This window comes from Bos taurus, chromosome 3 (genome assembly GCF_002263795.3).
Source record: "Bos taurus isolate L1 Dominette 01449 registration number 42190680 breed Hereford chromosome 3, ARS-UCD2.0, whole genome shotgun sequence".
NCBI lineage: Eukaryota > Metazoa > Chordata > Mammalia > Artiodactyla > Bovidae > Bos > Bos taurus.
In genome coordinates, this window is record NC_037330.1 from 30,156,853 (window position 1) to 30,301,031 (window position 144,179).

Here is a 144,179-nt window from a genome sequence, read left to right on the forward strand (position 1 = left end):
ATTTAAGTCCCAGGTGCTTTGCTAAGGCATCTGCTTGCATTCCTCAAACTCTTGAATGAGGAAACAGAGAATCAGCGAGGTTAATTCACTTCCCCAAAGTCACATGATTAGTAAGCAAGTATGACAGGGACTATTTTCTTCTAAGGGCTTCCCTGGTGGCTCAATGGTAAAGAATCTGCCTGCCAACGCAGGAGACACAGGAGACGCAAGTTTGCTCCCTGGGTCTGGAAGATCCCCTGGAGAAGGGAATGGCAAACCACTCCAGTATTCTAGCCTGGAAAATCCCATGGACAGAGGAGCCTGGCAGGCTATAGTCTATGGAGCTGCAAAGAGTCAGACATGAACTTAGCGACTAAACAACCACATCCTCTAAAATCCATTTTCTCCTTGTAGAATAATAGATTCCCATTATTAGCTGAATATGTGGCCTTCTAGAATCAAGACTATATTTATTTGCTAGATTTTGTTGAAGCTATTCAAGTCCATGTGACTAAATCATGGATAACAAGATGTAAGCAAAAATGCTTTGTACACAAGGACCTACTGTACAGCATAGGGAACTCTCTTCACTGTTGTATGGTGGCCTGGATGGGAGGGGAGTCTGGGAGAGAATGGATACATGTGCATGTATGGCTAGGTCCCTTCGCTGTTCACCTGAAACTGTCACAATATTGTTTGTTAATCGGCTATACCCCAGTACAAAATAAAAAGTATAAAAGATGCTCTGTGCAACTTCCTGGAAATGTCAGTCTTCTTTCCTCCTTCCTGCTGGTGGAATGCTGACCTGAGAGCTGGAGCTGGAAGGGTGCCAGCTTGAGCCGTGACATGACCAAGGCCACAAATAGCAGAGCCACGAGGTAGAAGGAGCCTGGGTTTCCACGGACTCCATGGAGCCAAGTCCACTCAGCCATCTTGAGGTAACCACGTCTCAACTTTTACATGAAAGAGAAATAAACACCCAGCTTGATTAAACCACCATTATTTTGGGTTTTCTGTCATTTACAGCCAAACCTAATCCTAATTAACATAGTGGTGGAGCTGGAATCTAAACCAGTTTGACACCAAAGGCCCAAATTAACCACTCTGACATGCTGTTTCTACTGTACAACTCTATGCCCACACTGGTTCACAATATTATCAGTCTTCCACTCCCTTCATTTGGAGAATCATACAATAAATATTTACCAAGTGCCAGGGCCTGAGCTAGGGAATAAACCAAGAATATAAATACGAATGATTTTGTCAGTGCCCTCAAGGAGTTGGCAGTCCATCTTGAAAGACAGATGGCTAAGCAAATAAATAAAATACAGTGGGACGAGTCCTGTAATCGAGACATGAGCCAGATGCTGTGGGAGCACAAAGAGAGGAGCGACTCACTGCCTGAGGATCAGGGAAGATTTCACCTAAGTGTCGCAGATGAGCTGCACATACTAAGCAGCTGCCAGAAAGTGTGAAGTGTCCTTGGTTCTCATACACCAATACATGTAAAGGTGGTGCTAGTGGTCAAGAATCCTCCTGCCAGTGCAGGAGAAACAAGAGATGCAGCTTCAATCCCGGAGTCAGGAAGATCCCCTGGGGGAGGGCATGGGAACCCACTCCAGTATTCTGGCCTGGAGAACCCCATGGACAGAGGAGCCTGGCGGGCTACAGTCCACAAGATCACAGCGAGTCAGACGCGACTGAAGCTGCTTAGCACAGAAGCACCAAGGACCTGCCATCTTTTGTCTAGAAGTGCAGCCCATTCTCCTTTCCCTGGGATTTTAGACTCGAATTCTTCAGCTTTTGTCTAGAAGTGCAGCCCATTCTCCTTTCCCTGGGATTTTAGACTCGAATTCTTCAGCTTTTGTCTAGAAGTGCAGCCCATTCTCCTTTCCCTGGGATTTTAGACTCGAATTCTTCATCTTTTGTCTAGAAGTGCAGCCCATTCTGCTTTCCCTGGGATTTTAGACTCGAATTCTTCAGCTTTTGTCTAGAAGTGCAGCCCATTCTCCTTTCCCTGGGATTTTAGACTCGAATTCTTCAGCTTTTGTCTAGAAGTGCAGCCCATTCTCCTTTCCCTGGGATTTTAGACTCGAATTCTTCAGCTTTTGTCTAGAAGTGCAGCCCATTCTCCTTTCCCTGGGATTTTAGACTCGAATTCTTCAGCTTTTGTCTAGAAGTGCAGCCCATTCTCCTTTCCCTGGGATTTTAGACTCGAATTCTTCAGCTTTTGTCTAGAAGTGCAGCCCATTCTCCTTTCCCTGGGATTTTAGACTCGAATTCTTCAGCTTTTGTCTAGAAGTGCAGCCCATTCTCCTTTCCCTGGGATTTTAGACTCGAATTCTTCAGCTTTTGTCTAGAAGTGCAGCCCATTCTCCTTTCCCTGGGATTTTAGACTCGAATTCTTCAGCTTTTGTCTAGAAGTGCAGCCCATTCTCCTTTCCCTGGGATTTTAGACTCGAATTCTTCAGCTTTTGTCTAGAAGTGCAGCCCATTCTCCTTTCCCTGGGATTTTAGACTCGAATTCTTCAGCTTTTGTCTAGAAGTGCAGCCCATTCTCCTTTCCCTGGGATTTTAGACTCGAATTCTTCAGCTTTTGTCTAGAAGTGCAGCCCATTCTCCTTTCCCTGGGATTTTAGACTCGAATTCTTCAGCTTTTGTCTAGAAGTGCAGCCCATTCTCCTTTCCCTGGGATTTTAGACTCGAATTCTTCAGCTTTTGTCTAGAAGTGCAGCCCATTCTCCTTTCCCTGGGATTTTAGACTCGAATTCTTCAGCTTTTGTCTAGAAGTGCAGCCCATTCTCCTTTCCCTGGGATTTTAGACTCGAATTCTTCAGCTTTTGTCTAGAAGTGCAGCCCATTCTCCTTTCCCTGGGATTTTAGACTCGAATTCTTCAGCTTTTGTCTAGAAGTGCAGCCCATTCTCCTTTCCCTGGGATTTTAGACTCGAATTCTTCAGCTTTTGTCTAGAAGTGCAGCCCATTCTCCTTTCCCTGGGATTTTAGACTCGAATTCTTCAGCTTTTGTCTAGAAGTGCAGCCCATTCTCCTTTCCCTGGGATTTTAGACTCGAATTCTTCAGCTTTTGTCTAGAAGTGCAGCCCATTCTCCTTTCCCTGGGATTTTAGACTCGAATTCTTCAGCTTTTGTCTAGAAGTGCAGCCCATTCTCCTTTCCCTGGGATTTTAGACTCGAATTCTTCAGCTTTTGTCTAGAAGTGCAGCCCATTCTCCTTTCCCTGGGATTTTAGACTCGAATTCTTCAGCTTTTGTCTAGAAGTGCAGCCCATTCTCCTTTCCCTGGGATTTTAGACTCGAATTCTTCAGCTTTTGTCTAGAAGTGCAGCCCATTCTCCTTTCCCTGGGATTTTAGACTCGAATTCTTCAGCTTTTGTCTAGAAGTGCAGCCCATTCTCCTTTCCCTGGGATTTTAGACTCGAATTCTTCAGCTTTTGTCTAGAAGTGCAGCCCATTCTCCTTTCCCTGGGATTTTAGACTCGAATTCTTCAGCTTTTGTCTAGAAGTGCAGCCCATTCTCCTTTCCCTGGGATTTTAGACTCGAATTCTTCAGCTTTTGTCTAGAAGTGCAGCCCATTCTCCTTTCCCTGGGATTTTAGACTCGAATTCTTCAGCTTTTGTCTAGAAGTGCAGCCCATTCTCCTTTCCCTGGGATTTTAGACTCGAATTCTTCAGCTTTTGTCTAGAAGTGCAGCCCATTCTCCTTTCCCTGGGATTTTAGACTCGAATTCTTCAGCTTTTGTCTAGAAGTGCAGCCCATTCTCCTTTCCCTGGGATTTTAGACTCGAATTCTTCAGCTTTTGTCTAGAAGTGCAGCCCATTCTCCTTTCCCTGGGATTTTAGACTCGAATTCTTCAGCTTTTGTCTAGAAGTGCAGCCCATTCTCCTTTCCCTGGGATTTTAGACTCGAATTCTTCAGCTTTTGTCTAGAAGTGCAGCCCATTCTCCTTTCCCTGGGATTTTAGACTCGAATTCTTCAGCTTTTGTCTAGAAGTGCAGCCCATTCTCCTTTCCCTGGGATTTTAGACTCGAATTCTTCAGCTTTTGTCTAGAAGTGCAGCCCATTCTCCTTTCCCTGGGATTTTAGACTCGAATTCTTCATCTTTTGTCTAGAAGTGCAGCCCATTCTCCTTTCCCTGGGATTTTAGACTCGAATTCTTCATCTTTTGTCTAGAAGTGCAGCCCATTCTCCTTTCCCTGGGATTTTAGACTCGAATTCTTCATCTTTTGTCTAGAAGTGCAGCCCATTCTCCTTTCCCTGGGATTTTAGACTCGAATTCTTCATCTTTTGTCTAGAAGTGCAGCCCATTCTCCTTTCCCTGGGATTTTAGACTCGAATTCTTCATCTTTTGTCTAGAAGTGCAGCCCATTCTCCTTTCCCTGGGATTTTAGACTCGAATTCTTCATCTTTTGTCTAGAAGTGCAGCCCATTCTCCTTTCCCTGGGATTTTAGACTCGAATTCTTCATCTTTTGTCTAGAAGTGCAGCCCATTCTCCTTTCCCTGGGATTTTAGACTCGAATTCTTCATCTTTTGTCTAGAAGTGCAGCCCATTCTCCTTTCCCTGGGATTTTAGACTCGAATTCTTCATCTTTTGTCTAGAAGTGCAGCCCATTCTCCTTTCCCTGGGATTTTAGACTCGAATTCTTCATCTTTTGTCTAGAAGTGCAGCCCATTCTCCTTTCCCTGGGATTTTAGACTCGAATTCTTCATCTTTTGTCTAGAAGTGCAGCCCATTCTCCTTTCCCTGGGATTTTAGACTCGAATTCTTCATCTTTTGTCTAGAAGTGCAGCCCATTCTCCTTTCCCTGGGATTTTAGACTCGAATTCTTCATCTTTTGTCTAGAAGTGCAGCCCATTCTCCTTTCCCTGGGATTTTAGACTCGAATTCTTCATCTTTTGTCTAGAAGTGCAGCCCATTCTCCTTTCCCTGGGATTTTAGACTCGAATTCTTCATCTTTTGTCTAGAAGTGCAGCCCATTCTCCTTTCCCTGGGATTTTAGACTCGAATTCTTCATCTTTTGTCTAGAAGTGCAGCCCATTCTCCTTTCCCTGGGATTTTAGACTCGAATTCTTCATCTTTTGTCTAGAAGTGCAGCCCATTCTCCTTTCCCTGGGATTTTAGACTCGAATTCTTCATCTTTTGTCTAGAAGTGCAGCCCATTCTCCTTTCCCTGGGATTTTAGACTCGAATTCTTCATCTTTTGTCTAGAAGTGCAGCCCATTCTCCTTTCCCTGGGATTTTAGACTCGAATTCTTCATCTTTTGTCTAGAAGTGCAGCCCATTCTCCTTTCCCTGGGATTTTAGACTCGAATTCTTCATCTTTTGTCTAGAAGTGCAGCCCATTCTCCTTTCCCTGGGATTTTAGACTCGAATTCTTCATCTTTTGTCTAGAAGTGCAGCCCATTCTCCTTTCCCTGGGATTTTAGACTCGAATTCTTCATCTTTTGTCTAGAAGTGCAGCCCATTCTCCTTTCCCTGGGATTTTAGACTCGAATTCTTCATCTTTTGTCTAGAAGTGCAGCCCATTCTCCTTTCCCTGGGATTTTAGACTCGAATTCTTCATCTTTTGTCTAGAAGTGCAGCCCATTCTCCTTTCCCTGGGATTTTAGACTCGAATTCTTCATCTTTTGTCTAGAAGTGCAGCCCATTCTCCTTTCCCTGGGATTTTAGACTCGAATTCTTCATCTTTTGTCTAGAAGTGCAGCCCATTCTCCTTTCCCTGGGATTTTAGACTCGAATTCTTCATCTTTTGTCTAGAAGTGCAGCCCATTCTCCTTTCCCTGGGATTTTAGACTCGAATTCTTCATCTTTTGTCTAGAAGTGCAGCCCATTCTCCTTTCCCTGGGATTTTAGACTCGAATTCTTCATCTTTTGTCTAGAAGTGCAGCCCATTCTCCTTTCCCTGGGATTTTAGACTCGAATTCTTCATCTTTTGTCTAGAAGTGCAGCCCATTCTCCTTTCCCTGGGATTTTAGACTCGAATTCTTCATCTTTTGTCTAGAAGTGCAGCCCATTCTCCTTTCCCTGGGATTTTAGACTCGAATTCTTCATCTTTTGTCTAGAAGTGCAGCCCATTCTCCTTTCCCTGGGATTTTAGACTCGAATTCTTCATCTTTTGTCTAGAAGTGCAGCCCATTCTCCTTTCCCTGGGATTTTAGACTCGAATTCTTCATCTTTTGTCTAGAAGTGCAGCCCATTCTCCTTTCCCTGGGATTTTAGACTCGAATTCTTCATCTTTTGTCTAGAAGTGCAGCCCATTCTCCTTTCCCTGGGATTTTAGACTCGAATTCTTCATCTTTTGTCTAGAAGTGCAGCCCATTCTCCTTTCCCTGGGATTTTAGACTCGAATTCTTCATCTTTTGTCTAGAAGTGCAGCCCATTCTCCTTTCCCTGGGATTTTAGACTCGAATTCTTCATCTTTTGTCTAGAAGTGCAGCCCATTCTCCTTTCCCTGGGATTTTAGACTCGAATTCTTCATCTTTTGTCTAGAAGTGCAGCCCATTCTCCTTTCCCTGGGATTTTAGACTCGAATTCTTCATCTTTTGTCTAGAAGTGCAGCCCATTCTCCTTTCCCTGGGATTTTAGACTCGAATTCTTCATCTTTTGTCTAGAAGTGCAGCCCATTCTCCTTTCCCTGGGATTTTAGACTCGAATTCTTCATCTTTTGTCTAGAAGTGCAGCCCATTCTCCTTTCCCTGGGATTTTAGACTCGAATTCTTCATCTTTTGTCTAGAAGTGCAGCCCATTCTCCTTTCCCTGGGATTTTAGACTCGAATTCTTCATCTTTTGTCTAGAAGTGCAGCCCATTCTCCTTTCCCTGGGATTTTAGACTCGAATTCTTCAGCTTTTGTCTAGAAGTGCAGCCCATTCTCCTTTCCCTGGGATTTTAGACTCGAATTCTTCAGCTTTTGTCTAGAAGTGCAGCCCATTCTCCTTTCCCTGGGATTTTAGACTCGAATTCTTCAGCTTTTGTCTAGAAGTGCAGCCCATTCTCCTTTCCCTGGGATTTTAGACTCGAATTCTTCAGCTTTTGTCTAGAAGTGCAGCCCATTCTCCTTTCCCTGGGATTTTAGACTCGAATTCTTCAGCTTTTGTCTAGAAGTGCAGCCCATTCTCCTTTCCCTGGGATTTTAGACTCGAATTCTTCAGCTTTTGTCTAGAAGTGCAGCCCATTCTCCTTTCCCTGGGATTTTAGACTCGAATTCTTCAGCTTTTGTCTAGAAGTGCAGCCCATTCTCCTTTCCCTGGGATTTTAGACTCGAATTCTTCAGCTTTTGTCTAGAAGTGCAGCCCATTCTCCTTTCCCTGGGATTTTAGACTCGAATTCTTCAGCTTTTGTCTAGAAGTGCAGCCCATTCTCCTTTCCCTGGGATTTTAGACTCGAATTCTTCAGCTTTTGTCTAGAAGTGCAGCCCATTCTCCTTTCCCTGGGATTTTAGACTCGAATTCTTCAGCTTTTGTCTAGAAGTGCAGCCCATTCTCCTTTCCCTGGGATTTTAGACTCGAATTCTTCATCTTTTGTCTAGAAGTGCAGCCCATTCTCCTTTCCCTGGGATTTTAGACTCGAATTCTTCATCTTTTGTCTAGAAGTGCAGCCCATTCTCCTTTCCCTGGGATTTTAGACTCGAATTCTTCGGCAGTGGAACCCCGTGGAGCCCCTTGGGGATCCAGACTGGTTTTGTTTGCTGGACCTTCAGCCATGAAGAAAAAACTTAGGTGTGACTCGTAAGGCCAACCTTCCTCACAGCAAGGAAGAAAATAGAAGCAGGACACAGAAGGCCCCCAGCAGCAGGGCTGGATAAATAAAGATTCTTCAGCATAGCTGTGAAAGCCAGACTGAGTTCTGTCCGTAATTACTCTGCGTTCCGAAATGGTGTTTCCAATGTGACCTTTCTACCTGCGATTCTAACAGAGGAGCTGCTGTCAGTGTTAATAAAGCCTGGACTCGGCTCTCCTTGATTGGAGCCAATTAGAATTACCCAGAGAGGGCAGCCAGGGCAGCGTGGCCGCTAATGAGGGCAGATGGTGTGTTGGCATTGGCTTCTTTGCCCAGTGAGGAGGGGATGGGAAACTCACCCTGCCTAGCGGTCCCCTCTTCCCCCCTCCCATGGCCTCCAACAACTCTACTGAACTATTTCTTGAGCACCAGCTTTAAATCAAGGCAATGAGATCTACTGGGGAAAAGAATATCTCCTGGATAATGAAGCCAAGCAACACTTTTTCTCACTCAGTCTGTATTTATTAAGCAAACTACCACAGTCCCCCTTACCCAGGGGGATATGTTGCAGGACGCCCAGTGGATGACTGAGACTGTAGTCTCCTATACACACTATGTTTTTCCTTATACATGCATACCTGTGAAAGAGCTTAATTTATGAATTAGCACAGTAAGAGATGGAACAATTATAACAATATATTAGAATAAAAGTTATATAAACATGTTCCCTCCCTCTCTCTCACTCTCAAAATATCTTATGGTACAAATTTAATGCCTTTTCCATTTGAACTAAGCACTTATCACACACTGTGGCATTAACTTTTGCAGTCTGAGCTTCGACAAAGCTAGCACAAACTTCTCAGTGTTGTGTGGCAGTCTGGATGGAAGGGGAATTTAGGGGAGATTAGGTACATGTATATGCTGAGTCCCTTCACTCTTCATCTGAAACTATCACAACATTGTTAATTGGCGATACCCCAATACAAAATAAACAAAAAAAAAAAATTAGCATGAATTTCTCTTCCTTTTCACAATTTCACAGACAAAAGTTTCATTCTTACCATAGATCTTAGCAACCTCAGCATAGGATTTTTTTCTTTCCTTATTAAATGTAGAACTTTCACCTTTTCACTGAAAGAAAGCGTTTTGTGACTTCTCTTTGGCGTGTCCGAATTGCCAGCATCACAACTCTTGCACTTTGGGGCCATTATTAAGTAAAACAAAGGTGACTCAAACACAAGTACCACAATATTATGATGGTCATGCTAGTAACTGAGATGGCCACTAAATGCTAATGGGAGAGATATCCTGAATGAAAGGATGATTCACGTCTCAGTGGGAGGAGGTGGGATGAAGCAGGACACTCAGATTTCATCACACTATTCAGTTCAGTTGGGTCACTCAGTCATGTCCGACTTTGCGACCCCATGGACTGCAGCACACTAGGCTTCCCTGCCCATCATCAACTCCTGGAGCTTGCTCAGACTCATGTCCATCGAGTTGGTGATGCCACCCAACCATCTCATCCTCTGTCATCCCCTTATCCTTCTGCCTTCAGTCTTTTCCAGCATCAGGGTCTTTTCTAATGAATCATTTCTTTGCATCAGGTGGCCAGAGTATTGAAGCTTCAGCTTCAGCATCAGTCCTTCCAATGGATGTTCAAGTTTGATTTCCTTTAGGATGGACTGGTTGGATCTCCTTGCAGACCAAGGGACTCTCAAGAGTCTTCTCCAACACCACAGTTCAAAAGCATCAATTCTTCGGCTACTAAGAATAGTGTGTAATTTTAAACTTATGAATTGTTATTTCTGAAATTTCCCATTTGATGTTTTCTGACATGGCTGACTACAGGGTAACTGAAACTGTAGAAAACAAAAAGATTAGGGGGACCACTGTACTCTGGGCCAGGAGAGGTGCCGGGGCAACATGCAATAACAACCAAGATACAAACTTACCATGACGTGAAGGAAGCTTAAGCTTTAGGGCATCCCGTCAGCACAAGTACTGAAAGGGATGCTAGCAATGCTGTTCACGTTTTGGTCAACTTTGGAAAAGTAAGTTAGTTTAACCACACTCAGTTAGGAATGCGGTCTCTTTCTGCTTAGACTCTGTCACACTTCCCCCAGGGTAGAGCATCAACGAAGTGGCATTGACAGGATCTGGCCAAGGGCAAGTAAGTAGGGGATACGATTAGGTTTGCATTCTGCGGGGGTGTATTAGGTGGTTTGCAGTCACTTTTTAAAAATGTTATTTCTTTGCTATGATTTTTTTGGCTGCACTGGGTCTTCATGCTGCTCGTGGGCTCTCTCCAGCTGCGGGGAGCTGGGGCTGCTCTCTCGTTCTAGTGCGTGAGCTTCTCGTTGCAGTGGCTTCTCTTGCTGTGGAGCGTGGGCTCTGTCGTTGGGGCGCAGGTGCTTAGTTGTTGCTCGACATGTGGGATCTTCCCAGATCAGGAATCATACCCATGTCTCCAGCACTGGCAGGCAGACTCTTTACCACTGGACCACCAGGGAAGTCCTGCAGTCACTTTTTAAATAAACTTCTGTAGCCATCTCAGTGTGGAAGTAGCTGCCAGGAACCCTCCTATTGCCCATGGTATCTTCTCCTCTGGCATGTGGCACTAAGGAGCAGGGCCAGAGTTCGTATCAGATTTGAATACATCCTACAGAAACTGGCAGTGGAAGTATGTGGGTAGTGGAGGAGAAACAAGATTTGAATTGTACAGAGCCAAAAGCTAGTCTATGGGAAAATCTTCTATGTGTAAAATTCTAAATGCAGGATTCAGTTCTCACAGACACCAAGTCGTATATACTAGGAATATTCAGTAATAATACAGTGATGCAATTCTATCCTATACCTTTTTTCTTTTTTGGTGACAATTATGCCAAATAGGACTTATCAGAATATGTTTGTAAACTGTAGCAGCCCTACAAACAGCCAGTATGTCTGGTTGTGAAGTCACATGTTTTATGCATCCCAATCATCAATAATAAATCTTATTTTTATTATCTGGAGGAAAGACTTAATTCACTTTCCTTTTTCTATATAGAAAAGATGACAAAACTGTTGTTATATAAAGAGGTGAGAAAAGAGTATTCAAACAAAAACTGCAGAGAAAGAAAAGTATTGCAGCAGTGTGCTAGGCAATTAATAAAAACATTGTATTACTTTTCCGTATCTTGTGATATTTGTGAAATATTTCAACTTCAAGAGTCCTACAGCTTTCAGCTTTCGGCTGGGAGGAGGCAAAGGTGCAACTTTCTTCAGTTGTCCCAAATCCAGGTTCATCCGACACCAGCTGCCTCCACCATGCCGCCTAAATTCGACCCCAACGAGATCAATGTCGTGTACCTGAGGTGCACCAGTGGGGAAGTCGGTGCCACGTCTGCCCTGGCCCCCAAGATCGGCCCTCTGGGTCTGTCTCCAAAAAAAGTCGGTGATGACATCGCCAAGGCAACTGGTGATTGGAAGGGTCTGAGGATTACAGTGAAACTGACCATTCAGTACAGACAAGCTCAGATTCAGGTGGTACCTTCTGCTTCTGCCCTGATCATCAAAGCCCTCAAGGAACCACCAAGGGACAGAAAGAAGCAGAAAAACATTAAGCACAGTGGAAACATCACTTTTGATGAGATCATCAACACTGCCCGGCAGATGTGGCATCGGTCTCTAGCTAGAGAACTTTCTGGAACCATTAAAGAGATCCTGGGGACCACCCAGTCCATAGGCCACCACCCTCACGACGTCATAGATGATATCAACAGTGGCACAGTGGAGTGCACCGCTAGTTAAGAACTGCAAAGGAAAAAGAAAAATAAAGGATCATTTGACAACCAAAAAAAAAAAAAAAGAGTCCTACAGTTTGTTGTCATTTTTCTCAATCTAAGCAAATATCCACTTTCACACCCAATTTTGGATTTGTAATTTTTTATTTTTCTTAAAGAGGGTCCTTCAAATTGTCTTAAGTTTCAGGTCCCACAGACATCCCTGGAGCATCCAGTCATGGTTTACTCCCTTTCATAGTCTGATGAGAGAGCACAGTTGCCTTCCCTTGCTCCACATGTGTGTGACCAATGCCCACTGAGTACCCGGTTCAGAGCTAGGGCTGGGCAGGCGCACGGTGGGCGATGGAGCAGATACGGCATCTTCCTGGGTGTGGAGAGGGAGACAGCACTGTCAAGTAAGCTAAATCACACAGCATGCTGTGAGAGACAATAAGGAAGCAAAGTTTTCATAGGAAATATTTTAGCTGAGACCCAAAGGTTAGGAGTGGTTCAGATGGACTTCCCTGGTGGGACAGTAGACAGGAATCTGCCTGCCAGGCAGGAAACATAGGTTCAACCCCTGGTCCAGGAAGATTCCACACGCTGTGGAGCAACTAAGCCAGTGTACCACAGCTCCTGGAGCCCGCGGGCTGCAACTACCGAAGACCATGTGCCTGAAGCCTGTGCTCCGCAACGAGAGAAGCCTCCACAATGAGAAGCCCACACACCGCAACGAAGACCAGCCCCTGCTCACTGCAATTAGAGAGACCCCATGCACAGCAACAGACTCAGAGCAACCAAAACTAAAATAAATAAATAACTTTTAAAAAAGAGTTGGTCAAACGTAGAATTTTTTAAAAAGAACATGGCAAGCAGAAAGAACAGCATGAGTCTTTACTCATCATTCTGGGATGGTAAGGGTTTGATGTATGACAGGTATTCAGTAAATATCTCTTGAATTAACTTTTAAAATAAATGCTACAATTTGTGCAGGGCCATAGTGCTATAGGAGCACACAGGAGAGGCGCTGAACCCTTGCCAAGGGCAGCTGGAATGAAGTAATGAGGAATAAGCAAAAGTTGGGTTAAAATTGACTTCCTGGCTTTCAGGAGAAGAAACAGCATGTGCAAAGGCCCTGGGATTAGAGATTAGAAAGCAGTTCTGTATGGCTGGACAGATAGCATGCTAGATTTAGGAAGGAAAGTTTGGCTGAGGGAAGATGGAAAAGTAGAACCGGCAAGAAATGAGGCTAGACATGTAAACCAGAGCCAGATCATGATAGAGCCTCATAAGTCATGGTAAGATGTTTGGACTTTATGTTGGTGAGGTGGTTTTAGCAAAGGAAATGACATGCTCAGATCAGTACATTAGAAAGATTTGGTTGCCAGGTGAAGAGGGGACTGGATAGGGGCTAAGGCAGGAAGACCAAGCAGGAAACTTGGAGAAATGCAAGGGAAGGTGGTGGCCAGAGGCAGTGACAGTGGGGATGGGAGACATAGAGAGATCCCTAGAGGAAGGTTATGGTACCTGAGGCAGTTAGATCAGCAAGGTAGAAGAATCACAACAGGGGCTGGAGCCACGATTGTTCCTAGTTCCTCTTCCTTCAGGAAGCTAGCCAGTCTCTTGTTTTTGGTGGAAGGTTTCTTTCCAGTATCAGGGCTGCCTGTGTCCTACTGGTCACGCTGGGTTCCATATCTTCATTCACTCCTCGGATCCTGCTCTTTTTTCTCTGACTTCTCGTTGGGTTCAGCCAATGGGAGCTGACAGAAGACTGGAGGTCAGGGGGAAAAGGTCACAGTATTTAATCCCTGTGGCCTCCCTGAGAGAAGGACCCAGGCTAGTTATACCCTTCAGTCTCTCTCGGGACAGCCTTCTCACCTCTACTTTCCCCCTCCCTGGTTTCAGTATTCACTTCCCTCCCCTTCAATTAGGACTTAGGGAGGTTACAGCTCCACTGACCCGTGGCAGAATCACCCCAACATCTCTTGGTTTCCGCATGTCTCATCCACACCTTGGTAAGAGCTTTTGAATCAGACCACATCCCCATAAGCCCGGCAGCCAATAAGGCCAAGATCATACCTTCAACTCTTTTCCTGGTGACCAACCATCATCTTCCTGTGCACTTTGTCCCATGTCAAGTCCAGTTTCCTCCCGCAGTGTGAAATTCATCTCTGATTCATGGCTCTGACTCTCAGGACTTCCCTAGCGCTGCCCGTCCCTGCCCTGTTCAGTCCCTGGGGCTTTCCTCCATCACTGGGGAGACCTGGGGAGCCAGTCATCAAATGACTAGTGGCCAAGGCCCCTTCCTGCCTCCCTGAGAGGTCAGACTACACCTGCCCAATGGCTGTTCTCAGACTCACCATCCTCTAGGCTCCCTGCTGACCTGTAACCTTCATGTCTATCAAGGTGTATGTGTCAAGGTCAGTCGCTTAGTCATGTCTGACTTTTTGCGACCCCATGGACTGCAGCACATCAGGTTTCCCTGTCCATCACCAGCTCCTGGAGCTTGCTGAAACACATGTCCATTGAATCGGTGATGCCATCCAACCATCTCTTCCTCTGGCGTCCCCTTCTCCTCCTGCCCTTCAATCTTTCCCAGTATCAGGGTCTTTTCCAATGAGTCAGTTTTTGCATCAGGTGGTCATGTAAATAAGTATAAATAATTGTACTTGGAACAGAATCCAATCTTCTTACCTTTCCCCTGCCTATTCTTTTCCTCTACTTCTCATCTCCTTTCTCATCAGGGTCTTTTCCAATGACCTGGTTCTTTGCATCAGGTGGCCAAAGTATTGGAGTTTCAGCTTCAGCATCAGTCTTTCCAATGAATGTTCAGGACTGATCTCCCTTAGGATTGACTGGTTGGATCTCTCTGCAGTCCAAGGGACTCTCAAGAGTCTTCTCCAACACCACAGTTCAAAAGCATCAATTCTTTGGTGCTCAGCTTTCTTTCTAGTCCAGCTCATATCCATAAATGACTACTGGAAAAACTGTAGCTTTGACTAGATGGACCTTTGTTGACAAAGTAATGTCTCTGCTTTTTAATATGCTGTCTAGGCTGGTCAGAGCTTTTCTTCCAAGGAGCACGCGTCTTTTGATAGCTCAGTTGGCATGTGTCTCAGTCTCTGGTATTTGTCTGTTCCTCCCTCCCCACCCCCGGGGGGCAAGGATGTTGCCCCGTTCTTGCTTTATTCCAGCACCTACCCCGGTGCCTGGGACCTAGTGGTTACTGGGTAGCTTTCTGTCGACCAACAGACCAACCAATTGGACTGTCGTTTTCTGCTAGACAAGATAGAGCACCATTGATTAGGCTACAGATTTAGTCTTAAATCTTAGAGAAGCATCTCATCAGCATCACAATTATTTCCCATTCATATATGACAACTCCTCAGTCATATATGTATAATATTCATGTGCAACACTCCTTGGGCCCAATTAATGTCTTCATTGGCCCTAAGCACTGCTAAGTACACAAGGACTGACTTCACATGAAAATAAAAATAACATTTTATTTTTTGATCTAACAATTGCTAAAAATTTTAAAAGCAACTTTCTTCTAGATGTTTTGCCTGCAAAAATATGAATAAACTCATTACAGCTGTACTTATGTTTCTTCCTGTTTCTCAGTTTAGTAGGATCCCAGGCATGTATTTCCTCTGTTGGGCGATGGTTTCCATGATGCAGAATAATTCCATTCACTCTATGTGGATTTTACTAGTTTGACTTGACAAAGTCAAGCCAAGGTGGGGGCGGGGTAGGGTAAACCTCCCCCTCTTTTGTCATCTTGGAAAGATGGAGGGGGCAAGGAGGAGTGAGGAGGAGTCAATTCCCCATTGCATTGCATGTGTTTTTCAACCTTGGCACTACTGAGGGACAAATCTTTGCATGAGACTAACCTACTCATAGCAGGACATTTATCATTTCTGATTTCCAGGTACTAAAGGCTAATAGCACCTTTCAGTCATTGTGACAATTAAAAAAAAAAACTCCAAAATCTTCCTAGGGCGCAGTACTACTTCAGGGTAAGCTGTACCACCTCAGGTTAAGAAGCACTGTGACCTGTGTGGTTGAATGCAGGTGGAAAGAATGTCCTGAATGGTCCTAGCCCAGCTCTTTACATCCTCTCTGTCCCTCCCTCCTGGATGTGCTGAGCCAAGGTCAGCAGGTCGCTATGCCCTCAGCCTCTCCCCACTCTGAGCAACGATGGCTCATGTAGTATTTTGTCATGTGGTGTGACTCTTGTTATAGCATCACTTTTCATATTAACTCTGAGGGTTTGTTCTAGAACATTTCCAAACCAGCTTGTGTGTCTCTGAGTAAATCATAAGCTCCCAGAGGGCAGAACCCATGTTTTATACCTCTTTATGGAGAAGGCAATGGCACCCCACTCCAGTACTCTTGCCTGGAGAATCCCATGGATGGAGGAGCCTGGTAGGCTGCAGTCCATGGGGTCGCTAAGAGTCGGATATGACTGAGCAACTTCACTTTCACGCATTGGAGAAGGAAATGGCAACCCACTCCAGTGTTCTTGCCTGGAGAATCCCAGGGACGGGGGAGCCTGGTGGGCTACCGTCTGTGGGGTCGCACAGAGTCGGACACGACTGAGCGACTGAACTGACTGAACTGAAGGTGAAGTTCGTCCTTGTATACAGTTCAGGAGGTTCTCCTGACAAGTATACTAGGGTGGTTTGCCATTCCCTCCTCCAGTGGATCAGGTTTTGTCAGAGCTGTCCACTATAACCTATCTGTCTTGGGTAGCCCTACATGGCATGGCTCATAGCTTCATTGGGTTACACAAGCCCCTTTGCCATGACAAGGCGGTGATCTGTGAAGGGAGGCATGGTGCGCTGCAGTCCATGGGATCACAAAGAGTTGGACACAACTGGGCGACAGAACCACAACAAGGTGAAATTTAGGTGTAAGGTGACTCAGGAAGAGGCATCTGGAGATCAACGTGGAATGTGGGTCTGAGGAGGAGAGAGGAGTTTGGAGCCTGACACAGATTTGGGATGCAGCTACCCACAGGAGAGCTGACACTGGTGGGAGAAGCTATGACATTGTTTGAAAAAATGACCACCATCAGGATGTGGGAGGAAATATAATGCCCAACTGAGGAAAAGACAGGATGACAGGCTTGGGGGAGTTCATGGGAATGGTGCTGACTCACAGAAGTCTGCAGGGAGGGGACAGGTCACCAGGACCAGAGCACACGGGAGTGAAGAGGGGCTGCTCCGCAGGTCAGCTGAGGAGTTGAAGGTGCCTTCTGGGTCCTCGTGGTACAGTGCCGAGGGTGGGCCATGCTGCAAGAAGCCAGCAAGTCAGCAAAGTAAGGCAGCAAGTGCAGTTTCCAAGAATTTCAGAAGTGAAGGAAAGAGAGGGCAGTCCCATGAAAGGGCAGCTTGGCACAAAGGAGGCATTCCTTAAATATATCTATTTATAAAAATGTGTAATCAATATGTATATTTATTTTTATAAATATATATGAATATATAGGGGAGACAGAAACAGTTTGTTGGCAGAGGTGGAAGAACTGTTTGCAGTGGAGTGTTTGAAGATGCAGGCAAGCCAGGTCTGGATAGGAGAACATGAGCTCCAGGTGGGGGCTCTTGGACTTGGTCAAGAAACAAACATTCCTGGAAGACAGGAATGATGGCATGCAGGGAGGGTGGGAAAAAATGTATATTTTGCAGTGAAGGGATGGCTTCCCTAGCAAGTTTGCCAAAAACATGAAATAACTCTGACTCTCTATTTATGCAGAGTCATTTTGATGGATGTCAGAAGCTCTTGAGCCTCTTATAGAATGCAGGATTTCTGTCATTAGATTTTAAATGTCTACCCTAGAACATTATAGCTCTAGCCTAGACAGGGCATTTGAGGGCAGGCTCAGAAAAAGGAGATAACACTAAACAACACTACCAATGAGCCCAGAAAACCAAAATGTCTCTTTCATTCCAAGCAAGGAGGTCAGTAATAAAAAAGCATTTAATCCACAGCCTGAATGCAAAGGTTAGAAGCGGGGGGAAAAAAAGGCAACCCTAAACTATATGATGTCCACTCTTCCTTTTTACAACCCTGACAAAAGTAGGCAGGAGACAAATCCCATTTGTAAGGACAGCAAAATCTTGATCTCCTCTCTGACCCAAACCGTCTCCATGCATCATAAATATTTCCATAGTCATAAATATCACTGATGAGGAAGCAGAAGGCTCTTAATTGGCTCCAACTCATTTCATGGTGGAGGAAGCTAGGAAAAATGCACTGAATAAGAATAAGACAGGATGAGAGATCTCCTGGGAGGAAATTAAAATAGACTCTTCATCCAAAATGATGCTCAATCTATGTGCTGATTTACGCCAGGAAAGAATTAGCTGAAGACTCATTGTGAGAAGTGTCTTTTCCCACTATCCCAGGGCCTTTTCTATCTTAGAAATGCCGATTCTCTTCAAGCTGAGTTTTATGGTGGTTGATTTCATTGAAAATGAGCCACTGTAAGGAAAGAATGGAGCTTGCTAGCATTTATTAAAACCTCATAGCAGGATAGTGGATAAATAAACAGTAGTATATTCATACAATGGAACACTATTCGACAGCAAAAAAGATGGGCCACTAATCACACGTCATCAGGGATGGGTTTCAGAAACATTATGCTGAGTGAAAGAAGCCTTATATGAAAGAGTGCACACTACAGGTTCCATTAGTATTATGCTCTCTAACAGGTGATCTGTGGTGGGAAAAAGTCCAGACAACGCTTGCCTCTGGGGGTTGGGGAAAGATGGGAAGGGATGCGAGGGAACTTTCTATAATGATGGAAATGCTCTCTGCATCTTGATGGGAGTTCGGATTACACAGGCACTCACATTTGTCAAAACTCAGCAAAAGTACCCTTAAGATCTGGGCATGCCATTGTATCTAAATTTTACATCAAATGAAAAATCTAAACAAAGACCAAGCTTTAGTAATGATATGCATGCTGAAGTATTTAGGGAAAAGTGTTCTGCCGTCTACAAATTACAGTGAAAAGCGCCACTAAAATAAAACGGATTCATGGATGGATACAGAAATGGATAAATACGTGAGAAAGCAATTTTAGTAAGATGTTAATGGTAGAGTTTAGGTGGCTAGTAGACAGCTGTTCCCTGTAAAATTCTTTCCACTTTGCTATGTGTATGAAAAATGTCACAATAAAATGGGAGAAATAAGAATAGTGTGATTCGTTAAAAATACCAAACATTTACTGATGCCCGAGGTTCGCCAAGTGCTTTACATAAATTTTTCCTTATCCTATCCTGATTTGACAGACCAGGAGGTTAGCATTCAGAGAAATGCAGTTTCAGGGTCAGGGACACTTCTTTGCCCTTCTTTTATGCGTGCCCTCCAGATGAAGGCACTTATAGTTTGGGTAACAAACACTCTCTTCTGCACTCACGACCACTAAACCTCCATCCTCAGTGCTGGCTTCTGGTTAACTGGGAAGGTGAAGAGGCGTCCTTGACCACCAATCAACAGTGCCACCAAGACTAGCTAAACACCTGCTACTTCCCAGGTGGCTCAGTGGTAAAGAATCTGCCTGCCAACACAGGAGACACAGGAGACTTGGGTTTGATCCTTGGGTCAGGAAGATCCCCTGGAGGAGGAAATGGCAACCCACTCCAGTATTCTTGCCTGGAGAATCCCATGGACAGAGGAGCCTGGTGGGCTGTAGTCCATGGAGTCACAGAGTCAGATGTAATTGAACACACACATTCATTATTACATGTAGGGAATTCAAAGAAATAGAAAACACAAGTCTTGGCCTTCAAGAGGCTCCTGCAGAATTGAGCCTAGCCTGGGAGAACTGGACTCTGTGTGTGATTTTGGCACTAATTAGCTGTGTGACCTTGAGCAACTTACTTCAACTCTTGGGCTTTATTCTCTTTATCTGTGAAATAAGGGCTTGAACTAGACCAGCCCTCAGGCTCCTGACCACCCTCATGTTTCTGTGACTCTTGACCTGTAGTAATTTAAGGGTCAACAGCTGGTCCAGATAGTGTTTGCTAACAGAATGCTGACGAAGGAAATCTCTAGATGGAGGGGAGTCGGGGAGGGAAAATCTCCAGGCAATGGGGTCTAAGCAGTGCCCGTGCGGATGGGGGGAGGAGTTGCAAACAGGGGGCCTGGAGAGGGGGACACACAGGACTGTGAAGAGGGAGTGTGACTGGAGAAGGAGCTCAGTTACCAGAAGCCGAGGCAAAAACCAAGCAAACGATCTACACTTTAACTTCTGAGAAGCAACATCCCACCAGAGGTGTGAAGCATGGGAAGTATGTGATGAGATGGTATCTGAGGAAGATTAGTCTATTTATTTTCAGTCCTGGAAGAAAAGAGCAGCATAAATAATCACAAATGGCAGATCATTATAAGACTATGTGGCAGACTCTAGAATACCCTTGATCCGCGGCTTTCAGGTTACTATCTTGAGAACACTAGGGCTCCTGGGAAGCAAGGGGACACTGGGGGGAGGCAGGCCCCAGCACCCCCTCCCATTCCCACCCTAACCGCAACAGCACTGCTTTCAATGGCTTCATACATGGGAATTCCAGATCAAATTTATTTTTAAATAATTCAACAGACTTCAACTGCACGATGCAAATTAATTACACAAATAAGCAGCCAGACAAATGCGTCAGGAGGGGGTTGTTGGAGGAGAAATAATTTGCTGGGCACATGCCTCACACAGCTAACTGATGACTCCACATTTTCACCTGTGAGGTGCCAGCTCTGACAAAGGAGAAGGGTCTTAGGAAGAGGGCAGATTTGGAAACAGCCGTGCCTGTGCCCCATGAGGTTAATGAAACATCCTCACTCCGTGCAATATGCATGTTCAGGGGACTTTCAACTATTAAGCCCCGGGGACCTGACTCAGGCTCAGCAGGGCTCTGTCCTAACTTGATTCCCTCAGCAGGTCCCAGGGCCTCACTCACTTGCCTCTCTTCCTGGTAGCTGCCTCCAAGTAGCTTTGGGTGGGGCACTGTCTCTCCCCACTCCCCGACTCTTTGTGACGTGCTGCCCTAAACAAACATTCAAGAGCTTTCCACTCTGTAAAACTAGACCAGAGTGGCAAAAACAACAAACTTCGGGAGGTTCCACAGGTTCTAGATTCTTGCAGGTGTATTTTGATTGGCTCTCCTGGCTTTTGTCTTTTTTGCAGGAGATATTAACTGACAGATTCTGCCTTCCACATTTATTCTTGAGTGGTCTCATCAGTGGTCTTCTTTCAGACCTGACTCTTAGATGCCCTTAGGCACAGCATTAGCTCTCCGCTTGTTTCAAGTGCTCCCTGACCCTCTGTCCCACAGAAAAAGGGACTTCCTCATAGCTGTGTTTTCACCCCACTACTTCATGCATGACTTTACGCTCTGCACCCTGGTTCTCTAACACTGCCTGGCAAGTTGCCCAAAGCTTAATGGCTTAAAAAAAAAACAAACAAAAAAAACACATCATTTATTCTCTCTCACAGTTTCTGTTGGTCAGGAACTTGAGAAGGACTCAGTAGGGCAGTTCCGGCCCAGGATCTCTCACGTGATTGCAGTCATACATCAGCTGGAGCTGCAATCATCTGAAGGCTTGGCTGGGGCAGGAGGATCCACTTCCAAGGAGGCTCACTCACCTGACTATTGAATTGCTGCTGGCTCTTGTCAGGGGGACCCAGTTCCTCTCCATCTGGGCCTCTCCATGTTGCTGCTTGAGTGCCCTCATGGCGTGGCAGCTGGCCTCGCCCAGGCAAGAAACCAAGAGTCCAAGTCAGATGCTGCAATGACTTTTACGCCCTAGCCTAGCCTTGAATGTCATACCCTGGCATCACACAGGGACAGCCCTGCCTCAGTGTGAAAGAGGACCATGAAGGGAGGCAAGGATCACTGGAGGTCACCTTGGATGCTGGCCCACCACACTATAGGAGGGTCAGAAGAGGAGGACCAGACTCAAGCCATCAAGTAGTTTGCAACTTAGTTGGTAGGAGATGGGGGAGAGAAATCTTACATACTTGTAATAGTAGGAGGAAGAAGGAGGAGGAGGAGAGGAAGGAGGAGGAGGGGAAGGAGGAGAAAAGCAGCAGCAGCAGAAGGGGAAGGGGAAGGGGAAGGAGGAGGAAGAGAAAGGAAGGAAGGAATAAAGGGAACAACAAAGGAAGGAAGAAAAGGCAAGCAGTACATGCCCTAGAATGCAAATGAGGTATGGAGTAAGCATATAGGAAAGATATAGTCTCTGCTCTCTTGAAGTTTGTAATCCAGTGGGAATGACTGTTTTCATGTCAATTTGGCTCAGTTGCTCAGTCATGTCTGACTCTTTGTGAGCCCATGGACTGCAGCACACCAGGCTTCCCTGTCCATCACCAACTCCTGGAGCTTGCTCAAACTCATGTCCATCACGTTGGTAATGCCATCCAACCATCTCATCCTGTGTCATCCCCTTCTCCTCCTGCCCTTCAATCTTTCCCAGCATCAGGGTCTTTCCCAATGAGCCAGTTTTTCGCATCAGGTGGTCATGTAAATAAGTATAAATAATTGCACTTGGAACAAAATCCAATCTCCTTACCTTGCCCTGCCTATTCTTTTCCTCTACTGCTCATCTCCTTTCTCACTGAGTTTCGAACATTCGACAACACTAGCCCTTCCTCCCACACACCAAGCTCCCATCTCCCTGGGGACCTTCCACTTCTGTTCCCTGGAATGCTCTCCAGATCTTGCCACAGCCAACTCTTTCTTGCCATTCAGGTCTCTTCATTTAGTTGCCACATGATCTTTTCTGGTTTTGTCATTCAATTCCTCCAACTGGAACGTAAGCTTCATAAGAACAGAGACTTCGTCGACCTCCAGACCCAGAGAGCACTTGTTACGCTGCTGCTGCTGCTGCTAAGTCGCTTCAGTCGTGTCCGACTCTGTGCGACCCCATAGATGGCAGCCCACCAGGCTCCTCTGTCCCTGGGATTCTCCAGGCAAGAACGCTGGAGTGGGTTGCCATTTCCTTCTCCAATGCAGGAAAGTGAAAAGTGAAAGTGAAGTCGCTCAGTCGTGCCTGACTCTTGGCGACCCCATGGACTGCAGCCTACCAGGCTCCTCCGTCCATGGGATTTTCCAAGGCAAGAGTACTGGAGTGGGGTGCCAGGGCCTTCTCCGACTTTTACACACCAAGTGATAAATATATGAGCACATAATGAGTAAATGAAGTACCTCTTTCTGACATGGTTCTAAAATTATATAAAACCATCCTTCTAGAGTGTTGTAAACTGAAGCTCCAGCCCTGTCTCTTGTTCATCTTGCAATCCAAACCAAGGTTGGTGAATTGCAGGCCTACCCAAAATCTAACTTTGCTGACTCCTCGACTCTGAGCAAACAACATACCTCTGCCCACACCTGATTTTCTGCCACATCTGAATTCAGCAGATCCAGTCTGGTCTGACTGTGTTGCTTGTGTTTTCCCTCAGAGTGGGATCCTCAATTTCTGATTGCCTCCGCTTGGCTTCTGGAACAACTCCCCTTTCTCTCCCCTCCAAGGGAAGGGCCTTCCAGCCTGTTTTGCTGCACTCATGTTTTCAGCTTTCCTGGGCTGAAATATTGAAAACAGTTGCTCATTAATATCCCAGCTTTCCTGCTTTTCAGGAGAAACAATATGACAGAGATCCCCACGCATATTCGTTTTGAAAAAATGGTTTTTAATTTGAAAGTAAATGGATGCTGCTGGTCTGCAGGTCTTTTCACCTGCTGTGGTGTGTGATTAGTGAGGCCTTTCCTCCCTGGGTGGTGGTGCCAGCTAATGGACTCACGCTTCCTCTGTATGTTTATTTATCTCAGTTAATTAAAATTTTGCCAAGTCTTCCTCACCGCCCTCGTGCGTGGCAAGGCCAAACACTGACTTGTGGCACCCATCCAGGCTGGCAGGCTGGGTGGGGGCAGCCATTCTATTAAATATTAATCGAAGAGGGCAATCAGGCCTGTGGGCTTCGACCCCTGGGGTTCTCCTGCTGGGAAGTCACAAATCGATGCCAGAGCTCAGTGCTGGTGGCAACTGTCCCCACCAGGCCTGAGTCAGCATCAGATGCAATTATTTGGAATGGTTATTTGACAATAAATCTGAGCAGAATTCTGGGAGATGTCTCTTAAAAACTGGAATGAATTACATGCACATCTATCTTGAAAGGGGATGTTAACCATCATGCGAAACTCTGTCTTATAAATGATGACGGAGTCAATTTGTCAGCATTAATTTTGAAGTTATGGGTTAGATTAAGGCTAGAAGAGTATCCTACACTTCAGATGTTATGAAACTGTGCCTCCACCAGGGCTGGGGGAAGAGATTAAGAACTGAGTGGGCACTCAAGGCCTCTGCTGCCCCATTTTTGGAAATGCTCACAAGTTCACCTCCTCACCAGCCTCCTCCCTTCAGTCACTGTTAGTTGTGTCCTAGCTTTTGAATCCTTTCAGCAGGTACCGTGGCTGACAGACTTGGAAGATAAGAACAGTTGAGCACTGTTCAGCAGTGTTGAACACTGTGAGTTGAAGTGTTCTATATGAGTTGAAGTGTTCTATATGAGCAGAAGATGAGAAATCTTCGGGGAAATCTTAACCCCCAGGACCTGTGAATGTGACCTTATTTGAAAATAGGGTCTTGAAAATAGTCAAGATAAGGCCATACTGGATTGGGCAGGCCTGATCCAGTGACTGGTATACTTATAAGAAGAGATCACAAGGACTTACTGTACTGAAACTAACCCAACATTATACATCAATTGCACTTCAATAAAAAAAAGAAGAAAGAAAATAAGAATAGATCACAGAGCCACACAGGGAGACCACCATGTGAAGTGAGAGGCACAGATTGCATTGATACATCTACCAGCTAAGCTGTGCCAAGGATTGCCAGCAATGCCAGAAGGTAGGAAGAAGCAAAGAAGGACACTCTCATACAGCCTTCAGAGAGAGCAGCCCTACTGACGCCTTGATTCTGGGCTTCCAGTCTCCAGAACTCCAGAGAGGATAAATTTCTGTTGGTTTAAGTCACTGAGTTTGCAATACTTTGTTACAGCTGCCCAAAGAAACTTATACACACTCTACTCCAGGCCCCACTGGTGCCTGCCTCAGCCAGATTGCCTCTCTGCTGGACATCTTATAGGCTTGGTCACCCTGGTTCCCTTCCCTTTCTGAGAGGTCAATACAGTGAAATCCCAACTGGCTAGTAGGTTTACAAAGTGGGAAGTCAGCCTAAGAAGAAAACCTCATCATATCTCAAGTCTTGTGGATGACTTTTGAAACATCGTAGTCTGCCTTCTTGCCTAACTGGAGGTCAGTGAACATAGTAAGATGGTTCATTGACAAGAGAGGATGTTGCTCTGCCTCAAGGGTCATCACTCTAAATTCAAGTCTCCCTGGTTGGCATCACAGATAGAGAGAAAATAAAATATTGGCATAAAATTATACTGACCTCAGCACTTATTCTGGAAACTGAATTTTTATTTTCACATTCCTGACTAGCTCTTTGTCTCTTCTAAAATTTGAATGTATAACAACAACAAAGTGCAGTTAGATAGAGAGCTAGTGAGTTTCTGGTAACCAACCTATCGTTAGGTGAGTTTCCAGCAAACAAGATTCTATATTATTCTGTTGTAGCTGGGGGGAGGGATATTGAACTTGAGGTCAGAAAACCTGGACTTGAATTCTAGCTCCGCTCATCCTTACAACGGCCTTGTAAGATAAGTATAATTATCCCCCAGTTATGCATGGCAGGATGGACTGAGGCTGCCCCAGCCCTTCTCCAAAGAGATACACTTGAGAACTAGAAGGATAGCTTCTTCTTGGTCTTTGTTTTGCTGAGTGGGGCACACCCACTGAAGGCAGAGGTGAACTACTCCCAACAACAGGGAGAGTTTTAAGAAGATATAAAGGTGAAAAGGAGAGAGCAGGAAAATGATTGACAGGGAAGAGGTATTTTGGAGGGTAGGTGGGAAAGAAATGTGTGATGCAAGTGCTTAAGCTCCAAAACATCCAAACACTCATACAATTCAACAAAAATTAAATAAATAACCCAATCAACAATGGGCAGAGGACCTTAACAGACATTTCTCCAAAGAGGACATACAGATGGCCAGTAGGCACGTGAAAAGATGCTCAACATCACTAATTATTAGAGAACTGAAAATCAAAACTATAATGAGGTACCACCTCATACCAGTCAGTCTGGCCATCATTAAAAAGTCTACAATTAACAATTGCTGGAGAAGGTGTAGAGAAAAGGGAATCCTCATACATTGTTGGTAGGAATGTCAACTGGTACAGCCACTATGGAAAACAGTGTGGAAGTTCTTCAGAAAACTAAAAATAGAATTACCATATGATCTAGCAACCCACTCCTGAGAATATACCCAAACAAAGCTATAATTAAAAAAGATATATGCACCCCTAACATGGAAATAACCTAACTGTCCATCAACAGATGAATGGATAAAGAAGATGTAGTACATATATACAATGGGATACTACTCAGTCATAAAAAAGAATGAAATAATGCCACTCGCAGCAACATGGATAAAACTAGAGATTATCACACTAAATGAAGTAAGTCAGAAAGGGAAAGCCAAACATCATATGATATCGTTTACATGTGGAATCTAAAATATGGCACAAATGAGCCTATCTGCAAAACAGAAACAGACTCAAAGAAAACAGGCTTGTGGTTGCCAAGGTGGGCGGGGGGAGGGAGAGGGAAGCACTGAGAGTTTGGGGTTGCATATGCAAGCCATTGCATTTAGAATGAATAAACAACAAAGTCCTACCATACAGCATAGGGCACTATATGGAATAATCCTGTGATAAACCATAACGGAAAAGAGTATTAAAAAGAATATATAAATATGTATATAACTGAGTCACTTTGCTGTATAGCAGAGATTGGCACAACATTGTAAATCAACTATCCTTCAATTAAAATTTTTTTAAAAAAGGTGTCTGATGGAGAATTTGATTTAGTATCTATTATGTAGTATGTGTGTGGGCTTCCCTGGGAGCTCAGGGAAAGAATTCACCTGCAATGCTGGTTCAATCCCTGGGTTAGGAAGATCCCCTGGAGAAGGAAATGGCAACCCACTCCAGTATGTGATCTGTGTCTTCTTCCCTATGTCCCCCCCCAAAAGATTTCTCGCTAATATGTTATTGAGTTGGATCTGGTTGGGCAGTAGGAATCTGATGAGGAACAAAGACCATCCATGAGGATTCAGCTGTCCCAGTGCGAAAAGGGAGCTGAAGTTCAAAGAGCTTGAGTACCTCACCCAGGGTTACACAGCCTCAGGTTCTGAAGTCAGATCTGTCTGACTCCACACCTATGTTCTCTCCTGTAATATACAGCTTATTCTCATCGTCAACTTGCCAAACTATTTAAAGCCCAAGAAGCAGTTCAGGCTGAAACTTTAAATATTTCAAAACTATTTGTATAAATGACCTGAACAACAAGCAATAATGACTTATTAATTACAATTTTCATGTGGCTAGACCTTTGCAGTTTTGAGACGCAGCCTTCATTTACTGAGTGTTTGCTGCTGCTGCTAAGTTGCTTCAGTCGTGTCCGACTCTGTGCGACCCCAGAGACGGCAGCCCACCAGGCTCCCTCGTCCCTGGGATTCTCCCGATAAGAATACTGGAGTGGGTTGCCAGTTTACTCAGTGCCAAACCCTTCCCTGTGCATTTTATGATCTAATCTTCTGAGGAGGCCTGAATAGTAGACGTTTTAATCCCTATTTTACAAATGAGGAAATATTAAAGAGTTACTAAACCAGGTTGCTGGTGAAAAGCAGCAGATCTAAGACCTAACGCCAAAAATCATGTAATTTACTTTCTCAGTAGGTAACATACACATAGGACAATGTTTACCAAGGAAAAGGTCAGCAGTGAAGAGTTAAAGCCTCTCTCTTCACCACCCCCCAGTTCCCTTCCCTGCCAGCCTCATATTACCCACTCTGACCATTACCCACTCTGACCAGTTCCTGAGTGTCCTTCAGAGATATCCTAGGTATTTACACATATTTCCCTGAGGGTGTAGCCTTCAGGGAAAAAGAATGTTTGAAGTTAACCAGAAGAAACAGTGCCTCCCCTCAGCCCTCTCTAAGCTTCAGTTTTAAACTTCTGGAGCTCAGATACAATGGAGTATGCTTTTATGTTTTCCTAGGAGCTGGTGAGGGATACAGAACAGAGCATGCGGTCTGGAATCTGATAGGACTAAATTCAAGTTCATGCCGAGCACTGGTGACTTGACCTCGCTAAGGCATTTCCACACCTAAAAACAGAAGCAAATATCCCTACCTCCAAGGGCTGCTAGGAGGATAAGAAAATAAAAGTAAAACATTTGGCACATCAGACAGCCTTCTTCCCTCCCTCCTGAACAAGAGCCCATAGCTTTCTCAATGCATCTTTAAGAACACATCTACATGCAGTTTAGTGATCCGCTTTGACCCAATTCTACTTCAAAGCCTTTCCTTCTCTTTCCTACCTCCCACTGCCTCCCACCCAGCTGCCAAGTATAGAGAATACATGAAACTTAGGCCAAGTGGGAACCTGGGATGTTAAAGCCTTTGAGAAAACAGCTGTTTGTTTGTTCATTTATCACCATACTCTTGCCCCTGTCTCATTTGATTACAAGAGTCTGTGGGAAAAATGAAAATCCGTTGGCTTAGACTCGTCTACACAGGGATCTCCCACCCTTGGTTTCACTCTGCAGCAGCTCTGTGAAAGAGGCAAACTGCGACTCGGGTATTAAATGCTTTGGCTAAGAGGCGCGAGGCAGAAATGGGACAGGACCCAGGTCTTCACTGATTCCCTTGCCTTTTGGTTTCTCTAGTAGTTTTTTATGTATTATCACTACTGTATTGGTTAGGATCCATTTGGCTGCAAGCAACCAAAAAGCCAAGCAACACTTGCTCATATAACTGGAAACGCAGAGGTTGGATGTCTTTGGTAGGAACCAAGGACTGTGACTCTGTCCACTCTGCCCCTCTCTTGTTTCTTTCCTCATCTGTGTACTGGCTTCATTTTCAGGCTGGCTTCTCCCATGCCAAAATTATTTATTGCCCTCCAACCAACACATCACAATGTCCAGAGGAAAAGAAAGTCTCTTATTGTGTCTGTCTTATAAATGAGGAAGATTCTTCCTAAGAGATTCCAGCCAACAATGCTGTTGGGCCTCATTTTCTCAAACTGGAGCCAATCTTGTGGCAGAGTCTGTCATATGTGTAGTCACTCTGTCTCTTTGGAACACTCATCCTTTATTTGGACAAGGTTAAAATTTTGAGTCTCAAACTTCCCTGGTGGTTCAGTGGTTAAGAATCTGCCTCCTAATGCAGGGGACACAGTTCAATACCACATGCCACAGAGCAACTAAGCCTGTGCACCACAACTCCTGAGCCAGACAGGAGAAAGGAAGAAAAGTTAAGATGGCAGGAATAGAGGGGCAGATTAGTCTGGGCCCCAACCTGGGCCATCCTATGGCTGAGCCTCTCTCACCTGCTCTCCTCGCCTCCTCCTATCTCTGCATTTCATTCAGCCTCCTCTTCCTGCCCTAGGTTTGACCGGTTCTGCTACTCCAGGAGTCCTGGACTTTCCCTCTCAAAATCTGGCCATGTTGTAGTAGATGTTTGTCTTTTAGGGGGTATCCATCATTCCCTTCAACTTTAACTTCATATTGCTGCCCTTTGGGAAATAACATATATCCATGCAAAAATTTGTACACCAGTGTTCTTAGCAGCATTCATCATGACAGCCAAAAGTGGAAATGACTCAAAAGTCCGTTAACTGATAAATGAGTAACTGAAATGTAGTATATCCACACAATGGAATACTACTCAGCCATGAAAGAAATGAGGTGCTGACAGATGCTGCAACACGAATGAACTTTGAAAACATACACTAAGTGAAAGAAGTTGACACAAAAGACCACATACTATGTGATTCCATTTATGTAAAAGCCCCAGAACAGGCAAACCTATAGAGACAGAAGGTGGATTAGTTGTTGACAGGGCTTGAGGGGGAAGGTGATTACCAATGGATATGATATTGCAACCCACCTAGTATTTTGCCTGGAAAACTTTTTGGACAGAGGAGCCTGGTGGGCTATACAGTCCATGAGGTCGTAAAGAGTTAGACACGACTGATTGACCACACACTCATGTACTGATATTGATAGTGATAAATGTCCTAATATTGACCATGCTGTTGGTTAAACCCCGTAGAATGACACACTTCAAAAGGGTGAATTTTATGGTATGTGAGTCATATTACAATAAAGCATTATTTAAAAACAAAAGAGCCCTGAGGATTTCTTGGTTCAGTGGTAAAGAATCCAGCAGCCAATGCAGGAGACATGAGTTCAATCCCTGGTCCAGGAAGATCCCACGTGGAACTAAGCCCATGTGCCACAACTACTGAGCCTATGCTCTGGACCCAGGGCGCAGGATCTACTGAAGTCTGTGCTCCCTAGAGCCTGTGCTCCACAACAAGAGAAACCACTGCAATGAGGAGCCCATGCACTGCGATTAGAGAGCAGCCCTCGCTCACTGCAACTAGAGAAAAGCCTGTGCACAACCCAGCATGGCCAAAAATAAATAAATAAAATTATTTGGAAAAAAAAAAAAAAAAAGAGCTCTAATCAAAATAGCTTCTGGTTAAAAAAAAGAAAAAAAAATGCCTTCTGGTGCAAGGAGCTCAAGGTGGGAAGGTGGCCTGGGCTCCTAAGAAGACCACCACCCTGGGTTCTGGAGGGTTCACTTCTCAACCCAGTTCTGCTTCTTGACAACCTAAAACTTCACTTTTTTGGACCTCTGTGTTTTCAGCGGTAACAAGAGGGGGCTTATAAGATCAGTGTTTCCCATACTTGAGTCGTTCGTGAGCCATCTTCACGATTATTATTATGTCAGCTGAAGGATTATTTACCTGGTTCTTTAAATAAATGCATTCTTTAAAACCTAGCATCAGCCTAGACAAAAATATTGATAAAATCATGCATTTGCTGTGCTGGTTGCATTTTCCCAAAACACACTGAAATCAACATCAGGTGGTAAATTTAGAAGTGTTCACTCCCCACGTCACCGTCTGATTCCTACCATTTGGGGATCCTGGACTGGGGTCTTCAAGGCTTGTCTAACAAACCAGCCCACTGGGTAGAGGACCAGGCCTTGCCTTTGTTCCTCTCTCAGCTTACATGGATTTTTAATTATTGCCTCTTAGGACGTGGCCTAGTCCTGTGGCCATCCCTCGCTCTGGTTGTGGGAACTTCCAGTCAGAGAGGATGAAAGCTGTCCCAAGGCCACTCAAGGGGTACTTCCTGAGATGCTGGAGATGGTTATTGTTAATCTAATCTTACAGAGTGGGGAGATTGTCTCAGAAGAGACAGGATTCAAATCCAGATCGTTTCAAAATTCCTGTATTCTTTATATCATAAAAGACTATTGGGTCAGATAATTTGGGGTGGATATAACTCTCAGTTGCCATTAAATCATGCCCTAGACATAACCATCACCTTTGCCTAAGGGCCGGAACAGCACAGAAGGAATGGGACACTAATGTGGCTTCTGGGATGAAAACTATATCCATCAAATTTCTATCATTTTTCTATAATAGTAATAAACAGTAACAAACTCTGCTGTACTTCCTTCATTATGTACATCCCACTAATATTTCCTTGTTCAAAATCCCTGTTCCCCACTAGTCAAGGACCATGTCTTTCTTATTCATTGCTGCTTCTGAACACTAGACCCAGCATTTGGCACAGAGTAGGCCCGGCTCCTGTCAATGCGGGAGATGTTGGTTCGATCCCTGGGTTGGGAAGATCCCCTGGAGAAGGAAACGGCAACCCACTCTAGTATTCTTACCTTGGAAATCCCATGGAGAGAAGAACCTGGTGGGCTATAGTGCATGAGGTCACAAAGAGTTGGATACAACTTAGCAACTAAACACACACAGGCCCCTAATAAGTCTCAATTATAAGTTCAATTCACTAATAGTCCCTCACCTCAAAGGTCCTCTAGCCTAGGTGCGTATGTTTGGGACGGGGAATGAGGTGGGCCGAGACAAGCCCACAGGCAAGAGCAGGACTCACCGCTGTGTCCCAGCGCCTGCACAGCAGGCAGGAGGAGGTTGGTACGGCCTTCAGTCGTGTACCATACATAGATCGACATGGATCCCACATCCTCTGCCATGGAGCAGACGGCTGCAGCCACCTGGGTCCATCTGTGGAAATGGCTTTGATCTGTCCAGATCAGAGAACAGAGCTGAGCAGTGATGCATTTATTCTACCCAACAAGTAATTGTTGACAGTCAACCCCATGCAAAGTCCTGTGCCAGGTACTGTGGAGGAGACAAATGCAACTCAGGCTTGCGCTGAGTCCCATGCCAGGCTCCTGGGTACACAGATCCACCAGCCTAAGTCTGCCAATTCCTTGCGTGGTATTCTTTCCACAGCAGCACTGCCTTCCAAAGAGGATGTCTAAGCTGCCAGGATTAGGAGCATTCTTCCCTTCTGTATCCTCTGGAAAGATGAACCTGGGACTTCTGTACAAGGGTTCTGCAGTGAGCCGGTGAGAGCATTCCTGGGTGAACAGGACTCGTCCTATCCCAGGATCCTTCCAGTGGTGGCTGGGTCAGTATCTAGATGAGATGGAGAGGGTAAGAAGGACCTGCTCTCCGAGGTCTGGATGAGGTAAGATACAGGGTTAGTACCGGGGCGGGGTGGCTGGGTGCAGGTATGCAGGGCCTGTGACATGCTGTGTTCGGGGGCTTCAGTGACCTGGGACTTTTTGGTTGGTTCCTGTCAGGGGACGGGGGCACTCCTTCCTACGGTAACAAGCCCACGAACTCCTTCCGCAGCCTCTGCCCTTTGGGACCAGCAATGACTGTGGACCTAAATGCTCTTTGTTTTCTGCTTCTGGCACTCAGCATTCTTTCCCCAGGAGGTTTCTGCCCTTCAGGCTCCCAGAGAGCCAGGTGTGCCCTCCAGGATGAATATAGTGGCCCACCCTCTTGGGAGGCATTTCAGCTGCACAAGCAGATCAAAGAACCTGGTATGAGTTTTCAGGGAGTCCTAAAGAGATGATGGAATGGTTGATCTACATGGGATTTCTCAACCTTGGCACTACTGACATCTGAATCATATCATTCTTTGCCTTGTGTCGTGTAGAATGTTCAGCAGCTTCTGTAGCCTCTACTCACTATGTGGTAGTGAGCAATTCCCCAGTTGTGACAACCAAAAATGTTTCAAACCATTTCCTATGTACCCTGGTGGGTAAGACTGGTCCTTGATTAGGAACCACTGCTGTATAGGCTTCAAGGCTTCAGGCTTGAATCTTGGCTCTATCATTGGCTGCTGCGTGAGCACTGCAGTTTGTTTAATCCAGGCCTTAGTTTTCTTATCTGTAAAATGGGATAATAGTAATATCTATCTCAGAATATTGTTATGAAATAATATGTGTAAGGAATAGTGTCTAGCACATAATAACCACTCAATAAATGCTACTGCTCTTATCACCAGAAACCAAAAGCAGATAAAGTAGAATATCAAAAAGACTGCTCCATAAACACTTACTGTAGTACAAAATAAGAAATTTAATTAGTTCATTCATTTTCTGCCCTGCTTATTTCTGGAAAACTATTTGAAGCAGCTTAAAATAAAAGCACACACTCTATTGGGCAATTTAAAAAAATTTTTTACAAGGGTAATTTTTATATTTAAAGAAATCATACAGATCAATAAGTAAGCACTAACACCACTTAGATTGATGAGGACAGGACATAAAGCACAAAAATTTATAGGAGAAAATAACATGAAAAAGTGCTCAATAAAGATAAACCAATTTAAATACCAACCAAAAAACAACTTATTAAAAATGTCAGATTAATAGAGGAGGCGATGAAAGTGATAGTCTCATATATTGTAGTTAGAAGCATGACAAATGAAAATTGATTCAGAGATGAAACTTTCCTGGTGTCCAATGGTTAAGACTCCATGCTCCCAATGCAGGGGGCATGGGCTGGATCCCTAGCTGGGGACTAAGATCCTGCATGCCGCATGGCATGACCTAAAAAAAAACTGATTCAGAGATTAATACACTTTAAAATTGGAGGGAAAACTAGACAGGGGGAAGTTAATTTCATCAAGAACTCAAAACTGGGTAGAGTATTCTCTTAAGCAACAAATAGAAACCCGAGCTTCCTAGTAGCCACTGCAAAAATAAAAACCTAGCCAAGAGAACTCACTACCAGGACTTCCAAGATCCATCTAGATTTACTTAAGTGAGCATAGTTCACCATCCAACCATCTTTCTTTTCCCAACTTCCAAATGAGATAAACTTTGTTCACGAAACCCAAGAGGAGCTTTTACCAAGTGAGTCTTAACACAAGGGCCTTGAGTAACAGAGTTAGACAACGTTTCAACAGGAGTTCTGAGGCCATATAACATGTGCCTCAGCTAGAACAAAAACTCATCTCAGACACTACATGCAACTCTATGCCTCTGCACCCGCCCCTCTTCACCTCGAATGCCTTCCCTGCATTTGCTTGCCTCTCTAAGCACAAGTTGGGGCTGGCAGGAGAAGCAGGCTCTCTCCACTGCCTGCTCAGCCGGCCTGCAGGCCCCCTTCCAGGCTGACTACAGGACTGATGGCTAGGACATGCTGCCAGCTGCTGAAACCATGTCGATGGCTTGGCTCTCTGACTGTAGCCCTTCAGTGAAGGGAGGCCCACAGCAGCCTGGCACTGGGGGCAGCACGATAGCCAAACTCCCCCAGTGCTATTCTGAGTGACTCCCTGGGGACAAGGAAGCAGGGGAAGGACCCAGCTGTGTGTGTGGAATAAAAGAAGTAGAGGCTAGGAGTGCCCCCAAGGCAAAGGAACACAGTCACCTGAACAGGATGCAGTAAAAGCAGCTCCTTCCCCTCTTAACCTTGCTGTGCCTCAGTTTCCTCTTCTGTAAAATGGGCATAATATTGACTCATGGGGTTATTGTGACGATTAAGAGTTCTACACATGAAGTTCTTAGAGATACAGTGCCTGACATACAGTAAATGTTCACTACTATTACTATTATTTTTATTTTTGCCCTCAGCACTCTTCTGTGTATAGCCTAGATTCAAGCAATATATCTCCTGGCGGGGCTCACAGTGCAGGGAGGTGACATGAAAAGATTTCTGAACCTTTGAATCATTGTGTAGCCCTCAGCCTGGAGACAAGCTATGGGACCAAGTACTAGTTCATGATACACTGGAGGAGCCCTAAGCATGGAGCACTAGTCCAGACCTTCCACTTAACTAGTGCCCTGGTGCCAGGGCCTAGGGCCTTGGGCACATCCTTGCTCTAGTCTGGGCCTCAGTTACTCACCTGCAAAATGAAGAGAAGGGACTCAGTAATTCCTGACTTTGACCATGCATCCACATCATTTCAGTTCAGTTCAGTTGCTCACTCATGTCCAACTCTTTGCAACCCCATGAACCTCAGCAAGCCAGGCCTCCCTGTCCATCATCAACTCCCAGAGTTTACCCAAACTCATGTCCATTGAGTCGGTGATGCCATCCAACCATCTCATCCTCTGTTGTCCCCTTCTCCTCCCGCCCTCAATCTTTCCCAGCATCAGGGTCTTTTCAAATGAGTCAGCTCTTCGCATCAGGTGGCCAAAGTATTGGAGTTTCAGCGTCAGCATCAGTCCTTCCAATGAATATTCAGGACTGATTTCCTTTAGGATGGACTGGTTGGATCTCCTTGCAGTCCAAGGGACTCTCAAGAGTCATCTCCTACACCACAGTTCAAAAGCATCAATTCTTCTGCACTCAGCTTTTTTTATAGTCCAACTTTCACATCCATACATGACTACTGGAAACACCATAGCCTTGACTAGACGGACCTTTGTTGGCAAAGTAATGTCTCTGCTTTTTAATATGCTGTATAGGTTGGTCATAACTTTCCTTCCAAGGAGTAAGTGTCTTTTAATTTCATGGCTGCAGTCACCATCTGCAGTGATTTTGGAGCCCAAAAAATAAAGTCGGTCACTGTTTCCCCATCTATTTGCCATGAAGTGGTGGGACCGGATGCCATCTTAGTTTTCTGACCATTGAGCTTTAAGCCAACTTTTTCACTCTCCTCTTTCACTTTCATCAAGAGGCTCTTTAGTTCTTCACTTTCTGCCATAAGGGTGGTGTCATCTGCATATCTGAGGTTATTGATATTTCTCCCAGCAATCTTGATTCCAGCTTGTGCTTCTTCTAGCCCAGCGTTTTTCATGATGTACTCTGCATAGAAGTTAAATAAGCAGGGTGAGAGTATACAGCCTTGATGTACTCCTTTTCCTATTTGGAACCAGTCTGTTGTTCCATGTCCAGTTCTAACTGTTGCTTCATGACCTGCATATAGGTTTCTCAAGAGGCAGGTCAGGTGGTCTGGTATTCCCATCTCTTTCAGAATTTTCCACAGTTTATTGTGATCCACACAGTCAAAGGCTTTGGCATGGTCAATAAAGCAGAAGTAAATGTTTTTCTGGAACTCTCTTGCTTTTTCAATGATCCAGCAGATGTTGGCAATTTGATCTCTGGTTCCTCTGCCTTTTCTAAATCCAGCTTGAACATCTGGAAGTTCACAGTTCATGTATTGCTGAAGCCTGGCTTGAAGAATTTTGAGCATTACCTTACTAGCGTGTGAGATGAGTGCAATGGTGTGGTAGTTTGAGCATTCTTTGGCATTGCCTTTCTTTGGAATTGGAATAAAAACTGACCTTTTCCTGTGGCCACTGCTGAGTTTTCCAAATTTGCTGGCATATTGAGTGCAGCACTTTCACAGCATCATCTTTTAGGATTCAAAATAGCTCAACTGGAATTCCATCACCTCCACTAGCTTTATACATAGTGATGCTTCCTAAGGCCCACTTGACTTCACATTCCAGGATGTCTGGCTCTAGGTGAGTGATCACACCATTGTGATTATCTAGGTTGTGAAGATCCTTTTTGTACAGTTCTTCTGTGTATTCTTGCCATCTCTTCTTAATATATTCTGCTTCTGTTAGGTTCATACCATTTCTGTCCTTTATTGAGCCCATCTTTGCATGAAATGTTCCCTTGGTATCTCTAATTTTCTTGAAGAGATCCCTAGTCTTTCCCATTCTATTGTTTTCCTCTATTTGTTTGCATTGATCACTGAGGAAGGCTTTCTTATCTCTCCTTGCTATTCTTTGGAACTCTGCATTCAAATGGGTATATCTTTCCTTTTCTCCTTTGCTTTTTGCTTCTCTTCAGGACATCATAAAATGCAGATTCCCAGGCTACAGCAAGTTTGGGAAAGGACTTTCCCAGACTTGGGAGTCTGGAAAGGCAGACGGAGAATCTGCATTTTAATGAGCTCCTTGGAGAATCTGGTGTTAAGACATGTTGGAAAGCTATTGACTAGATAACCTCGAAGGCCCTTTCCAATATTCATGTGCTAAATTAAAACGACAGACTCCTGGAGCAAATGGAGATTGGAGTGATCATACACCTTAGGGGCCCGGAGCGAGTGGCCACTTGCCTGTGAGAGAGTTCCAGAAGAATAAGGCTAGTGCCCTTGGTGCTCTCCCAGGGTTTAACCATCCCCAGAGGTGAGAAGTTATACTTTCTGTCTAATCAAACATTCTGTCTTGGCAATCTGCCTCCCACCCTGCAGGTTTTGTTCCCACAGTTGCAGAGCAGGGCTAGTTGGTGCTCTTCACCACACCCTGCACGACCTTGAGTGCTGCTTGAAGTCAGCCTGGTCCTAACAATACCACTGGGGAGATGGATCTTGATTCGGGCCCTTTCTCTCTGTTCTTGATGTCCTAGTTTGTAGGCTGTTAATTCTTTTTGTTTGGACCATATAACAGCTTCTCAGCTAATCTTCTGCCCTTCAGTCTCCCCAGTCTTCAATCTCTCCTTCATGGCACCAGAAGTTATTTTCCTAACCCCAATTTTGATTGCATTACATGCCCCACCCACTCTCCTCAATGCCTACCAATCAAACCTTAATTCAGCCAATCATTCAAGGCCTTTCCGATTCAAAACCAAGCCACATTTTTGCATTTGTAGCTAATTGCATTTCTCTTCCATAACACCCCTCTGGCCAAGAGTCCTCTTGGGCTACCATTGACTATCTTGACTATTTTTGACAGGAAGTTCCCCAGACTTGAATACTGTGGAACTCCATTTCCCCACTACTGCCTGTTTTTTGTGGCAAAATACTGATAACAGCTCATAGATACCAAGTGATTCATGGAACTCAATTTGGGAAACACTCCCTACGCGCTTCCACCTGCTTATCAATAGCTTGACTCTGGGGTCTGCCCAGGTCTTGAACTCCAACTCAGAACAACTGCTAAGGTTGTCACGCCATCTGACATGACAGGTTTCTCTCCATCTGGCTGCTTTTGAATACCATCAAGATTCTACAAAGACATGAAGCCAGAACATTATTCTGTCCCCATACTTAATCCTCCTATGCCTTCCTTCTTGAGCTGGTACTACATTTCCCCCCAGAGTTGAATTTCTCAAGGTCCATCTTGATTTACTTACATGAGCATAGGTGACCATTCCACCATTTTTGTTTTTCCAACTTCCTAATAAACAGCCTCCTCTTCTAATGAAAAATTTTAGCAGGTACATACCTACCTCTCTTGGGGTTACTCCCCTTTCCCACATCTACAATGGATGCTGTTGACTGATCACAGAACTTGCTCCCAAGCCCCACATGTGATGATGTAGATTCAGACTTTTCAACACTCTTCCCCAAGCAGGTATTATCCATCAACCAAAGTTGGCTTGCCAGTTGAGACAGTCCTACTTACCATCAATGACCTAGTTGATTAAATGGCTAATGTGTTTACTAGAAAAGCTCTGATGAGTTTCAGTTTCAACTCTCTTATGGAAACTTAAACTAGAGTAGTCTCTAGTTACATTCTATCTACTCCAATCTTTGAGGCTGGAGGATCTGGGCTGTGGGGGAGGCTCTATTAGAAGTCTCATTTGGCATAAGAATTGAAATAAGATTGCCAAGGTCAGAAGGGCTTCAACTAAGAACTGTCTTGGGGCATTGTCTACTTCCCCTCTCCTCCTGCCAAGACCCACAGAAATGTCTGGTGAGCTGGCTGGTCTCTTGTGATTAAAAGTAGCACCTGAGAGGCTATGAAACAAATAATAAACTACCTCTAGAAAGATGAATCTCTGGGACAGAGAACAATTGGAGATGCCTTTGATGCCCCTGAGCAGTGGCAAGGTTTTCAATTTGGCCTGAACCAATGGAAAAATCATCATTGGAAACACCGATATCTTTGGTCAGATAGCAGGCTGCTCCAGTTTCTTCTCTCTCCTCCACCCCCTCCTTCTCCTCCAAGCTGATCACATTTCCTTGGTGATTTTCATGCTTAGTCAGTAGGTCTTAGGGGACAAGTGTCAATTCCATAGGGACCTTGTCCATATAAACTACTGGGTACTAATGCTATCCTCTGTATGGTTTCTTCCTGCCTGTCCTCCTGCCAAAAGCGCTGATTAAACTACTACTATGTGCTATCGGGTGAGCCCCGCTATGGAAAGCATTTGAACTGCAAACAGGAGTCACCAGGGGAGGCTCTGTCGAGACAAAGATAATAGCATTGCGCAGATCAGCAGAAAAGTGCATTTCAAGTTAGGTTCTCTCTTCTTTAGATCTCAAAGGAGCTGTAACTGAGTGGGAGCAAATTGAGAGCCTGGCAGCTAGAACGCAGGAATTCCAGGGATTCCACAAAATCATGAAGAGGTGAACATAGGGTGAATACAAAACAGTCTCAAATCCAGAATACAACTGAGAGAGGTCAGCAGAATACTTTCTAGCCTTTAATTATTACCTGGGACTGTTAAATTGTTCGATACATATTAACTCTCTAAATCCCCACAATAATGCTCTGAATTAAATAGCTCATTATCATCACTCCAAAGATGAGAAACAGAGGCACAAGAGGTTAAATGACTTGCCCAAGGTCAGCAACTAGGAAGAAGGTGGTGGAGTCGGGACTTGAACTTATGTAGCTCTCATTGTAGACTCCTAAACTACCTGAAATATGGACATTTAAACAACAAAGAAAGTGTTAATTCATGGATTGGAGTGAGATAGGATGGATAATAACTGGATGGGGTTTTTGACCCAAAGATATTCTGTCAGTCAGAGATAGAAGTTTTCGGGACTTCCCTGGTTTCCCAGTAAAGAATTCGTCCTGCGATGCAGGGGACACCGGTTTGATCCCTGGTCTGGGAACTAAAATTCCACATACTATGGAGCAACTAAGCCCACACATTGGCCACAACTAGAGAGCCCGTGTGCCGCAATGAAAGATCTGTCATGACAGAACAAAGACCCCATGTGCCTCAACTAAGACCTGACACAGCCAAAAATAGGTGTTTTTGTTTTGTTTTGTTGTTGTTTGTTTGTTTTGGCTGTGCTGTGCAACTTACAGAATCTTAGTTCCCCAGCCAAGGAATGAATCTCGGCCCTCCAAAGTAAGAGAGTGGAGTTCTAACCATTGGACTGCCAGGGAATTCCTGATAGAAGGGTTTTGATAGATGGGAAGCTCAGAGTGCCTAGCATGCCCTCACGCTCCTAAGGAAGGACACACGAGGGCCAGTCACTCCCCTAGACTCACTCAGATCTGCTGGTGTGCCCTTGACAGATGGTCGACTGGGGCTCCAGGGCCTGAGCCAGATTATAGTGTTCATGTTCTTTAACGCCAGACATGGAGACAGATCTGCATGGGTCCCTGTAAAAGCAACCTATATTTTTTACTAGAAAAACATGTGATGTAATTAGTAGTGCAGCAATGTTGCTGGTCCTAGAAGCCTGAAACCCTGCTCTCTGCACTGGACTCTACACTACCTACTGTCCCTTGATTTGGTTTCTTCAACTGTAAACATTTATTCATTCAGTAAACAATTTTGAGCACCTCTCTGTGCCAAGTACCACATGCTAAACTCTGAAATCACCAAGTTGGATTCAGTAGTTGGCCCCCAAAGGTCTATTTACTGGCAGAGACAGACAGGGAAAGGGGTCTTAGGGAAGGCCCCACTCTGGAGGGCCGCACCCTGCCCCTCCTCCCTGGGAGTCAGTGAGCAGCAAATGAGATCACACCGCGGAAAGCGCTTGGTAAACAACAGAGGGGGAGAATGAGGTGCGCAGGGAGGAGGGAAGGGATGTAACCCAGGAACTGTCTGCAGTGTCTGGAGACCGTGGGCAGGCAGCTGACCAAGAGTGCTCAGTCTGGGGCTGCGGACCTGAGTGAGGCCTCCTGGATGCAAGGGGACCAAACCTGAAGCCCTTGAGTCTCTGTCCCAGCAGGCTGAGCCCAAACCCTGCAACCTGGCCAAGCTTCTCTGGGCTCTGCCAGGCAGGAACCTAAACCTGTATGATGTTGCCAGGGACTAGGTGATTTTGTGGCACTGCGCCACCCACGATGTCTTCTGGGTCGTAGCTTGAACGTGACAAAGGCCAGGTCACCCCTCTATTGTGCAGCCCATGAAGCCCAATTCCCACGAATCCCCTTATATAATGAATATCCCCAAGAAACACAGGCCCTAGGCAATGCCAGTTACTACTATTCTCTGTGCTAATGCGCCACCTAGAGGTCAGCGCTAGCTCAAACGATTGTGTGGGTTCGTCTCACCATTTGCCTCGGCCCAGAAAACGTGGAAAAGAAATGTTCAAAGGACTAAAAGGCAAGAAAACGGCAGGTGACAGGTAAGAGGACCCCATGATTCCTCCACCAGGCCCCCTGTCACTTGCTGATGAGATAGTCAAGGGCTGAAATGTCTCAGCTTCTCACTGGACAGGGTTTCCTCTATGACTAGGGACCAGTGTGAGAATGTCACTGTATCTCACATACTGTAAACTCTAGATCCGAAGAGCAAACAGGCCAAGAAAACCCTCCAGTTTGCCCTGCAGCCTAGACCCCAGTCCATCTGCTCCTCCTCTCCTACCCCAAAGTTTAGACTCTCTGTCGAGCTTGGGAAAATAGTTTTTCAGCGGAATAGCCCTCCTCTTAGGGAGAGTTTGCTGATGCTGCTTATATTTCTGGGATCAGCTACCCTATGCAGAGCATGAACACACATTTATCGTGGGCCATTTATTCAGAAGTAGCTGGATGAATCTACAGAGGCATCAAAGATAAGCCAATACTTCAAAATCAGCACAGAGTTTTTTTTTTTTTTTTCCCCTGAAGAAAATCCAAGCCAGATGGTAGTAGAGTATCAAGAAAAGTAAGCCAAAGCTCCCAAACTGAGCAAGGATCCCTTTTTTAAACACTCTTACTTTAGGTTTTTCTCTTCAATCTTTTGCCAGACCTGCAATTTAGTTTCCTACTACTAAGCTTTTTGAACTCAAGCATAATTGGAAAACAAGATACATAAAATATCCAAGCTCCCATTATCCATCAAAGTGTCCTAGTTCAAGCTGCTTGGAGATAGCACTATGTGCAGTATCCATGGATGCCCACAGAGACAATACATCTTTGCCTGCAGGCAGCTTCTGGTTGTTCTTCACACCAAGGACAATTCAAACATGGGGTAAACCCTGAAGAGCCTTAGGTAAACTAGAATGATGTTTCGAATCTATTTTTAAAAAGCTATAGCTGTTTGTCATGGATAAAGTGCAGTCCACTGACTGGCCAAAGGGGCCAGAGGAAGTGAAGTTGCCATTTCCCTTCACCTATACTCTCAACTAAGGTGGATGAACTAAATTCCCAGGTGGTACAGTGGTTAAAAATCTGCCTACCAGTGCAGGAGATGCAAAAGACTTGGGTTCAATCCTCTGGGTCAGGAAGATCCCCTGGAGGAGGTAATGGCAACCCACTCCAGTATTCTTGCCTGGACAATTCCATGGACAGAGGATCTTGGTGAGCTACAGTCACAGGGTCATAAAGAGTTGGACATGACTGGGCAACTGAACACACACACACGCTATATCTAGTAAGTCCAGTTTGCTTCTCCTGGTAGCAACAATTCACTCAGTGCTCACAGCAATCTTGACGTGAGATCTTGAGATGAGTAGTATCATTATCATTGCTGTCTTTCAGAGAAAGAAACGGAGGCTAAAAGAAACTGCATAATTTTCCTATAAGTGAAGTAGCCAAGATTCGAACTCAAGTGTTCTGCTTCCAGTTGTCCCAAGGTCAGCATCTCTCTTGGCATGAAGTCAACGTATTAAGTACTGAAAAGAATGTTATGAAAAACAATTCAGTCTGCCATAGATTGTTGCAAGAATTCTTACAGTCATTAGTACTACACAGTAAGTGGAATTTGTAGACCCTCATTCAGGGTCACTGGAGGTCAGTTCATACAACACACTTTCTGGGAGGATCAATATTTCTCCAACAAAAAGACTTCTTTAGATGTTGGTTCCCACTTCATTCCTTTCATTTAAGCTAGACAGGTTCTTTGCCCCCTATAAAATCCCATGCAAGTGTTGTAATTATTATTCTCTGATAAAGTGAGTTCCCTCCTGGGGCTGGGAGACTGGGTGGGGCCAGCTGGATGCAAGGGGACAAAACCTGAAGCCTTTAGCTTGCTATCTCAGCAGGCCAGGCCCAAACCTTGCAGCCCTAGCCAAGAATGAAGAACCACTGAACAGTAACTGGAAGAAATGAAGACACAATAGGGACAGTGGTGAGGATGGGTCTCTGTGCCCAGAAAAACCAGTGTTTCAGAGCTGGAATGGGGCCTCTGAGAGCATCTGATGGCATTCCAAATGCTCTCTTGGCAGATGATATCAAGACCCAGCAGTTAAGCTACTTTCCAAGATCACAAGGTCAGCGTGTGGCACAGCTGATCAGAATGTCAGTCCATTTGATTTCTAGCTAAAGCCACTTTTTCATTTAACCATAGATTCAGGAGATTGTATCTTGTTTCTAAATAAAATCCAACTAGGAACCCAAATCTCTAGGGATACCCTTGAAATGACTCTTGAGGGAAACCTGACATTCCTTATCTTGAGCTGTTTCAGATGGGATGGAGATGGGATGGGGAGAGCAGGGACAGGAGAGGAGGGGAGGGGCGGGGAGTGTTCTTGGGTGCCCATAACAATAGCTAATAGCTGAAGTTTCCCCCACAGTTTGCTGGGAACTGTGCTTAGTACTTTAAATGCATTACCTCCTCACAACAACCAGATATGGTAGGCATGATCCTTTCTACTTTACAGAAAATGAGAACAAGGCACAAGACTTGAGCTTTCACAATGTGTAAGAGGTGAAGGCAGGACTGGAACAGCTCTGTTCTACATTAAAGACGTGCTTCAAATCACTGACTTTAAAACTGTATGGTTAATTCAGGGCCCAGGGAAACTTAAAGTTTTGTTGGTCATAAGAAATCCTCACATACCAGTCAGTTGTCCCTGGAGAAAAGCACAGCTCTACTGAGCCTGAAAGAGGGTATTTCCACCAAGGATGGCAAATGGGGTACTTACAAATTTAGTTTTTTTTGCTTCTTCTGCCCAAACTCTCTTACTGGCGCATGAGAGAAGAGTGCGATGTGCAATACGGAAGGGAACATTCAGGACTGGAGGTTTAGTGGAGACAGAAAGGAAACAGGTTTGCTTTCTAAGCCAAGGTGTGCTTGCTAAGTCACTTCAGTTGTGTCCAATTCTTTGTGAACCTACGGACTGTAGCCCTCCAGGCTCTTCTGTCCATGGGATTCTCCAGGCAAGAATACTGGAGTGAGTTTTCATGCCCTCCTCCAGGGGATCTTCCCAAGCCAAAGGTATTCTAAAAGCCCAGTCCGCCTTCAAGAGCTACAAAAGAAATTCTGTGCCATTCTATTATTATTTTTCAAGCCCTCCCCTGCCCCCTCCCTACCTATGCCATTCTTAAATTCTGTCACTACCCTCAGTAGCCATTTCACTAACAAATCCTGCATCTGCTAGAATTTGAATTAGACACAAGGAAAGACTTCTGGGGAAAATCAACCAGTCATCTCTGTAAACTGGAAGTTTACAGAGGGAGTAAACAAAGGGAGCCTTTATAGACTCCTTTCCTGGAGTAAAGAAAGTAATATACCCAGCCAGTTCTTAAGGGCTTCTCTAAATTAAGGCTGAAAGGAAGAAACATTGAGACTTTCAACAGGGGAAGACAAGGAGGTAGTTTTCAAACTTCTTCCCTCCTTGAGTATTAAAGTCTTTCCACCTCAAAGGACCTTCCAAAAATGGTACATATTCACAGGTAAGACAGCTGACTAAGGGGCCAGACAAAACTGGTGCTTGTGGAGGAGTGAGGCCCGGGAGGTAAAACTCCAGCCGACAGGATGCATTGCTTTTTCCCCAAACCTGCAACTCATTGTGATTTATTCTGCGCTTCTCCAAAAGTCCAAAGTCCTCAACATTACACACTTGAGTCGTAACCTGAAGTTCCTTTTCAGTAAGAGCTCATCTGTGTGGTCCCCATGCCACCTCCAGATTACTCATATGAAAACAGGGCCCTGGAAGCAGTAATTCAGTTTGATGATAATTGTATTTCTTCTCTGCACTAATTGTTCCTAGCATGGAACATATACTCATGCACTTGTCTCTGGAGCTTGCCCAGAAGAATAAATAATTCAAGCTAGCCTCTAGCACTGCCGACCTTAACCACATGCCTACTGTTTTTGAAAGAGAGGAATTCACACAGCCTTTGATGGCACATTTAAAAAAGACAAAAATTAAACTACTTGATCTGGCATATGACTCAAAAGCAGCCAGTCATTCCACATATGGGATTCTACTTATTGATTTAAAAACCTGGCCTCTCCTTTGGAAAGAAGAATAAAACAGAAGCTTAAAAGCACTCACTTCTAAATGCTTCAAATACCTTGCTTTTGGTTCCAGAGGCACTCAACATACAATCATTTATGCCGTAAACACGTGTCACTTTTTTGTGTTCTGGCAAAGCATCGTTCAGCACTGTAGTAACTGTTGCAACCGCTGTGAGGTTGGCGATGTGCGATACTTCAGAACTCCAAGCATGCCAGCCAGTGTTCACCGGTTTCATTTCCAGTCTCTCTACATTTCAGTAGATAAAGCAGAGAAGCAGCAGCAGCTCAGTAGAAGACCATGGGCTTCGGATCACGTGACTGCACAATTCACTTAGCCTGAGGTGTAAGGTAAGTCTACCAACCTGGCTGGGTTACTGAAAGCCTGAATTAGTTTGCTGGGGCTACTATAACCAAAGACCACTGAGTGGGTGGCTTAAATGACAGCTTATTTTTTCACAATTTTGCAGTCTGGAAGTCCAAGGTCAGTATGTCAGCGGGTCTGGTTTCTTTTGAGGCCTCTCATTGGCCTGCTTTCTCGCTGCATCCTTCTTGCACGTGGTTTTTCTTTGTGCACTTGCAAGTCTGGTGCCCAGATTTCTTCTTGTTAGACACCAGTTACATTGGATTAGGGCCTACGCTAAGGACTTCACTTTAATATAATTACTCTTGAAGATCTTACACAGTCACATTCTGGGGTACTGGAGATTAGGGCTTCAACATGTGAATCTGGGGGGTAGGGAGGTGGGGCACAGAATTCAGCCCATAACAAAGACTAAATGACAAAGTAAGGCCTTGATAAAAAGTTTATTTTTCCTTTCTAGGCATGGGGTAAGAACCTGTGCTTTGAAATCATGAAGCTCATTTTAACTCCTGCTTCTATTGCATGTTAATTATGTGAATTTGGCTAAGTTTCTTGTTTCAACATCTGTGAAAACCTCCTGCAGGGCTTCCCTGGTGGTCCAGTGGTTAAGAATCTGCCTTGTAATGCAAAGGTCCAGAAAGATCCCTTCTGCTGTGGGGCAGCTGAGCCCCATATGCCATAACTAAGGAGTCTGTGCTCTGGAGCCCGTGAAACACAACTACTGAAGCCTGCGTGCCTAGAGCAAGAGAAGCCACCACAGTGAGAAGCCTGCACACCACAACTAGAGAGTACTCCCTACTCACCCCAACTAAAAAAAAAGCAGCAATGAACACCCAGCACAGCCGAAAGTAAATAAAATTTTAAAAAACCCTCCTCAAACCACTGTTGTGAAGATGAAGTGCTGAGTATGTAAAGCACTTAATGATACCTGAAAGGGGTGGCAGAATATGTTTGCTAAAACTGCATTATTTGTTCCTAGCAGTAACTGATTAATGCTACCAGAGCACCTTCCTTGTCTCCTTAGAAACCTGTATGCAGGTCAAGAAGCAACAGTTTGAACCTTACATGGAACAACTGATGGGTTCAAAATTGGGAAAGGAGTAAGACAAGGCTGTATACTGTTACCCTGTTTAACTTACACACAGAGTTCATCATATGAAGTGTCACATGGATGAATCACAAGCTGGAATCAAGACTGCCAAGAAAAAAAGCAACAACCTCAGATATGCAGATGATACCACTCTAATGGCAGAATGCAAAGATGAACTAAAGAGCCTCTTGATGAGGGTGAAAGAGAAGAGTGAAAATGCTGGCTTAAAATGCAAACATTCAAAAAACTAAGATCATAGCATCCTGTCCCATCACTTCATGGCAAATAGAAGGGGAAAAAATGGAAGCAGTGACCGATTTTATTTTATTGGGCTCCAAAATACCTGTGGATGGTGACTGCAGTCATGAAAAGGCACTTTTGCTCCTTGGAAGGAAAGCTGTAACAAACCTAGACAGCATATTAAAAAGCAGAGATATCACTTTGCTAACAAAGGTCCGTATAGTCAAAGCTATTGTTTTTCCAGTAGTCATGTACAGATGTGAGTGGAACCATAAAGAAGGCTGAGTGCTATAAGAATTGATGCTTTTGAATTGTGGTGCTGGAGAAGACTCTTGGGAGTCCCTTAGCAAGAAGATCAAAGCAGTCAATCCTAAAGGAAATCAACGCTGAATATTCATTGGAAGGACTGATGCTGAAGCTCCAATACTTTGGCCACCTGATGCCAAGAGCTGACTCATTGGAAAAGACCCTGATGCTGAAAAAGACTGAAGGCAAAAGGAGAAGGGGGTGGCAGAAGATGAGATGGTTAGATAGTATCACTGACTCAATGATCATGAGTCTGAGTAAACTCCAGGGGATAGCAAAGGACCAAGAAAGCCTGGTGAGCTGCAGTCCATGGGGTCATGAGGAGTCAGACATGAGTTAGAGACTGAACAACTGTGCTTTTTACTTGTCTCTTTTTGTCAAGAGCTTTGGAAACTGGCTTTGATGTTGGCCTATGACCTAAATAAACAAAGTGACCAAACTTGGCCTTAGAAAGTTCAAGATTTCTTGATTGGCTGAAAAAAGCAGCAGAGGTGGCAGATGGAACATTCCCTATAGAGCCTTGATTACACAAGGCTTAGTGTATTTTACAAACATGTAGGTCATAGCAACTGGCCCTGCAACACAGACAGCTTCAGCACTGGGTTACAAGCTTCCAAATAGCTGAGTACAAACAAATACCTTTCATAACTCAGCAGGACTATTACTTGGGCCCTAGTACATCACACTTCAAGACAAAAAAATGAAAAAATCATGGCATTTTTCTTCATTCCACCTAATAAGAGAAGACAATGACAGTGTGTTTTCCTATCAGGAATAAAGTAAAAATCAGCTGCCACTGTACATTTCCAGTCTAGACTTTGACCATATTGAAAGTGATCAATGCCCAGAAGGTTTTTATCCAATGTTTGTGAAGACTGTAAGCACTCTTCAGAACTGGAAAATATCACAGTGGGAAAAATCCTGAACATGAATCAGAAGTTCTGAATTCAAATCCTGGCTCTACTGCCTAAAAACTTCTTAACACTGTTTGATGATCTCAATGAGCCATTTTTGGTAACTACAAAAAAGGAGAGATTAAAATCCTCTGCCCAATCTACATCTTAGGAGTACTGTGTGAGTCAAACAAAATAATGTTTGTGGAACATGCCTCAAAGAATAAACAGCAACAGAGGTGATAATGGGATCAGTATTATGAGCTCGGCCTTCAAACAGTTGACAAACTCAGAGGAAATAGCCCCTAAAACCGTACAGCAAGGAGGCTGACCAGAATACCGACATTCTTCAAATATCTTATTAAAGATTTACCAGATTAGAAAACAGTCTTCAAATTCTTGATGCAGAAAGCACTCTTATTTTAGTTGCCCTGGATCTTCATTGCTGTACACCAGCTTTCTCTAGTTGGAGAGAGCAGGGGCTACTCTCTAGTTGCAATGTGCAGGCTTCTCATTGCCATGGCTCCTCTTGTTGTGGAGCACAGCCTCTAGGCACATGGGCTCAGGAGTTGCGGCTCTCAGGCTCTGGAGCTCGGGCTCAGAAGTTGTGATACATGAGCTTAATTGCTCTGCACCATGTGGGATCTCCCTGGATTAGGAAGCCAACTAAAGTCTCCCGCATTGGCAAGCAGACTTTTTACCACTGAACCTCCAGGGAAGTCCAGCACGCTTATTTTCTAACAAACTGTCAGATGTGCTTCTTTCCATCCACCAGGCATACAGCACCACAGTGGGTAGCGTAAGGAGGAAGAGGAGAACCAGCAGTGCCCGCCTGGGGCAACTCACAGTGCAGGCTGCACCCGAGGCAGGCTGGAGGCTGTGTGTGACTGCTAAACATGGCAGGACTACAGGAGAGTGGCTTTTCCCCATTTTAACATGTACAGCTACTTGGAGTCCCTCTCGAAAGGACCACAAACTTTAAAATGCACCATTTCATTCCTGTCCTTTAGGCAAGAAAAGACCAGAACATCATCATGTATTTTAGCTTTATTGAAGACATTACAGTAGACAAACAAGTAGACAAACACATGCTTTATAAAATATACATTCTCATGTGTGAGAAAATATAAATAGATACTAGGGAAGGGCCACACTGAACGACAACTTGGCTTATAATTCTCTTTACATACATCGAGTACCATGGCTGCTCGGACTGACATCCTCTGACGGGTAAAAAGGGAGAAGGGGAAAGGAGAGGGGAGAAGTAGTGTCTCAGTGGATCAAGAGGCCACTTTAGGTAGCCAAGAGATATCCAAAGAGCACTTGACCACCTGCTGATCAATTAGAGCTGACAAAGATCACTTTACTCCTTACATTTGGAAACAGGTTCAAATCAAGCTGTTTCTTTACCTTCACCCCACCTGTTGGTAGAGATTATCAGAACTGCTAGGAAACACTCAACATACAACCTTGAGGGAGCAGGTCCAAGTATCACTCCTCACACATGCACACAAACACACACACACACGTCCCTCACTACCCACAAAATCTCCAGGTGATTCACGGGCTTTCAGGTGTTGTTAAGAGAAGTTTGTAACATATCTCAATTCAGAACATGTTACTTTTGTCAACAAACCAAGCAGCTGTAAAAGGAACTGAGGAAAGGAAGGAAGGAAGGGAAGGAGAAAGGAAAGAGAGAGGAAGAAGGAAGAAAATTAAGCTTAACTGATGTTGACTTAGACTGTACTCCAAACAAAATTTTTAGGTTAGAAGCAAGAGGGAAAAGCATCTGCCACACTGAACTAGGAAAGAGACCACGTAATGGAAAAATGAAACGTTACTAACAGGTTGCCTAGCAATCTTAACTCAACTTTCTGAGGTCCAATTGCTTCACAATTACTTCTATAATTTGCATCAGAAGCAAAGTAAGAAATGGAAGACATAGCATAAAATGACAGCCAATTTACCTCTGTTACTTCGCCACTCTTTTGGCATTTCTGGGGCTATTAACATGATTAGAAGAGGCCACAACACACTTGGGTAAAACACTGGCTACAAAACTGAACAGCACAATCCCAATCCCATTCCCATGGAATCCCACTGACAAAAAAAGAAATGGTGGTGGGTGGGGAATAAAAAAAAAAAGAAACAGGAATAAAAATTAAAGAGTAAAAGGGTTATACGCTATAACATTTTTTATTATGGTAATGCCATTTGGGTTAGGAACATTATGGATTTTCTCAAAAGAATAAGCCCAGTTTCATGTTTGCCATTATTAACACAGAACAGGCTCCTTTTGTCAACCAAAGAACATAATCTTTTAGTTAAAAATAAATTTTTAAATTATACAGTAAACTTACTGTATACAAAGGATTCTATAGGGTGAAGATTTTAGATTGTCTGACTGCTTCTGGAGAATTCCAATGATAAAACTGAAACAGGGTTTAGGTCATCTTGTCCATATTCCATTTCAGTACAGAAATTTCTCCAATGCTCTTAATAGATGATTACTTAGCTTCTGTGCATACTTCTCCCATGAAAGGCTGATGATTCCTATTGTCAGATAAATCTAATTTTTAGAGTGTTAGGGTACATAGAATTATTGGCAGGTATATATACTCTATTTCCCTGTAACTTCTGTCCCACTGATATGACCCGTCCAATGGAAGACGAGTGCATCTAATCCTTGTTTCCTATGACAACCCTCTACATAACTAAAGACTTTCTCTCCCTCTTCTTAGGAAAATGGGTAAGATTCTTAAGTTGCTTAACATCTTAATGTTTCTTTTACAAAACCTCCCAATGGGCAACATGAAGGCAACTGTTTTTAAACACAACATTTACTTTACAGAAAAATACACATTTAGAGCATTGTAAGATGGCACATTAGGGGGACAGCACATTGGGCTGGGTTTCTGGTACCTCCTGTTCTAAAGATTCCCTTGCATCTAGGGAAAGCACATCAGAGGCTGAACGACAGAAAGCTCATGGGGTCCACTTGTCGATTCTGTGGCAGGGAAGCTTGAAGTACAAGGAAAACATTATTTCTTCTTCAAGGTAGACTTACAGAATCAGTCTCAGAGGGACACAAACAAATGAAGAGAATTTATGCATCCCTACTGATATGAAGTGGTAATTGGGTGGGAGACAGAGGATTTCTCTCGGCATTTGTTTGCCTTGCTCTTACAACATTTCTGATTAAACTGGTGGCAGGCAGACATTACACTGCTGAGAAGAAACAATGATGAGCCACTAATCCTGTTTACAGCAGAGCATCTGCTTGGTCAAAAACATGCAATAATGAAAAATTTCAGGAATTCCACCTCCTAAGATTAGAATTTATTACATTTACTATTTTTAAGACCAGGGGTAGACTATCCCCATTTAATCAAATTCCTGACTAGTTTTTCAGGCAAGTGTTTTTATTTAGGAAAGCTAGCAATATCTGGGAGGACATCTCAACCAGCTGACACGACAGAGAACCTGGCTGTAGATTAGCAGCCTGACACCAGTGGCAGCAGAGGGACCACTGCTGAAGGAGAGGCAGCGATGGTAGATTTGAAGTTTTCTAGAGCACTGGTTTTGTCCTCTCCCATGTAACAGCTGATGCTCTTTGCAGCCTTGCTCTAACTCCACCTTTTTCACTGAAGAAAGTCCCTCAGAATGTGAGTCAGAGTACTATAATTAGAAGAATGACCTTGAATACATTAGAAAGGTGAGTCATAAACTGGTCACACATTAGCAGTGGCATACCTCTCAACAGATTCGGATACTCTGGTGTGCTGTAACACACCAAGGGTAGTTCTCAATCTAATCAAGATTCTTCACGTTTACTGATACTGTTTTAGAAGCTGAAGGTTTTTTCTCCTCGTGAAAGGTTCTTATAGCATTACTCTTGCTATAGAGGAAATAAATCTGGCTCAAGTCAGAGTAAGCAGCATCATTCCTGTTCTACTCTAACAAATATTTCATGAAAGCAGCTTTTTATTAGAGTAGATAATCCTCCTTGATTCCTGGAGGGACCACAGATTCATAGAACGTTACAGCTGGAAAGGGCTTTAGAGCATCTAGTAAAACGTCGTTTCATAAATGAAAAAGTCAGGCTGAGAAGTAAAGAGACTTGCCTTTGATTATACAACTTTTAAGCAGCAGAGCTAAAACTAAATCAGGTTTCTTGATTCTAAGTCAGCCCAGTACAAGCTACACTATTAATTCAACCTAGTAAGTAGGAAGAGGGATCCAAAATTGAAAGGAGAGGAAAATAGTGGTACTTAAGAAGTTCAAAATGAAAATGAATGAGGCTATTTTAAAAGAAAAAAAAAAAAAGACATGGTGGTATAAAACAGCTAAAAAAGTGCTGCTGCCTATGGGACAAAAACTTAGGATTGAAAACTAGTATGAAATTCAGCCAAACTTCCTGGCAAAGAGCTGAGAAATTACATAAAGTTTAAAACTCTTGAAATGTACAATAACTTAAAAACTGATATTTTCATTTAAGTGACTGGATTCATCTAGTACATAATTACTCCTCACTAAATTCAGAGGACAGAATCCAACAGTCTTTCTTTCTGAAAGCAGAAAGAAAGAAGAGCTTTAGTTCATTACACTTTATTACAGCACTAAGTCTTTTGTTAACATAAAGCTTTTTCCTATCAGAAATTCAAGAAAACGTTTTGGCTTAAATAATCACTTGTACAAAACAAGGACCATGCTGAAGTTTTATGAGTTTCTGCATGTTCTTCCCCAAAGCAATATTCCCTTAAGATATACTGTGCATTAGTAGAAGACATATTAAACTGTTTAAAACAAACATACACACAGAGAAAAAAAGCATTCTTTGGTTTCCTCATCAACAAAGTACTTTGCTCACAGTAGATATTCCCAAAACAAGTTTTCCTTTATCTGTGTGTATATGGCAATAACAAGACTACTAGTCTTTTGAAAGTCTTTTTATGCTAGAAAGATTATATTACCTGGCACTTGTAAACAGATGACAAATGATTAGATGCATGAATCTTTAGGTACCAAGAAAGTGGTTAATTACACCAAGACTGTGTTTGTGTGTACGCAATCACTAGGTACCGTGCTTCTGTACTTATTATACTTCTTAACAAGTATGTATTCAAAACTTGAAACGAAATCTTTGGATTCACTAAACCAAGCTGTACAAAATCTGTGGTCTGAGAAGCTGTTGTCAATATTATACGTGGATATTATATATATAATTTTAGCATATCAAAAATATTTACATTGCAACACATATGATCAATGAATACAAAAGTTATTTATAAATGCACATATATTTACAATGAGACCCCTGGATGACAGGAACCAAAAAAGAGAGAGAGATTCACAAGAATACAAAACTCTTGACCTGGTCATAGTTGGTCAAGTCTGGGATTCCTGTCGACGACCTTGAATATCAAAGCCCCACTCTCAACTATACGTTTAAAATCACTGCAGAATCCCAGGCACACTTCTCAGGGGCCTCCAAAGTTATTTCTTGTCCTTGGAAGGCAAAACAAAATGGCGTTGTTTATTCAGGGTCATTCTGCAGGTTGAGACAATCCAAGGTGTTAAGCAGCAAGGAGAGTCTTCCTAAGAGGCTATGCACACCTGGGCACATCCCGGTAGAACCATCACAAAGCACTTTGTCCTGTATCTTCCTCTGCCCGGGTTGCACATTTTCTATTAGATGTACCCATTTCTGTCAGCCGTTACCCTTTCTTCATCAAGTATAAGCCAAACGAATGCCTGGCCTACCTTGGTGTGGTCAGATAGAACTGTAGACGTAAGTAAAGCAAATGCTGACTTTGGGGTTTCTTCTGAACACTGAGGTAGTAAATACAAAATCAATTAATCTGAGTCTGCTGAAACTGCATCCTAGAGTGAGTTTCATGTGCCCTCACTGCCATTGTGAACGTTCCGAGTCCTACTAAAATCAAAAGTGTGGTCGTGTAACCTGTGACAGGGCATGGGGCTAGTGGAACAGTCTGGATCACTCTCTGCCAGGCCCTCGTTTTGATGGAGTTGTGATGACTCAAGGACTGACTGCTGGGGAAAAGGAGGATGAGGCATACCTGGTTCTCTGCTTACGTTCCACAGAGGCCGCTGCAAGGTTTCTGAGAATGAAACACAGGAATAATTACCAGTGGTGAACGCACGTTTACATTTTCTAAGACTTAATTTTCTTCTACCCAAGTCTTCAAAGAAATTAAGATGCCCAATATTCCTAAATAAGGACGTTAAGATCAAATGTATTCTTGCCACTTTTCTTGCAACAACCAAAAAAAGAAAAGAAAACAAAAACTGGAACTATGGTCTTTCAAACCCTTCTAACCAACAACCTCACCAATTAATTACTGAAATCATGCTATATGTCATCTACTTTCACCTATTATTGGTGTTTCTGCTACTATAAAAATGAAAGCTTAAACTCTTTACACACATGGGAACAGACTAAAAGAGAATTAGTATCCAAATAGTAATGAAAGTTGTGTAATAGACAGAAAAAAACATGGACTAAGCAGTCATTATATCATTAAATAACAAATATCTTTAAAAAATCATTTTAAAAATAAGCAACCATTCCTCTTCAGCTTCTAACATGCCAGTAATTAGTTAACAGAACAACAGAGCACATAGCAAAAGTCCATGCTATTCCATTTATTCCAGCCAGAACCATCCCTGGAATCACCACTACACAACGTCTTCCACTGGAGACCTGCAGTGGTCAGCCCCACCCTACTTCCAGTGCTCTTCCATTCCAGGCTGACAAGAGGGTGAGAGCTGATGAAGAGCCTGGATGGAGAAGAAGACATCTTCATGGTCTAGAAAGTTTCATTTGGCTTTGTTTTGATTTGCTTTACTGGGTTGTTTCAAATGCCCCATCTTCACAATACAACCTGTGTTCCTCTTCCTCATCTGCACAACACAACTGAAAGCAAACACCTGCCAAGTCATACTGACATTCAACATTTACCTGATAGAACAGCAACCAAATAAAATGTTTTTAAATCACAGAAGTGAAAATATTCACCAAATTATGCCCAAATTATTGTATCCTTGGTATTTCAGGTCTCCATTATTTAAATAAATATGGAAGAAAAAAGTACTGCCTATGTGAAACTTTTTTTATAGAAACTTTTTCTGTAACTTTTCCTAAATCTTTAGAAATAAGATCTTGCTACTCCCACAAAAACTGTTTTCATCCTACAACTTCAGACTTCTTTCCATAAAAATCTCTGGCTCTAGTTTATAGAAGTTAACAGTAGCTAATTATTACAGTATACCAATTTGTTTGTTTCTGTCAAATGAGAGTGCCACGGACATGATCAAAGGAAAAATCAAGTAGGTGAAAGTGAAAACAAACCAAAACAACAAACAACGCCGTGCCCTTTACCATTGCTCATCCGCGTGGAGGAAGGCTTCTTCTCATTCATCCTCTCATGGTTGGTGGGAAAGGCACATCTCTCTCTCTCTGCTGACGACACCAGGCTCTCCAGGGTAGTGGCATCTTGGGGAGGATGTGCCAAGTAAGTCTCTTTGGGCATCTGGACCATGAGGCTGGACAGTGTCTGATCCAGAACATCCTCTTCAGTAATATAGGTGTATGGACAGTATTCTCGGGTCCGGGAGTAGATGTTAGCATTGTCATAACAATCTGAGCAGATAACTCTGGTGCCAGCGCCACCTAATACAACCCAGGAAAGAAACCAAACATCCTTCAGTTAAGGACTCAGTTTTGCCAATTGTTAGTTTTCTCTAACAGCTGTCATCATTGTCATCACAGCTGGCATTTGTTCAAAACTTACATTATAAACGTGATGAAGTTTCAAGGTCTTTCTGTGAATTAACTTATTTAATCCTTATAATATGCTTATGAGGTAAGTACTAATTATTATTGCTATATTACACACGGAATAATTACAACACAGAGAGGCTGGGTAACTTGCCCGAAGACATATTGCCCAGCGGAAAGCTGAAACTTAAACTCTGGTCCTCTGACTTCAGCACGCACGCTCTTGAATAGTACATTAAATCATCCTTGTCCAGCCTAAATAAAGTCATGTTAAAATCAAGAGAGCCAAGATAAGGTTGGCACTGTGCTACAAGACACGTTTGGCTTAAGCAAACTAAAGCAGAGAAGAAGCAGCTAGGATGACTTCACTTCACAAAAGCCCCTATAACTTTCATAAGTCAAGAGGTTAAGCAACACTAATTGCTAAAAGGATTCCTAGAGAAAGTTTCTGACGGTCAAGGGTCCTGCCTGACAAGTGTGTGTGTGGTAGAAGTAGAAGTTTAATGAGCTCCCTGGACCATTAAGTGTTTGAAAACTGAATGATAAAAGAGAGGAAAGTGAGAACTAGAGAGTGAGTTACTTATTCATGATCAAGCAACAGAATTGTTAGACTCGGAAAAGAACTGAAGTAATTAAGTTTAACCCAGAAAGTAGTATTATTTCCTACAAATTGCAAAGAGTAGAGGCTTTTAAGTATTCTTTAAACAGCCAGGACTTCCCTGTCAGTGCAGTGGTTAGAATTTGATGTTTTCACTGCCATGGCCCCCAGTTCAATCCCTGGTCAGGGAACTAAGATCCTACAAACTGCTGAGTGCAGCCAAAAAAAGGCTAGAAATACCCTCCTTTTCATGGAAAGCCAAAAGAAAATCCAATTTGTTGATTTACACAGAAGTTCTAGTAACATCCAGTCTAAAAAAAATCTCTGTAGAAATGAAACAGACCTTCCATTTGATTAGTACTTGAAGTACTACACAGATTCATTCAAAGAATCTTTAAGAATCTTAAAAGAACATTGGGGTACATGTGTCTCTTTCCCTTCTGGTTTCCTCAGTGTCCATCAGCAGATGAATGGATAAGAAAGCTGTGGTACATGTACACAATGGAGTATTACTCAGCCATTAAAAAGAATACATTTGAATCAGTTCTAATGAGGTGGATGAAACTGGAGCCTATTATACAGAGTGAAGTAAGCCAGAAGGAAAAACATAAATACAGTATACTAACGCATATATATGGAATTTAGAAAGATGGTAACAATAACCCGGTGTACGAGACAGCAAAAGAGACACTGATGTATAGAACAGTCTTATGGACTCTGTGGGAAAGGGAGAGGGTGGGAAGATTTGGGAGAATGGCATTGAAACATGTAAAATATCATGTAAGAAACGAGTTGCCAGTCCAGGTTCGATGCACGATATTGGATGCTTGGGGCTAGTGCACTGGGACGACCCAGAGGGATGGTATGGGGAGGGAGGAGGGAGGAGGGTTCAGGATGGGGAACACATGTATACCTGTGGCGGATTCATTTTGATATTTGGCAAAACTAATACAATTATGTAAAGTTTAAAAATAAAATAAAATTAGGAAAAAAAAAAAGAATCTTGAGAGAAATGCTTTATAAAATATTGTTGCTTTATTTTTAAAATGAAGAAATTAAAGCTCCGATTTTAAATAACGTGTTCATGGCCACATGGCTGGAAAGAAGAACTGAGTCAAACCCAATTCTATCCCTTAATTCTCCTCCTTGTGCTCTGTAACTTCCCATGGGAAGGGTGGAGTGGAGAAAAGTACTGTTGAGAAGTTAGGTTCTTAATTATTTAGAACTTAATTATTTTATATCTCTTAATTATTATTTTATATCTTAACTATTTTCTCTCTCTCTGATACTCTCCAATATATACTGAGAATCATCAATGCCCTTTAAACTTGAGTGAATGTCTACCTGTCAGCAGACAGACCAAACTTCCTGGACATGGTCTGAAGGGTGCTCATGCCTGAAAAGGATAAAAGACACCTGAAAGAAGTTTCTAGAACATCTCTCTCCCATAACAATACTTTGGTTTGGAAGCCTTTGCTGTGTTCGCCAATCCCTTGTTTAAGAATATGTTCCTCTGGAATAGGAAATGGCAACCCACTCCAGTATTCTTGCCTGGACAATCCCATGGACAGAGGAGCCTGGGGGGCTGCAGTCCATTGGGTCAAAAAGAGCTGGACATGACTTAGCACATACACAAGGAAATAATTACTGTATATGTGTCATTTTCTCTTTATCTGCTTATAATTTATAATATATTTGTCATGTAGTAGATTAGCTAATGATATGGGCTGTAGAAATAGATCACCTAGGTTTGAATTTTTTCTCCCTCTAAATGATCACTAAGTGTAGTCTTGTATAAATGTCTTAATTTCTCTGTACCTCAGTCTTTTAATCAGTGCATTAGTGATTATACTGGTACTGAATACATAGACTGTCATGGGGACTGAGTGTGCACATGTAAAAATATTTAAATGGTTTCTGATACATAGTAAACATCATTCAATAAATGTTAACTATTTTTCTTTTTGAAAAAAAAAATAAGAAGAAAGTGTTCCTCCTTTCTGTCAAAAGATTTTCTCCTCTGTTAGGACTCTAGTCAATTTTCATCCTATTTTGCATGGATCCAAATGTTTTCATTGTGTATCTAATTTTAAAATACTGCTTCAAGTTAGTGGGGAAGACTATCCACTGAAAACTAAACCCAACCGGGTAGGCTGAAACGGTAAGCACAGACAATGAAGAGTCATTACCATCAGTGCCTTTGTGTAAATATCCATTGGCAGGAGGCATAAGTTGCTGATGACTGCCTGCCTCAGAGTTGCTGTAGCCTTCTTGTGGCTCAGACAGCGTTCCTTGGGAAGACAAGTAGCTGGGAATGTCTGCAGGCAGGTTGAGTTCCTCTGTAAAAGAGACATCTGTAACTCTCAAATAAAGTTAGGTAATTTATTTACCTAACTCAGAAGACTATTTTGCAAATGTATTCTACTTCTCTACTAATGACCAAAAAAATGTTATGTACCCAGGAACTCAAGAGCTCTTAGAATTTTCTCTTAAAATTATTTATTAGAATTCTCCCCCAAGCTTCATTTTAAAAGTATTAGCAAAAGAAACAAAACCTAAAGTCTGAAATCCACAGACGCACTTTCACAATCTATCTGGCTGTATTGTATCTCTTCTCTCACAGGACTTCAGGGTGAGTGAGAAGTGTCAAAGACTAACCTCTGTCATAAGGATTCCATTCTTTCCCACAGGAAAATTACAAGAGAAATGAGCCTTAGGAATTAAAGAAAGAAGGTGCACTGCAACTGTTTATAAGAGCAAAGTCTGGGGGGACTGTCTAGAAATTCTTAAAATTCTTCACTAGAGAGGTTCCATCATATCAAGGAAGTAGGACATTTTAACAGAAAAACTCTCCCTCTATCACACATAAAGTATCAAAACTCTTCACTACATTCTGACTCAGACACAAGCCACAGTGGTCAACCAGATACCACTTACCTGTGTTCGTGATACTATAGTCTTCGTTTTTCCTTCTCATGTGGTAAATAACAATGACCCAGATCAAAGAGGTTCCCACTACACAGCAGACCACAACAATGATCACAATGCCAACTGTGGTCCACCCATCATCTTCATGTCCAATGCTACTCTGGGAAGAGTCACAATTGGGGGATGAAATCACATTTAGGTAAATGTGACCACGTTCTGTCCCAAGGGTGTTTGACATAATGCAGGTATATTTCCCAGCATCATCTAGCCCAGCATCTACGATGATGAGAAGCTGGTTGGCTGCAGCAAAGAAGTGCCGTTCTGTCACCAGCAAAGGTCCATCATCTTTGGTCCAGTTGAGGCGAGGGGCGGGACTCCCTCCAGCTATGCATTGTAATACTGCAGTTTCACCTCGAGTTACTGTCTTGTCCTCCAGGGGTCTAATAAATGAGGGTGTCTCTAACAGAAAGATGCATTAAAAAAAATATCAGGCAATTTTATCCTTAAAATTCTACTGAATTAGACTAACGAGGTTATGATGAAATAAGCATTTTCATAAGCTCATGGGAAGATCAGAAGTTTTTCAGAAAAGCAAAAGCCTCAAAAAATCTAAATTTCCTCTTAGGAATTCTACCTAGAGCAAGCGATCCTAGGTGAAGAAGTCAAGATTCATATACAAAAAATGTTTATTACAAAATTAATTGTAATTTTTAAAGATGAAAAAATCTAGCAGAAAAATGAGTAATTTAACAGTACAGTCACGTATTTCATGAAGACTTAATGACAATGTAACCCTGTGATACAATATTAAGTGGAAAAAAGTAGGTATACATAACCACATGAAGATGAGTAATTTTAAAAAGTCCAGAATATGTCAAAATCTAAACAGGGTTTGAGTGACCTTCCTTTTTTCAAATTTTCTGCATATCTTAAAATTTTTAAACAATAAATTTATTTTCCTGGTTACACAAGTAGTTAAACAAACCAACATTTTTAAAAACCCTAACATCTGGAGGCAAAGAGAATTTGCCTTGATTTGAGTCCCATAAAGACAAATGTTCTAATAAGAAAAAAAAAACTGGCTTATCAGGGGAAATCTACAGGGAAAAGACATTTTACCAGAGCACAGGATTAATAGGAGCACACTGGAAGGAAAATAGGAAATCTAACCAGAAGACAGATCTTTTCATCTTTTACAAATTTTTTTTTTAATGAAGGGGGAAAAGTTAAATTGTCCCAAGTTCTCTGAAGCAGTATGATGAAAATTCACTGAATCGTAGAAAAAACATATACATGAAGCAGAAAACTGACAGAGATGAACAGAACAGGGTAAAGGGATTTGAATTTTCAATTCATGGGATAAAAATCTCCAATTCTGCCCTCAAAATTTCTCCAGATTCCAGTTAACTGTTCCACTAATATCCAAGCTTGACACATACCTGTATAAATTGGCAGAACAATGATCCCAACTGAAATCTAACTTGAGATTTTTCTTGCCATTAAGACCAAGAGTTGATCCACAATAAAAGGACTCCCACAAAAGTATGGATCCACAAAGCAGTAAACATACCTAACACGATGAGCGAGGCATTTGCTGAGAGACCGCCTGCTATATTCTGTGCCATGCAGCTATAGATCCCCATGTCTTCTATTTTCACATTTGCAATGAAGAAAACATCATCCTCAGGCATGACATGCATGCGTCTCTCTCGAGCCGCAGGAAAGTCAGTACCACCATCTTTCTGCCAGGAAATCTGAGGTGCAGGGTGCCCCTCCGCAGCACATTCTAATCTGGCCATGGCACCAGTGCGAATAGTTAGATCCATTGGAGTTTTCAGAAAAGATGGCATCTCTGTTCCAAAAAAGATCACCAAAAGATAGTGGGTGGGGAAAAATATATATACATAGACACACACACACACACACACAAGGGAGAATCTACTAGGCAAAATACCAACTGTTGTGCTGCTCCATTTTTTTGAGAAGACATGCTCTCTGCATTGACAGTAAATACAACTGCAGAGGCCATCTTTTCTCTAAGAATCTCAGAGCGTGGAGTACAGTGATGACTAACTCTTCCAGAATGCATGACAAATCTATCTGATCTCCTTGACAGGGAAAGAAAAAGCTGAGGCCGTAAACTTTTCTGAACCTATATTTTAGCATTTAATATTTACTATTCCTTACTTAAGAGATGCATGATAAAAAAAAATTTTATGCCTTCAAACAGCTCATAAAACAGCCCGGAAGCAAGACACATGTACATCTTTCGTTGCACAAAGCCTGAAGTGCTGTAGTTATTCAATCTAATAGGCAACAGACCAATCGAGCTGTTGTATATTTTTTCAACAGACACAAAGAAAAAGAGCATTATTTTCAAAAATGGTTTCATTGACTACCTTTAGACAATGATAATGATCAATGGTCCCAGAAATGTTAATACTCCCAGTTACTGGACGGCCCTGGGAACAGTGTCAGGAATAAATTTTATAGTTTTTAGAGCAGAATTACAGTTCTAGAAAGAAAATGGAGAATTAAAAATAATTTTTTTTTCAAAAACACAAAAGAGAGTAGTTCATCTCCTGAAACCATGGAATTCACCTTTACCCCTGAGTCAAACACTAATTAGGGACAGCAAGTGGGTAAATTAACAATCCAGCCTGTATACCATCATAACCCTAAAGACAGAAACAGTAAGGACCCTCACCCAGTGTCAGGTTTAATGTAATCTTCTTGGTCAAAAGTTCAAAAATTAAACATGAAAAATCCTTCTAACTATAAAACCATCAGGGAGCATAATTTCTTACCATTCACAGTCAGTTTGGCTTTATGAGAATAGTTAGAACCAAAGTGATTAGTAATAATACACTGATATTTTCCTTCATCTGTGAAATTCACATTGAAAAGATGTAGGACACTAGTATATTCCAGAGCTTCTCCAGCCTGTTGCTGATAACGAACAAAATTCTCAATATCAGCATCATACAAGACTTCACTGTCTTTGCGCCACAGAGCAGACATGGGTGAATCACTGCTGCTCACCGCAGTGCATCTCAGAGTCACATTCACGCCTCTCAGAGCAACTGTGGTTTCAGGATGAGTTCTTATCTGTGGCTTGAGCAAATCATCTAAGAGGAAAAAATACAGGGCAGGAGCCAAGTCACTTATTTATTTTTGCTTCTACAGATTCAATTTTAAAACAAATAATATAAAACTGCATGTTCTGTTGACAAAATGTCATAAGGTTGAAAGGGCCTATAGAACTAGAACCCAATTCCCTTATTTCAACATGAGGAAAATGATGCCCAGAGGGTCAATGACTTGCTCTAAGATATGTAAATCAGCAGCTCAGCCTGGAATGGAACCCAGATTTTCAAACTTCAGGGGTTAGTATTCTTTCCACCCTCCCTTACTGTCACTTATGCTTAGAATGCACTATCTTAAGTATTACCAGTTACTGGCAAAAGCAAAAACTTAAATTAGAATTTTAAAACAAGCTTTAATTCTATTACCCTTTGTATGTATGTGTATGTGTATATATAACATATATAAAAATAGATATTCTATTAATAAAACATACTATCTGATAGTACTTTGTGCATAACTTTCAACTAAAATAGTGAAAAATTTGAAATATGTCCAAAGTCCAACTGAAGACTGGCTTAGGACTGGCTAATAAATATAGATTCATAAATAATAATATATTATTGAATTGATTCAGAGAAGCAGGTAAATGAATTTTTAACGAAATGTCTTTACTCAGTAACATTTCACTGTGTCATATATAGGGTATATTTACACATTTAAAACTAAGTAAAGTGAGAAGGGCATTCATGGTAATATAACTAGGTTCTTTGCTTTCTTCCTTAAAATTTGTTTTACAAATTTTAAATTTGTAAAAACATGTTAAGTATTTTATGCACCTGAACTTCCAAATGTCCTAAGCATTTTTAAGTGATCTGGCAATATACAGGGATCTAAATGCTACTAGCAACACAGATACACTGACCTAAAAGTTCCATCGTGTAAAAGTTAAGAATTAACTACTTTAAAGGAAATGTAAGTGTAAAAGAAAAATCTCCAAAATGAGAATACAGATGTATACTTGAAATGACGATTAAGCGTTAGAATTAAGACAACTTGTCTACCATAACTTGTCTATGTTCCCTCTGGTCCTCCAAAAAACTGCCAAACCTTGCTGCCTTTGTCTTAAGAAAATATATTAAAAATAGAAAACAAATGAAACTGGTACATCATACATTGCTAGTGACCACATAAACCAGTGCTCTCTGTTTGCAAACGCCTGGGAGTGCTTTTTCAAGATCTACTAAATATAAAATCATACTTCTGAATGAATTCATAGACAAACAAACTCATACTTTTTGATGCAGGAATCTTACTAGATATTTATTCTACGGCTAACAATCCCCTAAAAAGAAAAGGCTTACATTCACAAAGACGCTATTATACTGACATTATTTTAAATGATTGTTTAAGAATACACAGAGGAAAAAAGACTTCCTAAGTTATATTAAGTCAAAGAACACAAAATTTAAGCTACAATTACAATATTAGTGAAAAAAGTAAAGAAATGGAAACAGGCTAGTGGGAAAGTATTCTACTTTAAATTTTTTTAATTCTGTTGTTAAGACAGTAAGGAATAAGATACAAAATTTAAAACAAAAATACAAACCACAGACAAAATCTTTCAGATCCACATTCAGGATGCTTTGCCCTGCAAGCCATTCAGGGTGTGCACAGCTTACATTCACAGAATGTTGAAAGTTATTATCAACCAGCCACTGAAGCAACCACTTCAAATGGCAGTCACAAAGCAAACTATTTGTGTTCAGAATCCTGTAGAAATAAAGAGGAAAATAAATGCTCTTTATTTTTCATTCCAAGTTTCTCCAGCATTTAAGCTTACTACATATCTATTCACTTTTCTTGCCAAAAAAATGCCTAACCTGACTCTAACCATAAGAAAACAAATTCAAGCGGTCAACTGTTTCCTGAAATATGACAGCGTGATGAAAGACGCTAACAAAAGGTGTTGGGGAATAAGGGTAAGGGATCTATTTTTAGTCTAAAGGAAACTAAAGAGTCATTACAATCAAATGTAGAGTGAGAAACTTCATTCAGAAAATATATCTACAAAGGACATTTTTTTGGACACTGGGGAAATCTAAGCATCGACTGCATATTAGATATTATTTTATCAAAGTTAATTTCATTAGGTGTGATAATAGTATTGTGGTTATGCAAGAAAATAACCTTACATAGGAAATACATGCTAAGATATTTTAGGAGTAAAATGTCATATGTCTGTAGCTTACTTTCAACTGGTTAAACAAAGTAATAATATATATATGTATATGAGTGTGTGCGGAAAGAAGGAGAGGGACAGAGAGAAAGGGAGGGAAAAGGAAGGAAGGAGGGAGAGAGAAAAATATGTAACAGACTTAGCAAATAGTTCTGAATTGATGAATCCAGGTAAACAGAATATCGATGTTCACTGTGCCTTCCTTTAAATTTTTGAGGTCTAAAAATTTTCCCAAAGAAATTTGGGGAAGAGCTTACTATATATATTAGAGCAAAGAGACAACTTTGTTGTGGAGAGGGCATAATTATTCTCAAATTATTTCATCAAGATTAAAAACATTTCAGCCCTGTGGCAACATGTACTACAATTTAAACTAAGAACCACTGAAAAATGGTTTGTGGTCATAATAGGCCTATAAAATACATTTGAAAAGTCAGTGTTTTCTTTTAATCACCCTTAAATGTCCCATCCCCTTGGAACTAGGGAAAGCAAGTGATTTTGACAATATTATAACCTGCTTTGTGTGCATCTCTAAAATCCTCAAGTAGTTTTACAGTTCGGTATAAAAATACCTAAGATCTGATTCCAAAGAAGTTTCAAACAGTCTTTAAGGGTACCCCAAAAGCCACAGTTTATTAAGGGCAATTTTAAGTAAGCAGGCCAAAGACTACCTTCTGCATTTAAGAATTCTTATGCTATATGCATTCATTCACAGAGAAATATTTGAGACTACTATATGCCAGGCACTGTCCTAGGCTGTGGCACTATCGCCCTCACAAAGCTTGCATATTTAGACTCAAGTAATAAACAAACAAATGCAAAGTAGAGTTACAAAGTTAAGTCCTATCAAGGAGAAACAAAGCTGGGCAGAGACAGAAGGAAAGCAGCTACCACTTTAGAGACAGCAGCTATGAGTTTAGATAAAGCAGTCAGAGAAAGAAAGCAAATCACGTGATCTGGGGTAAGTGTGTCACAAATGGAGGAAACTGCACAACACTTTGAGGCCAATGCTTTGGAAAAGCATCTACCAGGAAAAGCAAGGGGGTCGCTGACGGCAGAGCACAGAAAGTGAGGGACAAGGATGGGAATGAGCTCCAAGAGCTGGGCAAGAAGGACCAGGCCATACAAGTGCTTTATAAACTTAGGAAAGAAGCTAAGTTGTTCTTTTCCTACATGTGCTGGAATACGCTGGAAAGTAAAGAACAAAGGAATAATACAGTCTGATTTATGCTTTCTTAGGTATAATGTAAGTTGGCACATGAAACCTGGACTCATATCCTAATTTCACTACTTATCTTAGGCAAGATACTGAATGCCTCCAAAATCTCAGTTTCTTTTTCTGAAAAATGGGATTGACAGTGCCTACCTCAAAGATTGTTTTGAATAAAGCATTTAGCACAGTGCCTGGCCACAGATACTACAGAATCCACAGTAGTTCACTTCACTTCTACTTCTTTTGCATCTTTCCACTCTTCACAAGCTAATGAACCCTGTCTCACCAACGGAGTACACCCTGTGTTCTCTCCACAAGTATATGGAGAGATATACGTCAAATACTAACAGTGGTTGTCTTTGGAGTACTAAGGATTCAGGGTCTTTCTCTCCCTTGGTTTAATTATCAAATTTTCTACCATGATTATGTAACTTTAATACAAAACAATTTTTAATTTATATTTGACTCTCCCATCTCCCCTCAAAATTTTCGCAAAGCACTGTGAAGGATACAAAAAAGTATCAAGAGATATTTTAACAAATGGTGATGTCGAACTCAGTATTATAATCATGACTTAAATTTAAGAGCAACTAAAACTTCTCAGTAAAAAAAATCAGTATTAGAATTCCTGCATTAGCAGCCTATTCAAACCAACTCACAAAATTACCAAATTACTCTCTTAAGAATGAAACTACAGTATTTGCTTTCACCTACTATATAAATTATATTTAAAACAGAGTTCTCTTTAGAATTAAAACTTTCTTGCTGGCCCTCAGATTATCACAACCAAAAACTGGTAATACTGATATACTGTTATGCAGTAAGTTGTGCCTTTTCAAGTAAGCCTTAAGAGAAATAACTCAAAATATGTCAAGAGACCAAAAACAAAAAAAAAAAGCCACTTTAAAAATCTGGCAGAAAGTAACAAAAAATGATCTCCATATTTTAACTTTTGCTGTTATCTTATTCATCTCTGTGTGCCAAGCTCTGCGTCAAACATCTTCTCAAAAGCTTTCTAAAGCATTTGTGGGGGGAATCCTAACTATTCACGGCCTATTAGGCCCTACATGGTCAGGTCAGCTTAACTCTTTGCCTCATTTCCTACCACGTTTCCCCTCGCTCTTGTCTTCCAGCCACACCAGTGTGTCTGCCATTTTTCAAGCACAAAAAGCAAGTTTCTACCTCTGGATCTTTTCACCTGCTCTTCCCTGTGCCTAGACAGCCCCTCACCCAGTATAAAATGGCTTGCCATGTCATCTCACTAAGGGCCTGGCTCTAAGGCTGTTATCTTCAGAAAAGCCTTCCCTTACTATTTCAAATAACAACCCCTGTCACTCTGTACCACCTTTGACCCAGTTTTTTCTTCAGAACATTACCTGATGAGACATCATATGCCTACTTGTTCACAATTTATTTCCCTCACAGCAACATGCTGTGAGGACAGAGGCTTTGTCTTGTTCACTACTGCATTTTTAGCATTTAGAACAGTATCCTACATACCAAATGACAATAAATATTTCTCAAACAAACAAATTATCTCATTTTATCCTCACACAACCCTGAGGACAGTGCTATTCCCATTCTGAGAAGGGAAATTGAGTCTCAGACTAAATACATAGTAATAAAGAACGGAACAAGAATCCAAACCTAGACAGCTTGAACTCACATACTTCCAGTGTATTGCAAACTATATGTGGAGAAGGACCAGTTTTTTAAATTCTCAATCTGTTTTGATCAATACTTTTATAAAATTCAACAAAAGTATCATAGTAATGTCAAATTGTTCTTAAAGTTTCTAAAACCGTGTGTTCTGAATTTCTGTCCTTATCTCGTCATGCATCCATTCTGAATCCACAGACTTCCCTTTGAGGTAGATAAGTTGATATACCCCATTGATTCTCACCAGTGGCTAAATATTCAAATCACCAGAGCTTAAAATTAATAGCAGTTCCCGACTAACCACCCTTCCCCTGGGAAATACCCCCCTAGGAAATAAGAATAATTTTTTAAAAATCATGAATAAAAAATGGTTAAAATGATATGTATTTTTCTATCCTAACTATTCAATAGTTTTGGAACATTTTAGTAGTTTGAATAGATTACAGACATCCTCTCTGACCGTTAAAATGAAAGTGCTATGCTGCTGCTGCTGCTAAGTCACTTCAGTCATGTCCGACTCTGTGCGACCCCAGAGACTGCAGCCCACCAGGATCCCCCGTCCCTGGGATTCTCCAGGCAAGAACACTGGAGTGGGTTGCCATTTCCTTCTCCAATGCATGAAAGTGAAAAGTGAAAGTGAAATCGCTCAGTTGTGTCCGACTCTTAGCGACCCCATGGACTGCAGCCCACCAGGCTCCTCCACCCATGGGATTTTCCAGGCAAGAGTACTGGAGTGGGTTGCCATTGCCTTCAGATCACCTCCAAAAAATTATGTAATATCTTAACTGTAACCCACCCCAAGGGAACACATGTCTCCAACAGTCCAAAAAGGAAGAAAGGAATAAAAAAGGAACAGAAGGATAAACAGAAAGCATAAGGAGTAGCGCTAAGGTCTCTTTTAACTATAAGCATCAGCAGCATAGGAAAAGAAACAGAAGGTCTTGGAGCCACACACACTGGGCTTTTCAATGTTGAGTTATTTTTAAATTACATCCAACCACCAAAATAACTGAATGTTACCACTTTCTTTTTTCCTGCCTGAATTGTGTGCTTTGGGAAATATCTGGGTCACATTCATCACACATACACAACAAGCATGGATAACTATCTAATTAGTGACAAAAAAAGACTTAAGTTACTTACAATTCTTTCAAGCGAGTCTGGGAAAAAGCATTTTCTTGGATAGACATTATAGCATTGTTGTTCAAATCTCTGAAATGAAGAGAAATGAAACATTCCCAGTCACCACTTCTATAATTAAGTTATATAAACACTTTAAATGGTCATGAAAACCTCTGCTAATAGCAAAGATTATTTATATACTAATCAAAATGAATGATAAATACTCACAGATGCTCAAGGGACTCAAGACCAATGAATGCTTTCTTTGTAACTGACTTAATCTGATTTCCTTGTAAGATTCTGAAATACAAACAAACCTTTCTAATAAAGCTCTCCACTAAACAAAATTAAGTTCATTAAAATAAACATTTACCTATAAAAAGTGAAAATAAACTTAACGTGCATTTTTAAGAAAGTTGTGAATCTTTATTATCAACTAATGCAAAGCATAGAATAAAGGCATCTATTAATATGTTGGTACTCAGTGAGGTACCTGTAAACAACTATCCTGACCACAGATAACACTTGTGGTTTTCAATAATAAACTGGATCATATTCCCAGTTTCTCCCTTCTCAGCAAAAGATCATTCAGTCAAAGAAATTCAGGCAAGTGTGAAGCCTTGGAGACACTGTTAATGGGAGATCTAAAATCTCACTTGAGAGAATTCTCTTTTGTTGGTTAAATTACTCATAAATCTCACATGATTAAAAAGATCACTGGTTCAATTGTGGTTTCAGTGCATTTCTTTTACTTAAATTGAAATTTTAGTTCCACAAATAACTTCTCTTTAAGTGACCTTAGCAATGCTCTTTCAGAGAAGAAAGTGCCCCACCACACACACACACACACACACAAAAGAGAGAAAGAAAGAAAAACAAACCAAAACACAAAACCTTAATAAACAACAAAGCTTCTTCCTTTAGTGGATGAGTCAGAAGGCTGACTTTCTAGCCATAGCAAATAGATACAATCCAATCACATTTACAACTGATTCTTGACCTTTGTAAACATACATAAATGTGAAAAATACATACAATTTAGTGAGACTTGTGAGTCCAGCAAAGGCTTCACTAGCATCTTCTATGGCCCATGAAATTTCATTGTTTCTTAAGTTTCTGCAAAAATGTCAAGGATAAACAGATTATTTTAGTCAGCATGACCATCACACCATCAGGCATCATCCTGAATGCTAATTTTGACCCTTATATTAAAGGTTATTTATGATAAACATTCCTCTTTTTGAAAAATACTGAGATAAGCATGTAAGCGCTAATTCTCATAAGCTAAGAATTAAGCCAACCTTGATAAATACATTAAGCAACCCCCTAAGAGTATTAATCTTCCTAGTTAATAGCCTGTAACTGTGTTAGTTTATTAGAAATTAATCAAGGACCTACAAAAAGCAGGAGGAATTCAAGATGCAAGGTGTATGGCTTACCAATCTGATTTCAGACTGATGGGATTTGGGGTGACCCACACCTTCCCCTGAGACCTCAAACCTGACAAAAACTAATGTCAATAGAGAGCTTCACAGCTCAAAAGCAATTAAACACGACCCCTGGGAAGTAACAATGATATACCCATGTGCTAGAGTGATCACTCTGCTTTCTTTAAAAGAAAAAATATGAGTCTTTTAAAAATTCATTCTTCCATTCTCAGAAGGTACAACTGCACTGCACCTTGTCCTCATGGAAGAAATCCAGTCAAAGATATTTAGTCACTTTTGTTCCTTAAGTCATCTCAGAACAAAGCACAAAGCTTTTGCTTTGTAAGACATATGTAAAGTTATGTGAATAACAGTAAAGAGATAGATCACTCTTCCCATTTAGCTATGTCTTTACTTGAAGTGAAAGCTACAAAAGATCTTATTTTACCAAAGAATAAACAACTGATGGCTCAACTCTGCAGCACTCTGCACTCCTCCGCAGAACTCACTCACCAAAGTGAGTAACAAGTATATCTACTCTGACAAGAGCATTGATCCAAAGCCAGAATATTTCAGATCTGTTCCTAATTCTGCCTTAACTATCTTTGTAGCATTAGTTATTACTGCTGCAATTACTTTCCTAAGCTTTAATACTAAAAGTAATAATCAGTGCTGTACTAAAAGAACCTGTCTGCCATCCCATGCACTGCCAAAAGGCTACAGCTGCTTCTAATATAAATTCCTAAAGAAATAAATTCCTGAGATTGCACTGATCTAATTTAACCTCTGATAATGTAGAAAAAATAAGCATTTTTAATTTTTCAAGGTCAAATCTAAAGGAGGACTATTTCATTAAGTTAAAAAAAAAATCAAACACATACTTGTGCACCCACAGACGCCTTCACAAAATCATCATGCTTTGTCACTGATGGTTAGGTCCCCAGGTTTGGAACTTGCCTCTTTTTTAAGTCCATTTATCAACTAAACCTGATGACCAGAGAGTCCCCTAAGGTTCTTGAAGAACCTTAACAATCTACAAATTCTACTAATTACTCTTACTTTATTATGCTCTATGTTTGAGATTACTGTATCTCATTAAAATATCTCTTCATTCAATTATATTCCATGATAAAGATAAAACATTCAACTTACAGAACCACAGAGTTGAAATTGCCTTTTCCAACTATCTAATCCTATGTCCATCCTTCACTGAACAAAAAGATAAAGAAAAAAATAACACCCAGGAAAGGTTAAGTGATTCCATTTGTCTGGCAGTAAAGTAAAAAAATCACACGAGCTTTAGTATAAAAAAGACCTGGGTTCTAATCCTGGCCCAAACATTTACAAGGGATATGACTTTAAATAAATCATTTTAATCTCTCTGAACTTCAGTCCCCCAATATGGAAAAGACCAGTAATATCCTAATACTCTGAAAGCCCTTAACCCATATCAGATCATTAATAAATGTTAGTTTTTTCTGTCCAAAATCATGCAGCAAATTGTTAACAGTAGCAGGTCTCCTGCCAGAAATGTTCCCATAATATATCCTGCATTCTTCTGAATGAGAAGCGGTAGTTCTGGAATACTACTATTAGCAGAAGGTCAGAAGAGTAAGAAAATGTGCGTTCTTGACACTAGCAACTGTGTATTATTCCACAGTAAGAGATGCTCTGTTGTTTAGTTAACTCAGAATTCAAGTACAAGCTGAAATCACTAGAGATAAGTAAAATTTATGTACAGGGATAGAGATAAGCAAGACTCTCTTGCCCCACGACATAGGAGAGAAGAACTGCAAATATTAACATACATAAATTTGTAGATTCATTAGTTATTTTGCTTCACTGCTTTAAAAAAAAAGTCAGCAAAAAAAACCCCAAAAGGACAGATGTACTTACAGTGTTTGTAGATTGGAAAGAAACCTAAATACACCATCAGCAATGTGAGTGACTCTGTTGTCCCCTAAATTCAATCTCTCCAGTAAGCTCAGACCCACAAAGGCAGATTCATCCAGACGGGTCAACTGGTTATAGGACAAATCACTAAACACAGGAAACATGGTAAACAAGGTAAAGAATTCACTCTCTTTCAGTTCAACTTTCATATTCTTACTCTACTTACATGATAGATTTAGGGCTTTCAAACTTCTAATAAAAAGGGATATTAGATCTCATTACTAGCCATGGGAATGACTTACTCAATCTGCTCTAGTCTCACAGCCCCCACTGAAATCCCATCCCACACTCACAGTTCAGACAGTCTTTGGCAGAACTCCCACGCATCAGGGCTGATTCTTTCAACAGCATTCTGGCTCACATAGAGCTGCTGTAACATTCGCAAGCCGTACAACCACCCCTTGTTCACTTCTGTAAGGTTATTATGCTCTAGTTCTCTGCAGAATTTGAGAAAGGAGGAAATATGTTTTAAACAAGGCACTGCAATGGGAGATTCCAAAATCTTCATTAATGCTTGAACAGAGAGCCATACACTTTTGCTCAACCCAAGTGAACAAATTCTTTTCATAAATGTTACTTTAGATTTAGTGCAAGAAAGTGGTGAGACTGTCTAAAATGTATCTATAAAACAAACTCACCAAAAGATATAGTATACCTGGTTCTAGATAAATTCTGATAATTTTCACCTACCAAACATTAAGGGAATATAAACATTTTAGATGAAATGTTTGGAAAAATGATAACAAAAGTACTGGTTAGATAACAAAGCTTAAAGTTTAACTTATTTCACGTAAAAGCTAAAATACTTTGTTATAATTAAAGTTACTATCCTAGCTGTTTAGCACTGAAAAGTCCAAGACTCCTTTCCTAACAATCTCCTATTCTAGTTCACAGTACTTACAATTCTTCCATGTTATCCAAGCCAAAAAAAGCTCCATCCTTAAGTTTGCTAATTCCATTCCGTTGCATTTTCAAAGATCTTAAGGAGTCAAGCCCTTGGAATGTGAGGCCCTCCACAACTTTAATCCTGTTTCTTTTAAGTTCCCTTTAAAAAAATTGTTTTACAGTCAGAAAACCGGTTTGCTGATTTGCCCTAATAATAATAAAAACAAACAGACACTGTAAGAAAAAAACGATCTTCTTATAATCAATCTATTCAGTTACTCACAAGAACTGGAGGTGAGGTAGCTTGAAGATCTTGGGTGGAATCATGCTAATTCTGTTCCTGTTTAACTTCACCACTAATAAGGAACTTGACAAATTGTCAAAGCAACCAGCCTCCAAGACGGTTATCCTATTATTACTCAAATTCCTAAAATGAACAAGGTAACGACAAAAAAAATTTAATGAAACTAAATAAACATTCTACCACCAGAAAGCCGCCCCAAGTCTATGACTGAGTCCCAGTTCTACCACTTAGCAACTGTAAACAACTTTACAAATCATGTAACTGCTTTTGTGCTTCTTCAACACAAAACAAGGGTAATACCTACTTCATTTGGGCTGAAACAGTGTGAACATGTTTTGTAAACTGTAAAACACCAGCATACATACTAATTATCATCATCATCACACAGAGTAAGCGCCTATTTAACAGACCACTACCATTTATCTTTTACAAAACTGTTAGTAAAACACAATCCACAATTAAATCTCAAAACTTGCCCTGGATACTTAATATTTTCTGTAAATAGGGTACTCTTTCTTCAAGGGCACGGAAAAAAACAAAAAAATCTAACTTAAGTTTGTTTCATACAAGCAAAATCACAATGAACAACAGACATATCTGGGTACCAATGAATAATAAACATGCACTTCAAAGTAAATCTAGTTGAAACTCTTATTTTACTTACAGATACTTAAGTTGCATGCGAGGAAATGAAGATGTCTTGATTTCTGATATTTGATTTGAGCTGAGATCTAAAGTCTCGAGAGCAGGGTAAAACTGGAACACTTCTGCATTTATTTCTGGGATTATATTATGAACTCTACAAAACAAAGATTACATTGAAGCTATTGCCAGGGATCCACCCTAGAGCACAAAAATAACTACGGTTAACAACAAGGGTCCCTAAAACAAAAATTAAAAAACCGTGTACTATTCACAATTTAAGTAGAAGACCTGACATCTTATTTACTTACAATGAGAGGAGAGTAATATTAGAAGTTGGTTCTCCAAAATACGGGATTTCTGTTAGTTCATTATAATTCATTTTCCTGGATAGGAGGAAAAATAGATTTAAAAATTTAGTGAGGGAAATGTTACCTCTTGAGTTCTAGTTTCTAGCTAATACATATTCTTTAGAATAGACACCACATTTGGAAAAAAAGCCTATGACCGAGAATGAGTCAGACTAAATGTATTCTACTGAGAAATTAGAAATTTTAATTAACAAGTTTTCCTAGTATAGAACTATAATTTGATACCAACATTTGAAAGGTTGGGAAATATTTTGCAACACTATGTATTTTTAATTCCCAGCAAGGTTCTTTCAATAGTTATGTAAGTTATTAAATACAGTTTTAAAATATACACACACCAATTTTTTTTAAGTTACTCCAAGTTAGGGAAAGCTGTTTGAGACCACAGACCTAACAGATTATCTCAGTTGTTTTAGTAGCAAATCTAATGCAATCACATTTCACCAACCTGGTTTTCAATCTAGAATACAGCAACCTCAACAATCTAGAATACAGAAAAGAAGCCAGGAGTAAAATGCCTCCAATCAACCAAATGAAGTAACGAAGTCCATGCAATATATAATAAAGCTCATGCACTTCCCACTGAGCATTTTCCTTTCCTCAGGGCCTACTCTTGCAGCTAATAAACTTGTTAATTGTTCATTCAGTCTACAGCAGATTAGAGGTGGTCAATTTGAGGCAAGGAAGAAGAGAATGCAGAGACAATGAGAGCTCAAAGTACCCTCTGTCACAAAAATATTCAAAAGAAAAACTCATCTGAGATTCTGGGGGGTGTTTAGTATAGAGGTAAACAGTTGTGCCTCTGAGAATATCACAATGCAATAACTACATTAATAATATTTTAGAAAATCCTCTCCAAAAACTAAGTAATAATACATTTCAGTACTAAAGGAAAAATGTCAGTGAAGTAGAATATTGAATTACATTAAACAACATACTTCACATGATACCAAAAATATTGTATTTCATATAAATTTACTTCAGACATGACACTTCCACCTCAGACAAGTCAAAGGGTAAAAGATAAATAAATTTACACAACAGAGAGTTTTAAGGCTAAAACTCTGGCAAAATATATATATATACACACACACACTCATCACTCTAAAGAGGGGAGAAATCTTACTTTAGGGCCCTTGGAAGTAGAACAGTATTGCTATGTAGTTTACAACTGGAAATCATCAACTCAATGGCATAATACCCAAAGAGTTTGTGATAGTAACAAAGCTAAACGTAAGTTTAGGTTTTTAAACATATTTTAATCTAAGGTTTTCTTTCCTTCAAATTTCTTTTGGTGACATTTTTGGACTGAATATTCTGTAATTCCTAATTCAACAAATCACCTCAAAGAATTTAATGTAAATTTAAGTAAATAAAAATAACTTACACTTCTTGTAATGTTTGAGACTCCAAGCTGATGTTCCAGTTAGACAACCGATTATGACTCAAATCCCTAAATGGAGGACAAAAGACCATTCTTAGGTTAATGTTGGGAATCACACTTAAAGGAAAGAAAAAACAATGAAACTAAAATAGGAATTTAAAAGCACTACCAAACATGAATCTGAGTAGCACAGATAAAAAAGCGTTTACAAAGGATGAATAAAAATTCATCTAGATTTCAAAACAGCTTTTTCAGTTTTATTGAGGGCTTTTTAATTTTTGTTTTTACTCACTAGGAAATACATTCAAGTGGTTCAACAATCAAGAAGTTATAAAAGGATGCACAGTAACAAGTCTCCCACACTCTTCTCCAGTCATTCAACCTTCCTCCCCAACATCAAGTGAAAAATATATTAATACCATTTTTTTATAGCCTGTCAGATATACCAGAAAAATTTTATACAAATGGTAGAATAATTTACACATTATTTTGCCTCTTGCCTTTTTCACTTAACAATACATCTTGTAGATCATTTCAGTGATATGGTTTCTTCATCCCTTCTAGTGATTATACTTTTTTATTATAATGAACTATATTCTTATTCTATATACTTCTGAAAGAAATACATTTTAAAGAATAAAAATACATACTTGTAAATTAATATAAACTTCACATATGTATTACACTTTAATTATAGATAAACTTGCAGATGGACTGGATTTCACAAGTCAAGACAGTGAGTTTCTATTTTAGAATTGAGGTTGACCACATCCCTGATAGAGATGCAGTCTTCCTTAAAAAAAAAAAGGGGGGGGGGGGTGGGAATCTAGCTTCAGAGAAGGGGAATTCATCTCACTCCAAGTTACCTTAATGATGATGATAGTAGTGGCAGCAACAGCTAACATTTATTAAGTGCCATGCACTCTTCTATGCACTTTATACATATTAACTGTCTAAATCCATACAACAACCTTATGAGGCAAATACTTTTACAATCCTCACTTTCCCAACACAGAAACAGATGGAGAAATGAATAATTTGGCAATCCAAGGTCACACAGCTAATAAGTGAGGAAGTTGTAATCTTGAAATTCCATCTCACTTCTTGTATTCTTGAAATTCCATCTCACTTCCATCATATACAGCAGAGATTTCACTGATATTTAGTCATGAGTCTAAATATTTAAATAGGCTTAAAAATTCACCTTGATGCTTTCTGGCATCTTTTCAAGGCTGAGATGGAATCCAGCCCACACAAGCTGTCTGCCCAAGAGATGTATTATACATTACAATATGGCTAGCAATGGGACACACTAGAGACACATTACAGATCACTTTATCTCACTGTGCCACCATGGGCAGCTGACAGATGCATGCAGTTTGAACGATGTCTCTATCACAGCAGAACAATTTGTTCTCAGCTAGATTCCTGTCTGTGCATCTGTAAAACCTAGCCACTTTCATGTAAGAGCCTAATTTACACCATGATGTAATTAAGGCTAGATCCAACCATCACTTTTTCACATAGTTTTAAAGCCTTTTTCATACAGTTCTAAAATCTATATTCTAAGATACGTGGCACCAGATATCAGCTCAAAGACACTCATGAATGGAGGGATGTGCTAGAAAATGTTAAGAAATAAAAATATGAATTCACTCCACATAAAAATCTTATATGCACTTTCTTTTATTTAATTTTAATTGGAGAATAATTACTTCACAATATTGTGATGGTTTTTGCCATACATCGACATGAATCAGCCATGGGTATTCATGTGTTCCCCCATCCTGAACCCCTCTTCCACCTGTCTCCTCACCCTCTCCCTCTGGGTTGTCCTAGAGCATTGGCTTTGGGTTCCCTGCTTCACACATCGAACTTGCACTGGTCATCTATTTTATATATGGTAATATACATGTTTCAGTGCTATTGTCTCAAATCATCCCATCCTAGCCTTCTCCCACAGAGTCTGTTGTTTACATCTGTGTGTCTCTTGCTGCCCTTATGCAGACACTTTCATCCAATTCACACTTGTTACTGAACAATAAACACAGAATTTCATATTAATACAAGCGAAAAGATATTTATTTATTGTGGTGCTTCAACTGAAGGAGAAATTCAACTGTTCTAATTTAAGTTAGATACTCCATATTCTGCTTCAAGGTGGCTGGTCTGGCAAACAGAGAGCTAACATCATCTGTATAGTAGGCTACCACAGTATGATTTAATTTTATATTTCATGCTTTCTGGAAATTAGGTTTTTTTCCTTTTACAGATTAAGGGCTTTCATTTTAATCAGTGCCTCTAATGCCTTTCCAAACCCTAATCTCCTTGACATTATAACTTTTGGCTGTACGATCCCCTACAGTTCTCTCATGGATGTCAATGATGATCAGACAATCAGTTTTAAAGAAAACCATTATTAGAGAAATCTAAAGCAATCAAATGAAACTCAACTTATATATAGTATAAACCACTATGTATTCAGTATCAGCGAAAACTGTCCAGTGTCTTGACTGGAGTAAAGAATAATTTTCTCTGTATGTTTGAAGAACTTCTAAGGATTTTCAGTGGAACGCAAAAGATACCTGAAAAACTCTGGAGCCTCTCTACAGACTAATGCTGTCTTAAGAATATACGGCTCATAGAACCCCATATAATGAGGCTCTCTGGACTTTTCTGCCACAAATCCACATAGTACAGATTAAAAAATACAGCAAACTGAAATTCACTCCCCGAAGTAGTACTATAATATAAAGCAACTAGTATAAATCATATACTGCTGCTGCTAAGTCGAGTCAGTCGTGTCCGACTCTGTGCAACCCCACAGACGGCAGCCCAACAGGCTCCTCTGTCCCTGGGAGTCTCCAGGTAAGAACACTGGAGTGGGTTGCCATTTCCCTCTCCAATGCATGAAAGGGAAAAGTCAAAGTGAAATCGCTCAGTCGTGTCTGACTCTTAGCAACCCCATGGACTATAGCCTACCAGGCTCCTCCATCCATGGGATTCTCCAGGCAAGAGTACTGGAGTGGGGTGCCATAAATCATATAAATCATATAGCTGCTCTATCAAAATACCAGGTTTGTAACTACAGTTATACGGACTGATCTGATCATCAGATATTTATGTAATAAGCGTTTACTGAACCATATGCCAGGTACTGTGCAAGTGCTAAGGTTACAACCACTGTCAACTTTAGTAATCTTTTTGTCTTTTTCAAAAGCAGCATGTATAGTACTCTGTGGAGTCACTTCAAAAGAGTAAACATGAATCCAACATCAACTCAGCTACTAGCCTTCATGGAAAAGGTGTAAATTAGCTTTTTTAAATCTTAATTTCACTCTGGCATTTAATGTTACATGGGCATGTGAAGGGGCTTCCCAGGTGGTCATAGTGGCAAATGCCCACCTGCCAATGCAAGAGACATAAGTAGATGCAGGTTTGATCCCTGAGTTGGGAAGATCCCCTGGAGCAGAACATGGTAACCATTCTCCAGCCTGGAGAATCCCATGGACAAAGGAGCCTGATGGGCTATATAGTCTATGGGATTGCAAAGGGTCGGACACGAGTGAAGCAACTTAGCACACCCACAGGCATATGGAGGTGTGTGTGCATGCATGCACACATACATATACACACACACTTGCTCTCCATAAGCATGCCTTCCTTCTTTTTTTTTTAAGTACTCCATAAAGCCCAAAGAAGACAAATTTGAAGACTTCAAATATCAGATATAAAAACCCTTAACAATTTGAATAGTTTTCAAAATTAAGGTCTCTCTCACTATTGTTGCCAATATCCAGTCACTAATTTCATTTAATTCAATAAAACTAATGCTAGTTTGTTTTTTAAGTGAAAGTCCTAAAATGGAGAACTGTCTTTCGAAGATTTTCCTCTTGAAGTATCCTTAAAATGCACTTAAATAGGTGAAGCAATTTAATGCCTCATAAACATAACCTAAAGAGTCTAGCTTTCTAACAGTCAATAATCTTTATTTTTTAACAGCACTAATATCTGAATATTTACTGATATGATATTTGGAGAATAAAGACCTGAGCAAAGGCCTTAGCTCAGTGTTATACTCAGCTCTCACTCATGCTAATCTACTGGGATGCAGCTGTAATAAAAGATGAATTATTTAAGTTCTTGATATCATGTGGAGCCAGAGGTGCCATTAATGCAGCCATTTAGCATCATCAGGGTGTAAATAATTTATAGGATGTGCAGAGCAATCACAACAGTCTGAGGAGAATCAAGTTCTGCAAACTAATTGCAAAGAAGTCCTGTAGCACTGGAGACACTGGAGTTTTCTTCTGTCCAGTCATATATGTACATTTTTGAGCCATCATCAATATTTTTTGTTTTTCAGAATATGTAGCACTAATAGTTCTGAACTGTGAACTTCAACAATAATAAAATTTCTGATAAAGGGGCTCTTTGCAAAAGTTACAAGATAGTAACAATATATATTAAGTCCAATAGTTTGGGTATGACAATGCTTTATGTATTTATTCAGTATAATTCACTTTTTTTTTCTGTAAATGGAAATCCCTGTTTTGCTAATTAGAGTGTATCCAGGATAATTTATTTTTAAAAATAAAACTCAGGATTATCATTTTGGTAAATTATAGCACTATGATTTAACAGGCTGATGTTCAATCAGCCTTAAGGGCTCTTGGAGTACACTAAAGACAAAGATTCCAAAACAACTCGAAATGCTGTCTGCTTTTAGGTTTACTTTTCGTTTACCACTAACGGCTGTATACAAAGCTATCCTTTCCTGGAATTGTCAGTCTTCCTGTCTCTAACAGTACTACTTGCATTTTTTTCTAATTTGTTGATTCTTATCAACTACCACAGGCTAGAAAACCCAGTGCGTCTTAGAACTGTCTGAAACAGGAGTAAATGAGATAGATGTGTGTGAGACTATAGAAGCTCCTTTACAAATTAGTGCTTCCTGGAAGCACTTTTGCTTTTTTGGTTGAACTGTCAATCCTAAATGAAATCAACCTTGAATATTCGATGGAAGGATTGATGCTGAAGCTCCAATACTTTGGCCACCTGATGTGAAGAGCAACTCATTCGAAAAGACCCTGATGCTGGGAAAGACTGAAGACAGGAGAAGGGGATGACAGAAGATGAGATGGTTGGATGGCATCATCACTGATTCAATGGATATGAACTCTGGTGAACTCTGGGAGATGGTGAGGGACAGGGAGGTCTAGGGTGCTGCAGTCCATGGGGTAGCAAAGAGACGGACACAACTTAGCAACTGGACAACAAAAGGCAAGGCTGGAGATATTGGGCAAATATCTTTTAGTATAAATAAGACTGTATTATGGCATGAAACATAATGCTACTCCAAATTAAAGTGTCTATCCATCATTTGCATTACTTATTTGCAATACATTGTGTAACACTTTTTGCTGCTGCTGCTGCTGCTAAGTCGCTTCAGTCGTGTCCGACTCTGTGCGACCCCACAGACGGCAGCCCACCAGGCTCTGCCGTCCCTGGGATTCTCCAGGGAAGAACACTGGAGTGGGTTGCCATTTCCTTCTCCAATGCGTGAAAGTGAAAAGCGAAAGGGAAGTCACTCAGTCATGTCCGACTCTTAGCGACCCCATGGACTGCAGCCTACCAGGCTCCTCTGTACATGGGATTTTCCAGGCAAGAGTACTGGAGTGGGGTGCTACTGCCTTCTCCATGAATATAAAAAGATGAAGGTGGTAGGAAAATGGGAGCATTAACTTCAAGAATAAGAGGCATATCTTATTTTCTTCCATTATCTTTCTCAGAGATCTTAATGACTGAAAATATTGCTTCATTGTGGGGACCAAACAACAAAACAAAAAATACAAATTCTATAATTACATTTAAGAATAGAGTTTCTGCATACCCAGTCTTTGTACCTGGGGCAACTCATTTAACCTCTCTAAACTTGAGTCTTATCTACCATTAAATAAGGATACTATTAATAGTAACAACCTCAGTGGATGGCTCAGATGATTAAAAGAATACAGATAAAATGTTTAGAATACAGGTCAGTGTGTAAACTGTAGGTAATCACATAATTGTTGTTCAGTCACTCAGTTGTGTCCAACTCTTTGTGACCCCGTGAACTGCAGCATGCCAGGCTTCCCTGTCCGTCACCATCTCCTGGAGCTTGCTCAAACTCATGTCCATTGAGTTGATAATGCCATCCAACCATCTCGACTTCTGTCGTCCCCTTCTCCTCCCACCTTCAGTCTTTCCCAGCACAAGGGTCTTTTCAAGTGAGTTAGCTTTTTGCATCAGGTGGCCAAAGTACTGGAGCTTCAACTTCAGCATCAATCCTTCTAATAACTATTCAGGGTTGATTTCCTTTAGGATTGGCTGGTATGACTTCCTATCTGTCCAAAAGACTCCCAAGAGTTTTCTCCAGCACTACAGTTCAAAAGTATCAATTCTTCAGCACTCAGCCTTCATTATGGTCCAACGCTCACATCCATACATGACTACTGGAACCACCACAACTTTGACTGTATGGATCTTTGTAGGCAAAGTAATGTCTCTGCTTTTTAACATGCTGTCTAGGTTTGTCATAGCTTTTCTTTCAAGGAGCAAGCGTCTTTTAATTTTATAGCTGCAGTCACAATCTGCAGTGATTTTGGAGCCCAAGAAAACTAGATTTGAAACAGAATGGTGCTTCAACACTATCACCTCTTCTAAGTATTTATTTTTTTGTATACAAAGGCATAATCCATTCCCCAAAGTAAAATCTTTTTTTTTTTTTTGGTCATGCCACAGAATGTGGGATCTTATTTCCCATCCCAGGGATAGAACCCTCTGCATTGGAAGCACAGAGTCTTAACCATTAGATCACCAAGGAAGTCCAGGCAAAATTTTAATTAACTGGAACTACTCCCTTAAATTAGTTTATTACAGTTAATAAACTATATATTGCTTCTGAATTCCAATTTCATGAGAAAAATGTAAGTAATAAGGCAGTCCATCAAAGATTTGGTCAAATTATTGAGGTATAAACCTACATCACAAGGGCTTCCCGGGTGGCTCAGTGGTAAAGAATCCACCTGCCAATGCAGGAGATGTGGGTTTGAGCCTTGTGTCGGGAAGATTCCCTGGAGGAGGAAATGGCAACCCATTCCAGTATTCTTGCCTGAAAAATTCCATAGACAGAGGAGCCTGATAGGCTATAGAAGTCCATGGGATCTGAGAGAGTCAGACATGCCTGAGCAAGAAACCTGTATCACAAGATGTTTTAGAATAACCCAGTAATACTTCTAAGAAACCATTCTACATATACAGCCATATAATTATTAAGAGATACCTACCAGTAACAAACGCTTTACTAGCATGTGAGATGAGTGCAACTGTGCGGTAGTTGGAGCATTCTTTGGCATTGCCTTTCTTTGAGATTGGAATGAAAACTGACCTTTTCCAGTCCTGTGGCCACTGCTGAGTTTTCCAAATTTGCTGGCATATGGAATGCAGCACTTTCACAACATCATCTTTCAGGATTTGGAATAGCTCAACTGGAATTCCATCACCTTCACTAGCTTTGTTCGTAGTGATGCTTTCTAAGGCCCACTTGACTTCACATTCCAGGATGTCTGGCTCTAGGTGAGCATTCACACCATCGTGATGATCTGGGTCATGAAGATCTTTTTTAAACAGTTCTTCTGTGTATTCTTGCCATCTCTTCTTAACATCTTCTGCTTCTGTTAGGTCCATACCATTTCTGTCCTTTATCGAGCTCATCTTTGCCTGAAATGTTCCTTTGGTATCTCTGATTTTCTTGAAGAGATCCCTAGTCTTTTCCATTCTGTTGTTTTCCTCTATTTCTTTGCATTGATCGCTGAAGAAGGCTTTCTTATCTCTTCTTGCTATTCTTTGGAACTCTGCATTCAAATGTTTATATCTTTCCTTTTCTCCTTTGCTTTTTGCTTCTCTTCTTTTCACAGCTATTTGTAAAGCCTCACCAGACAGCCATTTTGCTTTATTGCATTTCTTTTCTATGGGAATGGTCTTGATCCCCGTCTCCTGTACAATGTCACGAACCTCATTCCATAGTTCATCAGGCACTCTATCTATCAGATCTAGGCCCTTAAATCTATTTCTCACTTCCACTGTATAATCATAAGGGATTTGATTTAGGTCATACCTGAATGGTCTAGTGGTTTTCTCTACACTAGTAAAGTAATGCTCAAAATTCTCCAAGCCAGGCTTTAGCAATATGTGAACAGTGAATTTCCTGATGTTCAAGCTGGTTTTAGAAAAGGCAGAGGAACCAGAGATCAAATTGCCAACATCCGCTGGGTCATGGAAAAAGCAAGAGAGTTCCAGAAAACATGTATTTCTGCTTTATTGACTATGCCAAAGCCTTTGACTGTGTGGATCACAATAAACTATGGAAAATTCTAAAAGAGATGTGAATACCAGACCACCTGACCTGCCTCTTGAGAAACCTGTATGCAGGTCAGGAAGCAACAGTTAGAACTGGACATGGAACAACAGACTGGTTCCAAATAGGAAAAGGAGTATGTCAAGGCTGTATATTGTCACCCTGCTTATTTAACTTATATGCAGAATACATCATGAGAAACGCTGGACTGGAAGAAATACAAGCTGGAATCAAGATTGCCGGGAGAAATATCAATCACCTCAGATATGCAGATGACACCACTCTCATGGCAGAAAGTGAAGAGGAACTCAAAAGCCTCTTGATGAAGGTAAAAGTGGAGAGTGAAAAAGTTGGCTTAAAGCTCAACATTCAGAAAACGAAGATTATGGCATCCGGTCCCACCACTTCATGGGAAATAGATAGGGAAACAGTGGAAACAGTGTCAGACTTTATTTTTCTGGGCTCCAAAATCACTACAGATGGTGACTGCAGCCATGAAATTAAAAGACGCTTACTCCTTGGAAGGAAAGTTATGACCAACCTAGACAGCATATTCAAAAGCAGAGACATTACTTTGCCAACAAAGGTTCGTCTAGTCAAGGCTATGGTTTTTACTGTGGTTACGTATGGATGTGAGAGTTGGACTGTGAAGAAGGCTGAGCACCGAAGAATTGATGCTTTTGAACTGTGGCGTTGGAGAAGACTCTTGAGAGTCCCTTGGACTACAAGGAGATCCAACCAGTCCATTCTGAAGGAGATCAGCCCTGGGATTTCTTTGGAAGGAATGATGCTAAAGCTGAAACTCCAGTACTTTGGCCACCTCATGTGCAGAGTTGACTCAGTGGAAAAGACTTTGATGCTGGGAGGGATTGGGGGCAGGAGGAGAAGGGGACGACAGAGGATGAGATGGCTGGATGGCATCACTGACTCGATGGACGAGAGTCTGAGTGAACTCCGGGAGTTGGTGATGGACAGGGAGGCTTGGCGTGCTGCAATTCATGGGGTCGCAAAGAGTCGGACACGACTGAGCGACTGATCTGATCTGATCAGTAACGCTGAGGTTGAACAGTTATATGAAGACCTACAAGACCTTCTAGAACTAACACCCAAAAAAGATGTCCTTTTCATTACAGGGGACTGGAATGCAGAAGTAGGAAGTCAAGTAACACGTGGAGTAACAGGCAAATTTGGCCTTGGAGTATGGAATGAAGCAGGGCAAAGGCTAATAGAGTTCTGCCAAGAGAATGCACTGGTCATAACAAACACCCTCTTCCAACAACACAAGAGAAGACTCTACACATGGACATTACCCGATGGCTGACACTGAAATCAGACTGATTATATTCTTTGCAGCCAAAGATGGAGAAGCTCTATACACTCAGCAAAACCAAGACCGGGAGCTGAATGTGGCTCAGATCATGAACTCCTTATTGCCAAATCCAGACTGAAATTGAAGAGTTTGGGGAAAACACACTAGATCAGGCAGGTATGACCTAAATCAAATCCCTTATGACCATACAGTGGAAGAGAGAAATAGATTTAAGGGACTAGATCTGATAGATAAAGTGCCTGATAAACTATGGATGGAAGTTGGTGACATTGTATAGGAAACAGGAATCAAGACCATCTCCAAGAAAAAGAAATGCAAAAAAGCAAAATGGCTGTCTGAGGAGGCCTTACAAATAGCTGTGAAAACAAGAGAAGCGAAAAGAAAAGCGAAAGAGAAAAGGAAAGAAATATTCATTTGAATGCAGAGTTTCAAAGAATAGCAAGGAGAGATAAGAAAGCCTTCCTCATCAATCAGTGCAAAGACATAAAGGAAAACAATAGAATGGGAAAGACTAGAGATCTCTTCAAGAAAATCAGAGATACCAAGGGAACATTTCATGCAAAGATGGGCTCGATAAAACAGAAATAGTATGGACCTAACAGAAGTAGAAGATATTAAGATGAGGTGGCAAGAATACACAGAACAACTGTACAAAAAAGATCTTCACGACCCAGATAATCACGATGGTATGATCACTCACGTAGAGCCAGACATCCTGGAATGTGAAGTCAAGTGGGCCTTAGAAAGCATCACTACGAACAAAGCTAGTGGAGGTGATGGAATACCAGTTGAGCTATTATTTCAAATCCTGGAAGATGATGCTGTGAAAGTGCTACACTCAATATGCCAGCAAATTTGCAAAATGCAGCAGTGGCCACAGGACTGGAAAAGATCAATTTTCATTCCAATCCCAAAGAAAGGCAATGCCAAAGAATGCTCAAACTACCACACAACTGCACTCATCTCACACGCTAGTAAAATAAGCCAGGCTTCAATAGTACGTGAACCGTGAACTTCCAGAAGTTCAAGCTGGTTTTAGAAAAGGCAGAAGAACCAGAGATCAAATTGCCAACATCCGATGCATCACTGAAAAAGCAAGAGAGTTCCAGAAAAACATCTATGTCTGCTTTATTGACTATGCCAAAGCCTTTGACTGTGTGGATCACAATAAACTGTGGAAAATTCTGAAAGAGATGGGAATACCAGACCACCTGACCTGCCTCTTGAGAAATCTGTATGCAGGTCAGGAAGCAACAGTTAGAACTGGACATGGAACACAGACTGGTTCCAAATAGGAAAAGGAGTATGTCAAGGCTGTATATTGTCACCCTGCTTATTTAACTTATATGCAGAATACATCATGAGAAACGCTGGGCTGGAGGAAGCACAAGCTGGAATCAAGATTGCTGGGAGAAATATCAATAACCTCAGATATGCAGATGACACCACCCTTATGGCAGAAAGTGAAGAAGAACTAAAGAGCCTCTTGATCGAAGTGAAAGAAGAGAGTGAAAAAGTTGGCTTAAAGCTCAACATTCAGAAAACTAAGATCATGGCACCCAGTCCCATCACTTCATGGCAAATAGATGGGGAAACAGTGGCGGACTTTTATTTTTGGGGGCTCCAAAATCACTGCAGATGGTGATTACAGCCATGAAATTAAAAGACGCTTACTCCTTGCAAGGAAAGTTATGACCAACCTAGATAGCATATTCAAAAGCAGAGACATTACTTTGTCCACAAAGGTGTGTCTAGTCAAGGCTATGGTTTTTCCAGTGGTCATGTATGGATGTGAGAGTTGGACTATAAAGAAAGCTGAGTGAAGAAGAATTGATGCTTTTGAACTGTGGTGTTGGAGAAGACTTTTGAGAGTTCCTTGGACTGCAAGGAGATCCAACCTGTCCATCCTAAAGGAGATCAGTCCTGGGTGTTCACTTTAGGACTGATGTTGAAGCTGAAACTTTGGCCACCTGATGCAAAGAGCTAACTCATTTGAATAAGACTCTGATGCTGGGAAAGAGTGAGGGCAGGAGAACAAGGGGACGACAGAGGATTAGATGGTCAGATGGCATCACCGACTCAGTGGACATGAGTTTGGGTGAATTCCGGGAGTTGGTGATGGCAGGAAGGGTTGGCGTGCTGCAGTTCATGGCGTCACAAAGAGTCGGACATGACTGAGCAACTGAACTGAACTGAACCAGGAAGTTACTATAATAGCAAAACCATAAAATAAAAAGAAACCTAAATGTCCATTAAAACATGATCAATTAAATAACTTATGAAAGTTCCATACAGTGGAAATCTCTGCAGCCAGTAAAAAGAACAGCATCAGGAATATAGTCAATGATACTGTAATAACTTTATATGGAGACAGATGGTTATCATGACACCAGACTTATCATGGTGATCACTTCATAATGTATCCAAGTGTCAAATCATTATGTAGCACACCTGAAATGAACATAATACTGTATATCTACTGTATATCAACTATATATTTCAATTTAAAAAACAAAAGAATAAGAGATATTTATACATAGTACATAGAACAGCATTGGGGAGGGCTGCTTAAAGAAACGGGAGGACCTCCAGGAAGGTTCCACCAGGGGGCACCTCCTAAGACTGCTGCTGCCAATGCCTCTATCCCTAAGGCAGGCCACTGCTAACCCGTGCCTCCAAGGGAGACCTTCCAACACTAGCAGGAGGAGATGAGTGCACATCCTCCTACTCCGCCACCTTGAAGTAACGTCCCATGAAATCATTAAAGAGATACTGGCCCCTTGTGTTCAATGTGGCATTATCTAAAATAGCCAAGATGTGGAAACTAAGTGCTCACTGATGAATGGATAGAAAAAGGAAATATAAGAATATATGTATATGTGTGTGAATATATATATACACACATATATCTGTATTTATATATTTATATATAATATATAATTTATAATTATATATGTATATATCTATATTATAAACATACATATACAAATATTATTCAGCCACAAAAATAAAAGAATCCCTGTGATTTGTGACCAAAAAAAAAAGGAAAAGCCATATATGTAAAACTTTGTGGAAGTACACCCAAGAAACAGTTAACAGTGACCTTCCTTAGATGGAACAAAAGAACTTTTCACTTTTCTATTTTTTATGCTCCTGTACTTTTTTAATAGTTTACCAGAGGAAAATATTATTTGAAAATAAACTCACACATAAAACCTATCTTTAGCCCAAGATATGACTGGGAAAGAAGATTTTAATTCTGTTTTTTTCCCAAAGAGATTAGGAATCTCCTTCAGAATAATGCCCTAAATTGACCCAATAAGGTTAATTATGACACTGGACAAAGGAAATAATAATAATCAGATGTTTTTTGTATTCCTAATTAGTAATATACCTCAGAAAGAGAGTGGTAAATACATATATACTAGACTTAGTTTTTGGACTGACTTATGAAACAGTGCATTGCACCTTATATCCCAGTGTCTGGCCCTCAAATTTTAAGCCAATGAACAGCTGAATTTTTAGTAAGCAGTACAAAACCATGGCATACTAATCCCATGCTTTTATTTTTATTGGATATTAACTGCTTTGCAATATTGTGTTTCTGCTGTACAACAAAGTGAACCAGCTATATGTATGCATACGTCCCCTCCCTCTTGGACCTCCCTCCCACCTCCCCTCACCCCACCCATCTAGGTCATTGCAGAGTAATCCCATGTTTTCAATTTTTTTTTCCATTTACTCAATAAAATAAAAAATAATTCAGCAACAGCAGGACAAAGGCTGTTGCTTATATATGAAAATATACAAAAAGGTAAGATACATTCCATCATCAGTTTCTGGGTATCAAATGGGTTCACATCTGTGTATCGGACTATTTTATATTTATATTTGCACAGACTATATTTTATTATATTCAGTTCAGTTCAGTCTCTCAGTCATGTCCAACTCTTTGCGACCCCATGAAACTCAGCATGCCAGGCCTCCCTGTCCATCACCAACTCCCGGAGTTCACTCAAACTCATGTCCATCGAGTCGGTGATGCCATCCAGCCACCTCATCCTCTGTCGTCCCCTTCTCCTCCTGCCCCCAATCCCTCCCAGCAACAGGGTCTTTTCCAGTGAGTCAACTCTTCGCATGAGGTGGCCAAAGTATTGGAGTTTCAGCTTCAGCATCAGTCTTTCCAATGAACACCCATCCAGGACTGATTTCCTTCAGAATGGACTGGATGGATCTCCTTGCAGTCCAAGGCACTCTCAAGAGTCTTCTCAGTTCAAAAGCATCAATTCTTCAGCACTCAGCTTTCTTCACAGTCCAACTCTCACATCCATACACGACCACTGGAAAAACCATAGCCTTGACTAGAGGGACCTTTGTTGGCAAAGTAATATCTCTGCTTTTCAATATGCTATCTAGGTTGGTCATAACTTTCCTCCTATATTAGGTTGGTGCAAACATAACTTTGTGGTTTCAGATGATGAATTTTACATGAGTATAACTAGGCTCAAACAACATCTTTATTAATTAAAATAGGAACCATGATCTTCAACATATCTTTGCCAAAAAGAACTAAGTTTGTTTATTCCTGTAGCATAAAAATGTGTGCTTTGCAATTCGACACACTCTTGAAAACATCCTGCTAGTTGTAGAAGCAAAAGGCTGTCAAGATACTTTAAGAAGTGGTAGTCGGTTGGTGAGAGGTCATGTGAGTATGATGGATGAGGCAAAACTTCATAGCCCAACTCATTCAACTTTTGAAGCACCGGCTGTGCAACGTGCAGTGGGTGTTGTCACGGAGAACTGGGCCTTTTCTGTTGACCAGTGCCAGTTCCAGGTGCTGCAGTTTTCAGTGCATCTCATCGACCTGCTGAGCATACTTCTCAGATGTAAAGATTCTGCTGGAATTCAGAAAGCTGTAGGGGATCAGACTGGCAGCAGAGCACCAGTGACAATGACCTTTTTCTGGTACAAGTCTGGCTAAGTGCTTTGGAGTTTCTTCTCAGTCACAATCCGATCTTCTCATGCCACAATCCAATCTTCTCATGCCACAATCCAATCAAGAAATGGTGCATTTTTGTTGTGTAGAATAAGATGACACTTCAAAATGACAACTTCTTCGATTTGCAGTCAGCTCATGAGGCACCCACTTACTGAGCTTTTTCACCTTTCCAATTTGCTTCAAATGCCGCACGGCTGTAGAATGGTTGATGCTGAGTTCTTCAACAGCTTCTCATGTAGTTTTAAGAGGGTCAGCTTCAATGATCCTCTCAATTGGTCACTGTCAACTTCAGATGGCCGGCCACTATGCTCCTCATCTTCAAGGCTCTCATCTCCTTTGCAAAACTTCTTGAACCACCACTGCAACTTATGTTTGTTAGGAGTTCCTGAGCCACATGCGTTGTTGATGTTGCAAGTGTCTCCACTGCTTTATGACCCATTTTGAAGTCAAATAAGAATATCGCTCAAATTTGCTTTTGTCTAACATCATTTTCCTAGTCTAAAATAAATATAAACAGCAAATACAAGCCATTAGTAGAAAAAAAAAAAAAAAATGGAGAAGGCAATGGCACCCCACTCCAGTACTCTTGCCTGGAAAATCCCATGGATGGAGAAGTCTGGTAGGCTGCAGTCCATGGGGTCGCTAAGAGTCGGACACAACTGAGCGACTTCCCTTTCACTTTTCACTTTCATGCACTGGAGAAGGAAATGGCAACCCACTCCAGTGTTCTTGCCTGGAGAATCCCAGGGATGGCGGAGCCTGGTGGGCTGCCGTCTCTGGGATAGCACAGAGTCAGACACAACTGAGCAACTTAGCAGCAGTTGAAGAAAGAAAAAGGGAGAAATGTGTATTAAAATTATGTATAACATAACCCACATTTATTTAAGAATGTATTCCAGTATCAAATGGCAAAGCTCAATAATGAAAAACTGGGATTACTTTTGCACCAACCTAAAAATTATTAAGTTACTGTAAAGATTTTGGGAAGTGAATAGATATGCAATAAGTTTAACATAAGTTATCTTGTCACAATATTGGCAGAGAAGGCAGGTCTAATCAAAGCCAAGCATCAGCTGGTTTCTCATTATTAACATAATCCATCATTCCTTAATACTCATGTAGCTTAACCTGGCACCAAGTCTAGTATCTCCTCAAATATGCCTAATTATGCTCAGGGTTGGCTATGGTTTTCAGGCTGCAACCTGCCAAGATTTTTATTATATAAGCAGGATGTCAGAGTGATTTTGAAAAGGAAATACAAAAAATAAAAACATATTAAGAGAAATCCAAAGTTAAGAAGCATTTAGCAACAAATTTATTTACACCACACTTCATTAATGTTGCACTTTTTATGGTTTAACGTCTAAACTATTCTTCACTACTAGTAATTCTGAGAGTTATTTAAGTTTATTACAAACAACATAGTTATGGTCTCTTTTTTGGGGAAAAGTTAGGGAACAACAAGAGAAGCAGAGGAAAAGAAGACACACACTTAAAAAAAGGTTTACAGCAAAGTAAAAAAAGCTTGCATTAAATGCTCTATTCTGGTTTTTATTCCAAATATGAAATGAATAATTTGGATGGAATCTAATTACTTAAATTGCTTTTGTTTTTTATTTGTACTACCAGAACATCTTAACATTTTTGATGACTTGAATAATACAGAAAAAACAAGCTGTGTCATTTAGTTTGGCATAAAAAAGAAAATACAACATACAAATGCATTTTTTTTAAACATTTTTGCTAATCTCTTAATATGATTTGTTTTCTCTACTGCTTAAATGCCAGTCCTCCATTATGATTAAAGAGTCCTTAATAAAGAAAGTATACTACATAAAATGTCATGAACCTAAGATGAGGGAAATGTATTTTCTAGCATTGGGAAGCCAAATGATTATCTTAATGTACAAGTAATTCTTTGATTATTCATTCACGTGCTGATTATATATGTTGTATATAAGCAAACGCAAAATACTTTTAATATAATGAAACATAATTAGGACAACAATCTCTATAAAAATAAAAGTGTCTTCCAAAGCATAAAGGACTTTTAAAGAATTAAGTAAAGCACAGATCTTTCAATTAACATTCAGTAAGCAACAACCATTTATGGTTCAGCAGTTCTTCACCACCACTATACATCAGCATTACCAGGGAATATCTAAAACACTGATGCAGGGGTCTCCTTCAGACCAATCAAAGCACAATCACTGGGGTGTGCGCCCCAACCACTGGTATTGTGCTAAGGTTCTCCAAGTAGTCTAACCTGCAGCCAGGGCTGAGAGCCACTGCGCTTCTCCAGAAATCTAATACCCAAAAGGATGCTCTGCAATAAACCTGTCAACAAATATTTGAGTTGGTGATGGACAGGGAGGCCTGGCGTGCTGCGATTCATGGGGTCGCGAAGAGTCGGACATGACTGAGTGACTGAACTGAACTGAACCATATGCCAGGCACTGCACTAAGTAGCACAGAATAAAATAGGCATTAAAGGAGTTATACAATCCCTCTTGGAGTTTACAGGATCATTTTAATATAAAGTCTCACTGACACCAAAATGTCACTAAACAGTATTCATTATCAAGACGAAATTCCTATAAATCCCTATTTGTACCACAGGAAGTTAGGATAGAAGGGGTAGAAGAAGGGATGGATGCTTTTCTAATTAATTCACCTCTGTTTTGCTTATTTCTTTTAATAAGAATATATACCCTTTTATACTTTATGCATGTTTTCTAAAATTATATTTTAAAAGTGAGGTCTTAGATAAACACAGCAAGACATACTAGTAGATTCTTGGATAGCTCCTTGGATATCTCACTGGAGAACAGAGTCAGGAAATAGGTTTAGGTAGGGGAGTCAATGGGATTCCCAGGTAGTGGTAGTGGTAAAGAACCTGTCTGACAATGCAGGAGACATAACAGGTGGGTTCGATCCCTGGGTTGGGAAGATCCCCTAGAGGAGGGTGTAGTAACCCACTCCAGTATTCTTGCCTGGAGAATTCCATGAACAGAGGAGTTTGGTGCGCTACAGTTCATAGGGTTGCAACAAGTTGGACACAACCAAAGCGACTTTGCCCGCGGGGGAGTCTAGCAAGGTAAAATGACTCTAGGTTTCCTTACCACTGTTCAGCAGTAGCCTTGTCTGTCTTCATCTCTTAACTACTGTTCCCTTGCCCAGCAAGAGCTTGTCAAAAAGACCAAAGGGGACAGAGGATGAGATGGCTGGATGGCATCACTGACTCGATGGACGTGAGTCTCAGTGAACTGCGGGAGTTGGTGATGGACAGGGAGGCCTGGCGTGCTGCGATTCATGGGGTCGCACAGTCGGACACGACTGAGCGACTGATCTGATCTGATGTGACCTTTTTAAATTTTAGTTATGCCAGTGGATAAGTAGTAGTATCTAATTGTGGGTTTTATTTGCATCTCCCTAATGAAGGCTGAGCGCCGAAGAATTGATGCTTTTGAACTGTGGGGTTGGAGAAGACTCTTGAGAGTCCCTTGGACTGCAAGGAGATCCAACCAGTCCATTCTGAAGGAGATCAGCCCTGGGATTTCTTTGGAGGGAATGATGCTGAAGCTGAAACTCCAGTACTTTGGCCACCTCATGCGAAGAGTTGACTCATTGGAAAAGACTCTGATGCTGGGAGGGATTGGGGGCAGGAGGAGAAGGGGACAACAGAGGATGAGATGGCTGGATGGCATCACTGACTCGATGGACATGAGTCTGAGTGGACTCCGGGAGTTGGTGATGGACAGGGAGGCCTGGCGTGCTGCGATTCATGGGGTCGCAAAGAGTCGGACACGACTAAGCGACTGAACTTAACTGATACTGAGCACACTACTCTCCTCTTTCCAAGTGGTTCTAACACCTAAAATTAAGTGCCATTCAGGACAAAGGAAGCAGTGGAAGCAAAGTTAATATTAAGAGAATCAAATTATATAAAGAAAAGCAATTAAACCAATATGATTTTCCCCTACCAAATTAACAAAAAATAATTTAGATGATGATAATCAATGCCAGGGAAAGTGTAATAAGAAAGGCACTCTCAGTGTCAAAACAAGTTTAGATGGTAAATCAAAACAGCAAGGAGGGAGAGGAAATCTCCCTGGAGATATCCTTCTTAAGTAAACAATACAAAGAAATAGAAGAAAACAATTAGAGAGATCTACTAAAGATCTCTTCAAGAAAACTGGAGATACCAAGAGAACATTTCATGCAAACACAGGCACAATAAAGGACAGAAATGGCAAGGACCTAACAGAAGCTAAAGAGATTAAGAGGTGGCAACAACACACAAAAGAACTATACAAAGGTCTTAATGACCCAGATAATGTGTTCACTCACCTAGAGCCAGACATCCTGGAATGCAAAGTCAAATGGACCTTAGGAAGCATTACCACAAACAAAGCTTGTGGAGGTGTTGGAATTCCAGATGAGCTATTTAAAATCCTAAAAGATGATGCTGTTAAAGTGCTGCACTCAATATGCCAGCAAATTTGCAAAACTAAGCAGTGGCCATAGGGCTGGAAAAGGTCTGTTATCATTCCAATTCCAAAGAAAAGTAATGTCAAAGAATGTTCAAACTACTCTACAAGTATGCTCATTTCACATGCAACCAAGGTAAAGTTCAAAATCCTTCAAGTTAGGCTTCAATATGTGAATCAAGAACTTCCAGATGTAGAAGCTAGGTTTAGAAAAAGCAGAGGAACCAGAGATCAAATTGCCACCATTCTGTGGATCATAGAAAAAGCAAGGGAATTCAAAAAAAACGTCTACTTCTGCTTTATTGACCACACCAAAGCCTTTCACTGTGTGGATCACAACAACTGTGGAAAATTCTTAAAGGGATGGGAATACCAGACCCCCTTACCTGCCTCCTGAGAAATCTGTATGCAGGACAAGAAACAACAGTAAGAACTGGACATGGAACAATGAACTGGTTCAAAGTTGGGAAAGGAGTGCATCAAGGCTGTATATTGTCACCCTCCTTATTTAACTTATATGCAGAGTACATCATGTGAAATGCCAGGCTGGATGAAGAACAAGATGGACTCAAGATTGCCGGGAGAAATACCAATAACCTCAGACATGCAGATGACACCACCCTAATGGCAGAAAGTAAAAAGGGCCTCTTGAGGAAGATGAAAAGGAGAGTGAAAAAGCTGGCTTAAAACTCAACATTCAAAAATCTAAAATCATGGCATCTGGTCCCACCACCTCATGGCAAATAAATGGGGAAAAAATGGAAATAGTGACAGACTGTACTTTCTTAGGCTCTGAAATCACTGTGGATAGTGACTGCAACCATGAAATTGAGACACTTGCTCCTTGGGAAAAAAGCTATGACCAACCAAGAAAGCATATTAAAAAGCAGAAACATCACTTTGCCAACAAAGGTCCATATAGTCAAAGCTATGGTTTTTTCAGTAGTCATGTATGGATGTGAGAGTTGGACCATAATGAAGGCTGAATGCTGAAGAATTGACACTTTCGAACTGCAGTGCTAGAAAAGACTCTAGAGAGTCCCTTGGACAGCAAGGACATCATACCAGTCAATCCTAAAGGAAATCAACTCTGAATAGTCATTAGAAGGATTGATGCTAAAAAAATAAATAAATAAATAAGGATTGATGCTGAAGCTGAAGCTCCAATACTCTGACCACCTGATGCAAAGAGCTAACTCACTTGAAAAGACCCTTGTGCTGGGAAAGATTGACGGCAAAAGAAGGGAACAACAAAGAATGAGATGATTGAATGGCATCATCGACTCGATGGACAGGAGTTTGAGCAAACTTTGGGAGATAGTGAAGAAAAGGGTAGCCTAGAGTGCTGCATTCCCTGGGGTCACAGAGTCTGACACGACTGAGTGACTGAACGAAAGAATGTATATGAAATCCAATTAATCTAGTCCAGCAGTGGTTCCCAACTACATGATGAAGTTTCCACCAGTCAACAAGAAATGAAAATAAAGTCAAGGTTACAAGTTTTCCATGAAGCTAAATATACTTAATCTACAAAATTGCCCTTAACTCTAAAAACATGTATTTCCTAATCTTTTGATGTTATCATGACCATCAGTTCAGTTCAGTTGCTAGTCATTTCCAACTCTGCGACCCCATGAACTGCAGCACACCAGGCCTCCCTATTCATCACCAACTCCTGGAGCTTACTCAAACTCATGTCCATCAAGTCGGTGATGCCATCCAACATTATCATCGTCTGTTGTCCCCTTGTTCTCCTGCCTTCAATCTTTCCCAGCATCAGGGTCTTTTCAAATGAGTCAGCTCTTCGCATCAGGTGGCCAAAGTATTGGAATTTCAGCTTCAGCATCAGTCCTTCCAATTAATATTCAGGACTGATTTCCTTTAGGATTGACTGGTTTGATCTCCTTGCTGAGGGAGACTCTCAAGCATCTTCTCCCAACACCACACACAGTTCAAAAGCATCAATTCTTCAGTGCTCAGCTTTATAGTCCAACTCTCATATCCATATATGACTACTAGAAAAACCATAGCTTTGACTAGATGGATCTTTGTTGGCAAAGTAATGTCTCTGCTTTTTAATATGCTGTCTAGGTTGGTCATGACTTTCCTTCCAAGGAGTAAGCGTCTTTTAATTTCATGGCTGCAATCACCATCTGCAGTGATTTTGGAGCCCAGAAAAATAAAGTCTGACACTGTTTCCACTGTTTCCCCATCTATTTGCCATGATGTGATGGGACCAGATGCCATGATCTTAGTTTTCTGAATGTTGAGTTTTAAGCCAACTTTTTCACTCTCCTCTTTCACTTTCATCAAAAGGCTCTTTAGTTCTTCTTCACTTTCTGCCATAAGGGTGGTGTCATCTGCATATCTGAGGTTATTGATATTGATATTTCTCCCAGCAATCTTGTTTCCAAGATTCATCCAGCCTGGCATTTCACATTATGTACTCTGCATATAAGTTAAATAAGCAGGGTGACAATATATAGTCTTGATGTACTGCTTTCCCGATTTAGAACCAGTCTGTTATTCCATGTACAGTTCTAACTGTTGCTGCTTGACCTGTATACAGATTTCTCAGGAGGCAGGTCAGGTGATCTGGTATTCCCATCTCTTTAAGAATTTTCCACAGTTGTTGTGACCCACACAGTGAAAGGCAGATGTTTTTCTGGAACTCTCTTGCTTCTTCGATGATCCAATGGATGTTGGCAATTTGATCTCTGGTTCCTCTGCCTTTTCTCAATCCAGCTTGACATCTGCAAGTTCATGGTTCACCTACTGTTGAAGCCTGGCTTGCATAATTTTGAGTATGACTTTGCTAGCATGTGAAGTAAGTGCAACTGTGCAGTAGTTTGAACGCTCTTTGCCATTGCCTTTCTTTGGGATTGGAACGAGAACTGACCTTTTCCAGTCCTGTGGCCACTGCTGCATCTTTCAAATTTTCTGGCATATTGAGTGCAGCACTTTCACAGCATCATCTTTTAGAGTTTGAAATAGCATAACTGGAATTCCATCACCTCCACTAGCTTTGTTTGCAGTGACGCTTCTTAAGGCCCACTTGACTCTGCATTCCAGGATGTCTGGCTCTAGGTGAGTGATCACACCATCGTGGTTATCTGAGGTATGAAGATCTTTTTTGTATAGTTCTTCTGTGTATTCTTGCCACCTCTTCTGCTTCTTTAGGTCTATACCATTTTGTGGCATAAGATGGCAGAGTAGAAGGATCTGTGTTCATTTTCTGTAAGAACTCCAAAACTACAATTCGCTACTAAACAACCATCAACTGGAGAATGCTGGATCTCCAGTCTTCAAGGAGAAGCCCCTTCAAAGGAGAAGCCCCAGCAAGACGGTAGGAGGGGTGAAATCACGTTTAGAATCAAACCCCATACCCTCCAGAGATACTCAGAGGGCTCAAACAAACCCTGGGCACACCAGGACCCAGAGACCCCACAGAGACTGAGCTAGCACTGTGCTTGAGTGTCTCCTGCAAAGGTATGGGGCGGCAGCAGCCTGCCACAGGGGCAGGAGCTCTGGGTGCAGCAGACCTGGGTATGGCGTAAGCCCTCTTGGAGGAGGTCACCATTAACCCCATCATAAAGCTGCCAGAACTTACATAGGACTGGGGAAACAGGCTCTTGGAGGGCATAAACAGAACCTTGGGTGTGCCAGGACCCAGGAGAAAGGAGCAGTGATCCCATAAGAGACTGACCCAGACTTGCCCGTGAGTGTCCAGGAGTCTCCTGCAGAGGTGTGGGTTGACAGCGGCCTGCTGTGGGGTCAGGGGCACTGAGTGATGCAGTGCATGCATGGGACCTTTTGAAGGAGGTCACCATTATCTTCATTACCTCCACCATAGTTTGGACTCAGGTCAAACAACACAGAGGGAACATAGCCCCGCCCTTCAAAAGAAAATTGGATTAAACATTTACTGAGCATATCCCCGCCCATCAAAACAAGACCCAGTTTTGCTCTCAGTCACTCTCTCCCATCAGGAAGCTTCCATAAGCCTCTTAACCTTACCCATCAGAGGGCAGACAGGATGAAAACCATAATCACAGAAAACTAATCAAACTGATCACATGGACCACAGCCCTGTCTAATTCAATGAAACTATGAGCCATGCCATGTAGGGCCACCCAAGACGGATGGGATATGGTGGAGAGTTCTGACAAAATGTGTCCACTGGAGAAGGGAATGGCAAACCACTTCAGTATTCTTGCCTTGAGAACCCTGTGAACAGCATGAATAGGCAAAAAGGACCCTAAAAGATGAACTCCCCATGTCAGTAGGTGCCCAAAATGCTACTGCAGATCAGTGGAGAAATAACTCCAGAAAGAATGAAGAGTCTGAGCCAAAGCAAAAACAACACCCAATTGTGGATGTGACTGGTGATGGATGTAAAGTCCAATGCTGTAAAGAGCAATATTACATAGGAACCTGGAATGTTAGGTCCGTTAATCAAGGCAAGTTGGAAGTGGTCAAACAGGAGATGACAAGAGTGAATATCGACATTTAGGAATCAGTGAACTAAAATGGACTGGCATGGGTGGATTTAACTCAGATGACCATTATATCTACTACTGTGGGCAAGAATTCCTTAGAAGAAATGGAGTAATCATCATAGTAAACAGAGTCCAAAATGCAATACTTGGATGCAATCTCAAAAATGACAGAATGATCTCTGTTCATTTCCAAGGCAAACCATTCAGTATCACAGTAATCATGACCATAAAAACAAATGTTGGAGAAGAGGGGTTCTAATGCCCTTACTTGAAACAAACAAAAAATTAACTAATACACCTGGTCCTTCAATTCTCTGTGTATAGGGGGTGGTAGAGGTGTAAAATCAGAACAGTGTGATACAGCCCTCACCACTCATGAAGAATCCAGTCAGTTTTTAAATAACCGAATAAAATTTAGAAGTTTCTGACATGCAAAGACAGTATCTAGGGAATTCCCTGGCAGTCCAGTGATTAGGACTCGATGCTTTCACTGAGGGGCCTGGCTTCTATCCCTGGTCAGGGAACTAAGATCCTGCAAACCAAGTAACATGACCAAAAAAAACCCAGAACCTATAACTGGTTCAACCACTATGGAGAAAAGTATGGAGATTCCTTAAAAAACTGAAACTAGAACTATCATATGATCCGGCAATCCCACTCCTGGGCATATATCCAGAGAAAACCACAGTTTGAAAAGATACATGCATCCCAATGTTCACTGCAGCACCATTTACAACAACCAAGACACAAAAGCAACTTAAATGTCCACTGACAGAAGCATGGATAAAGACCATGTAGTACATATACACAGTGGAATATTATTCGGCCATAAAAAGGAATTAAATAATGCCATTTTCAGCAACATAGATGGACCTAGAGATGGTCATACTAAGTGAAGTATTTATCATACTAAATCAGATAGAGAAAGGCAAATATCACATACTGCTTACATATGGAATCTAAAAAAGGAAAAAAAGTACAAATGAACTTATTTACAAACAGAAAGAATCACAGACTTTGAAAACAAACTTATGGTTACCAAAGGGGAAACATGGGAGGGAAGGATAAATTAGGAATTTGGGATTAGCAAAATATACACTATATATAAAATAATCAACAAGGACCTACTGTACAGCACAGAGAACTCTACTCAATATTCTGTAATAATCTATATGCTAAAAGAACCTAAAAAAGAATAGATACATGAATATATATATATATATATAATGAATCCTTTTGCTGTGCACTTGAAACTAACACAACACTGTAAGTCAATATAAAAAATTTTTACAGACAGTACCTAAAAATAAATAAAGTTTCTGTCCAGGAAAAAAAATTTTATCTTTACTCACACACACAATGCTCCTAACACCAGATATTTTGGGGTTTCCCCCCCACACGAACCAATTCTCCAAAACCCACTGGATATCCTGCGATTCAATTCTGACACTAACTAGAGTCAGTGCAGACCCCATAAGTTAAGGGTTTAGTCCCACAAGACTGCCCCCATCCCCACTTCAGACACCAATCACAAATAGAAGGTCCCCATGTTACCCACTTCTGTCTGACTTGGCTACAAACTGGAGGTTTCCATGACCCCCTCCTTGGATTCAAACACCTGCTAGAACAGTTCATAGAACTCAAGAAATCACATATGTTTACTAGTTTACTATAAAATAAGAAAATATGATAAAGGACTCAGATAAACAGCCAGACGAAGACACACACAGGGGGAGATCCAGCAGGGTCCAGAGCAGGAGCTTCAGTCTCCATGGAGTTGGGATGAACCCCCCTCACAGCATACCTACCAGCAGGTGTATTCATCAACTCAGGAGCTCTCTCAACTCCATACTTTCAGGATTTTTATGGAGGATTCATCACACAGGCATGATCAAGTACTACCTCAATCTCTACCCACTCTCCTTCTTCAGGAGGATGGAGGGGGCAGGGGAATGCAGCTGAAAAGTTCCAAGCTTCTAACCACAGCTTGGTCTTTCTGGTGACCAGCCCCCGTCCTGAAGCTATCTGGAACCTACTAACAGTCACCTTATTAGGTCAAAAGACACTCCTATCACCCAGGAAATCCCAAGAGATGTAGGAGCTCTTTGTCAGGAATCAAAGGTCTAAAAACAAATATTAGACCAGTACGCATTCCAAATACTCTTTTCACTTTGGAAATCACAAGGGTTTCAGCTTTGTGCCAGGAACCAGGGGCAGAGATCAATTCACATATTTTGTTACTTCACACTCTTGGTCTCTGGCCAACCCCCTTTACAGCAAAATGACACACAACTCAAAAAAGACACTGGCATATTGTTAGAATCCCATTCAGTCATTAATAACTGGACCATCCGTCATCATATGATATGAAAAATAAATTTCCAGGCAAGGCCACTTGGGTTTGCACGCTTCCAGTTAATCTTGTCAGGTTCCAAATGCAGGTATGGTCCAGGCAAACATACGATTTCATTCTTTTAGTTGTCTGGTTGAACTAAGATATGATATCATCTACTACTCTGAGCCCTTCTGAGGTGTTAATATTGGATTTCCCTCACTATAACCACCCATTTATTTCTTTATCTTCAGCTCTTCCAACCCAAACTCTTCCAACTTTAGAAGGAACATCAGGTTCAGCCACTGTGCTGATCTAGATAACAAACAACAATACTAGTTTAGCAAGTTCCTCCCCTTCAATCCACTCATTCATTTAGGGTAAGGTTACACAGGTACAGAACTACTGGGCTATTTCTACCACCAGGCAATATAGAGACACTCACTGTTGACCTCAATTTTGCGAGATGGAATGAAAGCACAACATACCCAACTAGACACTTAGGAACCTTGACCCCAAATTTTAAATTAGAGTTAGTTTCTTGCTTAAAAAATCATCCATTTCCAGCACTTATATTTGCAGCCCTGGTCCTGGTAACCACTGCATCAAGCAGGTGAAAAAAGCTGATATGATATGGGGAAGAAAGAAAAAAGTATAGTTATTACACCAGCATTCTTCTCCCTTGGTAAGAAGTGCACAGTCATTCCATACCCTCTTCCCCAGACTCACCTATAGAGTACGGCCACTCCTTTAACCACACCCCATGTTGTGAGTACACTTTGATGGTATATAATAAGCCAGCCCTTCATGTCTTTATCTCCCCCATCTTAAATAACCAATGTTTTAACTGCCCATTCCAGTTCTCCATCAAACTAGTACCCTGAGGAGGATCTCTCTCTGCGCACTGTTGGGACATTATGGGCTATAAGGTATATACTTTGATGTGAAGAGATGGCGGTCAACCATCTAAATTGGTACAATTATCTTCTCTTCTGGTTAATGGCAACCCACTCCAGTATTCTTGCCTGGAGAATCCCATGGACAGAGGAGCCTGGTGGGCTACAGTCCATGGGGTTGCAGAGTCGGACACGACTGAGCGACTTAATTTTCACTTTCTGGTTCTTTTAAAGCACCCTTGAACATTGGCATCTACCATCAAGTAAACAAAGCCTGGTCCAATGTCAGTATCTACTCTATCAGGACTCATTTGTAGCCCCTCAGGCCTACCAGCACCAGGCTCATTTACCAGCTATGTTCAAGCCTTTCCACCAGAGCAATCTGACACAACCACCTGCTGTCTTCGTCTCTTTCACTTGAAGACAGAACATTATTCTGTCAATGATTACCATCATTTCGTGCCTCAGGGGTACAAGACAACTATGTCTACAGATTCAGACTATCTCTGCATTCCTGCAGTGTCCCCGTATCTACTCATTCAGGGACCCAGGTGGCCACCTCAAGAAAGTACACAGGCGTATTGGCTTATTGATCCTATTCACCTTCTGAACCTAGAAGGGGCTTCTCCTGGTGGGCATCAAGAAAGTCCCACTTTAATACACCCTTCAAATTCCCACAGTAATTCCCACAGGGTTCTGCCCCTTAAGGGCATTCCTTACACAGGCCAGGTTTTCACTGCTCTTCTGCCTGACCATATGGCCTGGCCACTGCCCATGAGTCAAACTCAAACACAGGGCTTTTACCACTGTTCAATTCCTACTCTAGGAAAGAAGAGGACTCTAGGAAAATAGCATGCAATTCAACCCAATTAGCTCATGTCCTTACCTTCTTCAATCAGTGGTGACCTTCCAAATAGAATGCTGTCCATTCACCTTGCAACTGTCATTCAAAAACTAAGCAACTCTTTGCTGGTCAGTTATAGGACACTGCTAGGTGACAAGAGAACCCAGCAGCTCTTCACACAGTTTCAGAGCCAGTCCTAGGGGAAAAGAGGCTCCCTACTCTTCAGGATCTCCTCCTCACATTCCCCAGGCAGTATGATCCTGTGTAAACCATTTCCACTTTATTACTCTTCTGGGCACTGCCCTCCCCTGGAGTGTTTATCAGACATTATGCAACACATCATGACTATTTCATATTTCAAGATTACTTTATGAGTTTTAGTCATAGTGGCAGTTTCAATGAATGTGTGGTAGCAAGCCAACAGCTACCCTTCAACTGGGAATTCTGCAGTCTGAAGTCCTAGTAGTTGTTGCTGGGAGGCATTCAGGTACACACAGGGATATCACACAGAGAATTTGTTCATACCAACACTCCAGCTTCTACCCTATGATGTGTGGGCCTGGTCCATCTGATTGGCTCCCACTTAGCAGGTCCAATTAATATTGCTCGAAGGGTAGATTTACATGCCTTCTGTTTTATGATACTATGTGGTAGAGGAAACATTCCCTGATCAGATACAATGTCTGTCCTCATTATATAATCAGGTAAAAAGTCTGATCAAACATATCATTCTCCTACAAACTTTAACCTTACATTCTTAACTGTAGTCTCCACTAGGGCTGATATTAACAGGTTTTCATTTTACAATACTAAGTAAGAGAAGCAATCCCCAGATGTAACACCCATTCCCATAAAATATTCAGATAAAGAAGATACAGCTTTTTTACATAAAGCCTGTTTAAACATTCCTACTTATCAACTCATATTTTTATGTTCTCAGCTGCGTCAGATTTCACAAATGGTTTTGGTACCAGAGGGCAAGATGCTCTCCTATCAAAAAATCCTGGCAAATTCTCTGCCTTCTAACCATTATCCACTCTACTGCAAAAGGTTTCACGGTACTCCCACCATAGGCTGAGCCAAGGGACCCTGGTCCTCTTTGTCAATTTTTTTTTCATCCATGCCACAAGGCATGCAGGATACTAGTTCCCCGACCAGGGTTCAAACCTACACTCCCTGCAGTAGAAGTGGGAAGTGTGGCATCCCAACCACTGGACTGCCTGAGAAGTCCCCCTTTGGGTCAGTTTTTATCCCATTTAATCTGCCTAACCAATGACTCAAGCATTTGCTGGTCATGTTCTTCACTGCACTCTCAGTCTTTGGACTTTTAGACTTCTTCAAACTATTAAACAGAGCAGATTCAAGGCCCTTTACTCTCCGGGGATCAGGAAGAGGTCCCTTCAGCCTGCCCAGCCTTGGATAGTGCAGTATTAAAGCCTTTGTTTCAACCCCATTAAAGTCCGTTTTATTCATCCCATTTCTTAAAAGTCATCTTAAAGCCTTCCATTCTCTATTCTGCTTTCCATAGGTTGGATCCCATGATTGTTCCCGGTTTCGTTTTGCTAAAAATATTTGCTTTATTCCCCACATTTCTAAAACCTGTTTAAAAATGTTCACCTTGCTAAGATCAGTTCCTTGACTCTCTCCTTTGCCTTTCCTCATTATTACTAACCTAATGTTTCTATTGGCATCTATGTAAGATCCCTTGTAGCTCAGTCGGTAAAGAATCTGCCTGCAGTGCAGGAGACCTGGGTTCAATCCCTGGGTTGGGAAGATCCCCTGAAGAAGGAAATGGCAACCCACTCAAGTATCATTGCCTGGAAAATCTCATGGACAGAGGAGCCTGGTGGGCTGCAGTCCATGGAGTTGCAAAGAGTCAGGCATGACTGGGCAACTAACACTTACTTACTTATATAAGATCCAAAGGACAAGCTGAAGCAGCAAATGCAAAAGGCTTCCCCATCTGTCCCTTGGCTTTGCATCAGCAAGGTTATATGGGGTGTCCATATAAGAGTTCCCCCTCAACCACAGCATTTACCATGGACTGGGTAACTATTCAGCAGCTGACCATCTCAATTATCGGAAAGATAAACCCACATGGCTTATATACGAAACACACTGTTTGTTTTCACTTAATATTTATTGGAGGAGGTGGGCAGTCCTCTTTTTCAGGCATAAAGAGATGTTACAGTGGCTTCTGTCCAATCCATTAGGCTGGCTGTTCCCTCAGGAATAAGCTGCTTTGTGTCTGAATCACATATGGCCATCAGTGGTTGTTTCACGCTAAGCTGTGGGTCCTTCATCAACTCAAACATGCTTTTCTCCACTGTAGCATCTAAAACCAGATACTGTTCCTAATTACTCCACAATCCATTTTAATAAAGGTTCTTCAGGGTATGCCTTGGTCTTCAGTAAGCTGGTATTACTGATCTACAAAAGCAAATGTCTTCTTCACACTATACTGCCTGATTTCAGTAGTTTCTTGGTTTTCCTCTCCTCCCACCCTGGCTACATTCTTGGTGACCAGAGGTCTAAGAGGTACTTTCTGCTGTCCTTGCATAATTTTTTCCTTGCTGGGCAGCTTTGGGCCAATGACCAAAGCTCTGACTTAGTGAAATCTGACCTTGGTCCAATATCAAGGTCTGACTCAGGACTCGCTTTTAATTTCAATTTTAGCTCTTACTCATAATATTACAAGGAGAAGGCAATGGCGACCCACTCCAGTACTCTTGCCTGGAAAATCCCATGGACGGAGGAGCCTGGTAGGCTGCAGTCCATGGGGTCTCGAAGAGTCGGACACGATTGAATGACTTCACTTTCCTGCATTGGAGAAGGAAATGGCAACCCACTCCACTGTTCTTGCCTGGAGAATCCCAGGGACGGAGGAGCCTTGTAGGCTGCTGTCTATGGGGTCGCACAGAGTCGGACACAACTGAAGTGACTTAGCAGCAGCAGAAGCATTATATTACATTATTTCAATGTCAACTATTATAATTTGGTTATCACAACAACCAAGAGATTAAACATTTCACCTTCTTATTAGTTTCCATGTCCTTATGCATCCAGTGGACCAACATGCTGGGAATTGGATTCATCTCTAAATTCCATTGGTAACTTTCACCTTTAGTAACTGAGAGCAGCAAAGCTGCTGCTCCATACCATGGGTGACCACATGCTCTCCCAGGAATCAAAGGTTCTGTATCCCCTGCCTTTTATCCTTTCTCTTCCCAAACCATGTTTCCATGAGCCAGGTCCATTCTAGCAAGTCTCACTCCTGTGATACCAAATGTCCAGGAAAAACTCCCTGTGCTAAAAGAAAAAATAATCAATGACACTTGTTAAAACCTGGTAAGAAAGACTTTATTCAAGGTGATGCAGGTTATCTTTATGAGTACAGGGACTAAAATGATGAAATTCTGCAGTGGGGGAAGAAATTGAGCTCAACTCCAAATACTGCATGGGCTAATACAAATTCATAGCCATGAAGCAGGGTGGACAGACAAGGTCAATGGATGGAAAACTGGAAACAACAAGGGTAAGGGGGGTTCTGGCTAAATAGACCTAAGTGGATTCTTGCTGAAGATGATCCATGGTGATCAGACATCACCTAAGAGGTGGCAGAAGATGAGAAACCAGATCATAGGTCAAGGGTGATCAGATATCAGGGGTTTATTGCTAAACTGACTTAGCAGGATTCTTGCTAAAACTGCATCTTACAAGGAAGTATACAGATGAGCCTAGTAGAAAGTGGTTCAGGAGTCCAATTAAAATGTAGTCAAAGGATCTCTGTCAGGCCCCTTTCTGTTCAAAGAAAGGAGAAACATAAGTCTGTTTTCTCATTCAGTGGTCTTTTGCTCATGAAGGACCAGGGTAAACCTTCTGTGGAGACTTGGTTTTAGTGGATATTTGCTCAATGGTGCCAGCAGTCAAGCATTTAATAATGGCAGTTTCTATGAAAATAAAAGAGAAACCAAAATTAATAGCTTGAGACCCAGTTTCTCAACCCAGACGCAGCCAGTTGGGATTCTTAGATTTTGAGCTTGAAGCATCTTTTAATGGTAGAGTGAGGATGGCAGTGGTCACCTGAAGTTTCCTGGTTTGCAGTTTGAATGTCTGTGGTGATGGCACTAAGTATTCAGCAGGCCCAGAGGCTGCCCATATGCAAGGTGTCGTGGTCTTTTTTTTCAAGTTTATACCAAGTCATCCAGCTTCATCTTGCACAATTTCAGGAAAACAGCAATTTTAGTTCTCAGGGATGCCGCGTCAGGAGGGTGGGAGAAAAACTGCAAACATCAGTTTGGAGCGTCATAGCCAGATATCAGAGGAAACTAGAATTGAAAATGTGGTAAGGACTGGCCAATGAGCAAGACAGAATTCACAAGACTGCATTACAGTTTTATACTGAAACAAAAAACTTTCTCTCTACAGTCAACCTTTTAACTCTTGCTTACAAATTCCGATCTCATTAGATTTGTCCTGATTATTTACATAAGTGCAGCAGGAATAGTGACTGACCATATAAGTAGGCCATATAAGAAACTTGCTGAAAGAAAACTCAGATTAGGCTTTTCAAAGCCTCTCGAGGCTAGGAAGACAGCTCAGGAAGCAGCCACCAGACTTTATCTCCCACTCCTAAAGATTCAGGAGAATTTCGCTTTTCTTGGGGTCCCCAAGATATCCTACGGGTCCTGAGCCAGCCCAGAAGCAACTTTCCTTACTCATTTATGGGGTTGGGAACCTTATCACCCAGATACCAGGCCAGTTTTCCCAAGAACACTGGTCCATGACCTCAACCTTAGTAGCTTAAACCAGATTCCATACACAGTTCACTCTTCAATATAACATTTCAACCAAAGCCATGGTAATATATCAATCATTTCCAAGTTCAATCCTGTTACAAGAGCAAATTACTGAACTTATTCAAATTACTACATTGTCATGAAAATAAGAGTACTAGCTAAAAGTTTCTGAATTCTGGAGGAACCAGGTAGGGAGAAAAAGTAACTGTTTCTTCTTTGTTCACAAAGGTATTACTGTTGTAAGCTATACATAACACAACAGAAAAGAAAAAGGTTATTTAAATTTGAAGGAAAAAACATTAAAGAACCAGCACTGCTTCAAATAAAGAGTGATAAAAAATTATAACCATTCTCATTAGCTTATCAGTCTGATGTAATTAATTCTTATTCTACTTGATCTTGGGTTAACAGTTTTACCAATCCATCAGCCTCACTACTTCCGGAAATCCTCAGTCTTGTGGCATGGCCTTCCTGATGCCATCATGGAGCAGTCTTGCCTGTGGCTGACTGTTTGTACTTTCAGAGAAGGAGAGTAAAACAACAACTTGTTCGTGAATGAAAAAAGACTTAAAATGGCTATGATTAAAGTTCTGATGAGAGTTCATCTGATAAAGAAAATTATCTACCTCTGTGGCATACAATACTTCAACCTAACAACCAGACAACAAGGCTATTTCATATCTCTATGAACTTCGTAACTTTTCTGAAACACCTATATTAGTAACTTATATCCATACATGTATAACCTAAGGTTTGTCCTCATTTATTTACTATGCTTCTCATGTAATTTAAAATATCAAATAAACCTAATTAGTTTAACGTATCCTTTTACATCACCGACTCGATGGACGTGAGTCTGAGTGAACTCCGGGAGTTGGTGATGGACAGGGAGGCCTGGCGTGCTGCGATTCATGGGGTCGCAAAGAGTCGGACACGACTGAGCAACTGATCTGATCTGATCCTTTTACAAGGTCAGAGACATATCCTTTGAGATTTTCCAGGGACCCTCTGGAAAGTCTCAAAGTTAGTATGAAATCAAACAGATTCCATTCAGAATTTGATTTTGTGACGTTAAAAATATCAAAAAGTTTTAAAAATCTGACTAAGATCACAGGTCATTGTGAAATAATATGTAGTTATCCATTTAAACAAAGTGGAAAAAGATTTCAAAGGCTCACAGTTCCTTAAAAAAAAAATAGCTCTTCTAATAAGAGACAACTCAATTTTTTAAAGTAATCAAAGATCTGAAAAAGACAACATGAAATACAGGAAATTATTTTGATAAGATACAAAATCTTTGTTTCCTAGAAAGATTACTTAGAAGGCAAAGGCACAGGAAGGACCGCCCTGGTGCGCCAATGGTTAGGAATCCACTTGCAGGGGACTAGCATTCTATCCCTGGTCCAGGAAGATCCCCCATGCCACTGGGCAACTAAGCCCACGTACCACAACTACTGAGCAGATCTTAAAAGGAGCGGATCAATAATCCAATAAAACTTTGGGATTCTAGTTTTGCATCAGGAATACTTATGTAATCGCTCATTTATCTCTAAGCCAATTTGAACAGACCTGGATTTTATAAATTAATTTGGTAATATCATCTAGAAATAGAAAAATTCACGTATCTACAACATATCTACAGACCTATATAAACATACAGATTCTAAGAGATCTCAGTTTTCAATGGAAAATTTTAGTCATAAGTTAGTAAACACAGAAATATAAACTTACTGGTTTACATAAAATAATAACCTCTTGCATTTTCACTGTATTTTTATGTGAGTTGTGTTTATGGCAAATGGGACAAGTTAAGGTTATCTGTTTACCGATTTTGTACAGACCACCTTCCCTTGCCCTAATACGTAATCATATGGAGACTATGGACCAAATTTTTTAGGTGTTGACTGAGGAGATATCAAGAGACTTATATGGATGTCTCCAAAGCCCATTCAACTGGTGAAAACATCCAGAGTATTTCCAATTAGCCTTTTTCTTTTTCAGTTGTTTTTGGGGGTCCCTAAGTTTCTTTATAGTCTCCAGTGGACAGCAGGAGGTCCAAAGTTCAAGTGACTATAAAGATGGAGGTGGAAAAAGGTTTAGCAGGGTGGACATATGGATGAAGGATGAAGGGATTTTGAGGGAGACATATCCCAGGTGGTGCTACTGGTAAAGACCCTGCCTGCCAATGCAGGAGATGTAAGATACATGAAATGGGTTCAATCTCTGGGTGAGGAAGAGCCTCTGGAGAAGGAAATGGCAATCCACTCTAGTATTCTTGTCTGGAGAACCCCAAGGACAGAGGAGCCTGGCAGGCTACAGTCTCTGGGGTTGCAAAAAGTCGGACACAACTGAAGTGACTTAGCACGCACACATGTATCATAGGATTCAAGGGAATTGGAAGAAAGACTGAAGGCGGTGAGAGGGCAAAGGAGGAGTAGAAGCAAAGAGAAAGGAGAGGGCTTAGAGGAGTCAGTGTAGAAAGATCTCCAGTTTCCCAAAGAAGTCAGTGAAATTCCACATTATCCTCAATAAAAGCATGACAACAAGAATGGACGCAGACAGAGTCAGCAGGGATTCAAGAAGGGGGTTCGGGCCATCTGATGAGTTCTCATGGAAGAAGTAGGACCCAAGAGAGAGAGAGGCCTCACAGACAGCCAGGAAGAAAGATTTCCAGTGTAAGGAGTCAAGGAATAATCTCCACTCAGGAAAAACAGAGCTAGGAAGAAGAGATTTCCAGGCCAGTAAGTACGGTTCAAAGAAGCCTAGGACTCTAACTGAGCTTTCTTACAAACACAGAATCTGGGACTCTAACCCAGCCTGTGTTTATTTAGGACTCTATCCCATTTTCTGGAGCATACAGTTGACCTCTGAACAAGATGAAGGTTAGGGGTACCGACCATCTGCAAAGTTAAAAATCCACAGGTAACTTGTAATTGCCTTCCAAACATGAGGTTTCTCTGTATTCAAGGTTCTGCATCTGTGGATTCAACCAACCATGGACTGTGTAGTACTGGAGTATTTATTTACAGTTCAAATCCATGTTGTTCAAGGTCAACTGTACTCAGACTCTTAAAAATCTAAATCTGTCCTTACCAGCTTCCACAGATGTTTGTCCGGTGCAATGGTTCAGGAGTCGGACTCACCAATGGATCCCCGATCAATCAGTCAGGAGTGAAGATAAAGACTTCAAAGGTATGCACTTAGGGTCCTGGGTGAGAGGTCCGGGGGTCCAATGATGAATCTGATCCTATCCCGAGTTGTGGCACCACAAACTGTTAAAAGGAAAGAAATATTCAATGATACTTGTTAAAGCATGATAAGGAAGACTTTTGGGGATGCTTTCTCCATATAGGAACCACTGCAAAGAAGTTTTGAAGTTGGGGAAAAGAGAGTGGGCTTAACTCTGAATACTCCATGAATAAGAGGAAACTCACAGCTAAGGAGCAAAGTAGGGTTGGTGAATGGAAAATTACTAAGAGTAAACATCAAGGTAAGGGGGTTTTTAACTAAACAGATCCAACAGGATTCTTGCTGAAGACAGGCCAGGGTAATCAAATATCACCTGGGGGGTGGTATAGGTGGAGGAATCTGATCAGACACTGAGGATGGGGGATTCCCACTACACTGACTCAGTAGAGATACTGCTAAAACTACATTTTACAAGAATGTGCAGAAATGGTCTGGGATAAGGTTCAGGAACCTGACTGAAGTTTGGTCAAGCAAAAAATTTTTGTCAATGGTTTTTTCCTTTACTCACACATACAGTACTTCTGACACCAGATGTGCGCTTTTTCCCCCCAACACCAACCAATTCTCCTTCACCAGCTGGATATTCTGCAATTCAATTCAATTCTGACACTAACTGGCATTACTACAGACCTCACTGCTTAAGGGCTCAGTCCCACAAGACGGCCTCCCACTTCAGACACCAATCACAAGTCCCCACGTTGCCTGCAACTTCCGTCAACCTGGTATAAATTGGAGGTTCCCAAGACCCACCTCCTTAGATTCAACCACCTGCTAAAGCAGCTCACAGAACTCAGGCAAACACTTACATTTACCGGTTTACTATATAATAAAAAATACGATAAAGGACACACATGAAGAGCCAGATGAGACATACAGAGGGTGAGATCCAGAAGGGTCCAGTGCAGGAGCTTCTGTCTCCATGGAGTTGGGAGGCACCACCCTCACAGCATAACGCCCTGTGGATGTGTTCACCGACTTAGTAGCTCTCTGAACTCCATACTTTAGGACTTCTATGAAGGCTTCATCACACAGGCATGATCAAATACTACCTCAATCTCTAGCCCCTCTCCTCTTTCAGGAGGATGGGGAGGGGAGATGGGGCTGAAAGTTCCAAGCTTCTAATCACAGCTTAGTCTTTCTGGTGACCAGCCCCCATCCTGAAGCCATCCTGGAGCCAACTAAAAGTCACTTCATTTGGTCAAAAGACATTCCTATCATCCAGAAAATTCTAAGAGATGTATGAGTTCTATGTCAGGAATCAGGGTCAAAGGCCAAACACAAAAATGAAAGGCGCTCCTAGTTCTCCTATCACTTTGGAAATTACAAGGGTTTCAGGGGCTCTGTGTCAGTAACTGGGGCATTTATATTAAGTCAGTAAATCATGTCCAACTCTTTGTGAATCTATGAACTGTAGCCCGCCAGGTCCTCTGTCCATGGGATTTTCGCAGCAAAAATACTGGAGTGGTCCTTCCCAACCCAGGGATCAAACCTGCATCCCCTGCATTGGCAGGTGGATTCTCTACCAGTAAGCCACCTGGGAAGCCTGTAACTGGGGACAGATACATATTTTAGAACCCAGGATTAATGAATTTTGTCTGCCAACTTTCTGATGACTACAAGTTAGAGCATTTGAGTTTGAATCATTAATAATTTAAAGCACTGCATGTGTTTTAAAGATTCAAAAATACATAAACCCATGTACACTGGTGGTTTCATAGCTGAAAGCAACTGATTTTTTTTTTTAATGTTACACTTCTCAGTTTAAAATAGCACAATCCCATCTTTTAATATCCTAAGAGTTCTTTTGCTAATGTAAGACTTCCCTCCAGTTACATTTCTTCAAGAGAACTGCTCTCCAAGGCATCTCACTTCAACTGAAAATGTCAATTTCACTAGAGGACACAAAATTTTTGAATTTTATTTGGCTTTGGGCAATTTGTCTTCATTACACAAAAATCAAACCTCAACACAAAATAAATGTACCCGACATGAAACCACTGCTAATTATTGTTTATCTACCAATGGATGAGCTTGAAAAGTAGGCCACATTTATTTCAATTACAGCTAAATGAAGTTGTGTTGTTTTTAAACCTGCACCAGATTTAGTTTGTCATAATCAGATAGCTGTTTCAAGAATTTCTTAGGAAAAGGTACTTGTTGCATTACAGCAGCAGCAGCAGCAGCATGCTAGGTTTAATTCAGACTATGCTGCACATTGATATAAATTTTTACCTTTTATCTGTGTCAACAGAATCAGAATTAGTTAAAGGTGTCACTATCATAAAACAACAGAAAACACCATATTATTACACTGCAGATCTATGCTATGACAACACTTGGTTGTTAATATGAATTTCCTCAAGGAATTTACAAGGTAGCTTTCTTTCCTAACATAACCTATTTACAAATGTATAAATGCTTTAACCACTGCAAACAGAGACATTCTATTTGTATTCCATTTCTTTTTTAATTTTTTAATTAAAAGATAATTGTTTACAGAATTTTGCTGTTTTCTGTCAAACATCCAACAGCCCCTCGAGCTATTTTTAGTCACACCTCCAGCTATTTTTCATGTGTGTGACAGGACTTTTTTCAGAGACGACTCTATTAGAAATCTGTCAATTAATAAATACATTGTTCAGTTAGTGGCAGGAAAATAACTGTATGTTAGTGGTTAAGAAGCTCCATAATTGCAGCATTTAATACCTACTGTTGTTCCTAATGCCATCAGGCTGACTCAGACTAATGAACTCTCCAGGTGCCACTGTCTAACACAGGCCTGTCAAGACGAGGACTCAGCAATGGAGTCCCCAGAAGAATTCATCCAACCACTGTACTTGCTTCTTATACATAAACAAAGAGTACTGATTCTTAGGTTATTTGCCACAAAGAAATGCACATCACTTAATTCTGTCAAGGATAAGTCTTCTTCTTTACAATGACTCTTGCTGCAAAGTCGCTTCAGTCGTGTCCGACTCTGTGCGACCCCATAGACGGCAGACAATGACTCTTAAAGTAGAACAGAAATTCTATTTATAAAAATGCTTGTTCGAGGTAGTACTGGATGTAGTAACACACTAAGTTTTAACCCAGTTAAATATCAAAAACAGCACAAAACCTGCCAAAACGTGAACGGCAGCCAAAAAAAGAGTAGACAAGTCTTCATGAAAAGGATATAAAACCACATACCTGGGGATCATTCAAGCTGATGCACTGGATGATGCAGCCCAAAGTGGCCGAGGAGCCCCAACCATTCAGAGCCAATGCTGGTGCCCAGAACCAGCGAGCCCTTAACAGCATCCCGCCCCAACTCCTCCCAGCCCAGGACTCACATATTCCCTGATCCCGAGAATTTTAACTGTGGTCTTCATACAAGTCTCCAGAACCTTAACACCAGGATTTCAGGCTCCCACCATCCTCCCGAAAAGTTCACAACATCGCAATGGCATTTCCCTTCAGAACTTGGGCTCCCGGCCGCACCCTCCGGCCAAGCATCTCTCTCCTGCCCCTCTGGGAGGGGGAGCACCCACCCACTCTCCCCTGCTTTCCTTTGGTCCCCGCCCAGCAACTCTACTCACAGGCTGACGGCATCGGGGGGCAGCGAGGTCGACAGCGCCCTCCAGCTGGGCGCTGGTAGTTTCCTGCGACTGCAGTCCAGCAGCGGGATGCGGCAGGAACAGGGCACGGGGCAGAGGCCTGCACGGGCGGCTGGCAGCAGGAGCACCACTGCCTGAGCGAGGAAGAGCAGTCGGGAAAGCAATCTTGACCCACACTCCAGCAGCGGCTCCTCCCGAACGCCTTGGGGCGCCGGCGCCATTTTTCCCTACTCCCCACCCCCCAGACCTGGACCCAGCAGAGAACAGCAGCCAGCTAGAAAAAGCAGCTCGGCGGAGACGTCTGGTGGCTGCGCGACCACCCAGAGAAACGGCGGTCGCCTGTACCCTCTAAAGGAAGGCGAGGGGCGGATACACCGCGGCAGCGGGGGCGGCGGCCGAGGACACAGAACACAGGCCCTGTGGTCAACGCTGCTTCGCCCCGCCCCACGACGCAACGTCTTCACGCACAGGAGCCAACCAATCGGTGCCACAGGACGAGGCGCGTAGGGGCGGGACTCCACGAGGGGAGGTGTCGGAGACAGCGAGCTCCTTAAGGAGGACTTTAAGGTGTCCAGAGCTTGGGGGCGGCCCCTGGAGTTCCACTGCCATTTCTCCGCTGGAGGGCGCAGTGGCTCCTTAGGAGGGAGTGAGGGCAGAAGCGCTGAAGTCCGAAGTCCTGATTTGCAATGTATCCGCTATGGTACTAGAAAAGGATCTTTAATCGTCTCTGGGCATCAAGTAAGGGGAATGGCAGAAGAGGTGCCTCCGAGTGGCAAACACTAAGGGGGTGCGGGAGCTTTCATCAGCCCATTGGACTCCAGAGCCAAGCTTGGGCCTCCTCTGCAAATCCTGCTCGTCTATGGCTCCTGCAAATGCAAGGCAACTCCCAGTCTCCTAAAAGGAAGCCCCATCCGTTGGTGGACTCTTACGCTTATCAGAGCAGACAACCTATTTATTCATCTGTGTACCTCCAGCTTCTGTTCTGTCTTGGAGTTCAGTAAATGTTGATGGGGCCACACTTGCAAGGCATGTGTTTAAGGAAAATACTCCTCTTTCCTCTGATTCGGAGAATGCTGTGGTGTATTTACACTCACTCTCACAGAAGCAAGCAGGACATATAGACAGAGACTGTTGAACTGTCAACAAAGAAAAGGCTTGGGTGTGAGGAATTTTTTTTATTCTAAAGCAGAGCCTGTGGAAAATGTAACAAGAACAGTGAAGTCTGGCCACCTTGTTAGTGTGAATTCATATGACCAAGGCACAGTAAGGCCAAACAACCTGAAATGTAAGAGTTTGGAGAAGAGAAAGGTTTATTGAGGGTCATGCAGAGAGACTGGTGGCTCAGGCACACAAAAAAGGTTTTAGTAAATAAGTGTTAGTCGCTCAGTTGTGCCCAGCTCTTTGCGACCCCATGGACTGCAACCCACCAGGCTCCTCCGTCCATGAGATTTTCCAGGCAAGGATACTGGAGTGGGTCTCCTATACTGCAGGCAGATTCTTTACCGGCTGAGCTACAAAAAGGCCAAGTGAGGGAAGGGGTCACAGAGTGTGTGATCAACTCAGGCACAGTTCTCTGACTGACAGTGAGGTAACAGGGTGGTGTCATCGGGTTAACCTGGAGGAGCCCACCAGGCTCCTCCATCCATGGGATTCTCCAGGCAAGAATACTGGAGTGGGTTGCCATTTCCTTCTCCAGGGATCGAACCCAGGTCTCCTTCATTGCAGGCAGACGCTTTAACCTCTGAGCCACCCGGGAAGCCCAGCAAGATGGTAGGAGGGACGAAATCGCATTCAGAATCAAACTCCATACCCACCAGAGACACTCAGAGGGCTCAAACAAACCTTGGGTATACCAGGACCCAGAGAACCCACAGAGACTGAGCCAGAACTGTGTGTTTGAGTGTCTCCTACAAAGGTACCAGTCAGCAGTGGCCTGCTGCAGGGGCAGGAACTCTGGGTGCAGCAGATCTGGGCATGGCATAAGCCCTCTTGGAGGAGGTCTCCATTAACCCCACCATAGAGCAACCAGAGCTTATACAGGACTGGGCACTGGGCACTTTGGAGGGCACAAACAGAACCTTGTGTGCACTAGAGCCCAGGAGAAAGGAGCAGTGACCCCACAAGAGACTGACCCAAACTTGCCCATGAGTGTCCAGGAGTCTTCAGCAGAGGCGTGGGTTCATGGTGGCCTACTGCAGAGTCGGGAGCACTGAGTGTAGCAGTGCTGCATGGGACCTTTTGAAAGAGGTTGCCATTAACTTCATCTCCACCATAGTTTGGCCTCAGGTCAAATAACAGGAAGGGAACATAGCCCCACGAACAGAAAATTGGATTAAAGATTTACTGAGCACGGCCCTGCCCATCAGAATAAGACCCAGTTTCCCCCTCAATCAGTCTCTCCCATCAGGAAGCTTCCATAAGCCTCTTATCCTTATCCATCAGAGGGCAGACAGAATGAAAACCACAATCACAGAAAACTAACCAATCTGTTCACATGGACCACAACCTTGTCTAACTCAATGAAACTATGAGCCATGCCATATAGGGCCACCCAAGAAGGACAGGACATAGTGGAGAGTTCTGACAAAACGCAGTCCACTGGAGAAGGGAATGGCAAACCATTTCAGTATTCTTGCCTTGAGAACCCCATCAACAGCATGAAAAGGCAAAAAGAAAAGACCATGAAAGATGAATTCCCCAGGTTGATAGATGCCCAATATGCTATGGGAGATCAGTGGAGAAATAACTCCAGAAAGAATGAAGAGACTGAGCCAAAAAAAAAACAACACCCAATTGTGGATGTGACTGGTGATGGAAGTAAAGTCCGATGCTATGAAGAACAATATTGCATAGGAACCTGGAATGTTAGGTCCATTAATCAAAGCAAATTGGAAGTGGTCAAACAGGAGATGGCAAGAATGAACATCGGCATTTTAGGAATCAGAGAACCAAAAGGGACTGGAATGGGTGAATTTAACTCAGAGGACCATTATATCTACTACTGTGGGCAAGAATCCCTTAGAAGAAATGGAATAGCCATCATAGACAATAAAAGTCCAAAATGCAGTATGGTTGCAATCTTAAAAATGACAGAATGATCAATGTTCGTTTCCAAGGCAAACCATTCAATATCACAATAATCCAAACCTATGCCCCGACCAGTAATGCTGAAGAAGCTAAACGGTTCTGTGAAGACCTACAAGACCTTCTAGAACTAACACCCAAAAAAGATGTCCTTTTCATTATAGGGGACTGGAATGCAGAAGTCAAGAAATACCTGGAGTAACGGGCAAATTTGGCCTTGGAGTACACAATGAAACAGAGCAAAGGCTAATAGACTTTTGTCAAGGGAACGCACTGGTCATAGCAAACACCCTCTTCCAACAACACAAGAGAAGACTCTGCCCATGGGCATCACCAGATGGTCAACACTGAAATCAGATTGATTATATTCTTTGCAGCCAAAGATGGAGAAGCTCTATACAGTCAGCAAAAACAAGACTGGGAGCTGACTGTGGCTCAGATCATGAACTCCTTATTTCCAAATTCAGACTTAATTGAAAAAAGTAGGGAAATCCACTAGACCATTCAGGTATGACCTAAATCAAATCCCTTACGATGGAAGTGACAGATTCAAGGGATTAGATCTGATAGACAGAGTGCCTAAAGAACTATGGACAGAGGTTTGTGACACTGTACAGGAGACAGGGATCAAGATCATCCCCAAGAAAAAGAAATGCAAAAGGCAAAATGGTTCTCTGAGGAGGCCTTACAAATAGCTGAGAAAAGAAAAGAAGCAAAAGGCAAAGGAGAAAAAGATATACCCATATATGAATGCAGAGTTCCAAAGAATAGCAAGGAGAGATAAGAAAGGTTTCCTCAGTGATCAATGCAAAGAAATAGAGGAAAACAATAGAATGGGAAAGACTAGAGATCTCTTCAAGAAAAGTAGAGATACCAAGGGAAGTTTTCATGCAAAGATGAGCACAATAAAGTACAGAAATGATATGGACCTAACAGAAGCAGAAGATATTAAGAAGAGGTGGTAAGAATACACAGAAGAACTATACAAAAAAGATCTTCATGACCCAGATAATCATGATGGTGTGATCACTCACCTAGAGCCAGACATTCTGGAATGTGAAGTCAAGTGGGCCTTAGGAAGCATCACTATGTACAAAGCTAGTGGAGGTGATGGAATTTCAGTTGAGCTATTTCAAATCCTAAAAGATGATGCTGTGAAAGTGCTGCACTCAGTATGCCAGAAAATTTGGAAAACTCAGCAGTGGCCACACGACTAGAAAATGTCAGTTTTCATTCCAATCCCAAAGAAAGGCAATGCCAAAGAACGTTCAAACTACTGCATAACTGCACTCATTTCACATGCTAGCAAAGTAATGCTCAAAATTCTCCAAGCCAGGCTTCAATAGTACATGAACCATGAACTTCCAGATGTTAAAGCTGGATTTAGAATAGGCAGAGGAAAAAAAAAAAAAAAGAATAGGCAGAGGAACCAGAAATCAAATTGGCAACACCCATTGGATCATGAAAAAAGCAAGACAGTTCCAGAAAAACAACTACTTCTGCTTTATTGACTATGCCAAAGCCTTTCACTGTGTGGATCACAACAAACTGGAAAATTCTTAAAGAGAGGGGAATACTAGGCCATCTAACCTGCCTCCTAAGTAATCCATATGCAGGTCAAGTAGCAACAGTTAGAAATGGACATGGAACAACTGACTGGTTCCAAATCGGGAAAGGAGTACATCAAGGCTGTATATTGTCACCCTGCTTATTTAACTTATATGTGGAGTACACCATGAGAAATGCTGGACTGGATGAAGCACAACCTGGAATCAAGACTGCCGGGAGAAATATCAATAACCTCAGATTTGTAGATGACACCACCCTTATGGCAGAAAGCAAAGATGAACTAAAGAGCCTCTTGATGAAAGTGAAAGAGGAGAGTGAAAAAGTTGGCTTAAAACTCAGCATTCAGAAAACTAAGATCATGGCATCCGGTCTCATCACTTCATGGCAAATAGATGGGGAAAGAGTGGAAACAGTGAGAGACTTTATTTTGGGGGGGCTCCAAAATCACTGCAGATGGTGACTGCAGCCATGAAATTAAAAGACACTTTCTCCTTGGAAGGAAAGTTATGACCAACCTAGATAGCATATTAAAAAGCAAAGACATTACTTTGCCAACAAAGATCCATCTAGTCAAAGCTATGGTTTTTCCAGTAGTCATGAATGGATGTGAAAGTTGGACTATAAAGAAAGCTGAGTGCCGAAGAATTGATTTTTTTGAAGACTCTTGAGAGTCCCTTAGACTCGCAAGAAGAGTCTAACCAGGAGATCCAACCAGTCCATCCTAAAAGAAATCAGTCTTGAATATTCATTGGAATGACTGATGCTGACGCTGAAACTCCAATACTTTGGCCAACTGATGCGAAGAACTGACTCATTCGAAAAGACCCTGATGCTCGGAAAGATAGAAGGTGGGAAGAGAAGGGGATGACAGAGGATGAGATGGTTGGATGGCATCACTGACTCGATGGACATGAGTTTGAGTAAACTCCGGGAGTTGGTGACGGACAGGGAAGCCTGGCGTGCTGCAGTCCATGGGGTTGCAAAGAGTTGGACATGACTGAGTGACTGAACTGAACTGAACTGAACTTTCACATATGTAAAACAACTCAGGAAATGTGCATCAAATACTGTTATCTAGGTACTTCAGACAGGAGCTAAAGCAGAAGATATGAGGGAAGGCCCCATAGGGTCCTGCTTGATTACAGCCTTATATTCATTCAGTCATATGTTATACCCAAGATTATGAATAGACGTTAAGAATAATAGTGATAGTCCACTTACATATAGTGCTTTTATGCTCTTCAGGGAGCATTTACATCAGTTACATGGTCTGATCTCTCAACTACTATGAAGTTGGCAAGACAGTTACTACTGTTGAGGAAACAAGCCCAGAGAGGTTAAACTAACTTAGCCAGAAACAGAGGCAAGCTGGCATTACTGTGGGTTTTCTGACTTGTAAATTAAAAACCTGAGCAGGTTAAAGTGAATGATAATGCCTAGGTCATAGAGTTGTCCTAGAAAGTAATAAAAATCAATCTTCCCATGGCAGGTTTGGAGTCACAATTATGGTTTTAAGGACCTTTTTCTGTTTCTTAATATTGAAATATTTCTTGGACTCAAGGACATATCCAATGCTCCAATGCAAACTAAACTTAAAAATCCAAGAGAGCAGAGTGAAACTTGCTCTTAGCCTCACTTCCCTGCTGTTGAGAATGCTTAACAACCTCAACTAAGAAACTGGGCCTAGAAAAGAGCCCCACAAAAAAAAAGAAAAAAACAGTGAGGCATCTTAGTACCACTGTGCATTATAGTTTCAAAGCTCCCCATGGGCCCTTTAGACGTACTAAAGGGCTCTCTAGCCAGTGTCTTTTCCAATAAGTGGTGCAGGTCACACCCGCAAGGTGTCCCTCCCAGCTCTTAATTTCTTCTGCACATTATTTTTTCCATTTTGATAGCACTTATATGTACCTTATATATCTTTATACTCCCATACGGACTAGCACAGATACTGCCACATAATAAACATTCAATAAATGTTTGATAAATGACTAGATGATGAGATTACACTCTACTTAATAAAGTCATCTAAACATTTTTCTGGGGCTCAAGTAAAGAATCCACCTGCCAAGGCTGAGGACATGGGTTCGATCTCTGATGCGGGACAACTAAGCCCAGTGCCTACTGAAGCAGGCATGCCTAGAGCCCACGCTCCACGAGAGAAATCACTGCAGTGAGCAGCCTGTGTGCCACAACTAGAGAGTAAGCCCAGCTCACCACAACTGGAGAAGGCCTGAGCACAGCAGCAAAGACCCAGCACAACCGTAAATAAATTAAAAAAATAAACCTTTAAAAAATAAAAGAAAATTTTCCTTTTGAAACTATTTTAGTGTGAAAAAACTCCAAATAAAGAGAATCACAGTATAACCCCCCATGCAACCAAATAGATTTAGCAAATGCATGTTTTTAATAAAGAGTTTAGTGATTCGCTTCTCATTAAAAATGGAATAAAGAGTTTTGTATTCATTGCTCTAGAATTATCTAATTAATCCTTGGGTGCCATAGTACCTTTAGAGTTCAGTGTGATCTACAAGCAGAGATAACTCAGTTCCAGACTCCTAAATAAAACAGGTTGGGATTTTTTGGTAGTCCAGTGGCTAAGACTCTGAGCTTCCAATGCAAGAGGCCCCCGTTTAACCCCTGGTCAGGAAACTAGATCCCACATGCCATGACTAAAGATCCCATTTGCCGCAACTAAGACCTAGCACAGCCAAATAAATAAATATTTTAAAAAAGAAAAATAAAACTGCTTACTTTGGCTACCTTGTTCCAGACCTTTGTATAACACCACCTTGTTAAAATTTAGCTGCCCCATCTTCCATATCTATCTCCCATTACATCTCCCATTGTCTCTATTTCAGTACAGAGATATATGTACTGAAATAACTATAAGGCTTTTCTTTTTTGACACACACACACATATCCTAGTATATGATATATGATATAGGTCACATATACCATCTAAGATACTTGTAAACATCTACTATATGAGGTATATCATCTATGTGTGAGCTAAGTCACTTACATCAGTCGTGTCCACCTTTTTGTGATGCTATGGGCTGTAGCTCACTAGGCTCCTCTGTCCATAGGTTTCTCTAGGCAAAAATACTGGAGTGGGTTGCCATGCCCTCTTCCAGGGGATCTTCCCCACCCAAGGATTAAACCTGTGTCTCTTGCGTCTCCTCTATTGGCAGGCAGGTTCTTTACCACTAGTGCCACCTGGGGAGCCTGAGGTGTATCACATATGTGTATAAAGCGTAATGTTCCAGACATATTCATTATAAAACTCTTCACCAGCTTGGAATATGTGAACCTCCCTAAAGTGATAAAAGGCCTTTACCAAAAAGCAACAACAAACTTCATACTTAACAGTGAAATATTAAAAAATATTTATTTTACATTAGGATCAAGATAAGGATGCCTATCACTGTTGCTATACAACAGTGTACTAGAGGTTGTAACAAGTACAGAAAGAGGTCCTAACAGATACAAGCAAAAATATTAAAGGTACAAGGATTTTTAAATTGAACTACAGCTGATTTACAATAATATGTATTAGTTTCAGGTGTTCAACATAGTGATTCCATATTTTTATAGATTATTTAAAGTTATGACAGGAACTTCCCTGGTGGTCCAGTGGTTGGGAATCCACCTGCCAATTCGGGGGACATAGATTGAATCCTTGGGAAGAGCCCACACACCACTGGCGGGGGACATAGATTCAGTCCTTGGGAAGAGCCCACACACCACTGGCGACTAAGCCTGTATGCCACAACTACCGAGTAGGCGTGCAGCAACTACCGAAGCCCAAAGCCCACACACAGCAATAAAGGCCCAGCACAGCCAAAAACACATGAATAATTGTTTAAAATTATTACAAAATAATGGTTATATTTTCCTGTGTTGTACAACATGTCCTTGCTGCTTATCTATTTTACACAGGGCTTCCCTCATAGCTCAATCGGTAAAGAATCTGCCTGCAATGCAGGAGACCCAGGTTCGGTTCCTGGGTCGGGAAGATCCCTTGGAGAAGGAAATGGCAACCCACTCTAGTATTCTTGCCTGGAGAATCCCGTGGATAGAAAAGCCTGGCAGGCCACAGTCCATGGGGTCGCAAGACTTGGACATGACTTAGGGACTAAACAACAGCAACAAATCCCATATGCCTATCTTGTCCCTCTCACTTCCCGCCTCCCAATGGTAACAACTGGTTTGTTCTCTATATCTGCAAGTTTGTTTCTTTTCTGTTATATTCTCTAGTTGGTTAATGTTTTAGATTCTACACACAAGTGATAACAGAATATTTGTCTTTCTCTATCTGACTTATTTCACTAACCATAATACTCTCTAGTTCCATCCGCCTTGTTGCAAATGGCAGAATTTCATTCTTTTTTAGGTCTAAATAATATCCCATTGTATGGATATGGACTTCCCTGGTGGCTCAGATGGTAAAAGTGTCTGTCTACAATGTGAGAGACCTGGGTTCGATCCCTGGGTTGGGAAGATTCCCTGGAGAAGGAAATGGCAACCCACTCTAGTACTCTTGCCTTGAAAATCCTATGGATGGAGGAGCTTGGTGCAGGCTACTATCCAGGGGGTCGCAAAGAGTCAGGCACAACTGAACGACTTCAGTGGTATGTATATACCACTTCTGTATCTATTCATCTGTTGGTTGGCACTTCAGTAACCTCCATATCTTAGTAATTATAAATAATGCTGCAATGAATATTGCAGTGCAGGTACCTTTTCAAATTAAGTGTTTTGTGGGTTGTTTTTTGGTTTTTTTTTTTGGATAGATACCCAGGAGTAGAATTGCTGGGTCATATGGTAGCTCTACTTTTATTTTTTTGAGGAACCTCCATACTGTTTTCCATAGTGCTTGCACTAATTTGCATTCTCACCAACAGTTTTCATTCCCTTTTCTCCACATCCTTGCCAACATTTGCTATTTGTGGTCTTTTTGATAATGGCCATTCTGACAGGTGTGAAGTGGTCTCATTATGGGTTTAATCTGCATATCTCTGATGACTGTCAATGTTGAGCATCTTTCCATGTGCCTGTTGGCCATCTGCATGCCTTCTTTGGGCAAATGTCTACTCTGATCTTCAGCCCATTTTTTTATTGGATTGTTTGTGGTTTTTTGGTATTGAGATGTATTAGCTCTTTATATATTTTGGATATTAACCCCCGGTAGTCACATCATTTGCAAATATTTCCTCCGATTCAGTAGGTTTTCTTTTCATTTTGTTAATGGTTTACTTTGCTGTCCAAAAGCTTACATTAGGTCATGAATCCTTTTATTTCTGAGTTTATTTTTGTATATGGCATAAGGAAATTTTCTAATCACATTCTTTTACAAGCAACTGTCCAGTTTTCCCAGCACCACTTATTGAAGAGACTGTCTTTTCTCCATTGTATATGCTTGCCTCTTTTGTCATAGATTAATTGACCGTAAGGGCATGGGTTTATTTCTGGCTCTCTATTCTGTTCCTTTGATCTATGCATCCCTTTTCTTGTGCCAGTATAAAGAAATAAGGATTTTAAAAGAAGAAACAAATTACCCTTACTCACAGAGGATAAGAATGTCTGAAGAAAAAAAATCCAAAAAATCTTCAGGTAATCTGTTGGAATCAGCAAAAAATTCCAACAAAGTTGTGCCTACAAGATCAAAATACTAAAACAAATATTGTTCTAATAAGTCAGCAATAATAAAATACAATTTTCAAAAGATAGCATTTGTAATAGCAATAAAAATGAAAAGATTCTTAGGATAAGCTGAGAGATAACTAGATCACACAAAGAAGTGCAAGAGAATACATATGTACCAAATATTATAAAACATATTGAAAACCATTTTTAAAAGACCTAAGCAGATGGAGAGTTTTTCATTATGCATTTACACTGAAAGAATGGTTATTATAAAGATGTCAATTCCCTCAGATCAGTTTGTAGATTTAATACAATCTCCTCAAAATTCCCAAATGTACATGGTATTGCAAGGGGAAAATAATAATGAAAAAAGTCTTGTATATATGTACTTGCTTTACCAAATTTCAAAATAGGTTTTAAAGTAGTAGTGATTAAAAAGTGTAGTATTGGGGGGAATTCCCTGGTGGTCCAGTGGTTAGGACTCCACACTTCCACTGCAGTGGGCATGAGTTTGATCCCTGTTTGGAGAACTAAGATCCAGCATGCCTCGCAGCAAGACCAAAAAAAAAGTGTAGAGTTAATTCAAATCGATACATGCACCTCAATATTCATAGAAGCACAATTTACAACATTTAAGATACAGAAGTAATCTAAGTGTCCATCAACAGATGAATGGATAAAGAAGATGTGGTGTGTGTATACAATGCAATAGTCCTCAGCCATAAAAAGGGAGTGAAACTTTGCCATTTGAAACAATGTGGATGGACTTGGAGGGCATTATGCCAGGTGAAGTAAGTCAGAGAAAGACAAATTCTGGATAATATCACTTACATGTGGAATCTAACAAGTAAAACATATTAGTGAATACAACAAAAAGAAACAGACTCACAGATATAGAAAACGAATTAGTGGTTACCAGTAGGGAGAGTGAAGGGGAGAGGGACAAAGTAGAGATAGGGGATTAAGAGGTAAGATGCCATGGAAAAACCTGAACAAAATTTCTGGCTAACCCAATACAAAAATCAATTCAAGACCTAAAAATGAAAAGCAAAATCAAGACTCTTTTAGAAGAGAATAGTAAAGACTATCTTTTTCACTTGAGTACAAAATTATATCTTAAAATGAAAAAAAAAGTCATAAATACAAGAACAGTAAATTTTAATACATTATAGTAAATTTGAATTTACAAAAGACACGACAAAAAGATTTTGGCAACATTTTAACTTCTGCATTCGGGCCACCTGAGAGGGAAGTGAAACTTCATGAAAGACCCTTTATATAATCCCATAGTCTTGCAAACAGTCCTACTTACATTTCTGTTTTAATTTAGTCACCTTTCTACATTGTAATTTTTTTTTCAAGTTATACACAAACATATAGCTTCAGTTCTTGCATTTCAGCAAGTATCAGCACCACCTGAAGGGCTTGTTAACACTCAAATCCCAGAGTTTCTGATTCAGTAGGTGTGGGTTGACACTTGAGAAGTTCCTTTTCTAACAAGTTCCTGGGTGATGCTGAAGTAACTGGTCCGTGGGCCACACTTTGAGACCTACAGTAAAGTGTGTCTTACACCGTACATGTGTTTTTGTGGTTGTGGGGAATTAGGAGACAAAGCAGTGAAAGAAAGTGCGGCGCTCTCCACCTTCACCTTGGGCGGAGGCCAGCATGGAAGCTCATAATTCTAGGTGGAGAACAGTAGTGCTGACAGGGCAGCAGTAGGAGCCAAGCGTCAGGGGAATGAGCTTGACTTGAATTCCCTTTTCCCTAAATATATGCCCGAACAGGTAGGTATGATGTAACTGGTTGAGAAAGTAACTTGACTGACTTCCCATCAAACCATGCCCCCTCCCCATGAGCCCCTACCCCCAACCCGCACTGTCCCCACTTCCCCATCCTCAGAATAAACTCTAGTTTCACACCCTGATGGTAGGAGGGAGGGAGTTGAAAATGCTGACTCCGTTGTGTGTACCCAACGAACCAACTGTCCCTGGGCTGCTGGAACTTCTGAGGTAAGCTGTTAGTCCATTTTCTTGTTTTCAGCTGGCGGGGCCACTCCCCAGGTCTGCTCCTTTATCCTTCCCAGGTCGGGAGGGAGCCCACTCCCACTCTGGATGAGGCACTGCATGTGCCTGCTAAGTCACTCAGTTGTGTCTGACTCTTTGCGACCCCTGGCGGACTGTAGCCCGCCAGGCTCCTACGTGGTGATTCTCCAGGCAAGAATATTGGAGCGGGTTGCCATGCTCTCCTCCAGGGGACCAGATGATCGTCTAGATCCAAAGATTGAACCCGAGTCTCTTACCTCTCCTGTATTGGCAGGCGGGTTCTTTAGCACTAGCGCCACCTGGGAAGCCTGGGTGAGGCATTAGTGACGGTTTAATGGGTCCTTGGGAACCTGGGGGTTTGCATATTCTCAGCAATCAGCAAGAGCAGTCGTGCGTATCTGGCCCCTCCAGCTTGACTCTGCTCACCAGCCTTCCAGGCCTGGAATGCACCCACAAACTCTTCAGCTGACTAAAAGCCCAGGGAACTCTGTGTGTGTGTGTATGAGAAAGTGCGCGTGCGTGTGCACGTGCCGAGGGGCAGCCGAAGGCCAGTGCACAGAAGAAAGCTAAAGGCTTCCGGGTAGTCATTATCTCCAGGCCAGAACCTTTCAGTCCCTTAATGGGACTCTTCCAAACAACCAGACTCTCTCTGTATAATGAAGTGCTCCCTGATTATCCTGATGATGTACCAAAAGACTAGGGCCCAGGATGATCCATCTGCTGCCAACTCCGATTCCTTGTTCGACTCCCCCATGGAAATGAGGATGTCCCTGCAGCTCCCCTTCCACCTCCCTTCCCCAGCTTGATGCACATCCCTAGAGGACCCTGCTCCTCGGGCGGGGGGGGGGGGGGGGGGGTGGGGGGGGGGGCGGGGGGCGGGTGTTGAACTGACAGGACAATGACAACAACAGTTTATTAACTGGACTAATGAGAGGCTTAGGCAGGGAGAGAAAGAGAAGCTGGAAGAGTAAGAAGGAAGGTGATAAAGACAAGAACATCTACAGCACAGGAGTTCAGGACAAGATTTCAAACTGGAACCAGCAACTCACTTTCTGTGTATCTAGGGAGTGGGCAGGCAGGGACTTGAAGAGTGGCTTTACAAGCCTCACACTTTTTATAGGGAACATGATCATTTTCATCAGCAAGTTGTACCATCCCATGTCCTAAAAGCCTGTGCTCTGGGCACTTTATCGTTGGCTTGTTTGTTATTAATATTTATGTGGCTGTGTCGAGTCTCAGTTGCTGTACATGGGATCTTCCATCTTCCTTGTGGCATATGGGATCTTTAGTTGCAGCATGTGAACTCTTAGTTGTGGTGGGTGGGATGTAGTTCTCTGTCTAGAAAATTGGACTTGAGTCGCCTGCACTGGGAACACGGGGTCTTAGCCACTGGACCACCAGAGAAGTCCCTACTTGATTGTTTTAGGAACATTATTTCAGTTAATCTTCACAAGAGCCATATGAGATGGGAATTCCTTGCATTCATTTTTCCCCTGGAGGAAGAAATAGCAACCCACTCCAGTATTCTTACCTGGAAAATTCCATGGACAGAGGAGCCTGGCGGGCTGCAGTCCGTGGAGTTGCAAAAAGTCGGACACGATTGAGTGACTGAGCACACATCTCAGGTAGGGGGAGAACAGTTTTCATTGCCTCCCTTAATCTCTCTTTGCTCCAAGCTCCTGCAGGCATCTTACCTAAAAGAAGGCTAGCTGCAGAAATGGTGAGACGTCATTATTCTCTAGTGGAAACTACAGTTTGACATAGAAGATAAGGATAGCCCTGAGCTTTAGCCTGTGGAGCTGAAGCCTAACCAAGCAAGCCTAGGGGATAAATCGCCAGGACCTGGAGCTAGAAGCTTATTTGGATGCAACTGCAAGGGTTCCTTCAGGACAAGCTAAATCCGGCTCACTGCCCTCTCCAGGCAGAGGTTTGAGGGAGTTGCTAACAGCATGAAGTTTTCCTCAACATTTTAAGATCTAAAAAAAAAAAAATGTTTTGCTGTCCACAAGGCTAACAGGATAATCTGCACTGGTAGCTGTGTCCTTCCTGTTTGTCCTTCTGAAGCAGTTCCAGCTGACCAGCCACTGGGAACCTGCTGCTTAAGCAGCTGGTAATGGACTGCAAAAACAACATGAGGAGGGCCTGGCAGGCAGGGGTCAGTGCCCTCCCGGGACTGAGGGCCTTGTCTTGCTGATAGGAGCCAAGGAATAGAGACACAGGAGCACAGCTGATGTGTGCATGTCTAGCTAATCTTCTGCTCTGGGCTTTTTTTTTTTTTTTTTTTTTGCAAAAAATAAATGCTTACAAGGCAAGTTCAAATCATATGGGAGAATATAAAGTATAAACTGAAGTATAAATTGAAACTCCTCTTCCCAGATCTCCCACTCACGACTGCTATTTGCTGTCTATCTTTTCATATCTTTTTCAGCCAAATCTTGGCATAACTATGAGCTTACACTTTAAATTTTTTATTATCTAATATAAAATGGGAGGGATATGTTGACTTTCAACTTGATAACAGGCTTTCCAAAATTCAATACCAATTTACCCTCCTACCAAGAGTGTATAAATGAGTACATTTCCTCCCATCCTAGCCAACAGTGACTTATTTTGTAGTGAAAAAAAGTGCTAGTATGTAAACAGTAAAAATATCTCTCCTGGGACTTCCCTGGAGGTCCAGAGGTTAAGACTTCAAGCTTCCACTGCAGAGAACTTGGGTTCCATCCCTGGTCAGGGAACTAAGATCCCACATGCTGCATGGTGCAGCCAAAAGTAAAAACAAAACCAAAAAAACCTCTCCCACTTTTTTCCTTTCCTTCTGTCCTTTCATCTGTGCTGTGCTATAGTAAGTCTCTTCAGTCGTGTCCGACTCTTTGCGACCCACAGACCCACTAGGCTCCTCTGTCTAGGAGTGAGTTGCCATGCCCTCCTCCAGGGGATCTTCCCAACCCAGGGATTGACCCGAGCCAGCCTCTCTTATGTCTCCTGCATTAGCAGACAGGTTCTTTACCACTAGCACCATCTGGGAAACCTGTCCTTTCACCTACTTTCCATTAAATTCACAACCTCTGACCCATGCACATTACAGAATTTCAAAGGTTTGTCAGCCAATGAAAAAACAAAGGGAGGGGGATTTTATGGCTCATCAACTGGCATACACAGAGATGCAATCCTCTGTAAAACGTTATGTCAACCCATCACCTATACTAGAGTTCAAATGTACAGCTTTTTGACCGACCAAAAAAAAAAAAAGTATGTTCAAGACTTCTTGCTACGTTTGGGATCTCATTCAATCATCAGATAATCATGCAGTTTAAAAAAGCAAGTGTTATCTCCCTATTTTAGAGCTGATAAAAAGGAGACTAACAAATTTGGGCGATGTGCCTAAGGTCACAGTGCTAGTCAAAAGTGGAACTCTAAATCAGTATTCTCCCTCTTACGCCACATCCACGATTTTTATATTTGTGTAAATAAAATATAAGTGTGTGTGTGTGTGAACAATATGTGCACAATGTGTAATTTGTGAGCACATATTTAGATCACACCCTGTTTTATACCAACAGACATATACTAGGTATAATCTCTATGTGTATAATACTGATACAACGTTTATAAAATGTAATAGATTTTATATATATTGTGTTCAGGAGACACTAAGAGGTGGTTTAAAAATAAAACCCCACCTAAATGTCACCTGGCAAGCCCTGACAAATTCCTGACAAAAATATGTCAGGGACTACAACATGACAAAATAACACTGCTGTGTGTTACATGTGTCAGTTGTTACGAGAATAAAGCCTAAGAGCTCTCATTACAACAAAAATGTTTTTCCTATTTCTTTAATTTCGTACCTATATGAGATAAAGAATGTTCATTAAACTTCTTGTGATAATCACTTCATGATATATATAAATAAAATCCTTATGCTATAACCTTAAACTTATACAGGGCTATATGTCAATTATATCTCAATAAAACTGGGAGAAAAAAAAGTATGTCAGAGACTAAAAAGAGTTGGGAAAGGAACTCTAAATAAGATTGCTTACAGTCACAGTTCTGGAACAAACGATGTGTAACAGGGGTTAAGTGAATGGAATTTTGGAATCAGATCATCTGGATTCAAGTCCTAACTTAACCACATGCTAGATGCATGACCTTGGACTCCAAGTTCAGTTCTCTGGGCCTCAGGTTCTTAATCTGTGATAAAGAGATAAAAGTCTCTATCTCATAGGATTGCTATTGAGAGGATGAAATCAGATAATACTATGAAATATCTTATAAGTCTTATAAGGAACATATAAGTCTCAGTAAGAGTAGTTATTAATTCTTATATGTTTGCCTATATTCTTCTTATTATATTCAACATAGTTCAGCTGCACAAAGAACTAAAGCCTATGACGGAAGAAGTGGCAATAACGAAGATTAGTATAATGATGCTCCATTGCTGCCCTGGCTGCTCACTAGAATCATCATCTGGTAAGCTGAAAATAAACTACTGATGTCTAGGCCAATGAAATCAGAAACTCTGAAGGTGTTAAGAATCACACCTTAAACAGAGGCTGCCATGAGTGTGACGGTTTGGAGGCTACTAAAATCCATGAATGAGGTTATATGAAAATCAAGGATTTAGGGACGTCCCAGAAGGCGATGGTACCCCCACTCCAGTACTCTTGCCTGGAAAATCCCATGGACGGAGGAGCCTGGTAGGCTGCAGTCTGTGGGGTCGAGAAGAGTTGGACACGACTGAGCAACTTCACTTTCACTTTTCACTTTCATGCACTGGAGAAGGAAATGGCAACCCACTCCAGTGTTCTTGCCTGGAGAATCCCAGGGACCGAGGAGCCTGGTGGGCTGCTGTCTATGGGGTCACACAGAGTCGGACACGAATGAAGCGACTTAGCAGCAGCAGCAGCAGCTGGAGGTCCAGTGGTTAAGAATCCGCCTTCCAGTGCAGGGGATGTCGGTTCAATCCTTGGTCAGGGGACTGAGATCCCACATGCTGCATGGTATACCCCAAAATTTTAAAAATAAAAAATAATAATTAAAACAAGTTGCCTCTGAACTTTCTAACACCATGAACTGATAAATTCTTCTGTTGCTGTCGTTCACTGGCTCAGTCGTGTCCGAATTTTGCGACACCATGGACTGTGGCGCACCAGGCTTCCCTGTCCTTCACCATCTCCCAGAGCTTGCTCAAACTCATGTCCTTTGAGTTGGTGATGCCATCCAACCATCTCATCCTCTGTTGTTCCCTTCTCCTCCTGCCTTCAATCTTTCCCAGCATCAGGGTCTTTTCTTGATAAATTCCTTATTCAAGCCTATTTTTTCTGTTTGAAAGCATTCCAGAAAAGTATTTCTTATATAGGTAGCAATAACAATGGACAAGGAATGTCTAGTGTTTCTTCCTATTTCACAAGAAAATAACAAGTATTTTGCTAGAGCCTCTTCCTTCTCTTTCTAGAACGCATAGCCCAAGGTAGGCTTCTCTAAGCAAAAGCAAATAAACAATAAACAAACAGAGCAAAAACTCTTCTTTCAAAGTCATAACCAATTTGAACTCAGGTCTCTTGAACCCATGGCAAAAGTCTTAGGTTCTCCTTGTTAAGCTGTTGAGGGGCAGTTACACCAGCATCACCACCACAGTTCGGACCCCAGTACACTGCTCATACACTTTCCATGGCTCCTGAACACCCGTTAAGGACCCTTAACAAGCCGCCTCGCCTCTATCCTCATCTCCCTCTGCACTACCCTATTCTCTCGTCAGACTATTTGCTATTCTCCAAATCCAATATGGGGTTTCCCAGGTGGTGCAGTGGTAAAGAATCTGCTTGCTGATGCAGGAAGTACAAGAGACATGGGTTCAGTCCTTGGATGGGGAAGATCCCCTGGAGTAGGAAATGGCAACCCACTCCAGTATTCTTGCCTGGAAAATTCCATGGACAGCGAAGCCTGGTGGGCTACAGTCCATGGGGTGCAAAGAGTCAGACACGATGAGCACACATGCAAACCCAATGTGCTTTCATGTTCCATTCGCCAGTACCTTATACACAAGCAGTTCCCCTTGCCTGCCATATTTTTCTCCCTCCTCTACATGGCAAATCCACCTTCAAGGTGCAAGTCAAGGGCCACTGCCCCCATTTTCAGGCAGGGCAGGGAGGCTTTCCTTGGTCTTTTTGCGGCACTCCATTGTACACACCTTCATCATAGTGCTTCTCACATGCTACGGTCCAGTGTTTCTGTGCCAGTCTTCCCCACGAGGCCGTGGCACCTCAAGAGCAGGGCTTCTGTCTTTTTCATCTCAATATCCCTAAAGAGGCAGTATAAACTGGTGGTTCAGTAAACTGGTTTTAGAGGGACATTGCCTACTTTAAAATCCCAGCTCCTCCTCTTATTAGCTATATTACCTTGGATAAGAGAGTCTCTGCCTCAATTTCTTCATTGTAAAATGGGGATTTAAAAATAATATCCATATCATAGATGACTGTTAAAATTAAACAAAGTCCTCTGGCAGAGGGCTTTGCACAGGTTAGCTATGACAATGGTTACAACTAACAGCAAAGACAATTAGTACCATCCAGTCCCTTGCATGTTCTAAGCACAGTCTTGAAAGTAAACAATAGGGACTTCCCTGGTGGTCCAATGGTTAAGAATCCACCTTGCAATGCAGGGGATTTGGGTTGGATTCCTGGTCTAGGAACTAGGATCCCACATGCCTTGGGACAACTAAGCCCATGCACCACAACTAAAGAGTCTGTGCGCAGCAAAGAAAAATCCCAAAGGATGCAGTGAAGGTCCCGAGTTCACAACTAAGACCCAACACAGCCAGATAAATAACTTTTTTTTCCCAAAAAGTGAACAATAGTCAGATTTCTTAAAGACCTTTAATTTAATCCCAGAGAGGCAGAATGCTATTCTCTGATTACTGCTGAATCCCAAAGACTTTGACCCCAAGGGAAGAGGAATGTGAGGCCCCTGAGGGAGCTTATATGGCTCAGCCTTTGCAGTTCTAGTAATTAGGCCACCTCTGAACAGCTTCTTACAGTGGCCCGTTTTGTTCTGCATGTAACCATTTTGAGGTCTCCCCAAATCCATTAATTTCTGGGCTCTAAACAGCCTGATTTTTTTTTTTTTTTTTTTTGGCTTGTGTGGTCCTATTTTTCAAACATTTTAAGTTCCTTTTTTTTAATATAACAACTTAAACAGCACAAAAAGGAGAAAATAAATTATCACCTCCCTAGTCCTAACTTAAGAGGTAATTATTGCTTATTGCTTCCTGTATTTCCTTTCACACTTTTTTTTTTTTTAGTTTCAGCTTTAACTGAGGTGTAACTGACAAATCATAAACTGCCTTTAGTTAAAGATTACTACTTGGTGAGTTTTAACACACATATATACCTGTGAAGCCATAACCATGATCAAGATAATGTACTGTCCATGGCTTTCCCTAAATTTCCTTCTGTTCCTTAGTAATCCATCCCTCACTCCCCTACTCCCCAGCCCTGTCTACAGGAAACCACAGATCTGCCTTCTATCACTATAGATTAGCTTACATATTCTAGAGTAATTAAATAGGACAAAAAGTACTCTGTTTTTTTTTTGGGGGGGTGCGAATCTGGCTTACTCCATGCAATATAATTATTTTGAGATCCCACAGGTTATTGTATACATCAATATTTTGTTCCTTTTTATTGCTGAGTAATATTCCATGCTATAGATGTATCTCAATATATTTATCCATCCATTATTGATGGATATTTGAGATATTTCCAGTTTTTTTCTATTACAAATAAAACTCCTCTGAACGTTTGTGTACAAGTCTGTGTAGACATAAAAGCCAGTCTGATTTGAACAACTGTTAAAACAACAACAGCAACAACCGTGAGTGATCGTGGTGACATGTGGATTGAACACACATCTGACAGGCTATCCCACACATATGCTTGGCCAGCATGCATGCTATCTTTCAGAAGAATGACCAGGTCAGTGCGGTCCTAAGTTAAACTGTGCCTTAACATAAATGGTTAAAGAGTCTGAGTCTGCATTTTCAAATATTTTTCAAAATACTGTTTCTTTTTAGTATGTTTAGCTAATATTTGCATAAAATCCTAAGCATCAAATTATCTAAACATTTACAGATAAGAATCATTGAGTTGACTGCAAACTTTGATTTCACCAGTCCATGTTCCCAAGTTCCCACCTTGTACAGACCCAACTCAAACACCATCACTTCTGGGAAGAATTTGGACAGGCACCAGTCATCCTGAATACACTGTGCAAGGAATGAAACACTGACAAGAAACTCCTTCAGGGTAGGAATTTTGATCATTGCCATATTCCAGCACCTAGAGCCTGGACTCTCTTTCTCTCTCTCTCTCTCTCTCTCACACACACACAAACAAAATATTTTTTTCTAAGTAGCTCATTTCATTTTTGGACAGTTCTAATGATTATAAAGTCTTTCCTTAGGCATAGCAGATATTGACTACACTTTTTGTCTTAATTATGCCCTCTGGAGCCAAGTTTTCCACATGAAACGAAAAAATATTTGAAAATACAGACCTAGACTCACTAACCATTTGTGTTAAGTCACAGTTTAACTTAAGACCACACTGACCTGGTCATTCTGAAAATCAGCATGCATAGTGGCTAAGTGTATGTGTGGGATAACCTGCCAGATCTGTGTTCAATCCTAATTATAGCTGTGTGATATGGCACAAATGTTTACTCTTATTATGTCCCAGTTTCTTCATTTGTGAAATGAAGATAGTAAGAGCTATCAAATAAGACTGTTGCAAGGATTAAACAAGAAAATATACTAAAGCCTCTTGCACAGTGTTATTAACATGGAATATCCTCCAGTTCTTTAAAGATTTGCCTAAACGAACATCCACCAAACCACATGCAAGGCTCCAGATATGGCCACTCCAGGAATAATTCTTTTGTTTTTCGTCTGTTTTTAGTAGTCATACTAAAAATAATGAAGATCCCCTCCCCTCAGGGTTTTCCACAGGATTTTCTTTAGAATCATTCATTCAAAGTCTCATACCTGTTCAATCTGTTTCTAGACTTAATTACAGGATGCAATATTCTCATTGATTTGGGGTAATTATTCCAAAATAACAACATCTTTTTGAATCTTGGCCCTGTTAGCTAATTCATTAGATACTGTTCCCAAATTTGTTATCTACCAATTTAATAAAAACACTTTCTTAAGCCCTTGATGAAAATACCAAGGAGGACAGGACCAACGACCCTGAATCAGTTCACATTGACATGAGCTGTTTAACCCATACAACCTAGCACACCATATTAGAATCTTGTCACATTTTTCATCATTTCCATGATAATATCAATGAACTCTGTAAATGTCTTGCTAAAATCAAGATAGAGCAAAACTATTGCATCACCCGAATTCACACATCTAGTAACTTAATCATAAAATAAAATACAGACAATTTGATAGGAAATATTCCTAGAAAACTCATTCCAAGTGATAACATCTTTCTTTATGAAGTGTCAATATAACGATTGAATACACTATTCTGAGATTTATTTTTTCCTGTGATCAATATCCTGCTACTGAGGTTCTGAAATCTGCCCCTTTCTCATTTATGGAATTGATGTTTTCATGTTTCCTGCCTTCTGACACCCTTTCATTTTGCCACAACTTCTCAAGGGTTCTTTTAAAGTTAAATATTTATAACTTTATGCTCAAAGATAAAAAATTGCTGGTAGATCCGTGATACCATCAACAAATTATTTTACTACTGGAATATAATTCTCTGGGCCCAGAAATTTGGGGGGCATTCTTTAAAAGAAATTTGGGAGGAACGTTTTTTAAAAGCTCATTTACCATCTCCTTACTTGCTCTGACTTCAGTTTCTTCACAGCATTGTTCATGTCTTTATCCTTGCTACACTAGCTCCTTTTACCTTACAGTGTCTGTGTGTCTAGAGTTGTGGTCTCAGTGCCTCTTTAGTGTGAGAAAGAAAAACAGAAAACAGCCAAATCAACAAAAGTCAGTCCTGGCCCACACTCATCCTTATTACATCTCTCCATTAATTTTAAACTTGATAACTTAAAATTCATTCATCAGGTATTTTGATGTATAATTTTTGAACCTTTTGAATTACTTGCATTTAAATAAATAAAAGCATATTAATTTCTAGTGAAATTTCAAAATAACCATGAATGATTTTAGGCTATTTGTTTACCCTCTCTGTGCTTCAGTTTTTTCATCCATAAAAATGGGATAACAGTACTGGCTTCATACAATTATTGTGAGGATTAAATAAGTTTGTATATGTCAAGTACTCAGAATAGTATGTGATACACAGCAAGTATTATCTGTTGTTTCATTGTTAGCCCAAGGCATGCATGTGTGTAATAGACATTACTGAACACTTGAGGAGACATTATAGAAAAGCAAACTGAACTTGATCATCATTTCTTCCCCAAAGCCTCCTTGCTTATCCAGTTTTCAAACCCCATTCCCCTTCCTTTGACCTCTCAGAAACGCTGTTCCCCTATCTCTGTTACGCAAAACAGCTGACCTCTTCACCGGCTAACTCAACCCTAACCCTTCTCTACAAAGACAGACTCCTGACTGTGCTCTGCTAACCAGTGAGCATTCTCCCCAGAGCCAACCTTTCAGGGACACTTAGAGAGCCCTTTTCTCTTCGTATTCCCCAAGAGCCCCTGGGAAAATCAGGAATCAAGGTAGAGGTTCATTTCCCTATCAATACGCATTTTGTTACCTTCCTTAAAAGAAAGAATCTGTAACAATCAATTATCAGTCCAAACTGCAATTTTAATTACTGAGACTTATAACCATTTTAAATACATATTTTAAACACATTTTAAAATACACATTTTGAACATATTTTAATATGTTAATATTCTATTAACTTCCTTATGCCTGTGGCTCTGACAGTAAAGGATCTCCCTGCAATGCAAGAGACACAGGAGACACAGTTTTGACCCCTGGGTTGGGAAGGTCCCCTGGAGGAGGGAATGGTAACTCACTCCAGTATTCTTGCCTGGGAAATCCCATGGACAGAGGAGCCTGGCAGGCTACAGGCTACGGTCCATGGGTTTGCAAAGAGTGGGACACGACTGAGAGATTAACACTTTCATTTTCAAAACACACATTTTAAACATATTTTAATATATTCTATTAACTTCCTTAATATGAAATGTCATCAGTGTGTTGCTTAGGTCTTGATATTTTAATTAGTCTGATGTCACTGAAAAGTGAGGTTTTGAAAACTCATCTGGGTATCCTAATTCTGAGGAGAAAAAGTGAAGAAGGATGTAACTGGCTCGTTCACCCACAGATACAGCCCCGATTCTGCCTAAGAGGGGAAGGAAATCACAAGTAGAACTTGAGGGGTGCTGCTTCCTTGGTTTCAGTGAATGACCAGGCATCTCCTCCTCCACTCTCTCAAGTTCTCCCAGTTGCTATTTCTCCCTCCAAGCAAGGACCTGGCCAGACCTGCAGGAGCCCCCTATTCCTAAACAATTCCAAAGGGAGATGGGAAGGTCTCCAAGGAGATACTGGACTTCCCACCACTAAAGGCAGTTGGGGGCTAGGTGGTAACGATAGCTTACGGTGAACGAAGTCATTGATTCATGATCTCTGGACCAGGCTTGATCACTCAAGAGCTTTTGTGAAGCAGAGTGTCATTAAAGTAAGAAAAAGGACAGAGAAAGCTTCTGACATAGACATCAGAAGGGGGACAGAGAGTGCCCCCCTCACTAGTGTTAGCAAGAGAGTTAGATACTTTTTAAATTAGTTATTACAATACATCAAAAGAATGCAGTAAAGATCTTACTAGACTCACTCCCATAATTTGCATTTTAAAATAACAGGATTAGCCAGAAGGTTTTCAGGAAGGAGAAACTGTCCTCAAGCAGGATACATTGTTGTTATATGCTGCTGCTTAGTCACTTCAGTCGTGTCCGACTCTGTGTGACCCCATAGACATCAGCCCACGAGGCTCCCCCGTCCCTGGGATTCTCCAGGCAAGAACACTGGAGTGGGTTGCCATTTCCTTCTCCAATGCAGGAAAGTGAAAAGTGAGAGTGAAGTCACTCAGTCGTATCCGACTCTTAGCGACCCCATGGACTGCAGCCCACCAGGCTCCTCCGTCCATGGGATTTTCCAGGCAAGAGTACTGGAGTGGGTTGCCATTGCCTTCTCCATGTTGTTATATAATCCTTAGTTTAAACTGAGTTGTTTGTTGTGTAATCATCAGTTCTGGACTTAAAGAAAAAAACGTTTTATGTGACTAAGGAATGTAGAGAAAAAAAAGATGTTTGCCTTTCCTCCTCCTTGAGAATTCCAGCCTCCTATCTCTGCTTGGAGAGCCCCAGACCCCTTTCTCCTCCTTGGGGACCCCGGACTTCTTTCAACCTGCCTAGGAATTGACTCTCTCAATAAGTAGAAAATTAAAAGATGAGACTAAAAAAAAAAAAAGATGAGACTAAGCTACAAGGCATGTCAGACCAGTTATGTCTGATTACGCAACCCAAAGTGTCCCAAGATTTCATTAGCCCAAAACTATAAAGTCACACCTCTTTAATATACATGTTACCATGACTCCAGGACTGCAAGGAGATCCAACCAGTCCACCCTAAAGGAGATCAGTCCTGGGTGTTCTTTGGAAGTACTGATGTTGAAGCTGAAACTCCAATACTTTGGCCACCTGATGCAAAGAGCTGACTACATTGGAAAAGACCCTGATGCTGGGAAAGATTGAGGGCAGAAGGAGAAGGAGACGACAGAGGATGAGATGGTTGGATGGCATCACCGACTCAATGGACATAGGTTTGGGTAGACTCTGGGAGTTGCTGATGGGCAGGGAGGCCTGGCGTGCTGCGGTTCATGGGGTCGCAAAGAGTTGGACACAACTGAGTGACTGAACTGAACCGAACCATGACTCCAAGTCATCTTCTCTAGAATGTGAGTAGCTGATTCCCACTGGATCTTAGTTTTCTTTCTTGTTTGTTGGTAGCAGGAATCACAGAAGAAACCCAACATGATCCTGACATTTGCAATTTCCTCCCCAGGTACACTTGCCACTTTTGCCGCTGCTCCACATCTCCCAGACCACGAGATGCCATCCCAGGACTGGACTGTCTCCTCCCTGACGCTGGATACTGCTGCTGCTCTCCCCAAGGCGTGTCTCCCCAACATGGACATAGGCTTCATCCTTCCCTCCCCAAAGCACAGAGAAGACCAGCATGTGAGTGTCCAAAAAATGTCTGACAGAAGATTTGAGTCTCATGGGAGTCATGACACTGAAATGGAGAGACTCCTAAACTGGAAAGGACATATCACAGCTTTCTGAGTTTGTGAGTCCACACACTCACAGGGGGAGCCTCTATCAGAGCTGGCTCCATGGCCTTCAGCTTGTGCAATCACACAGACCCCCATGCTTACCAGGGCCCCACATTTAATGTTCTGCTGTTGCCTTCTTTGTTTGTTTGTTTGTTTTGGTTTTTTAAGTAATTTGTGTTGGAGTATTACAATGTTGGAGCTTTACAATGTTATGTTTATTGTTTCCATCTTGAAATTCTTAATACAGTTTTGAACAAGAGGCCCTGAATTTTCATTTTGCCTTGAGTCTTGCAAATTATGTCGCTACTTACACTCTCTACTTTTTAATTGAGATATAAGTGGCATATATATAACAGTATATTTATTTTAGGTATACAATATAATGATTCACTATTTGTACATATTGTGAAAAGATCTCCACAATAATTCTGGTTACAATTCACCACCATACGTTGTTACAATCACGCCCTCTATAAACCATTACTCTCCCAAACTCCCGACCTGCCTATGTTTGCAGAGACCAGATCACTCTCACCACCCAAAGTGTCTATGATTATGCCCCTTGTACCTGGAGTTCTGGTCCAACTCCAGGCACAAAACTGTTCCAGAGATCCAACCTTACCCACAACAAAGTGGGTCACTTATGTCCGTCCGCCAAGTACCATAACCACAAGGCAGTGTATAAGGTGCTCTGATTTTAATATGAATAGATAACCAGCGTATATCTGGGGGTCATACAGATCAGATCATCCAAATGTGGTTATCTAAAGATCCAGACGGGGCTTCCCAGGTGGCGTTAGAACATCCCTGCCAATGCGGGAGACATAAGAGACGCATATTTCATCCTGGGTTGGGAAGATCCCCTGAAGAAGGGAATGGTAACCCACTCCAGTATTTGTGCCTGGAGAATCCCATGGACAGAGGAGCCTGGCAGTCCATAGGGTCGAGCGACTTACAAAAGATATTTGGTCCCAAGCAGACCAAAAACTGAGGAGGGCATGGCAATCCACTCCAGTGTTCTTGCCTGGAGAATCCCCACGGACAGAGGAGCCCGGCGGGCTACATTCCATGGGGTCACAAAGAGTTGGACAGTACTGAGCAACTAAGCACAGCACAGACCAAAAACCAAGCAAACAACCAAGTTTACCTAAGACATGGTTTGGTTGAGGGATTTGGAACTACACAGACTTACTCTACACATAGATGTTTTGAGGAAAAGCCAGAATGTTTCATGATACCAGAACATTCTGAAAATTTTGCTGTTCTCATTTCACCTCCACCCTTCATCTCCCCAGTCTCCCACCCTTTCCTTCTCCTCCCTTCCTCCACTCCACCTTAACCCCTTTAGGGCAGTTTAAGTAACTTTCTAGACCAGACCCTCATGGTATCTCCCCAGCAGGAGTCCTATAGTCTATAGAAGTTCCAAGACTTGGGGATACAGGGCTGATGGTCTACTGGTGCCCAGCTCCAGTCACAGCTGGGAAATGGCAAAAACAAGAACCTGGAAGAAATGGGTCACTGCCCGTGCTTGGCAGGAGCAACTGCTGTGCCTGAGCTTTTATTCTGGGAACAAATCTTTGCTCTCTTCACCAGTGACCCACATGACCCATAATTCTCAACAGCAATAAAATGGAGCAATAAAGAAGGGCTGATTCCACATTTGCGGGGTAAGTGTTCCCTCCTAAGAGAAGAAAGATGGAGAGACATAATGCTTTCGTGGAGACAAAAGGAAATGAGAGATTCTGAGAAAATGAGATTTTTAGAAAAAAGTCTGAGGCTTGACTGACTCCCCCTAGATGCCCTCACCGGGAAAAAAAAAACAAAAACTTCTTCTTTTTGTAATCCCTCTTCCTATTTTAAACACCCCTTCTTTTCCTTTCAAGGTGAGGTAATGGGGAATGAGTGTCCACTGAGCCAAGTCAAGCTGAGAGCTTGGAATCATGGGAGCCAGCAGCGATCTTGGCAGAACTCGGCTATTTGTTGAATGGGTCCTGGAAACGCGCACTGAATTGGCTTCTTCGTCCTTCCTGCAAACAAGATTGGAACAAGATTCATCTACTGCCTGAAGTGCTGACTTTGTGACCTCTTGGCCTTAGTCACGTCCTCTCTCCCACCCCAGCCCCAGGGACTCTTTCTCTTTTCCTTGGCTGCCCTAGAGTCCCAGAGTATTATTTATCCGTCGGCAGCAGAGGGCGATCTGTCCCTGGAGAATGACCGGGTCAGCTCCCACCTCTCGCATGCACCCAGATCGCTAATGACTTGCAGCTCCATCAACATAAAGCTACCTCTTCACAAAGGAACATTGTCACTAAGCATTTTCCTTTTCATTCGAGAAAGCTCACTGCCTCAGCTAACCCCTTCCCCCTCCCTCCTGCCTTCAGGCTGTCTCGCTTTCCTCTCCCAACCTCTGGGAAGCTGCAGGAAATGAACAAGGTCCACAGTGGAGAAAAACAAATCCCAGGGCCCTGATGAGGGAAACCACAGGGAAATGACCAAGTGGCATTAGCAGCTATAGGCAGCTCTGTGTGTGTGTGTGTGTGTGTGTGTGTGTCTATGTCTGTGTCTGTGTGTCTGTGTCTGTGTGAGAGAGAGAGCCAGAGAAGGAATGTGTGTGTGTATCCAATACAAGTACTTGCTAAATTTCACTATACAGAAAAATCATCTGGAGAGCTTGTTAAAACGCGGCTTCCTGGGCCTCACCCAGGAATTCTGATTTGTAAGTCTGGAGAGGGGCCCAACAGTTACACTCTTCATACTCCCAAGATATTTTCACACTGCTAGTGGTAGATCACATCTTGAGTAGCACTGTTGTACACCAAATGCAGTGAATAGACTCTACAGATCTGAGTCAGGGGCTTTTTTGAATAAAATCCTGATAAGGTGAATTCCCCTAGAACAGTCCAGATCCTTCCAAATCCAGGCCAGAAGATCTTATCGCTCAGCCTCCTGCCCTTGCCTCCCCTTGGAAAAGGATCAGAGACTTTATCAAGCAGAGCATTGTTTGGAGGGGGATGAGTTCAAATAATAGGCTGGTTCTCCGTTAACTGTTTATCTCATCCCCAAAAGCAGGAGATCCCATAGGCCGTGCTTCACAGTAGGCAGGGAATGGAGATTCTGTCTGCATGCTGTCTCTACCACGGCTGTGTTCAACAGCTTGTGGCCCAGAGGCCTCTGACCCCTACCTTCAGCATCCTTCAAACTTCTGTATAGTCTCAGAGGTTTGTGGAATAAGCCGGTTATTCTCCAGATAGCTGAGCACTCAAAGACACTTAGAGTGTCTTAAGGAGAGCCACTGGC

At 41.7% G+C, this 144,179-nt stretch overlaps 1 protein-coding gene and 1 pseudogene across 8 annotated transcripts; one reads left to right on the forward strand and one right to left on the reverse strand.

Annotated features, from left to right (window-relative positions):
- Nucleotides 1-10,994: 10,994 nt before the first annotated feature.
- LOC615482 (60S ribosomal protein L12 pseudogene) lies at nt 10,995-11,507 on the forward strand (annotated as a pseudogene).
- Nucleotides 11,508-49,186: 37,679 nt separating this feature from the next.
- On the reverse strand, nt 49,187-115,647 carry LRIG2 (leucine rich repeats and immunoglobulin like domains 2). 8 transcript variants are annotated; one of them, XM_010803205.4, is made up of 19 exons: nt 115,182-115,647; nt 75,771-75,836; nt 74,324-74,398; nt 74,035-74,169; nt 73,350-73,493; nt 73,083-73,226; nt 72,475-72,618; nt 72,125-72,268; nt 69,837-69,917; nt 69,030-69,101; nt 68,823-68,891; nt 64,178-64,341; nt 62,292-62,612; nt 61,055-61,336; nt 59,494-59,943; nt 58,746-58,895; nt 55,560-55,850; nt 54,238-54,279; nt 49,187-53,665 (listed from the first exon to the last, which is right to left on the reverse strand). In XM_010803205.4, exons 1-19 carry the CDS (start codon nt 115,418-115,420, stop codon nt 53,598-53,600), a joined length of 3,081 nt encoding a protein of 1,026 aa, XP_010801507.1. In that variant the 5' UTR covers nt 115,421-115,647; the 3' UTR covers nt 49,187-53,597. The 8 variants fall into 8 exon arrangements, with proteins under 8 accessions (XP_010801507.1, XP_024845282.1, XP_024845293.1 ...); XM_024989514.2 differs by having other exon boundaries at nt 55,530-55,850; XM_024989525.2 differs by adding an exon at nt 106,588-107,505 and having other exon boundaries at nt 49,187-54,279; nt 55,530-55,850; nt 115,182-115,272.
- Nucleotides 115,648-144,179: the final 28,532 nt, after the last annotated feature.

Excerpts from the sequence above, each read along its gene's own strand:
- LRIG2 (XM_024989513.2), bottom strand. The coding sequence starts at position 115,420 with ATGGCGCCGGCGCCCCAAGGCGTTCGGGAGGAGCCGCTGCTGGAGTGT. Across the intron at positions 74,399-75,770 it reads TCTCAAACATTACAAGAAGT|GAAAATGAATTATAATGAAC; the intron begins GTAAGTTATTTT and ends CCTCCTATCCAG. Across the intron at positions 68,892-69,029 it reads CTTGAGTCCCTTGAGCATCT|AGATTTGAACAACAATGCTA; the intron begins GTGAGTATTTAT and ends TCTTCATTTCAG.